The sequence below is a fragment of the Gobius niger genome (assembly GCF_951799975.1).
Source record: "Gobius niger genome assembly, chromosome: 15".
Taxonomy (NCBI): Eukaryota; Metazoa; Chordata; class Actinopteri; order Gobiiformes; family Gobiidae; genus Gobius; species Gobius niger.
Genome location: NC_136866.1, coordinates 3,945,970 through 4,065,103, shown reverse-complemented (window position 1 = coordinate 4,065,103; position 119,134 = coordinate 3,945,970). Strand labels below are relative to the sequence as shown.

The window sequence follows — 119,134 nt, the reverse complement described above, 5'->3', positions numbered from 1 at the left end:
GGTTTCCACATGGCAGCAAGTCAAGTTTAACACCTTTTAAGCTCTTAACTCCCACCTGAAAAGATCCCATTTTCTCCAGTTTGGCTTTACTCTAATCAAAAAGTTTTTTGGGGGAAAAAAGCACTAAAACAGCCACAAAAAATGAGAAGAAAACAAGGATGTAAATGCGACAAAAATGTGAGAAAAAATCAACAAAAATGTGAGAAAAATTCAACAAAAATGTGACAAAAATTCTACAAAAATTCTACAAAAAAGTGAAAAAAATTCAACAAAAATGTGACAAAAATGTGACAAATTCTACAAAAAAAGTGTCAAAAATTCAACAAAAATTCAACAAAAAAGTGAAAAAAATTCAACAAAAATGTGACAAAAATTCAACAAAAATTCAACAAAAAAGTGGAAAAAATTCAACAAAAATGTGACAAAAAATCAACAAAAATGTGACAAAAATTCAACAAAAATGTGACAAAAATTCAACAAAAATTCAACAAAAATGTGAAAAAAATTCAACAAAAATGTGACAAAAATGTGACAAAAATTCAACAAAAATGTGACAAAAATTCAACAAAAATGTGAAAAAAATTCAACAAAAAAGTGGAAAAAATTCTACAAAAATTCAACAAAAAAGTGAAAAAAATTCAACAAAAATGTGACAAAAATTCAACAAAAAAGTGGAAAAAATTCTACAAAAATTCAACAAAAAAGTGAAAAAAATTCAACAAAAATTCAACAAAAATGTGACAAAAATTCAACAAAAATGTGACAAAAATTCAACAAAAATGTGAAAAAAATTCAACAAAAATGTGACAAAAATTCAACAAAAAAGTGGAAAAAATTCTACAAAAATTCAACAAAAAAGTGAAAAAAATTCAACAAAAATTCAACAAAAAAGTGAAAAAAATTCAACAAAAATTCAACAAAAAAGTGGAAAAAATTCAACCAAAATGTGACAAAAACTCAACCAAAAAAAATGACAAAAACTCAACAAAAATGTGACCAAAAAGAAAAAAAAAAAAACATAAAAAGCTTTCAAATGAGGTGTTACACAGACCTATATAATGGCCAAAGAGGACAGAATGCCCCTCAAACAGGGGGATGAGGGAATTTTGATATGCAAAACTAAACTGGACACAATAAGCAAAAGATTGTGTCAATTTTCAGTCAGAACCGAAGCTGAATTTGTTTTACACCGTAGTTGTTTTGGATAAATGTATCGAACAATAATTGACCTCCGTTCTGTCTCTGAGGACAAAATATACATTTTTTAGATTCAACATCAGTTTGACTCCAATTTAACGCTTATTAACCTCTTCACCCCCCTTTTAACGGAGCGCATGTTCTCCAGTTCTGCTTTGCCCTAATCTAAAAGCTTCTTATAGCCTACAGGGCAGTGTAGCGCCTCATTTGAAAGCTAAGACCTACAGAACTCATCTAAGATTTATCCTTGTCCATGATTTTTGTCACATTTTTGTTATTTTTTCCGGCACTTTTTTGTCGCTGTTTTGAGGCTTTATTGTCACGTTTTTGTTGCTCTTTTTGTACAATTTTTGTTGCATTTTCATCTCTTTTACATCTCTATATAGTGCCTGGATAATGCCTGGAGAGTAACTGGAGAAAATGGTGCGGTTAAGAGGTTAATGGCTTTTAAGGCCTTCATTTTGGCATAATTAATTCAATGACTTTTAATGCCCTGCAGAAACCCATTTACCGTCAGATTTGCAAATCTCACTGCGTAGTCCATTGTATCAGTCATTCCTTTTTCTATGAACTCATATGAACATTTTGACTTGAAACTATGGGCACTTCTTGCCTGGAAATATCCGGACTCCCCTGAGTACCAATATCCCTGTGTATAAAAACATACAGAAGGGTCATTCTAGATGCCGGGCGAGGGCACTTCATGTTTACTGACCAAGTATATTTCCTGTAATATAGTAATTACTTCATAATCAAGACCGGCTCACATTCGTGCCTACTGTCCACACACCTGCCAGTCCTTTTCCCCTTGTGCCCTCTGTGCCGCCCACTGCCTCCATCAGCGTCTCACCTCTGCTCTGTGGGACTGTTTTTCTGGTGCAACGTTTGAGTTATGTCCAGCGTGTGGAGCTCGGCACGACTGAAATGTGAGGCAATCTCAGTGCAACGCTCGGGTCCCGGAGACAGACACGACAGCAGCAAACACCTGCAGGCTTCTTCCATTTCTGACCCGAGATTCAAACCACACAAGAGCAACATCAGGGTAAATACATTTTCCACAACTAAAACTCTTAAGAGGCTAGATTTATCTCCCATTCTGTTACTTCATGTTGTTCTACATTTGTCATTTTTATTTCTGGAAGCGAAAACAAACACATGAACTCATTTTCCTTTGATCACACGGCTTTTATTTTTTCCATTTACAGCTCATGTGTATTATAGCTTTTACTTAAATAATAAAAAAAAAAAGAAGGGAGTTAAAATCAACAGAGTAGTGGCACCTTAAGACGAAGGAAGAGTCGTTTCAAGTAAAAAATATTTCTGTTATGGAGGAGCATCGCGAAGAAATCCACCCCGAAAAACTGCACACAAGCAGGAAGTGTAGAGTAGTGAAAGAGGATTAGTTTTAGGAAACAGTTTGATGAAAGCAGAGGTGACCCAATAATATTTGAACTAAGAAAGTGCAAAGACAGGCTGCCGTATATTACATGTCCTGTGGAAGACGAAGAGCGATGTTCGATAATAAATGGGAGAGTTTTGCGATGATCGGCGGTGGATCTACAGTCCGCTTTTTCATTTCCTGTTCCAGAGTGGACCATATTAGCCGCCATTACTCACCGTTTTTCTGCTCTAAACTGCAACGGCAGGGCCCGACTCCAGCTAACTTCCAAGCCTAAGTAAGCCGCTGAATAATAATAAAATACAGCGTCGGTGTCGAAGAGGAAACTGACCACAATTAACAGATGCTTCAAGTTTGAGTGTGTGTTCACAGTAATCCTGCACGATAGGAGGAAAAAGGAGAAATATGGACAATACAATACATGTCACCTGCCTGTCAAGTCATGCAACTGTTTCAAAGTGGTTCAGTGCCTCGTGAGGTCTAGAATTTATCATCTCTGCCGATCTTACTGTATCCGAGTATTGTTAAAGGAAATAAACCCGACAAATGATGATGTGCTGACGAGTAAAGCCTCCAGTCTGCATTTTGAAACAAAACCAACTCTTTTAAACATGATCTTAGACCATTTGTGCCCATAGTTGCTTCTTTGATGATTAGCCTAGTTGCAGTGTAGACATTAACTTCTACCTAAAGGAATAGGCCACCGTTTCTACATACTGAGATATGTTCTTACCTAACCTTAGTCGAGTTAATATATCCCCGTCTGGTCTTTGTCCGTGCGCTCACACATACGCAGCCTCTCCCACATGTCATATAGCTCCAAAAAAGCTCACGATAGAAGCTACCAAGCTCTTCCACGTGTTCCCTATTTAAATAAAGTTACGTGAAGTGTTTTCATGCGAAGTATATTTACACAGAAATGTAACATGTCGATTTTATAAGCAGATAAAAAGGGGGACTATATTGTGAGGCGTAATGATACAGGAGCACAACGTCCGCGCAGTAACTCCTAAAGACTTCCCCCGCTCACTTCCGTCAATAGAAGCTGCGTGACTTGTCGAGAGCAGCAGAGAACAGTTGAAGAAGCGTGGATAACTTGTGAACGATGCCTTTTACGTGCATCGTGCCGGGCTGTGATAACAAGCAGAAAGTATATAGTGTAGTAATGTTTCACAGATTTCCAACTCACCCCGGACGACGACACAGGACTCAGGAGCTCCACCATGAGGTAGGAATGCGAGAGCACTTTCCGAAAATATATTTTCTGCTTGTTGTAAAAGGCTCTGTACAAGTCACGCAGCTTCTATTGACAGAAGTGAGCGGGGGAAGTCTTTAGGAGTTACTGCGCGGACGCTGTGCTCCTGTATCATTACGCCTCACAATATAGTCCCCCTTTTTATCTGCTTATAAAATCGACATGTTACATTTCTGTGTAAATATACTTTGCATGAAAACACTTCACGTAACTTTATTTAAATAGGGAACACGTGGAAGAGCTTGGTAGCTTCTATCGTGAGCTTTTTTGGAGCTATGTGACATGTGGGAGAGGCTGCGTATGTGCTCCGTTTGTGTGACAGAGCGCACGGACAAAGACCAGACGGGGATATATTAACACGTCTAAGGTAAGAACATATCTTAGTATATAAAAACGGTGGCCTATTCCTTTAAACTGCATTTTTGCCTTAGTTTAGTGAACACATCCAACATTCACGGCTCCATGTTTCATATTTTTGGTTTCAGCAAAAAAAAACGAAAAAACGTTCAGTCAAATACTTCTCCAATATGTACATTTCATTAGTGAAGAAACTATAGATATTTACATAGCTCATTGAAATTCTGCTCTCTGAAAAGCTTCCTCATGAGGACCTAAGAATAAGCAGCGTAACAAATGCCAGTAGTCCCAGTAGAGCACTTGTTTGATCGCAGAGCAGACGTCCCTTTAGTGCCCGGTTTTCACTCAACATCCAAGTCACTCCCTTTACAAACCTTCCCCTAATGTAATCTGCATGAATCCTTCACACTTTAGTCACACAGGTAACGTCAGAGTCCAGTTTAGAGTCACGAAAACAAGTCGTGCTCACATGTTTTATCATCATGAACCTCTTGCGTGACGTGACTCCCGCGTGGACCGCAGCCATTAGCGTCTCCTAGGCGCAGCGGGCGTCCTGTCCGAGCGCCTGGCGGACTCTGGACTCCAGCTGGTCGGCCCGCGGCCTGGAGAAGGGGTCCACGGCGAGCATGTCCAGCAGCAGGGCGCACGTGTTGGGGCCGGGGGCGGGGGGCAGCGGGGGCGCCCTCTTGGACTTCATGGGGATGCACAGAGGGAAGTCCGGGTTCTCCGAAAGAGCCTCGCCCAGGGGCATGAGCCAGCGGCCTTTGCACGCGTAAGCACCTGCGGGGACGAGGAGACGCAGTTAACCAAGAGCCAATAACTCATCATACAACATGTTTTGAAGCTGGATTTGTCTTGGTTTCAACATGGTTATCCTTTTTTTTCCCCTACAATTACCGGGCGGGACGTGAAAGCACCCTCTGCCCCTTTTAAAAGCGAGCCGTTTGTTTGTCTAATCACATTCATGAAAACAAAACCGTCGGGAGTAAATGACCGGAGGCAGGGGGCGAGCACACACTGGACTCGGTGACTGATTCTGCGCCCGTGTTTACTGCCTCTGCGGCATCGCGGCTTTGTCTAAATGCAAGAAGCCGTCGCGAATCCACATGATGCCGAGTGCTTCAATAATTAAAAGATAACGATCATCTCCTGGGCAAGAACCGTTTTCAATTTTAGCCACTGAGTTTTATTTAGTGTAGGAAACGGTACAAAAAATGTCCTGAGGCGTCGTCCAGAGACACATAATGTTGCACTAACTTTAAAAAGTCTTATTATTGTCTTTGCAGGAGCCTCACTGGCCACGTTCACTTCTTTGTTCATGCTGTTCAAAAGGACCTGATGAACATTGGCTTCATTTGGTCCATGACGGTTTGCTTTGCCTGTAGGAGAAATGTAATTATCCAACGTGCTCCCAGACTGTTTCACAGCAAGGAAGCTGTGTTGCCATATTTGAGGCGCCTTTCAGGACAGGAATTATTGTTTAAAGAGGGGGTATTATGCAAAATCGCCTTTTTCAAGCTTTACATCATGTTATTACGTCATTCCCTCGTTAAAAACATGCCTGAAGTGTTGCCTTGGCACATTCACGTATTTCTGAGTAATCTGTAAAAACTCTGATGGCGGCCATTTTAGGGATAGGTTTGCCTGAGTCCTCCTAGGAACGCCCCCACCTCCTGGAGACGCCTCCGAGCTTTCGTCACCAGCCGAGTAACCAACCACTGCTCCTCAGCAGAACCCCCTCCCCACTGATGCCACAGACAGCGTGTGGAGGGGGCGTGTCTAAAGGCTCAGAGGTTCTTAAAGAGACAGAGGCCTATTTCAAGACATTCACTACAGCCATTTTGAGAGAGACATTTTATACAAGGCAGTTATTCTAATTACTGCATTTACAGACCAACAGAAGGTTTGTCATCATTGTAGTGTGATATAGACTGGTGCTATGTGAAAAAAAGCATAATACCCCCTATTTAACTATTCAACTAACCTGGACAGAATGATGACTGAACCTGTAACGACCTGAAAAACATTCACTTGGAAAATGACGGTGAGGTAACCTGACAAAGCACTCTCTTTATGCATCATTTAAAAGATTGATGAGGAAATAGGAACAATTCTTAGTTATTAAAAAGTATATAAATCAGCTTTTTGGGATGAGCAAAGAAGAAGAAAGTCAGTAGCCGTTAAAGTAGTTCTTTCTCAAGCATATTGGTTCTTCTGTGTCCTTATTTAAAAAATGTTTATGAATGTTATGAAGGGCCCTCTCAGTCTAAAGCGGTGGACTTCAGGCGACATCAGGTACAGGGGAAGTTGCTTAGTGGGTGAATGGCAGGTAATAATTCAGTGTTTAAGCCCACTGTCTCCTCTGAGTGGATTGTGCCTGGTCCAATCAATGGGTTTCTCTGAGAGACTTAGAGGAGGAGGTATAGCCAAAGAATAGAGCGCTTTCCTCCAGCCTCTTCCTCAGTTTCTCATTGACAAAGCGGATTGTGACGTGGCCCGCTATATTCTATTCGGGCTTTGTCATATGAATCCCGCCGCTTCAATTCGACCTAATGGAGTATGGAGTTTGGAAATGGGCCTCTCGCGCTGCCGGCTGCGTCGGATTCGGGGGCTTTTTCCAAAAATAAAACGGGCCGTCAGAATGGGCGGCCGTTTCATTACAGTGTGTGACAGTAACGCAGAAGAGGCACAACGGGCCCCGGCGCTCTCATACATTCAAATGATTCTGGAGTCCAAAGCCACCCGGGGTTTCACACAGGGAACTCAGACAGGTTCAAGACTATAAAAACTATAGAAACTGGCTCCTATATCATTGGAATATGCCTTGTGGGGGAAATAAAGGAAATGGCCAAACTTGGACAATTAGCGCATTCACATTTCACAACACTGTAGGGGTCAGGGGAAATTCTCCAGTGGCGATGATAAAACAACACAATAGCTTATTAGAGCCGCAGAATATGTATGAATATGGGAAGTAGTTTAAAAAGGGACTTCATCAGTATCGTATCAGTCTGAAACTTGTTATACTCACTTCCCATTCTGTTTGTGCAGCTTCTCCAATCACCAAAGAGTTACAATCAGTCACAACAGCAAATACAGTTCACTCTAACAAAAGACAACTGAAGTGTCTCAAGAACTCACGAGCGGCTGCACTGGGTACAAACCACCATCACTAAGCTTTGGGGGAAAATGTGTCGAAACTATATGCAGAAATCAAATCCAGAGACTTCTTACTGTGAATAAAATGCTGTCTAACAAAATCTCCTGTCTATTACTTTTAAAATGTGCTAACCCCGTAGTTTTGACATGTTCTGAAAGGCAGAACTCAAGTGCTGATTAGAGCTGGACATGTTCAAAGTGTACAAAGTGAACACCATCTCAACATTAAATTAAAAACATAAATCCCCCATTCACAATCCCAACAGCCCTTCTACCAAGGTTAGGTTAATTTATTTGTACCCGTGGGTAAATTTGTTTTGCAATTCTGAGAACTAGTCGACTCATTAAAACACATTATACAAAGATAAAACATCACACATATAAAATATAAAGCTTGTAAGTGCTCCAGATACTAACAGGATGTGCCTTTGGTACAGAAACAACTGAAGTTTAAGCCACTTGACAGTAACAAAGATAAAAAACCCGTGTCAGGGGTGATTTGATCCTGACTTGTTCATAAAGGAAAGGGCAGCGGGAATAAAGCTTTTCTTAAAACGGTTTGTGTAGTTTATTGGCATCAAAAACCGACGCCCAGACGGAAGCATCGAAACTCTGAATGCAAAGGATGCTCGGTGTCTTTATGATGCTTCGTGCCGTCCTCTCTAACTGTCTATCCTGCAGAAAGTCCAAACTGGTCTGAGGCCGAGGACTTTACTCGACCACTTGACCAGCTGATTCAAGGCGTTTCTGTTTCTAACAGAGGAGCTCCCGTACCAGGCGACCAGGCAGAGCTCGGGTCGCTTCGATGAACGCCCGATAGAAAAGTGTCATCACAGTTTGATCTACATGAAAGAAGGACAGTTTCCGAAGACAATACAGTCGTTGGTGGCCCTTTTTACAAACAGCAGCACAGTTTTCATTAAAATTCAGTTTGACGCTGACAGTCCCTTACAAGAGCTGCATCCTGGCTTCAACAATGTTCTGAAAGTCACTTTTCCCTCCCCTGCTCTCACCTTGTTAAACAGCCTAATGTCGTTCTGCCCGGGGCTAATTTCGGCTCCTGACCTGGGGTATGTCTCGGTCTCATTATCACTCCCCAAAAAAAAATGAATTCATGGCAAACATTTAAATTCCTTCGAGGCTCCTGGGCTTCATTATCCAGCGCGTATTAGCAGCGGCCCGGCCCTGTAACAACCATATCAAACATACCGCGCATGAATCATCCTTCACCGAGACGACGTGTAGATTTATGATTGCACTATCCCCTTTGTGGATCGATCCGTGATGTATGGTAGCTGACGTTTTTAATATACCGCAGAAGCTAATTGCGCACGGACGTCACACACCTGCCTGGCCGCAAATTTGACTTTTTTCACGATGCCCTCTGCACGTTGATTGGATTCAGCGGAGACGTAAAACACAATCGAATCAAAATGGCAGAAAGACTCTCAGATCTTTGCCACACTGAGACAAAACTTTAGCAAAAAGTGAAGAACTTTGAGCGCACAGTAGTTGGTAATGTTTAGCATCTCAGAACATCCTCTTCACATCCGGGAAGACGGCATTGAAAAGAAGTGTGGCTTTTGAATTCAGCCGTGCCGTTTTTTGATGCGAGAACACGTCCTGGTTTGTTCACAGGAGGTTGTATAGCTCCCAAAATACTGCCTGCCTTTCGGTGTGAAACAGTGCTTTAACCAGCCATTATGTAACACGTGTCTGAATGGAGAGACTTTCAATGTACTTTTCAAAGCTGCCCCCACGTACAAGCTGCCATCCTCTATTCACACAGAAGGTGGGTGAAGTGTCTTGCCTAGGGGCACAACATTATAAATTAGGATTCAAACCAACCAACCTAACGTTTATAAGAAAAGGAGACGGGTAGACACATATACATATACATATACATATACATATACATATATAATGTAGCAGTGATAGTTTCATAACCTAGTGTCAGGTCACTTGGTCCTTTATTTGGATCTTTTCTAAGTTTGTTTATGATTTGAGAGTTTGGCGACTCTTGTGACATTAGCATCAAACAAACAAGGACTGTTTTGCAGTGTGGCTTTAAATACGGGTCCAGGGCACTTTCAGTTTCAACAGAAGTGTTACAGAAATACTCTCTGATGTACTGGAGGCAAGTCTTACCCAGCTGTTCCTCGGTGGTGCCCTCTTCCAGGAAGGTGATCCTCTCCAGGACGGCCCAGAACATCACACCCAGTGAGAAGATGTCCGCCTGGGCCGTGTAGGACTGTCCGCCCCACACCTCTGGAGCCATGTAGAAGTCAGAGCCGCACGTGGACGAAAAGTGCTGCCTGCAAATGTCCCCAGTCAGTGAACCTTCAGCCATCTTACTCAGACCAAAGTCTGCCACCTAAAGGACAGGGACAAACGGCCTTTAGGTCGAGCTGAAAATGCAGGGCTATTCAAAAGGATAGCATAGATGTTATTGTCTACTGAGGTAGAAAGTCATCTTTGTCTACACTTGGTCTATTGTGCAAGAGTCAATGGTTGTGGAATTGTAAGAACATTTGAAGAGGTTTCGCTCTCATTGTGTCAGGATAATGTCTTTCAGGTTAATCCATAACATTTTAAATATGCCCTGGATTAGGTCAGGTGGGTCAAAAGCCCTCAGGTATCAATCATTTTAAAAATGTTCAATTACTGAAATGTCAGTCATTGTAAATATTGACACAATTCACACAATGATCAAAAACCTACAGTTTGACATTGTGAAAGAAGTTCCCTGTCGGCACAATTGGTTGTAATATATTGAAAAGCTTTATTGATGTATCTTGTCTTTAATTAGTTTTGGATAGACATGATAAGCACCACAATTTTGGACATCAAAAATGTTTGGAAGAAAAGTGTCTTTGCTCTAATGCAGTATTACTGCGGTTGTTCTAAGAAGCACTGCAGCTCGATTCCATTTTGCATTTTATGTTGGGGTTTTTTACAATTTGAGTGAAGACTGAATATGAACGTCAACAAATCAAGATTCACATGCATTTCAGAACGTGTTTGCACAGATCTAAAAACTATAGATTTGATGTAAACACAAGAAGACTCAATTCATATTTGGTTGTTTGCAGAGGATATTACACCATCTAAATAATTACAGCCATCGAAATGGTGATATAGATTTAATTGCAATTAATTGTGCAGCCCTACTTTGCTCAGGTTTTAAATGATCATAGAAAAGGACAAAGGCGTGAACTTTTAGAAAGCAACCATCTTTTAACCCTGCCTTCTCAAAATGACACAGATCTGGTGGAGAGCATATGTTGCCAAGGGATTTGCACACAATTATAGGCTTCGCCCATGATGAAAGTCACATGAGACTGTTATATCACTATATGCAGTATCTTATATGTCAAACACTGAGTTGAGTCATTGATTCTCCCTTAGGTATAGAACAATAGCTTTGTGCAATGTATTGAAAGAGGCTTTTTTTGTTTTATACATTTCCTTCATGTAAAATAGGTTCCTCTCTAAAGCCAGGAATCCTCTGAAAAATCTAACTAAATCCTCTCCAGCCCTTTGTGAATGTTTTAAGATCCATCAAAAACACTAACAACCAGCCCCATAGACACTCACCTTCACCACTGGCCCTTTGGCTGTCTCGCAGACCAGCACATTGGCCGGTTTCAGGTCTCTGTGGGTGATCCCTAAGCCGTGCAGAAAGGCCATAGCGCCGGAGAGCTGGAGCAATATGCTGTGATTCCTCTCTTCGTCCGGAGGCTGGGCCAGGAGATACTGGTTCAAGTCTCCGCCGTCACAGAACTCCATGACCAGCCAAAGAGCGAGGCACTTTAGCGGCGCGCTTTGGTTGTCCTCCTCTGGCACTGACCTCTTCCTCCCCCTCTTCTGTGGCCTCAGCGGAGTCACGGCGTCGCTTTTGGACTTTGCCTGGACGGTATTGGTCCTGTCCTGAAGCCTAGACGTTGAGGTTTTTGTCCGCTTATCACTCGACTCTGTTGCATTACTCTGCTCCCGACTTCCTGCCCCCACCACCTCCCCTTTGAGGACACTCTCCACGAGACTCAAAGGCAGTTTCCCCGGTTTAAGCGGCTTCAGATTCCTGGGTCCCGTCTGAAGCAGGCAGTTATGAAGGGCGATAACATTGGGGTGGTTTTTAGCAGTCGCTCTCATCGCCCACAGCTCCTGGAGGTACAGCTCAATGCACTCCGGGCTGCTGCAGGGGAGGCGTTTGATGGCCACTTTTTTCCCCGTTTTGGACATCTGGCCCTCGAAGACGACTCCATAGCTGCCTCGTCCCACTTCCTTCTCCAAAGTGTACAGCTCCTCCATTTATGAATCACAAAACCGAATCAACGCTATGGGAAGATAACACAGAGAGGGGTTAGCACCAAGGCCTTGTGAACCCAGGGTGCGGAGGGCGCTGCAGCACCCCCTGGTGGATAGTTTGTGAACTGCAGGCAATATCAACCCCTTAACTCCCACCTGAACCGAGCACATTTTCTCCAGCTTTACCCCCCAGTCCAAAAGCTTCTGGAAAAAAGGTGTGAAAATAGAGACAAAACTGAGACGAAAACAAGGATGAAAATGTGAAAAAAAGTGAGAAAACATTGACGAAAAAGTTACAAAAAATTTTGAAAAAATTGACAAAAAATGAGAAAAAAAAGTGACAAAAAAATGCGAATAATTTGACGAAAAAGTGACAAAAATGGACAAAAAATTGACAAAAAAAGTGACAAAAAATTAACAATGATTTGACAAAAAAATAGAAAAAATTTACGAAAACATTTACGAAAAAGTGACAAAAAATGTACAAAAATTTGACCAAAAAAAATGATAAGAATTTGACAAAAAAATTTGAATAATTTGACAAAAAATGTACAAAAATTTGACAAAAAAAGTGACAAAAATTTGATGAAAAACTAAAAAAAAATGGCCGAAAAAGTGACAAAAATATTACAAAAAATTGAGAAAAAATTGACAAAAAATGAGAAAAAAAGTGACAAAAAAATGCGAATAATTTGACGAAAAAGTGACAAAAATGGACAAAAAATTGAGAAAAAATTGACGAAAAATTGTGCAAAAAAAGGACAAAAAAGTGACAAAAAATTAACAATGATTTGACAAAAAAAAATAGAAAAAAATTACGAAAAAAATTACGAAAAAGTGACAAAAAAGTGAGAAAAATTTGACGAGAAAGTGACAAAAAATGTACAAAAATTTGACAAAAAAATGATAAGAATTTGACAAAAAAAATGAGAATAATTTGACGAAAAGGTCACGAAAATTGGACAAAAATGAGACGACTGCCCAACAAAACAAGTGATGAAAAAAAATCTGACGTGAGGAAAAAGATCCATTTAGTTTTGTAGGTCTTTCAAATGAGGCGTTACACTGGCCTACAGGATTTGGGTAAAGCTGAACTGGAGAAAATGCTCTCGGTTCAGGCGGGAGTTAAGAGGTTAATAAATAGGATTTATGCACAGAAAAAGTACTTTGGGGGTAAATTTTGTCCCTCAGCGCCCCCTAACTAAAACATCTTCCCACGGCTCTGGTTAGCACGGAGTTTCACGGCAGCGCCACAAAAGATAACGGATTCTCTCACGTTAAACAAAGCAATTTACGTTAGTACAACCAGTAACGTCAACGGTAAACCTAACGTTAACCAAAAAACAAGTAATTATCACTAAATAAACATCTAAAACGCTAGCAACCAAATAAACATGGCGTTGTATTGACAAAAAATGTTAAAAGGAAGCGAAATACGATCGTACTCACGTTTTTCTTACCACTTATACGCAGCTTATAGACACGACGACGTGAAAACATACATCCCGTTACGTTTGCATAGAACAAAACAGATTAAAGTAGCTAACTTTTTACACTTTACGGGGTCGAACGTTGCTCAAAGGACAACAAACAAACCAGCTACAAAAACCCCAGCTGCGGCACACTTCCGGATCTACATTCGGAACGTCCCGCTTTTCGTCTCCGAAGCCTGTGATTGGCTGCTGACCAATTCTAACTCAAGAGCGCGTTCGCCATTGGCTACAATTTGATTCGAATTGTGCAAGTCCCGCCCACTTAGAAAGACGCACCGGAGGTATTTTATTTTATTTATTTATTTTTATTTTTGCAGTCTATGGTATTTTCTTTCTTTTTTTTAATTGTTTGCTAAAGCACGCATTAATATACAACTTTATAAAAAATAAACACGTCAAGATAGTTTATAGTGTTTCACAACGTAAATCGATCATATCAGTCAGCTATTCAAATTATAGCCAGTAGGTGGTGCTGTATCCAGGTAGCGGAAGTTTTGTTTTTTTGCGACTACGTTTTGTTCTTTGGGTATTTAATCTGTTTTAAACCCATAGACACCCAATTTCATTCAGTCGCAGTGCCTTGGAGCTGGGATATGAGGGTATGTCATGATTTTTTATGTTAAACTTCATTACAAGTTTTAAGTTAAAATGTATTACAATGTTGATAAAGGCTTCTTATGTTTCCCCTTTTCATTTGTAGAGCAACGAGGCTAATGCTTTGCAGAATAATCACATTGCACAATAAGCCTTATGGTGTCATATGAGCTACAACAACACAAAAGCCGTTCAACCTTTTATCTAAAGTGTAAACTGAAGCAGTGTTTCCCAACCAGGGGTGCGGGGACATGAGGGTTCTTATTTCAGATTGAAAGAGAAGAAGAGTAGATTTTCAATATTCTTCAGTAAAATGTTTGCTTTTAAGAGTAATTTAGCCTCATTTTGAACCAGGGGCGGACTGGGACTGAAAAACAGCCCTGGACTCTGACCAGCCGGGCCCAAATTAGCGTCAATGCGACACTTCTTGACCGAAGAACAACAGCGTAATGCCTGATTTGAAAGCTAAGAGCTACAGAAGTGATTGTTTTGTCACGCCGCCGTATTTTCGTCACATTTTTTGCCACTTTTTGTTTATTTTTGTGTGTATTTGTTGTGTATTCGTCACTGTCTTGTGTTTTTGTTATTATGGCTATTTTGTTGGTTTTTCATTGCTTTTTTTCGTTGCTTTGTTGTGTTTTTGTCATGTTTTTTTTTTCACTTTTTGTGTTTTTTTGTTGCTTTGTATTTGTGTTTTCATCACATTTTGTTGTTGTTTTTGTGGCTTTTTTGTTGGTTTTTCATAGTTTTTTGCTGCTTTTCCGGCAAATGTTTGCTCCGTTTTCATCCTCGTCGCTATTTTGATGCTTTTCTTTTAAGCTTTTAGATTTAGGTAAAGCTTGGTTAAGGCGGTAGCCTGGCTAACACCAGACTAAAATCACAAGTGATATTTACTCTGGGGATCACTAATTCATTTTCTCGTAGGAGAGGTGTGGTTTACGAACGTCTCTCATGCGTCTGCACGAGGCCACAGCCAATCGTATCCGATGACGTATGACGCACCCGCTGTAAATTTTCGAGCTAAACTATTTAGAACACGGCCTAAAACTCGATCGAAAAATAGTGTTCCGTCTGCTGCTGTCATGTTTGATCCGTGAATAAACTTTTTTTTTTTTAATCCATAAATAAACGACAAGCTTCCGTATATCGAATAGCTCGTCATCGTCTTGACGTCCCTCCTCGTTCTGTGATTGGTTCCCAAATCCACGCGAAAATTTCGGCCATGGTCCCCAGGCTGCTGTGCAGTTTCAAATGATTCGAGCGCACACAGCAGCAAGGCGTTAGCCAGGTTATTAAGGCGGGGGATAGGAGGAGAAAATTGAGAGGCCGGACCTGCCCTAGAGCCAGTGGCCCTTCTGTGCTCTTCCAGAATGGACATATGGCCAGTCCGCCCCTGTTTTGAACACAACACACAACAAATTACTGAACTGTCTTAGTTTGGTTGATCACTTTGTAATAATATTGGAAAGATCGTGGAGGTAGAGCGTCCTCGGGGTTTAAGTGAATGACTCAAGGGGCACCGTGACAGAAAAGTTTGGGAACCACTGTAAAGCATTTTGCTTGGTTCAGAGCTCAATTGTCCTGAGCTTCTGCTGGCTGGAGTTTGCACTTGGTTGGCAATCACTATCAACTGGCCATTTATTTATTCATCTAGGTCCTAATATAAGTCTACGGTCCTCAGCCTATGCGCTCATTTATTCAACCTTTATACAGCCTATCAATTCGCTCTCGTCTTTAAGTACAAGACAAACGGAAACGCGATGCCCTGCACATTACGATGTAAAGAGGGCATCATTTCAAAGCTCAGGTGATTATCTGATTCACAGCTTTTATCAAGGGAAGCCAATCATGCCCCCTCTTCATCATGACTGCGGGAAGACGTGGCCAGTCACACTCCACTCGTTTTTATCTTGACGCAAATGCCCTCTGTTCCATTATCATATCTCATTCTTTCTGACAGACATTTAGATCCGCACGCCGCCGGGGCACAGCACATCGTGAGCCTACACACTGACGGGGGCATCCAGTGGACGGCGTCTTTTTGTGGGAATTCTCACCGGGACGAGAGCATTTCAGGCGACGCCAAAAAAAGATGTTAATGTCTCTAATAAGAATGATAGTTTAATCACCTCTGTTTTCATAATTGAGTTTCAGTGGGGGCTTTGCTGGCTAATTATGGAAGCTGCCAACAGGAGGGACAATGGTAATTATTTTCTTGATTGAGGTCAAAACCCTACCATTTAATCCAGAGAGGTCCGCCGTCAGTCGCGCGCTCGGAGAAAACAATATTGGAGGCGTTAGCAGCAGGTGACTGACTGTGCTCATGGAGATTATGTTTGCACGGAAGCGTTAGGGAAGGGAGACCATGCAGGATCTTGGGAAGTGTTTGGAGTTTGATATGGTAAAGCACATCAGTCCCATTTAGGGGATTGTTAACAAGGCCGTGGGAACCCAGGGTGCTGAGGGCGCTGCAGAACCCCCTTGGTGGATAGTTTGTGGACTGCAGGCAATATTAACCCCTTACCTCCCACCTGAACCGAGCACTTTTTCTCCAGCTTTACCCCCAGTCCAAAAGCTTATGGGGAAAAAGGTGTGAAAATAGCGACAAAACTGAGACGAAAACAAGGATGAAAATTTGACAAAAAAGTGAGAAAATTTTGATGAAAAATTGAGAAAAAAAAGGACGAAAAAGTGTTAAGAATTTGACAAAAAAAATGTGAATAATTTGATGAAAAAGTGACAAAAAAGTCCGTAAAATAGCGACAAAACTGAGACGAAAACAAGGATGAAAATGTGACAAAAAAGTGAGAAAACATTGACGAAAAAAAGTGACAAAAAATGTACAAAAACTGGACAAATAATTGACAAAAAAGTGAGAAAAATTTGACGAAAAATTGAGAAAAAATGGGCAAAAAAGGTGACAAAAAAGTCCTGAACATTTGTCAAAAATGAGACGACTGCCCAACAAAAAAAGTGATGGAAAAAACTCTGATGTGAGGAAAAAGATCCATTTAGTTTTGTAGGTCTTTCAAATGAGGCGTTGCACTGGCCTACAGGATTTGGGTAAAGCTGAACTGGAGAAAATGCTCTTGGTTCAGGCGGGAGTTAAGAGGTTAATAAACAGGATTTATGCCCAGAAAAAGTATTTTGGGGGTAAATTTTGTCCCTCAGCGCCCCCTAACTAAAATATCTTCCCACGGCTCTGATTGCTCATGTTGTAAGGACAGCCTCAGCACTGTTAAAGGTAGAAGGGTGAATGCCAATCAAGCCCAAGACCTTGTTGGCTGTGAGTGTGATTAGCATTTGTTTACAGTTACTTTTGCATTTGACTCATTATATAAACACTTTGCCTTTTCAAAGTCGGAATCGAAGTTCGCTCTTGTACCCCGGCTCGATTTGGGTTAATGCGTGCTAGAATACAGCTTCACACTCCCAGCGCGTCTTATGTAATGTCATTGATTTGCACCCAGACCCATAAAGCACAGCTCACTAAACGCTTACTCAGGGAAATCAAACTTTATGCACAGTTTTTTGGGGCTTGATGCTGCAGAATTTCTGAGAACAGGAGTAATTCATCTTGCATGCACTATTTTTTTCTTTTTCTTTTATTTGTAGCTGTAAAAAATAATTTAAGACGAGGCTTTGAGTCTCGTCATGATGAAAAAGGATAAGTTTGGTACAAAAAATATAAGGAAGAGGCTAAAATTACATTAAAAACAACAGCTAGCAATGACTGTAGGTTAAATACTGGTTTAAAGTATACGTTTGACTAAATAAATGTATTTTTAATTTTTTTTTGTATTTTTAGGGACCTCGCTGTAGTGCCTCTGAGACCCTCCAGGGGGCCCTACTTTTGGAACCATTTGACATGAGTAGGGTTGTCAAACATATGGCAACATACTGTTTTAATCTGGCCCCTGCTCAGGATATGAACAACACATTGTATGGCCATCCATCCATCCATCCATCCATCCATCCATCCATCCATCCATCCATCCATCCATCCATTTTCATTTTCCTCACACACCTCCTCCAGCTGTTCTGACCCCGAGGCGACACCAGGCCAGCTCGGAGACATAGTCCCACCAGCGTGTCCTGGGTCTTCCACGAGGCCTTGTCCCACTAGGACATGCCTGGAACACCTCCCGCGGGAGGCGACCAGGAGGTATCCGGAACAGATGCCCGAGCCACCTCAGCTATTCCTTTCGACGTAAAGGAGCAGCGACTCTACTCCGAGCTCCTCCCGGGTAACTGAGCTCCTCACCCGATCTCGAAGGGTGCGCCCAGCCACCCTGCGAAGGAAACTCATTTCGGCCGCTTGTATTCGCGATCTTGTCCTTTCGGTCATGACCCAGATCTCATGACCATAGGTGAGTGTGGGAACGTAGATCGATCGGTAAATCGAGAGCTTTGCCCCGACTCAGCTCCCTCTTCACCACGACAGACCGATACAGCGACCGCATCACTGCTGACGCCGCACCGATCCGTCTGTCCATCTCACGCTCCATCCGTCCCTCACTCGTGAACAATAACCCGAGATGCTTGAACTCCTCCACTTGAGGTAAGGACATTGTATAGCCACGTGGTAAATGGACAGTCTGCCCCAGGGCGGCTGTGCCTTCAACAACAGCTTACCACCACCGAGTGTTGAGTCAATGAATAATGACTATGTAGTACTGTGAGGAACTTGTGACACAGGCTTGTAAAGTGCAATACAAGTGTGAGCTGATGTGATTAATGAAGCTACAGTAAAGTTGAGGCTTTGACCAAATCACTGCTTATTATTATTCATTTATTGGACATTTTTTCTCTATTATGTGCGGCCCAGGACTCGCCGTGGGAGGTGAATTTCAGCCCAGGACCCAAAATGAGTTTGACACCCCTGAACTAGACCATCTTTTCAATTAAAAAACTGATTCAAAGGAATTATTTTGTAACTTTTTTCTAAATTCCTTATGAGAACAAAATGATATTCTTGGCAAACTTTTACATCGACCCGTTTTTTCCATGCAGGCCAATAAGAAATGTATACCGTGGTGTGTGATCCCTGTGTCAAAGAAGAACACGCTGCAACCTTCGAAAACCTCCCCACTACAGGAGGCATAAGCTCAGCATCGACATCGAGACTGTCATATTAATACTTCATGTTATACGTCTTCAACACCAGGTTTAGAAGCACATGATCATTTATTTAAGTCACAACCTCACTATCGTCTTGTGACTCTTAACAGCAACGTCATTTCCAGGTAAAGGAATAGGCATAGCATGTCGATTTTATAAGCAGATAAAAAGGGGGACTATATTGTGAGGCGTAATGATACAAGGAGTAAAACGTCCGCGCAGTAACTCCTAAAGACTTCCCCGCTCACTTCCGTCAATAACCTTTAGGAGTTACTGCGCGGACGTTTTGCTCCTCGTATCATTACGCCTCACAATATAGTCCCCCTTTTTATCTGCTTATAAAATCAACATGTTGCATTTCTGTGTAAATATACTTCGCATGAAAACACTTCACGTAACTTTATTTAAATAGGGAACACGTGGAGGAGCTTGGTAGCTTCTATCGTGAGCTTTTTTGGAGCTATGTGACATGTGGGAGAGGCTGCGTATGTGCTCCGTTTGCGTGACAGAGCGCACGGACAAAGACCAGACGGGGATATATTAACTCGGCTAAAGTGAGGTAAGAACATATCTCAGTATGTAAAAACGGTGGCCTATTCCTTTAACATCCCTGCTTTATGATTACTGGGGCCATCCACATGTAGTTCAATGTCTTGTCTGTCAACACAAATGAACTGAAGGGAGTCCATTTTCAAACAGGCAGGATTGCTAACAGTTCCAATGATGTAGCCATAGCTTAAAGAGGGGGTATTCTGCTTTTTTCAATCACATAGCACCAGTCTATATCACACTACAATGATGAGCAAACCTTCTGTTGGTCTGTAAATGCAGTAAATTAGAATAACTGCCTTGTATAAAATTGCTCTCTCAAAATGGCTGTCTTGAATGTCTTGAAATAGGGCTCTGTCTCTTTAAGAACCTCTGACCCTTTCCGACACGCCCCCCTCCACACGCTGTCTGTGGCATCAGTGGGGAGGGGGTTCTGCTGAGGAGCAGTGGTTGGTTACTCGGCTGGTGACGAAAGCTCGGAGGCGTCTCCAGGAGGTGGGGGCGTTCCTAGGAGGACTCAGGCAAACCTATCCCTAAAATGGCCGCCATCAGAGTTTTTACAGATTACTCAGAAATACGTGAATGTGCCAAGGCAACACTTCAGCCATGTTTTTAATGAGGGAATGACAGAATAACATGATGGAAAGCTTGAAAAAGTCCATTTTGCATAACACCCCCCCTTTAAATGTATAGACCAAATCTCTTCCATCAAATTTTAAAACAACCTGAACAATTTTTTATATATTTGCAGCATTGAACCTTGCCCGCTTTCAAAAGGACACTTTCTCCATGTCACCCCGCCGGCTGGACATCAATCTCCGCCGCACACCTCCAGCACTTAAACGGGACGCGGCGTGAAGTTAAGAGCGCCCGTGTGTCACCGTGGTAATCAGGGCGCTTTGTGTTTGTGTGGGGGGGGCCCTATCGCTGACAGACAGGCCCCTCCACAGCTGCCTGTTCCTCCCGCTCCTTATCTCGCCTCCCCTCAGCCCTCTGTCGGCCTGCGCGTCCCTGCACCGATTCACTTCCACTATCGCAGCCGCCGCAGGAGCCAGGAGGCAGAGAGAGGGGCTCCGGCGGGGTTTTGTGGCCCCGTTTTACTGTGGGCTAATTGTCGTCGTGGTGAATTTTCTAACAATTCTGGTTAATCACTTGTTTGCATGGTTGGTGCATGGTGGTTTTGTTGGGCCTGGAATGGAAGAAATGAAATGTTCAATCTGTGTCGGCGAGGTCTTTCTTTAGGAGTGCGACCCAAGTACGTATAGGAGGGTGTTTTTCGCTGGATTCCCTTAGACTTGCAACCAACTGGAGAATCGGCGTTGTGGTTAAAGTTTTGCCCAAGGTGAAGTTCAAATTCGTCGTCCACGAAACTATACTGTATTTAATCGGACGAAAATCAGATGTGTTTGTGTCTCCTTATGTTCCTGTCCCTGCCAAAACAAAACCCCATGAGCTGCAAAACACCAGCAGTATAGAATTCAACCATTACAAGAAGCGGAAAACCAAAGCTGCGAACACGCAAATGGCTATATTTGAGCTGTTCAGGTTTAATTTTGAAGGTGTGTGGACTAGGGCACTGCAAAAAGTAAATATCAAGCATTGGCTTAAATGACTTGATTTGAGGAAATGTTTCTTGTTTTGAGAGTTTTTCGCTAATTTAGACATTTTTCCTGATCGGACCAAGTTTACTTTGCTTGTTTGAGGACATTTCAGACCAGTTCTAGGGTAAATCTCGCTTGAAATAAGAAAGTAAAATTGCCAATGAGGTAAGACCAATTTTCTTACCTCATTGGCAAAGAAAATGACCTGAAATAAGGACGAAATGTATTGAAACGAGTCAGAAACATCTCAGAACAAGTGAAATAATCTAGGACAGATGCCCAAGAACCTCTTAACTAGTCAAAACAACAAAAAAATGGATTATTATGCTAAAATTGAGATGTTTATACTGATCTAGTTAATAACTTTTTGCAGTCGGTTCACTATAAAAAGTAAATATCAAGCATTGGCTTAAATGACTTGAATTGAGGAAATGTATCTTGTTTTGAGTGGTTTTCACTCATTTAGACACTTTTCCTGATCGGACCAAGTTTACTTTGCTTGTTTGAGGACATTTCAGACCAGTTCTAGGGTAAATCTCGCTTGAAATAAGAAAGTAAAATTGCCAATGAGATAAGACCAATTTTCTTACCCCATTGGCAAAGAAAATGACCTGAAAAAAGGACAAAATGTATCGAAACGAGTCAGAAACATCTCCGAACAAGTGAAATAATCTAGGACAAATGCCCAAGAACTTCTTAACTAGTCAAAACAACTAAAATTTGGATTATTATGCTCAAATTGAGATGTTTATACTGATCTAGTTAAATACTTTTTGCAGTGTTGCAACTAACGATCATTTTGTAATCGATTAATCTATCAATTATTTTTTACGATTAATCGGTTAATCGCTTGGCTGTGAATGGTGTAGGAAAATTTTATTTTTTAATTTTTTTTATCACATTATAGCTGAAGTGGTGCTGTTTGAGGATGTGTTGATGGAGTAAACTAAAGGGACATGTTTTTTGAAGGCTCTATTAATGAAATTTACAATGTACAAAACACTACAGACCCTAAATATAAAATCAAAGTAGGTTTTCATCAAAAATACTACACTTTTTATGTCATTTTTGCTCCATTTTAGTCTGTGTGAACCAGAAAACGATTAATCGATCTCTAATATAGTTGTCGACTATTTCAATAATCGATTAGTCGTCGATTAACTGATTCGTCGTTTCAGCCCTAGTATGGACTTAAAGCAGTACTATGCAACGTTTGATGTGGAAAAAAAAGTTAATATTTGTGTGTGTTTGACCTTGTGGTGACCCAGTGGCTGTACGAGTGGTCACCATGGCGCCTTTGCTTTTGACCACAGTGGTCTTTACAACGCTCCAGGATCAATTGTAGGTTTTCAGGTGAGAGGGTCCGTCAGCAGTGACAACCTTCCAAACGATTGATTCCGGAGCTTCCTAGAGACCACCGTGATGGAGAGTAAGTGCGCCGCGCTGACCACTCACACAGCCGCTCGGTCACTATAAAGGTCAAATGCGCTCAAATATCAACTTTATTTTCCACATAAAAAGTTGCATAATGCTCCTTTAAACAGTGATTTGGACAAACACGTTGGAATACTGACATATGGGTAAATTCCATTATACTGAATCTCCAAAACGTATATAAAAGTTGTACATTTGACACAGCAGCACAGACCAGCCTATAGCAGCGTCAGTCGTACGGTTTCATCAACAGCTGGACAGTGCCAGAGTCAATCCCACAGGAGCTGATTGTTTTCCTCCTCTGTGTGACTCAGAGCTGCCCCCTGACTGCGCTCGGACCCCCCAGAGACAACAGACGGCTCCTCTCACTACCGCTTAGATGAGGTAAGGTGCTCTGATAGACCTTCTGACACAGGTGTGTATAAACTTAAAGGGACAGGCCACCGTTTTTCCATACTGAGATGTGTTCTTACCTGAGCTGAGACGAGTTCATACAGTACCTGACTGGTCTTTGTGCGTGCGCTCACAGTCATGTAAAACGAGCAAAGATGTTGTTAGCATTTGGCCTCTCCCAGTGTATTCCTATAGCTCCAAACAGCCTCTCAATATGCAAGATTTCGGCTTTGCTTAAAGGGGGGGTATTATGCAAAATTGACTTTTTCAAGCTTTACATCATGTTATTCTGTCATTCCCTCATTAAAACCATGCCTGAAGTGTAATCTGTAAAAACTCTGATGGCGGCCATTTTAGGGATAGGTTTGCCTGAGTCCTCCTAGGAACGCCCCCACCTCCTGGAGACGCCTCCGAGCTTTCCTCACCAGCCGAGTAACCAACCACTGCCACAGATAGCGTGTGGAGGGGGCGTGTCGGAAAGGCTCAGAGGTTCTTAAAGAGACAGAGGCCTATTTCAAGACATTCACTACAGCCATTTTGAGAGAGCAATTTTATACAAGGCAGTTATTCTAATTTACTGCATTTACAGACCAACAGAAGGTTTGTCATCATTGTAGTGTGATATAGACTGGTGCTATGTGACTGAAAAAAGCATAACACCCCCTCTTTAACATGCATAAAAGAAACTATGTCGCCTTTATGTCTTTGAGAAAACAACTGTATAACACGGCAAAATCTCAGAAAAGGTGTTTGAGGCACATTGGTCCACTTTAATCAAGTTAATGAGCAATCACACGTTGCAGAAGAACTACTCACACCATCATTGTGCGATACTGAAACAAATTAATGGATTCCTCTCTATCTCACTGCTTTCATTAATACCTGCACTTGCTCCGTGAAAAGACTTTAAGTGGCAACAAGCATGGCTGCCTTTTTATACTGAACGTTTCCATTGTCAACATGAGTGTGTAGACGCAGGACCTCGATCAATGTATTTACATGGTTCAAACGCCACCTTTGTCCGTAAAAAGGAAAAAAAAAGTATATGGAGTTAAAGGGTGTAAGATTGTCTTGTAGATATGTTATAAACCTGTTTGTCCGCATTCATCTTATTGTTAAAACCGGTTTGGAAACAATCAAAGGGATTCTCTCTTACTTTCACAATTCCAGAGTCCTTATAGCGCTAATGCAAGCCTCCTATTACTGATTAGGGATGCACCGATACCGTTACCAGTATCGGGTATCGGGCCGATACCACATGCTTGTGCTCATACTCGTACTCATTCATGAGGTCCCGATACCAGAAACCGATACCATTTGACGTGTGGCCGGCGCAGCTACGAGGAAGAAGCAACAATCTGGAGAATAGTTTAGTGTAAACACAATAATCCACATAGAGCTGACTTTATTACAGACTGCGCTCTCTAAACCAGAGTCTGAGCTGGATTTAACCAGAGCTTAATGTTGTTCGAGCTGCAGCGTCTGCAGTGTTTACAACATACAGGCTAACGATGCTAACTCGCGGCTAACAGTTTTGGCCATTCTGACGCCGTTTTAAGCCCAGGGGTTTATTCATCTGAAAAACTAACCCAGCGACTAAAAAGTCCTCAGAAAATCCCAAATTTAAAGCAGTACTAAGTAACTCTTCCCCCTAGAGGCCATAAGCGCATAAGGAAAGGCGAAGGGAGAGAGGGTTACTGTGCATCCAATTATACAATGGAAATATTTTTTTTCACTCAAACTTGGCTGTAAATACTGTTTAAAGTGACGTTAGCCCGCAGTTAGCTTTGCCCGTTAGCATGTTAGCTTCTTCTTCGTGATTACATTAGTGTGTATTGCTTTCTCCGGACCGGTGGCAGTCAAGTTGCAAACATGGTTTTCTGTCCAGAGACACCAGGGGGAGATGAAAGACCCTCCAATCATCCCATAAACACTTGTATTACCCCCACAGGGACTAAGGAGAGGATTTATTAAGGTAAACACGTTACTTAGTACTGCTTTAAAGACATACAGCATGTTTATATTGAGGGAAAATGAGCTGGAGCAGAACAATGAAAACGCTGTAGCTTCTCGCTAAGTTACTACAAACACACGAGAAAATCTACAGGAGCTGAAGTAAAGACGAAAAGAGACCATTTAAGATCATCTCAATACTATTGTTAAATAAAAATACATAAATGAATAAAGCTCAGGCATTGGGAGCTTTTGGACATGGGCTTTTCTGTCTATGATGGACAGAGACATACAAATAAAAAATTATATTGAAATAAAATAAATAAATAAATGGCATCAGCACAATTCTAATATAACTGCTCTTAAATGTGTCGCCTACTTTACTTAAGGAAATGTACATGAGTAAATTTACTAATTACAAACCAATCTGCTGTGAAAAAAGTAAGAACGTTGAAGAAAATGCCTCGTACTCGTATCGATATTCGGTATCGGCGAGTACTTAAATCAAAGTACTCGTATCGGTTTTAGAAAAAGCGGTATCGGTGCATCCCTACTACTGACCAAATCCCAGAGGTTCACGTCCACACACATATATAGGGGAAACTCGTGCCGTCCTCCTACGCAACCCAAGTTTAGTTTAGTTTTGCGAACATTTCTGCTCAACCATGACTCAAACCAACTGCTCTGTTCCATCAGGCCTAAGTCACATTTGACCTCATTGACCCACCTCACACCGCATTACCTCCAACGACCACCAGCCACATACCATTTCCCGTAAAGCATATTTTTAGAGCTTTCGTCAGACGCCCCTGCGAACGTTTGGCGTGGGCAGGATCCCTCCTACGTCACACCACGGGGTCTTTTTTTTTTTCTGTCTTTTTTTTTTTTTTTTTTTACACGTAGGGGAAACTCCATCCCTTCTCCCGCCTCCTCCTCCTCCTCCTCCGAGTATGAGGCTGCTCTGTGGAGATGCGCGTGGGGAGGGAGGGGGCAGCAACCGGAGGCTGAGCCGGCAGGGAAGGGGTGTGTGCCGATATAAGGATCCCTCAGAGGAGACACGCGATCAGTCGTTCAAAACCTGTAGGGTACGGATACAACAAGCAACAGCAAGACAACAAACGAAAAAAAAAAAAGTAATTTAAGACGCTTTTCTGAGCTTCTGACCTCTCCGTGACAGGTAAGTGTTTTTATTTCTTGAACACACTTTTGGCTGCTGGGCTGTTTTTGGGGGGGGAAAGAGTTGCTGCTCTGCTTCCACGCTGTAGTGCTTCTTACCTTTTCTCTCCTTCAAGCTTCATCCCACTTTGCACAGTTGCCACATCTGCCCCCAAAAATGTGCTTTGTGTTCAATGATGTTGCGTCAAATTAGGTGACGTTACAAACTCCACCTGCTTGAAATAGTTTTTTTTTTTTCCACTGCACGTCTCCGGGGTGTTAGAAATACTTCGTCACCGTCCGCACACAACACCTAATAATTACTTAGCACCTGCTGTCTTTAACAACGGGCAACTGTGCTACAGCAATAACAGAAATAAAAAAGAAAAACATGATGTAGAAACGTTTCATGTTCTTTTAAGAAGTTGAAATGTATGTTATGAGTGCACAAATAGGTGAATGCATAAGGAAAAATAAGTAAGTCTGGGTAATATGGCAATACAAGCATCTTTTTTAACCCATATTGTTCAATTCTACAAGTATTAATAACAAATAACATGACTTTTACGATTAATAAGATGATTGAAAATGAATGAATGAATGAACCAAAAAAATGCAGACCAAAAACTGAAATTGACCATAGTTTTTGGGGTTGAAGTTTGATTTATGGCTCGGTGCGAAATTATATCATTCACAAAATTTGGATTGACACCAGTTGATCCGTCCACATTAAGCTAAAAAGCTAATACTTTGATTAAATACCACGACTCACGCTTTACATAAATCAAGAGCAAAAAGTACGGGGAACGCTCGGTGCGGGGGGAAAATCCACGGCAGACACAAAAATCGTCAAACACTTTATTATGCTAAGCGGCGGATAATGGTGATTCTAATGATAATGGTAATGAATGTGCATAATCTTTTCCCATTATCGGTGGGAGGCGATCGGAGCCCGGGCCGAGAGGAAAATGGCTGCCTAATGTGGCGTTGACAGATAAATGAAGGCGCGCGGGAGATGTTTAATGAACAATGAAATATGTTTACAAGTGCACGCTGTTCTGACGTACGTGCGGTTTTAACTGGACCTTTGAGGATTGGGCTGAAAAACACGTCCGATGCGACTGGTTTGTTAAGAAATGAGATCCAGAAAATGAATGAAAGAATGAGGTGAACATGAAGAACTGAACAACAAAATCCACATTACCTTAGTGTAATAATGAGGAAATGACACAATGCAGCAATGATGACTCTTGATTACAGCACAAGTTAACAACTTAAAGGGGCTAGATGTAAGTTAGCCATTTTATACTCACTACTGCCACCTCAGGTCTTACGTGGAACTGCAGCTTCTATATTAAGCTCGTGCATGACGGCACACACACAAGTAACACCTTTTTGAGTGACAGTGCAGGATTTTAGAGGCAGTTGTGGTGAACAGGTCTGAGCTCATTCTACACATTAGGACATTGTTGGAACATGTAGGGGGAGGAAAATACTTAATTTTTAAACTCTGTATTGTCCCTTTAAACAAAACTGAATGACATATATTTGCTCAATATTAACAACTGACTTTAAAGGAACAGGCCACCGTTTTTCTATACTAAGATATGTTCTTGCCTGAGCTTAGACGAGTTGATGCGTACCTGCCTGGTCTTTACGCATGCGCTCAGCCACGCACAAAGACCAAAGATGTTGTTAGCATTTAGCCTCTCCCAGCAGAGTCCAATGGACCCAAACAGGGTTGAAGTTACAAGCGACCAAGCTCTTACACGTTATGAAGATATTGCTGCGCAGAAGTCGAAGTGCTCCTCAGGTGTTAATAAGCCTTACAATATAGTACCTTTTTTATCCGGTTAGAAAAGCGACATGTTTGATTTTGCGTGACTAGACTTGGATCGTGTAACTACTCACGTAACTGTATTTAAATAGGGGAAATGTGGAAGAGCTTGGTCGCTTTTAACTTCAACCCTGTTTGGGTCCATAGGTACGAATCCACTCGTCTAAGCTCAGGTAAAAACATATCTCAGTCTGGAAAAACGGTGAACTATTCCTTTAATTTGTCATGACCTAAAACGTGACTCAGCCGAACAGTTCAATGACTCAAGAACCTTATAGACATGGCTTCAAATGTCACCATGTTTGATATAAAATGTGGTATGCAGCATTCTTATCATTTTGTAAAAGGGAGTGGGACAGTCGTAGTAGGACAGGTTTGCCAGGGGGGGCTCAGCTAGGTCACCCTTGGACTCTGATTGGCCACCGCAACCACCCTAAGGGGCTGTAACGTTATATGTGTGATCAAGTACAAGATCAGTCTATACTTACAAAACAGAAAATGTAATGTAGGTGTTCAATTCTCCATTTCAATTGTGCTTGTAGCTTATGGCCCTGGTGTCACCCTGTCCCCCCTCTTGAGCGCCCCAGTGAAAAATGCCTGAACACATCCCTGGCCAGTATTGTCATCAGAATGCCTGTACCCTGCGCCATTATAGTGTGAAGTCTGGGTCAAGTTTCAGGTAAACCCAATTTGATACAGTTTTTTAAGCCTAAAAGCTTTAATCTCATCAAGATTTTTCAACTTGATATCTTTTGGAGTTTCTCGCGAGGCAAAAATACAGTGCAAGTACGTCACGACATTCCCCTATGATTAGCTCGAGCAGCTCTTAGATGTGAAGATTAGACTGTTTACTGGATTTTAAGACATCTTTGATCAGACGAGGCTTCGGTCTAATGCGATTTGGAGAAGACTTGAGCAGTGATTTACTTTGGTGGCGCCCCTCTCTGTCCTCACCTCTCGGGGCACGGGGGGGGGGGGGGGCCGGCGTGTCCGTGCTGCTGCTGAGATTGCTTTCCCCTGGGTCCCGTGTCGAATGGATTGGTGCAGGTGTCATCGCGGTTTAGCAGCGACCCGATCAATGATGACACGACCACGTCAGCGCCGCTCCGTACAGACGGACAGCGCGGGGTACGGGCCGCTGAGGGTGCCGGGAGGGGGGGAACTCCACAGTCGTGATGTCTCATTATTGGCCCCGTCTTATGCTCGTGGGGGAAATGTTTTTTTTTTCTTTTGTTCTTCAAAGGTCGACTGCCGAGGAGTTTGTTAAAGGAATAAAAAAAAATCATTTTTAACCTTTCTGGGATGTGATCAGGTGTTACTTTGTGTAGAGAAAGGATATTTCCCCCAAATCTTTCCCTGGGGGCATCTGCATGTCTTCATTTTGCTGTGAGTGAATGTGGGAGTGTATGATCAGATGTGTAGTATCTTTATAATTTATGTTCTACATCAGGCCGAAAGTAAGTGGCTGCAATCACCAGTGCCTTCTTACTAAGCGGAGGAAGTTTATAGATGCAATTTAAAGGGGACATACTAAAATATCATGCAAAACATTTTTTTTAGCTTCATTTTTACCACGTTATAACTTTGTTTCTTTGTCAAAAACATGACTTTGTGCTTCATTCATGCGGCCTTGAGTTATTCTGATTGATATGGTAATTTCCTTTCCTACAGATTAAGTTAGTATTTCCTGGATTTGGTTAAATAATTGTTAAAGAGGGGGTGTTCTGCTTTTTTCAGTCCCATAGCACCAGTCTATATCACACTACAATGATGACCAAACCTTCTGTTGGTCTGTAAATGCAGTAAATTAGAATAACTGCCTTGTATAAAATTGCTCTTTCAAAATGGCTGTAGTGAATGTCTTGAAATAGGCCTCTGTCTCTTTAAGAACCTCTGAGCCTTTCCGACACGCCCCCTCCACACGCTGTCTGTGGCATCAGTGGGGAGGGGGTTCTGCTGACAAATGCTCGGAGGCGTCTCCAGGAGGTGGGGGCGTTCCTAGGAGGACTCAGGCAAACCTATCCCTAAAATGGCCGCCATCAGAGTTTTTACACATTACTCAAAAATACGTGAATGTGCCAAGGCAACACTTCAGGCACGTTTTTAATGAGGGAATGACATAAAAACATGATGGAAAGCTTGAAAAAGTCGATTTTGTATAATTGCCAGACACGCTCTGAGTCGTTCTTTACTCAAACTGCCTTCATTACGCCACCATTGATTCGCCAGCATGCCGTTAGCAAATATATTAAAGCTTGCATTCTCTGCTTGAGACAGGCGTTCAGTCATTTTGGGGGAGGCATTCGGTCTTGTCCCCGAATGAGTTCCTTGCATTTGATCTGCTTTTCTTTGTTACTGGGGAAACTTGTGGAGAAGTGGGCACAGAGGAGCCCCCTCCCTCACAGTGTCCCCCCCCCCTCCCTCACAGTGTCCCCCCCCTCCCTCACAGTGTCCCCCCCCCCCCCCCCCTCCCTCACAGTGTCCCCGTGGTCAGAGCATTTGTTCAATGATCAACCCTTTGAATTCTGCTTAAGCCATACTGTCGTGTCCTTGGGCAAGACACTTACGAGTGACTATTGTGTGTGATTGTGTGGGTTTAGTCATTTCCATTTGGATGTAATCCTGGTGGTACCTATGTAACAAAATATTGCATGAGGTGGTTTAAGAACCTGCTGAACCAGTGCTTCCCCTGGCTTAAAGCACAGCCTGTCCTCAGTGCTTTGCCAGTTCCTTGTAGTATGATCTTACACTAAGCCTGTTAATGCCTCTTTATGGGACATAAATAAGATGGCTGTGCTTTCCATTGCGCTCAGTGCCATGAAGGACGCCGTACAGAGGTATTGAGTCTGCAGTGGCCCATGTCTGTGTCAGCCATATCCCGAGGTGAAGAAGCATTTCCAATTAACAAAACGCAGCGAGTACAGCGAATGAAAACAGTTGTAGTGATATGCTCAATTGATCTGATATAGCAAATCATATCTTGGCTCAACGTATCGAGTGAAAATGTGGGTGCAGGATGTGAGAAGAAAACGGTGCAAACGGCCTCTCAATCTGTATGCCCCGCAGCAAAGGGAGATAAAGACAGAGTTATCAGCCATTTGGGTTTAATCTGGAGATGGAAGGATTCGAAGAGATAAGATAAGAGTCCATCAAGGTATTTAGAACATGAGGTGCATACATGGATGTAACATGGATCGAAACTGTGTGGACCAGCACAATGGAACACTCTCTTAACACGCGTGTTGCTCTTAACACGTGTGTTGAGAGTTCACCTTGAGCTGCGGACTGTTAATCTTTTTCTTTTCTTCATTTTATTTCTATTTCTAATATGCAAAATAAGTAAGGATTAAACAACGAGGAGCCGCATTAGACGGTTATAATGGCAAGGCAACTTTATTTATACCGCGCATTTCGTACACAAGGCAACTCAATGCGCCTTACAAAAGAAAATATGCGAAATTACAATCAGGTTAAGTTAAGGCAAAGCACATATATAAAAACATCAAGACATGGGAAACACACAGTACACCTGGGCAGGCGCTGGAATTTTTTGTTGGGTAGGGGAGGGGCGCCCGCCTGTCGACTGGAGGGCGGGGGTGTGGGTGTTGAAGAAAGGTGGTGAACACAGACGCAGAGGGATTTGGGGCGTGGTTAGGAGGGGATGTGTGTGCAGTTATTTGCATAGTCCTTGAAATGAATGTTGTGAGTGAATGTTTGTAAATATAGTCGCAGAAGCGTCAGTCCGTATCTGGTTTAGCTCCGTGACTTGACCTTGAGTGGGGAAAGCTGACGGTGTAGGAGAGATAAGAGGTCCAGCTGCTTCAATCTCCTCTCAGGAGGAAAAGAATTATTCCAGTATTAGTTCATCAATTTATAATAAATTTGCTTTTTTATTTTTTCTTGGTCTCAGCATAAGTTCAGTTCTCAAGAGCAGGTAGTTCCTTCACAGTTCATCCCTTTTCCTGCCAAGATGTCGCCCTCCTTTTGTCCGTCTCCACAGCGAGCTGCCAGGTCGTGCAGAACAGTCCATCACTGTGCATTACTTTCCTGTATAAGTCCATCACTCGGTCACTCCCTGCTCCAAAGTGCTCGTTCATTTCAAGCGACAGCAGCGGGGTCCGATTGCAAGTTGTCAACTTTCCGACTTTTCGATAAACCGGGGCAAAGCCAAGTCCGTACCCAGTTATCAAGAGTCCAAATAAGTGAATATCTTTGATGTCTCCGACCGACAGGACCGCTAGGCAAACGATCCACTTACTCCACACGTCCACCGTAGCTGTGAAAGTCCAGTCAGGGAAGACGACCTCCTCCGTGGTCTCACTTTGGGAAAAAACCTTATCAATTGCGCTGAGATTCCAGTTAATCAATTCCATAGTTTAGCGGTTCGGGAGGACAGAGAGCAGGTGGTCAAAGAGAAACAAAAGTCAGACAAAGACACTCGCAGAAGCTGGAAAAAAAGCACGAAAGCCGGGAGCAGTTAGAAAACGCGTCTGCACTCGACAGAGACAGGAAGTAATGCCCGGCACAGTGTTGTTCCTCCTGCATTATAACGTCTAACGCGGCTCCTCGTTGTTTAATCCGCTTATACCAGGGTCCCACAAACGTAACATTTATAATAAATGTTTTTTTCATTGACTAAAGTCACTAAATCTGCCAGACTACGGGACTATTTTGTGTGGGTTATTAGCCGGTCACTGAAGGCTGGTCTCAGAGCGAGTCATTCTCCGCAGCTATTACGAGGATCTCAGTCAGGCTCAACGACACAACATCAGCACAGAATCACAACACAACAGGACTAACCCGGAAACACTTTTCCCTGGAAGTAAACACCGATATGCGGCACTCGTGGGCAGGAGTTATTTACCTTTTACGCTGTTTAACCTGAAGCTAAAGCTAGCTAGCTCAACCAGCTCAACTGTTTATGGAAACAGCTGCGGTGGAGTCGCTCACACCTGGGCCCCCCCAACTGAAACTTTTATGTTTGACTTTACTAATCCAGACAAATATGCTTCAATGCAGGATCATTTTATGTACGCCTGAAAATGATGAATAGCCTTAACCGTTTTCAATAGAAATGTAAAGCTCATATGTTATTAACAGTAGCTAACCTAGCTGCTCACTCTCCTCTACAAACATTTAGCAAACGTTTAGTTTTGGCCAAAAACTTTGAAATTAACACAAAATCCATCTCATACGTTCCTGTCAGTCACTAATTACGCCTTTATCTGATTCAGCTGTGTCATGCGTTGCTATGACGACGCCACAGCGGAGTGATATCCCAGTGATTTAACTACCGGACTACGTGTGCGGTTATACCAAAATAATGCACCAGCCAATCAGAATCAAGTATTCACCCAGACCATGGTATAATATTTAATGAATGAAAAGGCGCAACCTGCTAGATTATATCAACAGTTCTAGTTGATTAAAGATTAAATGTAAAAACTAAAGTACTATTCTTTTTTGATCATATACAAAAAGCATGTATACTGCTTCTCTGCAGTTTGCAGTTCACAATCAGTATTAAAACCGAGCCACAGGGGGTGACTGAAAAGTGTGTTTTTGTGCTTGAAAACAAAGAACACATTATGCTCAGTTGCTTCCGCTCTGATAAAGTTATAACGCACTAAATTCCTGCGATTTATATCCTCTGAAAGCATTTGTAAAAACAGAGATATGCCTAAACTGGGGCTTTGGGGAAAACAAAGTACGCTAGAGCAGAGTCGCTATCTGCTGATGCAACGATAAGAAAAAGACAAATTCTATATTCCTCTGCTGTGTGACGTCGCCGGAGCTTCCTTTGACGTCACTCTCAGCTCTGGCATTTTTCATCCAAATCGGACAAATCTTGACATAAGAGGCGCCCTGTTGAGAAGAACCTCCAGATCTGGTCTTCTTCATGTCCATCTCTCAGCATTAAGTCTGACTCAGTAAAACAGCATCCGCTCACAGTTTTTCTGAAGCGTTGTCGCTCCAAGAAGATTTGCAATTCACCTTTTAAGAGAAGAGAGATTATAAGTAGGGATGCACCGATACCACTTTTTCTAAAACCTATACGAGCACGAGGATTTAAGTACTCGCCGATACCGAATATCAATACGAGTACAAGGCATTTTCTTCAACATTCTTACTTTTTTCACAGCAGATTGGTTTGTAATTAGTAAATTTACTAATTTACGTTTCCTTAAGTAAAGTAGGCGACATATTTAAGAGCAGTTATATTAGAATTGTGCTGATGCCATTTATTTATTTTCATTCAATATAATTTTTAAGTTTTATGTCTCTGTCCATCATAGACAGAAAAGCCCATGTCCTAAAGCTCCCAATGCCTGAGCTTTATTCATTTATGTGTTTTTATTTAACAATAGTATTGAGATGTTTCTTAAATGGTCTCTTTTCGTCTTTACTTCAGCTCCTGTAGATTTTCTCGTGTGTTTGTAGTAACTTAGCGAGTAGCTACAGCGTTTTCATTGTTCTGCTGCAGCTCATTTTCCCTCAATATAAACATGCTGTATGTCTTTCATTTGGATTTTCTGAGGACTTTTTAGTCGCTGGGTTATTTTTTCAGATGAATAAACCCCTGGGCACAAAACGGCGTCAGAATGGCCAAAACTGTTAGCCGCGAGTTAGCAACGTTAGCCTGTATGTTGTAAACACTGCAGACGCTGCAGCGCTAACAACATTAAGCTCTGGTTAAATCCAGCTCAGACTCTGGTTTAGAGAGCGCAGTCTGTAATAAAGTCAGCTCTATGTGGATTATTGGATTTACACTAAACAATTCTCCAGTTTGTTGCTTCTTCTCTCCTCAGCTGAGAGCTGCGCCTCGTAGCTGCGCCTCGTAGCTGCGCCTCATAGGTGCGCTGGCCACACGTCAAATGGTATCGTTTTCTGGTATCGGGACCTCATGAATGAATACAAGTACGAGCACAAGCATGTGGTATTGGCCCGATACCCGATACTGGTAACGGTATCGGTGCTTCCCTAATTATAGGCGTATAAAATCAGGTGCATTCACGTCTGAGAGAAGACTGAAAAATGATGTGCCATCTTGTTGGCCGCTTTATGGTTTTGTACATAAGTAGACTGAGCATATGCCTCTATAACGACATGTGGTATAGAGTATATGCTCCACCATCCCGGTTCATGGGCCTTGGTGATTGTGAGGAATCATCCATGCACAAATAAGGGACACAAGCTTTCCATGTTACTAATCCTAATTTCCTTGGGCAAGACACTTCACCCACATTGCCCCCAGTGTCTGCGTACATTGGTGTATGAATGAGAGTATGAATGGGTGAGTGGATCCTTGCTGTAAAAGCGCTTTGAGTGCCTGATGTAGGTGGAAAAGCGCTATATAAGTTGAGACCATTTAACATTCCTTCAGTGAGTAATCATTTCTATATGATTAATAAAGTATAAGTACCCGACTCGTTCGTGACTTTCCTGGAATTGGGACAACACAAGGTCATTGTCAAGGAGAGGTTACTATAACAACAGGGGCTAGACGTGAACTTTAAAGAGGGGGTATTATGTTTTTTCAGTCACATAGCACCAGTCTATATCACACTACAATGATGAGCAAACCTTCTGTTGGTCTGTAAATGCAGTAAATTATAATAACTGCCTTGTATAAAATTGCTCTCTCAAAATGGCTGTAGGGAATGTCTTGAAATAGGCCTCTGTCTCTTTAAGAACCTCTGAGCCTTTCCGACACGCCCCCTCCACACGCTGTCTGTGGCATCAGTGGGGAGGGGGTTCTGCTTAGGAGCAGTGGTTGGTTACTCGGCTGGTGACGAAAGCTCGGAGGCGTCTCCAGGAGGTGGGGGCGTTCCTAGGAGGACTCAGGCAAAACCTATCCCTAAAATGGCCGCCATCAGAGTTTTTACAGATTACTCACAAATACGTGAATGTGCCAAGGCAACACTTCAGGCATGTTTTTAATGAGGGAATGACAGAATAACATGATGTAAAGCTTGAAAAAGTCCATTTTGCATAACACCCCCCCTTTAAGAACCTTATTTCCTATTCCAAATGTTGTTGTGCAGTTTCACTAACGTTGTATTGGTCCATTGACTCAGCAAGAGGTAACCTGGAATGCCCTGCAGTCTGGCTTCAATGTGTCTATTTGTGTTGCTCTTGCATACAGGGGCACACACTGTGGTCGCTATATTGAAAAGTCCAATAATCATGTGTACATTCAGTCCATGCCAGTGTGTAAAAACGCTGTAGATAAAGTCTTTAACTTCTCTAAAGTCGCTCCACGGATGACAGGCGAGTAATGAAAGTGAATGAGATAAGTGAGGCAATTAGCTTATCCTCTGAAAGTCAATTTCTGACAAAACGCATTTATTGATTCAGCGCTCCACTCCCTTATCTCCGAAAATTAATTATTTAAGGATTTGCTGAAATTTGTTCGTCTGAAGACAGTTGTATAGTGGTTGGGAATGATTTTAGAAGGGAGGGGCGGACTGGGACTGAAAAACAGCCCTGGACTCTGGCCCAAATTAGCGTAAATGTGACACTTCCACAAATACATATGTTAACCTCTTACCACCCGCCTTAAAGGGGCTAGATGCAAGTTTGTCATTTTATGCTCACTACTGCCACCTCAGGTCATGCGTGTAACTGCAGCTTCTCTATGAAGCTCGTGCATGACGGCACTTCGGACTCGAATTAACAACTTTCTAAGTGACAGCGCAGGATTATAGAGGCAGTTGGGGTGAACAGGTCTGGGCTCATTCTACACAGACATGGCTGGAACATGTAGGGGGAGGAAAATACTTAGTTTTAACATTTTTAAACTCCTTAAACCGAGAGCATTTTCTCCAGTTCGGCTTTACCCAAATCCAAATCCAAAGGCTTCTTGACTGGAGAGCAACACTGTTAACGCCTCATTTGAAAGCTAAAATGTTTCGTTTCCTCAAATAGATTTGCCACTTTGAATGAAAAAAAGAAAAAGGTAGGCAGTTAGTAGACAGAATTTTGTCTATTCTCAAGCAGAAAGCGCATGAGTAACAAGTGCAAGAAAACCTCGGGGATGCAAGTGGTGTCGTTTGAACACGAGCTGATGAGTTCTGTTGTTGTGGATAGATTTAATACTAGCATTGTTTTTCAGTTGGGTAATTTCACTGATAAAGTTGGAACATTTCCTAATGCCTCTGTGCAATAAGTGAAAGGTTAAAGGAATAGGCCACCGTTTTTACATACTGAGATATGTTCTTACCTTAGCTTTGACGAGTTCTTTAGGACCTGTCTGATCTTCACCCGTGCCTTCAGTCACGTAAACACAGCGCAGACGGCGTTAGCATTTAGCCTCTCCCTCTCTCCTCTATAGCTCCAAAACAGGTCAAGATAGAAGCTACCAAGCTCTTCCACGTTTCTAGAAAAGTGATGGTAACTTTTTGTCACGTTGTCGCTGCATTTTTGTTGCTTTTTGCTGCTTTTTCGTCACTTTTTTGTCACTTTTTCGTTGTGTTTTTGTCTCTTGTTTTTCTTTTTTTTGTCATGTTTTTGTTGTCTTTTCATCGCTTTTTTCATTGCGTCACGTTTTCGTCACATTTTGTTGTGTTTTTGTCACTTTTTTGTTGCTTTTCCAGCACATTTTTCTTTTTGGAAGCTTTTCGTTTAAGCTTTTAGATTTGGGTAAAGCTCGGTTTCGCCCGGGGGTAAGGGTAAGGCAAAGTGAGAGGCCAGACCGGTGGCCCAGGAGCCAGTGGCCCTTCTGTGCTCTTCCAGAACGGACATGTGGCCAGTCCGCCCCTGTTCTAAGGAAACATGTAACAGCGGTAGACCTTGGACATTGGCGGAGGGTATTTCTTTATGCAGGCGTCCTAATAGGTTGTGGTCAGGTCGCGGCATCACAAGACCCCATAGTTGTAAATTGAGTTGGAGTGTTGGGAGTGCAAATGTTTCTTTCCCTGGGCACCACGTCACTGCTTTTCCACACCCGCTCTTCAGTGATTGACTGATGAAGGGGCAATGCAGGGACAAGGTCTGTAGGAATCGACAAGTCAGGACGTAAACAAGCCGCAGGAAGTCAACTGTAGCCACTTCTGGTCACTATTCCCAAGAAGATCGATTTTACTGGAAGCACAATCGCCAGTGCTGGAGTTGGAACAGTCGCCGTGCTGTGTTTCATGAAAGCTGGTTTTGTATCACGTACTTTTGTTACAGACTCCTGATTGCATCGCTGTAACTATGCACAGAATGGAGCTCTTACCGTTGAATGATCGTCACTGCAGCGGATTCAAGTTGTTGGCGAGCGCTTCTTTGTTTCGTTTTCTCAGATAGATTTGCCACTTTGAATGAAAAAGAGAAAAAGTTAGTTAGTAGACAGTATTTTGTCTATTCTCAAGCAGAAAGCGCATGAGTAACAAGTGCAAGAAAACCTCGGGGATGCAAGTGGTGTCGTTTGAACACGAACTGATGAGTCGATTTGCTCTGTTGTTGTGGATAGATTTAATACTAACATTGTTTTTCAGTTGGAACATTTCACTGATAAAGTTGGTCCTTATGCCTCTGTGCAACAAGTGAAAGGTTAACAGTCAGTTTATCTTGTGTGATGGATAGTGAGTCTTTGTGCTTGACGGTGAAATAAAACACAGGGTTTTTATGAGTTATAGATACAGACGGCACCTCTATATGGTTATGTTTGAAGCAGTCAGAGGGGGAAAACAAAGAAGAGGAAAATCTAAGGGGGGGTATTATGCAAAATGGACTTTTTCAAGCTTTCCATCATGTTATTTTGTCATTCCCTCATTAAAAACATGCCTGAAGTGTTGCCTTGGCACATTCACGTATTTTTGAGTCATCTGTAAAAACTCTGATGGCGGCCATTTTAGGGATAGGTTTGCCTGAGTCCTCCTAGGAACGCCCCCACCTCCTGGAGACGCCTCCGAGCTTTCGTCACCAGCCGAGTAACCAACCACTGCTCCTCAGCAGAACCCCCTCCCCACTGATGCCACAGACAGCGTGTGGAGGGGGCGTGTCTAAAGGCTCAGAGGTTCTTAAAGAGACAGAGGCCTATTTCAAGACATTCACTACAGACATTTTGAGAGAGACATTTTATACAAGGCAGTTATTCTAATTTACTGCATTTACAGACCAACAGAAGGTTTGGTCATCATTGTAGTGTGATATAGCCTGGTGCTATGGGACTGAAAAAAGCATAATACACCCTTTTTAAACAAATTCTGAATTCTGAATATAGTTTTCTACTAATAAAAGGTAAGGCCAAAAAACAAAACAAAACAAAAAATGGAGAGGAGCAAAGTACAGCCCGTTAAAACTTAAAAAACGGACAGTGCTCCATGTTAGCATCATGCTACATGCTAACTCTAGCTACAACTTTTTTTTATTATTTTTTTTATTTTTTTCCGCTTCTACTGAAAAATTGCTGTTTAAAAGAAATATGGGTTAGATTTTGACTTGACTTTATTTGTATGTGATAAATAAGTCCGGCGGGAAAACGGGAAAAGATAACAGGCCGACTTCCCTCCCCCTCGGCGAGGCCACGCCCCCTTGTGTGACGTGATGCCGTCTGTATTCTATTAATATGACTGGTGGGTTGGTTTAATACGTGTCCTGTGATTCTGAGGAGACACAGAGGCCAGGGCTGGTCATAGTTTACCTGGAGCGCTCTCTGCAGACAGCATGGGGAATCACTTTTGAGAAGGTTTTTTTTTTGTTTGTTTTACCTATGATGCTATTTCACCCAGGAAGTAAAGATCCAAGGCCGTGGGAACCCAGGGTGCTGAGGGCGCTGCAGCACCCCCTGGTGAATACTTTGTGAACTGCAGGCAATATTAACCCCTTAACTCCCACCTGAACCGAGCACATTTTCTCCAGCTTTACCCCCAGTCCAAAAGCTTCTGGGAAAAAGGTGTGAAAATAGCAACAAAACTAAGACGAAAACAATGATGAAAATGTGACAAAAGTGAGAAAACACTAACGAAAAAGTGACGAAAAAATGTAGAAAAAATGACAAAAAATTGACAAAAATTGGACAAAAAAATGGACTAAAAATTGAGGAAAAAATGGACGAAAAAGTGATAAGAATTTGACAAAAAAATGCGAATAATTTGACGAAAAAGCGACAAAAAAGTCACGAAAATTTGGCATTAATGAGACGATTGCCCAACAAAAAAAGTGATGAAAAAAAATCTGACGTGAGGAAAAAGATTAATTTAGTTTTGTAGGTCTTTCAGATGAGGCGTTACACTGGCCTACAGGATTTGGGTAAAGCTGAACTGAAGAAAATGCTCAGGCGGGAGTTAAGAGGTTAATAAATAGGATTTATGCACAGAAGAAGTATTTTGGGGGTACATTTTGTCCCTCAGCGCCCCCTAACTAAAACATCTTCCCACGGCTCTGTAAAGATCAGGCAGCTTCAGAAGTCCAGTAGAGGAAGAAACAACAAAAGTGCGTGTATCTACTCAGTGTTGATTTATGGCTCAATTTCTTTTCATTTTAAAACACAGAGGGATTCTCAGTGTGACGTATATTTGGATTTAGAAAAGGGACACAACTAAATATGCAAGATTTCTAAAACACAACACCATTTCATGCATGCTGATGAGGTTGTTCACATTAGACTGCCTTAAACAACAAAAAGGTCGGGGATTAAGGTATTTCAAAACTGCCTCAAGCACAAGATATCACCTCCATCAAGCCCGTCAGGTTCAAGTGGGCGACCGATCCCATGCAGAGCCTATGCAATGTGACGCGCTAGATTAAAAACATGGCTGCTGTAACTCGGGGACGCGGAAACAAAGGGTACAAAAGGAAGTGTCGAAGTGAAAAGTGGCCGCGCGAGAAGTGTCTGCGCACGAGGCCGCGAGAGGAGCCGGGACCTGTGGGTTATCTGTGCATTAGCAGGCTCCTTTGTGCTTTTCAGCTTCATGCACACGGCTAATGGACGAGATAGAGTGAGTCAGGGCTTTGTTAGAAACATGCGCGGGGCCTTTCTTCTCTCCTCCGGCGCCCGTGACACCTCCTGAACTTGACGCTGATGCTAATTTAGCTCGCCGTTAGCTTTATTAATACTCCCGTCTCAACTTCTCACGCAGCTACTTCCACTTGTTGGTCCGTCCGAGATCTTTCCGACGCGGAGGTGGAGCATTACTCAGCTGGATGCTTGAGGGGGGGCTGATATAAAGACTGTTTCCTGTTTTGTTTTTTTGTGATGCTTTTAAGATATGTAGAATGTTCGTGGTCTGTAGCGCTAATGGAAGCATGTGCTCAATCTGGAAAAAAACAGACTAAAAGCATCCACTTGAGGAAGCAAGAGTTTTTAAAAATAGCCTATTTTTCAGCGGTTGCGTATAGACATTTGAATGCATCGTCTGTATTGGGTTTTTGTGTGTGTGTTCTCAGGGAGGGGTTTTTCTTTTTGAATACCTCCTCTCAACTTGTTCAGTATCGTGTATTATTTGGAGAGCATCATCAGCAATTCTGTTTCCTTAGACAACAGAGGCTATTGAGCAAGTAGGGAGAAGCTTTTAAGGATAAAGATGAGATACTACCATTGTAGGTGAGCCCGATCCCTGAGAGATTTCTATAAATTGGGCCTGCTGCTAAAATATTGTTAGTTGCTGATGACGTATTTCTCTTCTTAGTCTGTTCATCAGCTATTGTTTGTGTAATTTTGTGAGGAGAGAAACGGTGGTTATGTATTTGCTTATGAAACAAATTCTTTCACAACCTGTAAAACGACCACCAAAAGCACCGGTATGTCATAGAAAGTGGGTGAAGTGTCTTGTCCACGAAGGATTGGAAAGTCAAGAGAAAATCAGTTCTACATGAAGCAGAGAAACGGTGCCGTGTTGACTTGTTGGTGCAAATGAGCATTGGACATTTTGCACAAATCAATCTACTAAACATCAGATTTGAGCGGAGAATCTTTTCCCCTGAGGTGTGGGAAAATATTTTGGTTAGGGGGTGCTGAAGGACAAGATTTATTCCAAGAATGACTTTTCCTACTACTTGCAATGTGCAAACTATCCACCCTCATTCTCCGTTTAATGAACGGACATCGCCGCTCTACCAGAAGTGTCAATTAAAGAGGCAAACATGGATGGGGCGGAATAAGGGGAATAGGGTTCCAAACGTTTGGGACCAGAGACCCCTTATAGTGAACAGAAAATAAATCCCAAGAACCTTAAATATCCTCCACACCTGGTGCGATGTTAAAGGGGGGGTATTATGCAAAATCGACTTTTTCAAGCTCTACATCATGTTATATGTCATTCCCTCATTAAAATTATTATTTTTGAGTAATCTGTAAAAACTCTGATGGCGGCCATTTTAGGGATAGGTTTGCCTGAGTCCTCCTAGGAACGCCCCCACCTCCTGGAGACGCCTCCGAGCTTTCGTCACCAGCCGAGTAACCAACCACTGCTCCTCAGCAGAACCCCCTCCCCACTGATGCCACAGACAGCGTGTGGAGGGGGCGTGTCTAAAGGCTCAGAGGTTCTTAAAGAGACAGAGGCCTATTTCAAGACATTCACTACAGCCATTTTGAGAGAGACATTTTATACAAGGCAGTTATTCTAATTTACTGCATTTACAGACCAACAGAAGGTTTGCTCATCATTGTAGTGTGATATAGACTGGTGCTATGGGACTGAAAAAAGCAGAATACTCCCTCTTTAACATGAAAGCAGCAGTTTAAACACATGCGTAAACAAATATGTAAGAACATATCATTATAAAGTCTGTAAATAAAAATATTAGTGAATTTCATTTGTTTTTAAAGGACTCTCTAAATGTGGTTTGGACCCTGATGTGTCCCCCGACCCCAGTATGAGAACCACTGAGCTGTGGATTTATGTTTAATAAGCCAAAAGGTACAGTAATTGCCATCCTTGCCCTATATTGCAACTGTTCCTCTGATGGTCTGCGTCAAAGTAATGTTACACTTATTACTTTGTTGGAAACCAAAGCAAATGCAAAAGACGAGGGTCCTCTCTTTATCAAAGGCTTTTATTGCTTCCTGTTGATCCACAGAATAAAACACTGTGCACTTCCAGGGTCTCAGTTTAACCTAATGAAGACGCAAGCGGGTGTTTGTTTTGGAAAGGCGAGCCTGGTAAAAGCATTCATTTGAAGAACACCACTCCATTCTATTTCCATCTGCTTTTACAGCGACAGTCATTTGGAGGGAACATCTGTTTTGATTTCAAATTAAATATCCCCTTTCCTTTGTGTCTCTGGCGGTAATGAGACGGATTGCTTGGTTTTGCCTAAATGAGGTGAATTTGAGACCAATTTGTTTGGCAGCTCGGTGCAAAGAGCAGCAAAATGCTAAACACAGTAGTATGCAAATTTAAAAGGGTGGAATGAAAGTGCGGAGGCCAACGGTGCAGAGGGGGATCATTAGTTTCTAAACACTGAGTCTGTGAATTTTTAAAACCAGCGTCTGGTACATTTAGACACTTATTGTAAGAGGACATATAAAGGTTGGGCACCCAGGCCAAACAAACCTTCCTCTGTAGATTTCCACGCCTGATTCAGGGGCGTGTTCAGGCTAGTTATTGTTGGATGGCACCAGACTTTACATTTGGATTGTACTGAAGAGTTAGTTTTCATTATTCTGATAAACTTGCTTGGTTTGTGCTTATGTTTGGTATAGATTATATACAGTAGAACATGATTTTACTGTTGTCGGACTTACTGTGCGTTATGTAAGGATTAAACAACTCGGAGCCGCATTAGACGGTTATAATGCACGACGCGGAGTCAAGAACACATGTGCATTATAACGTCTAATGCTGCTCCTCGTTGTTTAATCCGCTTATACCAGGGTCCCACAAACGTAACATTTATAATAAATGTATTTTTCATTGACTAAACTCACTAAATCTGCCAGACTACGGGACTATTTTGTGTGGGTTATTAGCCGGTCACTGAAGGCTGGTCTCAGAGCGAGTCATTCTCCGCAGCTATTACGAGGATCTCAGTCAGGCTCAACGACACAACATCAGCACAGAATCACAACACAACAGGACTAACCCGGAAACACTTTTCCCTGGAAGGAAACACCGATATGCGGCACTCGTGGGCAGGAGTTATTTACCTTTTACGCTGTTTAACCTGAAGCTAGCTAGCTAGCTCAACCAGCTCAACTGTTTATGGAAACAGCTGCGGTGGAGTCGCTCACACCTGGGCCCCCCCAACTGAAACTTTTATGTTTGACTTTACTAATCCAGACAAATATGCTTCAATACAGGATCATTTTATGTACGCCTGAAAATGATGAATAGCCTTAACCGTTTTCAATAGAAATGTAAAGCTCATATGTTATTAACAGTAGCTAACCCAGCTGCTCACTCTCCTCTACAAACATTTAGCAAACACTTTGTTTTGGCCAAAAACGTTGAAATTAACACAAAATCCATCTCATACGTTCCTGTCAGTCACTAATTACGCCTTTATCTGATTCAGCTGTGTCATGCGTTGCTATGGCGACGCCACAGCGGAGTGATATCCCAGTGATTTAACTACCGGACTACGTGTGCGGTTATACCAAAATAATGCCCAGCCAATCAGAATCCAGTATTCACCCAGACCATGGTGTAAAATGTTTTAACGCACGCCATTAAGCCAATCAGGATTGAGTATTCACCCAGGTATAGCGATATACATGTTGTCCCTGGACGTCTCTGAAACATTGCTCTAAAGTGACACATAGAAATGATGCATAAAAGAATGAAAACGTTGGAAAAATCACATTGATAGTACAGACAGACTATGAAGTACAGTGCTGGTATTTTTAGAAAGTCCTTGGTGGTGTTTTGGTCCAGACAGAGCATCTCCTTGTTTTTCATGAGGACAAACTCAAAGACACCTTCAGTGACTTTTCGGTTCTTGAAATAAGTGGCCATTGGGTTTACTTTGTTTTTATTTATTACACGGTCTTCGGTCTGGAATACAAAACACGGGAAAATACTTTGTGCCTCGGCCAAGTGATAAGTGCAGCCAAAATAAGCAGTGACTTCAATCTGCCTTTTGAGTTTTATATGTCGGGCCAATAACGTCATTTAGAGTCGGTCATTAGAGATGTTCATACGTTAAAGGTTATTGGTTTGATCTTCTTAACATTGTTTGTGTCCTTCACCCACCTTGCCTCTTGTGGAGCCACATCATGATTCATAAGATGAGTTTAGTCGGACAGACAGTTTAAGTGTAATGGTTTTGTATAGCCCAATATCACAACAGAAGTCGCCTCACAGGGCTGCAACATTAAGGCAATAGAACAGAGCAATAAATATGACAATTAAAATTTCAGGTGAATCCAGGCAAATATAATGTCCAATAGGAGGTAGCGACGAGCGGCGTGGGCGTCCCCCGTCCTTAAACTCTCCAGCACGGCGAGGAAAAACTCAAAAACCCGGCAGGAGAAAAGAGAAACCTTGGGGAGAACCACAGAAGGAGAGATCCACTCCCATGGACGGACGGGCTATAGAGACCCAGGGCCGAAGGATCCCTCAGCAGACGGGCCAAGATCACAGACCGTCCAGTCCTCAGATTCCAGAATGCAGGTTCCTCTGTTCACCCGGGTTCCTCCGTTCGATCTAGACAGGCACTCCCGAGGGGGGGGGGGCAGGAGACACCATGTGAATAGTGATGAACAGACTACAGATAAATTAAATATTGTATCATATTAGAGACAAGGGGCCAGATCTTGTGGCGGCGCACGGGGCGGCGCAGGCTCTTGGCGAATTATTTTCTGAGTGGAGGCGCTATATGTGCCATTCGCCTCCGCCACCTGTGAGGGGGCGTCACAAGAGGAGGTGACTGCACTGATGGAAACACGGCTGACATTCACTTCCTCGTTTACATTGCGCTGGCTTGCGTTCTTTCTTAAGCCTTAGGCTCTCACAGGTCAAACTAAAAACTTTATTTACCCCATCGTGAGCTAAACCATGTTCACGTCTCCAGAGAAAAAGAGCTACAGCGTCCGCTGTGGCGCGGATCGGCCGCGCTCGGCGTGAACGCGAAGCAAAACAAAAGCACATGTTCACCCCACACAACCACACAACCCTCTCCTGGACACGGAGTCGATCTGGTTGGAGGAAAATGTGTGTCTCCACCCACTTAAATGCGCTAAGTCTGGAGTGGCAAGATCACAAAGTGCGCCCCGATTGAGCGCAAAATGTCACGCTATCGTCTCCGTTTTGATGCAGAAGACTTGGGCCCAAAGTCTGCAGTAAGAAGAAGAGGATAGCGCTCAGTGGACCGTACTTCCCACAGCAGTGTTCCTCCTAAGGCAGCTTTACTTCAGGCTGTGGGTCAGAGCTTTACCAAACTGACCTGATCATAAGCTAATTCGAAGAGGTACGTTTTGAGCCTAGTCTTAAATGTGTGGACTACAGACAGACAGACTTAAAGCATAGAAGCCTTTCCAAACACCCTGTAGCCATAGACTCACAACTTACACATCTCTGTACAAAAACAAATAGTGCTGCATTCATTCAGTTTATTGTGCACTTGAGCACTTCAGCGTTGAAAGGAGTTGACCTCAGCCGGTGGCACATGGTGAGAGACGTGCGAGAAAGCCAAGTGGCCGTTAATAAACACTGCAGAGCTGAGTGGGTCTGGTGTTGAAACGCCGATCAGCAGAAACACTTCAGATCAGGCCCATTGAGCTCTCGTATCGTAACTCGTCTCTCTTCACAAGTGAATCTTTTGCTGTGGCAGATAATGGAGTATATACACATGACAAGTGCAGCCTCAGTCAGATGTTACGATCAAATTATGGCAGACACTGGTATTTCAATTAAACCCAGCCGAACAATTACAGCTGTGGGACCTGGCTGGCATCAGGTTTGCACCCTATCGAAAATGGGAGGGGGAGGAGCTTGTCTGGCATCCAGCCACTCCTGCTTTCAAAAGAAGGAGTTTCCGTGTTTTATAGATCCGATCGTGGACGCAAACTTGTGGGGAACTCTCAGATACATTCATATTTGACAGGGAGGAGCTTCAGTGTGTTCGCCAACCACATCATGTCGAGGTCAGCCGAACTATCCCGGGGTGTTCCGCAGGGCTCAGTCCTAGGGTTGTTTTTATTGTACATCCTCTCTCTTGGACGGGTAATCCAGAGGTTCAGTGATGTGTCCTATCACCTGTTTGCGGATGACGTACAACTTTACTGCTCGTTCAAGACCTCTGAAGTCCACAAACTTTCCTCTTTAATGGACGGCCTGTCCCATGTTAAGCAGTGGCTGAGTGAGAACAGTCTGCAGTTAAATTCAGAGAAAACTGAGACACCCATTCCTGCCCCCGACAGTGTCACCCCAGGTATTAAACAACACCTGGGAGACCTGAGTGTGTCAGTCAAGAGCAGTTTAAGAAACCTTGGAGTTACCTTTGATGAAGACATGTTTCTAGCGCAGCATTCGAGAAAATTATTAAAGAACTGTTTCTTTCATTTGCGCAATATCGCCAAGCTGAGACAGTCACAAAAAGAGCTGGAGACGATCATTCATGCTTGTAGGGATGTTACCGGCTGTCCCGTGAAGGCAGGCAAGGAGGCATCAAACTCGTGCTCAAAAAATTATTTATTTACAAAAAAACCATGAAAAATAAAGCGAAACAAAAAGCCTAGGACTTAACTTAAAGAAACAAAGGAGACAAACACAAAAAACTGGTGCAGCCTCACGGCAAACTGCTCTTCCTTTGACAATCTACACCTACCAAGATTAGAAGGAGTGCCCCACCTCACCCACCTGGTAGCAACCACTTCACAGGGAAGGGAGGTGGGGCAAGTGGTCTTTAACATAACCAAACCAAAACAAAGATAAGCCATAACAATCACAAATTATACAAACAATAATCAAATCATATTAAAGCAAGATACTTGACGACAGGAACCTAAAAAAAGAGGCTCCTGACCCGCACCAACAGGAGAGCCCATATTACTCCTGTGCTGAAGTCACTGGCTACCAGTTGCCTGGACAGGCTCCAGTTTACATCACTGACCAGATCCAACGCTACACTTCAGCTCGGAGTCTGAGGTCTTCAGGTCCAAACCTGCTCATGGTTCCTCGGACCCTTTACAAAACCCGAGGAGACGGGTCCTTCAAAGCCGACGCGCCCCGTCTTTGGAATGAACTTTCTCTGTCATTGCGTTCCCTCGATTCTGTGGAGACTTTTAAAAAGCAACTTAAGACTCATCTGTTTAAAAAGGCATTCGAGAGCAAATAGAGCTGCCTCTTTGAACACAGATTTTTCACTGTCTTTTACTGTTTGTTTTAGTTGCTGTACAGTGTAAAGCACTTTGTGACCTCAGTCTGTGAAAAGCACTATATAAATAAAGATTACTTACCTACTTACTAATCTTTATTTATTTTACGCTTTTCACAGACTGAGGTCACAAAGTGCTTTACACTGGACAGCAACTGGTGGTGGAGGGGTTTCAGCACCCACATGATCCTAGGAGCTCTGTTGTCGGGGGCTTTGTGCCCCTGGTAGGGTCTCCCATGGCAAACAGGTCCGAGGTGACGGGTCAGACAAAGAGCGGTTCAGAAGCCCCTTATGAGAGACCAACAGGCCCGGTTCGAACCATGAGGTCGTCCTTCTGTGGACCCACCACCTGCAGGAGGAGCCATAAGGGGCTGGTGGACCCGGCAACGGACAAGTGGAAGAAAATGGATGGATACTTACTGACTTACTTACTTACTTACTTACTTGCTTACTTGCTTACTTGCTTACTTGCTTACTTGCTTACTTGCTTACTTGCTTACTTGCTTAATTGCTTACTTACTTACTTACATTCAGGACTAACATTGAGAACCAGGATACGGGGTTGCACTGTGCCCTATTGCCGGTGTCTCGGGATGGAGTTAATTCCCTCCTGATTCCAAAACAATAGATGATTAACGAGGTGAAATCACGGTTCGTGGGAACAATACAGAGAAGCACTTGAGCTAATGAAGGAGTCGCCTTGATTTGGAGCAACAATGAAGCACAGAAGACCTTCCCTGTCAACTGACTTAAGAAACAACAAAGCAACCGATAGGGATAAGTCAGGTTTGTTGTTTGAAAAGCTTTTATTCTATTTCGAAAGAGACAGTAATGGATGTTCTGTACAGATGATAGCAACACCCAATTTGGCAAACAAACACCATACAAACAGGCCTTCGTGTGCAATATGAGGAAATATGAGCTGTCGACATCGCTAATTACTCTGCTTTTTTGTACAATACTCGTCATACAACCTCAAACAGAATCCCCGGAGTCTGCATTCGTAGGGAGATAAATGAACGCCGGCGGTTTTATTTACAAATGTGAAAAATGAAGCACATTTGCGTGGATGTGAAAGCTGATTCACCAGAGGACCACGTCTTTGTGCAGGTTATTCAAAGCCTTTGGAGTTAGTTACCGCTCATTTGTTTAACTTGTATAGCGAGGGCCACTTAGGGACCTCCGACGCTATCAAACGGGCTCAGTCAGCACAATGGTGAATGAATATTGTGCAAAACATGTCAGCTCCAACCAACATACAGGCGGCTCTAATGATTTTCCATAAAGCCAGTCTTATACATCAGAATGGGCTGTGGTCGTTTCTCCCCACAGAGGACTCCCAGGGCTAATGCAGCACAGAAACACTGGTCACGCTGAGCCTTATTTATTCATCTGCGCTCCAGTGGGCCCATCAATACAGTCACGACCCGGTCCTCTCTCTCTGGGTCGTGTTTAAGACCCGACTCTCTGTCGATAGAGGCCTCTCAGTGACATCAGTGACTGTGCAGCTTGTTATGAAAAATGCTTCCAAAAAACACATGTCTTTACCGTGAGTGGGCTTGACTCTTCTCTCCTGGAGCCGCCACCTTAACGTGGTGGAGGGGTTTGAGCACCCGAATGAATGATCCTGGAGCTCTGTTGTCGGGGGCTTCGTGTCCCTGGTAGGGTCTCCCAGGGAAAACAGGTCCTATAGGTGACGGGTCAGACAAAGAGCGGTTCAGAAGCCCCTTATGAGAGACCAACAGGCCTGAGAATCGTGAAGCTGTCCTTCTGTGGACCCACCACCTGCAGGAGGAGCCATAGGGGCAGCTCCAACGGCCAGCCCCACGACCCGGCAATGGCAAAGTGGAAGAAAATGGATGGATGGATGGATGGATGGATGGATGGATGGATGGATGGACTCGCCTCTCTTCAGAACTGAGAGGCTTGATAGAGTTTAAAGGCTCGATGGTGGCTTATCAGCTATGTTCTAACCATTGACCATCATTTCTTGGCTTGTTAAGTTAGGCTCTATGCACGTGAGGGACACGTGACTTCCAAGTGTGATCTTCAGAGGTCGTGGTCCTTCCTCTCTCGCTATTTTTCTCAATAAGAATTGGTGATGTCTTGCACAAATCAGCAAATAGAGACAATGAGATACTGATGGAAAGTCAGTGGCTTTGTGTTGAGCGTTGGGCAAACTGCAGGAGTCGTCCACGTTCATTGAGGTGGGACTTTTTATCTTCACAAGTATCAAAATCTTGGGGCTATTTTAATTTTTATTTAGTGTTAACTGTTAGTTTCAAGATATAAACACCTACTGTGACTCTTTGCTCCTGACGCGAGGTTTTTAACATGATGCTACTGTCCTCAAGTAACTCACTTCCTGCCATGTAATCTTGAGCTACTAATTTTTTTGGACAAGACACCGCTACTAACTCTTCGGGAAATAACGGGACAGGAAGAGCAGCGCCTTCTGAGGATCCACTCGGACGTCGCGTGGCCAATATGTGTTGCTATGTGTTATGGTCAGTCGTTGCCTTTAAACTAAATGAGTTTCCTTCGCAGGGTGGCTGGGCGCACCCTTCGAGATCTGGTGAGGAGCTCAGTTACCCGGGAGGAGCTCGGAGTAGTCGCTGCTCCTTCACGTCGAAAGGAGCAGCTGAGGTGGCTCGGGCATCTGTTCCGGATACCTCCTGGTCGCCTCCCGCGGGAGGTGTTCCAGGCATGTCCTAGTGGGACAAGGCCTCGTGGAAGACCCAGGACACGCTGGTGGGACTATGTCTCCGAGCTGGTGTCGCCTCGGGGTCAGAACAGCTGGAGGAGGTGTGTGTGGATCGGGAAGTTTGGGCGTCTCTGCTGAGACTTCTGCCCCTCGACCCGGCCCCGGATAAACGAACTAAAATGGGAAATTACTTTGGAAGCTTCTGAAAGTAGGATACAGACGGCATCTCTGGATTCGCCCATATATGGTCATTTTTAAAAACAGTTAAGGGGGAAAACAATTTTGAAAAAAATGTATATTTTCTCTAATTATTCAAAAACTACTTTAACAAACGCTGAAATATGAATATAGTTTCTACTAAATAATGATGCAAAGACATGGGGAGGAGCAAAGTGGTTCAACATCCCATAAATACATGAATAACGGAGAATGCTAACTTGATGCTACATGTTAGCATCGGGTTAATGCTAACAGTTAGCTAGCGCTTGCTACAACTGCCGTTTTCTCACTTCTACTGAACAATCTGCTGTGAGAAAATATCCATATGGACCTGATTTACACTTGACTTTATTCATGTGATAAATAAGTTGATATTCCACCAGAAAATGGCTACAAAGAGTGGAAAATTGTGTTTCTCTAAAGATTCTATTTTCCCCTCGCCGAAGCCACGCCCCCTTCTATGACGAGATGCCGTCTGTATCTATGGAGCTCCACAACCAAAAACATTGCACACAAGTGTTTTTCGGTGTTGCGCTCGCTTCTCTTCATATTTATCCTGGATTGTGGCAACAAATAACCTGGAATGATCCGCAGTGCGGCTTTACAAGTGAGAGGCATTGTGACCGTTTCCTTTGCTGCAGCTGAACTAGCGCAACAAGCCGTGCGGGGGAATTAAGTTCAGGATACAGATAAAGATCAGTCCATTAAAAGTTTGTAAGGCAACCAAACAGTTCAGCAGTTCATTTATCTGATGTAATAGGAAAAAAAAACGTTAAATAAACTGTTGTATCAAGCAAACAGTGGGCTTGTATGGTGCAGTAATTCATACAAAGTGGTTAAATTGACCTATTCCCAAAATCAACATCCATCAGAAAAGATCTGCGAGGAGCTACAAAACGACTCGGCTTAGTACAAACGGCGGTGACAAAATTAAAATGGAAGAACAGTCGTAAGGATCCGAGATAAGACAACGTTTCACTCCAGTTCTTATTACAGGCTAATCCATAAAGTCAAAAACAAATGTCAAAAGCGGCAGTCGTGTGGATCCATGTGGGGAAAGTCCTTTCAAAAAGTTTGGTTGAAAATGTCAAAACTTTAATTAAAAATGACTCGGGAAAAATGTAAGCGAACGGTGAAATCTGACATCTCTGTTACGGTGGAAGAAAGCGCTCAAGCCGTCGTCTGTACTGGGCTGCACTTGCATCTGTAACAAACTCTTTCCCGCACAACAGTTCAGGAACTTACTGTGTGATAGAAAGGCTTTTTTTTTTTTCTTTTCTGGTGAGAGGATAATGCTGTGATTGACAGGACAGTGGAGAGTCAGGAAAGGCGCCGCTGTGATAAGGCAGACTTCATTTATGCCAAAGTGAATCCAGCTGATCTGAGGTACGGCTTTTTCGTAAAGTCACAGGTGGTGGAAGCGCATCTTGAATTTGTGATGTTTTATTCATATTTTGGCATAAATCAAGAGTAGCGTAACACACACACACACACACACACGCTTTTACCACATATATTACAGGGAAAGTTCACCGAAATGCCTTGGCCACGACTAAAATCAAAGAGCTGTGGAACCATCGTAACCACACTGCAAAAAGTGCCCGACTAAAAACAAGGGAAAAAGGAAAAAATTCGGGGTCAGCATTTTTTTCTTGCTAAGAATTCTTATTTCTAGAATATTTTTCTTATCATAAAATAAGAAAGAAACACTAAATTTAAGCAAATAAATAGCTAGAACTAAGAAAAATGTCCTCAGAAAATGGAATAATTTAAGGAAAACATTCTTATTTAGTGAAACATGGTGGGTATTTCACTTAAATGTTGCTTGATTTAAGTAAAATGTTCTCAATTACACACATTTTTTGAGCAAAATGTTCTTAATAAATACTAATATTTAAGGGGACCCGTCTCCATGATGGTCAGAATCACCTGGCTGGAGGATTCACACTGCAAAAAGTATTGAACTAGATCAGTATAAACATCACAATTTGAGCACAATAATCCAAATTTTAGTTGTTTTGACTAGTTAAGAAGTTGTTGGGCATTTGTCCTGGATTATTTCACTTGTTCTGAGATGTTTCTCACTCGTTTCGATACATTTCGTCCTTATTTCAGGTAATTTTCTTTGCCAATGGGGTAAGAAAAACGGTCTTATCTCATTGGCAATTTTACTTTGTTATTTCAAGCGAGATTTACCCTAGAACTGGTCTGAAATGTCCTCAAACAAGCAAAGTAAACTTGCTCCGATCAGGAAAAGTGTCTAAATTAGCGAAAACCGCTCAAAACAAGATACATTTCCTCAATTCAAGTCATTTAAGCCAATACTTGATGTTTACTTTTTGTAGTGCACCTATTGCACATGTTTTTAGTGGTAGGGGAAACGTACGCAGACACCGGGAGAACATGCTCCACACACTCTGGAAAAAATGAAATCTTATCTGAGACAAAAATGACTTAAAAGTGCTTGAAATAAGACTTTTAATGCTGCTTTTCATGAGGTTTTGACTCGTCGATTTTTCTTGTCTTTGACCATTTTGTCTCATTTCATTTCAGGGTCCATTTGAGGTTTTTTTTTGTCTTATTTTAAGCAAATTAATGCTTGTTCCATTGGCAATCTAATTTCAAGACGAGTCAAAACCTATTAAAAATCAGCATTAAAAGTCTTATTTCAAGTACAAATCAAGCTATTTTTCTAAGATAAGATGGGCTCCCTTGATGCCGAGCAATATTCATCCACCTTGTTCTGGACTGGACCCTCTGCTGATCCTGAGCCAGTACAGGATGGATGGATATATACAATATCTGAGTATTCTCTCAAATAATGTAATGTCTCTGTACCACTGTGAGCCTGTAGTTTGAAGTCTCGATTGCGCCTCTGCATGTGTGAGTGACAGAGTGAACGAGTGAGTGGATGAATGCAGTTAAGGGTATAGTGAACAAAGTGTGAGTGACCAATCTGAAATTTAACTGTAAATTCAATAAATATATGCTCGGCAAGGGAAAAAAATAGAACTTATTTCTTAAAGTAAGACATTTTTTACTTGCTTAGAATCCACTTTTTGCAGTGCACCTCCAAAACAAACAGGACGCGTTGGCCCGTAGTGCACAGAGCACAGCTGCAGCGGCACCGGACCAGCCCTCTATAATCACAGCAATTTAGGTGTAACTTTGTAATTAAAACAAAGCGCTAAACCTTCAACACACTCCAGTGGCTTGCGTCTCCATTGGTTTACTCTGATTGCTTCCAGGGAACTCGTTGCGGTGTGACATCGGTGTTTCAAGTCTATCATCAAGCTCCCGTCTATAGCGCATCAATATATCGACATAACTAAGTGTTTTTTCACGCTCATTCCTTCAGAGAACGTTGATTTTTTTCTCTGTTTGGACACTTGCCCACCAAAACGGACCGTCCAAATGGAGCTAATGCTTCTATAGATCCACCCTGACGCAATCCTCCTGTCACACTTCGTCCTCCCAATGTACAGTATGTGCAAAATCCCCCGTTAGTGTTGATGAATACAGTATTTTTGTGTGTTTTTTCCCCACCTTGGGTCATATTAACTACCACTTGGAATTTGGACAGCTGTGTATTTCAGGCTGTATTCATTGTGAAGCTAATGGCACATCCTGCCTAAGGCCCAAACACTCACACCGCCCACCCACTATTAATGGGTTGAAGCTGGCTGCATTTCACATTTTCTGATGTAATCTAATGCAATATAATCGTAGACCATTAAATTAAAAATAATACCATCTTCCTACAATAGCCTTTATGAATTACAGAGTGTTTCATGTTTCGAATCCTTTCACACCCATAGACTGTTCTCCTCCAGGCTTCAGGTATCTCCAACCATAATATGTTCCACCTCTTACCTTCCACCTGAACGGATCCCATTTTCTCCAGTTTGGCTTTACCCTAATCAAAAAGCTTCTTGGGGGGAAAAAAGCACCAAAATAGCCACAAAAAATGAGAAGAAAACAAGGATTTAAACGCAACAAAAATCCAACAAAAATGTGACAAAAATTCAACAAAATAGTGACAAAAATTCAACAAAAATGTGACAAAAATTCAACAAAAAAAAGACAAAAATTCAACAAAAAAGTGACAAAAACTCAACAAAAAAAATGACAAAAATTCCAAAAAAATAATAATAATAATTCAACAAAAAAAATGACAAAAATTCAACAAAAAAGTGACAAAAATTCAACAAAAATGTGACAAAAATTCAACAAAAAATGACAAAAACTCAACAAAAAAATGACAAAAATTCAAAAAACAAAAACAAAAAATTAAACAAAAAAATGACAAAAATTCAACAAAAAAGTGACAAAAATTCAACAAAAAAGTGACAAAAACTCAACAAAAAAATGACAAAAATTCAACAAAAAAGTGACAAAAATTCAACAAAAATGTGACAAAAAAAGAAAAAAAAACATACAAAAGGTGACACAACACAGCAACAATGCAAGGAAAAAGATCAGTTTTGTGGGTCTTAGCTTTCAAATGAGGTGTTACACAGGCCTATATAATAGCCAAAGAGGACAGAATGCATTTGGTTTAGGCGGGTGGTAAGAGGTTAAAGGGATATTTCAAGATTTTCACATAGGGTCTCATTTCCTAGTTATCCAGAGTGTTGTTGATTTCTGGAGATTTTAGTTTTTTTTTAATTCATGCAGTCCTTATATTTGAAGAGTTTAGCGGTGCTAGGCTAGTGCTAGGCTAGTGCATGTCAATGGTAACTAGCAGCCTGCAATCATGGGCTCGTCCTCCAAACGTTGCCATGTCTGATTTGTAGAAAGCTCCTTTGTGAATTCCACGTGTAGTAATGCCGCCCGCAGGTAAACAAACTACTGTAGATCCGGTAACCTACCAGATCACTCCGCCGCTGTGTAGCTACAACCAGGAAGCTGATGCTGCTCAAATATAAGTTCTTTTAAATGCAAAATGGTTATATTAAAAAAATATTCAGTCAACACAGACATTTATATCAGTGGTCTGGTGTTATAAGTGATTTGCCTTAAGTGCACTTGTGTTTAATGCAGGCTACTAGTTACCATAGACATGCACTAGCCTAGCACCACTAAACTCTTCAAATATTAGGACTGCATGAATTAAAAACAAATCTATAGAAATCAACAACACTCTGGTTGCTAGGAAATGAGGCCCTATGTCAAAAATCCTGCAATACCCCTTTAAATTAAAAGGATGATCAGATAAAAATGCATGAGCTACTTAAAGGGTCACTTTATATACAGATGTATCAAATATTCTGATATTCTGGCTTGTTTTTTGGCTAATAACTCAAAACTGAATAGCACAGCGTCAGGCAAGTAAGCTGTAGATTTACAAACTGTCCTATTTCACTGTCTACTCAAGCCAAAAGGCAAATTGTTCGTATACAGCTGGATTAGACCAGGGGCCGGACTGGGACTGAGAAACAGCCCTGGACTCTGGTCAGCCTGGCCCAAATTAGCGTAAATGTGACACTTCCACAAATACATATGTGAACCTCTTACCCCCCGCCTTAACCCAGAGCATTTTATCCAGTTCGGCTTTACCCAAATCAAGAGGCTTCTTGACTGGAGAGCAGCACTGTAACGCCTCATTTGAAAGCTCAAATCTAGGAAAGTGACGGTAACTTTTTGTCACGTTGTCGCTGCATTTTTGTCATGTTTTTGTTGCTTTTTCATTACTTTTTCGTTGTGTTTTCATCTCTTGTTTTTCAGGTTTTTTTCATGTTATTGCTGTTTTTTTTTGTTGGCACCTCTGCAGCGGGTCGCCTACCAGGAGCTGAACCCTGTTCTCCGGATTCAGTATCGGACATCCTTTCGGAAGATCCACCTCAGTCGCCAGGCAATCATGACACGGGAGACATGTTTCATATTTGGTAGTAGCCACACTGCCCCTGTGCTCGTTCTGAACTAAACCGCATGGGGAGGCTCCGCCTTTATTATTATAACGCTGCGCGTAACCCTGCGCTGCTGAACAAAGTAGTGCTCACAAAACAGTGGCAAAACATCGCACTCTAACACCCCCACTCGATGGTGCCACTCACATTTTTTTTTTATAGCACTAGTTACCAAAAATATAAGGTTTAAACTTTTCTATTTTGGCTCTAATGGCAGATTTTGTAAACACATCTGCGACCATGTTATCAGTTGGACAGTACACCAAAACAATTTTGCCCTGTAACACATTGGACCTGATGAAATGATACTTAATGTCCACATGTTTGCTCCTTTGACGGTTCACAGGGTTCTTTGCAAGGCATATTGTCCCTTGGTTATCCTCAAAAACTTTTGTTGGTTGCTCAAAACTGTGGTCCATGTCCTTTAATAGTTGAGTAAGATAGAGCGCTTCTTGAATAGTAGCTGCCAGAGCTACATATTCCGCTTCACATGTCGACAGTGCCACTGTTTGTTGTTTCTTTGTTTTCCATGAAACAATAGCACCATCCTGACTTAGGCTAAAGCAGTAGCCTGTAGTGCTCTTTCTGTCCTCGACGTCATTTGCCCAGTCCGCATCGGAGTATCCACTCAGCTCTAGTTTAGTGGTACCCTGGCTATAACACAGTTCATAGTGCTTAGTCCCTTGTAAGTACCTGTACACATGCTTTAAAGCTGTCATGTGTTTTTCTCTGGGATCTGACATGTACTGTGACAGTCTACTCACAATCCAACTGATATCAGGCCTAGTACAGGTCATGATGTAGATGAGGCTGCCCAACATTTCTCTGTACTTTCTTTGATCAGTTTTATCCCCTTCTGGTGACAAGTCACATTTGGTTTCACTGGGTGTGGCTCTGGCTTTACACTCGGCCATACCAAACCTTTCCAGTATTTTCTTAATGTACCTGGATTGGTTCATTTTGACAGTGCCCTCTTTTTGTGTGAAATCAATCCCAATGAAGTGTGTGAGATGTCCGAGGTCTTTCATTTTAAACTTGCTCTTTAGTTTCTCTTTGACCTCTCTTAAACACATCTCATTACTTGCAGCCACAACTATATCATCGACCCACACTAATAAAATCACTTTTTCTTTGTCCGACAGTTTAGTGTAGATACAGTGGTCAGCTTGGCTCTGCACAAATTCATTCTCAATCAAAAATTCATGGAGCATCATGTTCCAATTCCTGCCAGACTGTTTAAGTCCGTAGATAGATTTGTTTAACTTGCACACAAGTTGTACACCATTCTTTGATTTAACCTGGAAACCTTCGGGTTGTTCCATGTATATTTCGCAGTCAATAGGCGCATGCAAGTATGCGGCCTTAACGTCCATCTGGTTTAGTGTAAGGTCGTGCTGTGCAGCCAGCTGCATCAGTACACGTAGTGACGTTAGGTTTGCAGTCGGAGAGAATGTCTCATAGTAGTCAAGTCCTTCTACCTGACTGTATCCCTTTGCTACATACCTAGCTTTGTATGTTTCATTCCCTTTTTCATCTTCTTTGAGAGCATATACCCACCTTCCCCCCACTGTCTGTCTACCTTCTGGTAACGGCACAAGTGAGAAGGTGTTGTTCTCTTTAAGTGCAGACATTTCATCTCTCATCGCGTTTTTCCACTTTTCAAATGTTGATGATGCCATAGCTTCCTTAAAAGTCTGTGGCAGCCCGACAGTAGCCCGATAACAGTAGTCAATAGTTAACTCACTGCTCTGCACTGTACATTCATAGTCCTCCAAGTACCTAGGTTTATTTCTGACTCTACCAGTGGTACGTGGAGTCTGTGTGTCAATGTCAGTGGTCAGATTTGTGTCTCTGTCTGGGTCCGGCTCAGTGTCTAAGTCTGTCTGCTCTGTTTGGTCAGTCTGTGGCTGACTAGTTTGACTTGGTATAGTTACCCACTCTACTAAGTGGTCCTCCATTTGGTCCGTGTCAGTCTGCGTCTGACTCTCAGTCACGTTCTTGGTAATGAAATGGACCAGTCTGTGTTTCTGAACCTTGTTGGTCTCTGGAAAATAAACCAAATATGCAGGTGAATGACGATCAAAACCAACAAAAATTCCCTTTTTGCCTTTTGGATCTAGCTTTTTCCTGTTTTGCTCATACACCATACACTCTGAACCAAACTTTTTCATTTTAGATAAATCTGGTCTTTTTCCAGTGAAAAGGAAATAGGGCGTCTCCCCTGTTCTCTTACAGAAACACCTGTTCCTTATGACTGCAGCTGTCCTGGCTGCATAAGGCCACAACTCTTTGGGTAAACCTGACTCGATCAGCATGCATCGGACCATTTCGAACAATGTGCGCCAGTTCCTCTCCGCCGTCCCATTTTGATGGGGGGAGTAGGGCGCTGACCTCTCATGTTTTATAGCATTGTCTCTCAGCAATGACTGGTACTCCTCTGAAACAAATTCTGTTCCATTGTCTGATCTCAGACGCTTTACTTTACCATAAGGTGCTGTGTCTGCTAAAAACTGCTTAGTTGCCTCAACCGCCTTGTTTTTGCTTCTAAGGAAGTACACATAGAGAGCACCAGAAAAATCATCAGTGAAAGTAATAGCATATTTGTATCCTTCAAATGACTCTGGGGTAATTGGCCCGCCCAGGTCTGTATGTACCAGCTCCAATGGCTCTTTGGCCCTCACATCACTTTGTCTATTTCTGCTTTGGGAAAATTTACCCTCTAGACAAATTTCACATTGGCTCGGTCTGCATGCTTTATCTTTGATTTTCATACCATTTACAACTGTTTCAAGTTTCAATATATCACCATAAGTGCAATGACCCATTATCTCATGCCAAGTTTTCAGATCACAAGATACATTACAGGAATCCTCACTGTTTACATCTTTCTCTGTGACAATGTCCAGATAGTACAGTCTGTCTTTTACCTTCATTCTACATGTTGTGCCATCAGGAAGAATCATTTTGTTGTTATTCTTCTCAAAGTTGAACCTTGCTCCTTTCGAAGCTGCAGCATCCACAGATAGGATGTTCTGTGGGTATCCTGGGATCAGGAGGGCGTCAGTGAGCTTGACACTCACCACTCTCCCGTTGCAGTCGGTCAGCTCGATCTGCGCATCTCCCTTCCTCTGTACGCTGCCGGTGATCCGGGTCCCATCTGCCAGCTGCATGATGTGGTTCTTGGGCCGGAATGTCTCGTCGAATCTGATGAAGGCTCCCTCTTCGGTCATGATGTGGGCAGAGGCTCCGCTGTCCACGAGTAGACCCTGCTGCTCCATGCCGTGGGGTTTCCATTCACTCACCCGCAACACAAACGTCTCTTCGTCCTCCGTGGACTTATGTCGGTCTTTAACGCGGGGAGTGACTTGTCCAGTGTCTGTAACAGTGACCACCTTGTTGCTGTTATGTGCACTGGTCACTTTCCGCTGGGGTTTCTTGTCTTTGTTTCTACAGTCTCTGGCTCTATGTCCCATCTTCTCACAAATAAAGCATTGTCCATTGAAATATTTCTTCTCCTCTTTAAACTTCGGTTTGGACGCCCTGTAATTTGCGGTCATTACTTCATCAGTTCGGGGCCTGCTACGGTAGCGGAGTGTGCACTCAAAACTTCTTAGCCTCGCCTTGAACTCGTTGAAGGTTAGCGCTTCCCTCGTCTGAGTAACATGCACAGAAAATGGGTTGTAGTCATCTGTGAGTCCTTTTAATACCATCGCCACCAAAAGTGCATCACTGAGGGTCTCCTTAGCTCTGTTTAATGCGGCCACTATCTTCTCCACACGTGCGAGATAGTCCGCTAGCTCTTCCCCGTTAGCCATTAGCACATTGGTTAGCTCTGTGTACAGCCCGACGATCCGCGGCTTTTCTTCTGACTCGAAATGGCGTCTCAATATTTCTAAGCTTTTCTTGCCATCATCCGGTGCCTCATAGAGGATTAGCGTTAGCGTTTTATCATCCAAACAACCACACAGTTCTGCATATGCCAGTTCATTTTTCCTACCAAGCTCCGCAGCTTCTTGTGCGCTAGCCCCCGCTGCTACATCACTTCCCAAGATAGCTTCCTTGAGGCCGATGGTTTTCAAGTACGCTAAAAACCTTGCCTCCCAGATGTGGTAGCGGGCTTCGTCTCCGTCGAAGCGCGGTGGCAGTCCCCTTCCGTGCATCGCTGTACCTGGGATTTGCCTGGGCCCATAACCTGTTGGCACCTCTGCAGCGGGTCGCCTACCAGGAGCTGAACCCTGTTCTCCGGATTCAGTATCGGACATCCTTTCGGAAGATCCACCTCAGTCGCCAGGCAATCATGACACGGGAGACATGTTTCATATTTGGTAGTAGCCACACTGCCCCTGTGCTCGTTCTGAACTAAACCGCATGGGGAGGCTCCGCCTTTATTATTATAACGCTGCGCGTAACCCTGCGCTGCTGAACAAAGTAGTGCTCACAAAACAGTGGCAAAACATCGCACTCTAACATTTTTCACCGCTTTTTTCATCGCTTTGTCGTCACTTTTTTGTTGCTTTTCCAGCACATTTTTGTTTTTGGATGCTTTTCTTTTAACCCCTTAACCCCCACCTGAACCGAGCACATTTTCTCCAGTTCGGCTTTACCCCAATCCAAAAGCTTCCGGGAAAAAAGGTGTGAAAATAGCGACAAAACTGAGATGAAAACAATGATGGAAATGTGACAAAAAAGTGACAAAAAACAGATGAAAAAGTGATGAAAAAAAGACAAAAATTTGACAAAAAAATGACCAGAAAATTGACAAAAATGTGACAAAAAAAAGACAAAAATGTGTTAAAAAAGTGACGAAAAATGGATGAAAAAGTGACGAAAAAAGACCAAAAATTGACCAAAAAAAAAGACCAGAAAATTGACAAAAATGTGACAAAAAAAAGACAAAAATGTGATACAAATTTGACAAAAAAAATACAAAAAATTGACAAAAAAGTTACAAAAATGAGTTGAATATCCAACAAAAAAGTGACGAAAAAGTGACGAAAAAAAGACAAAAATTTGACAAAAAAATGACCAGAAAATTGACAAAAATGTGACAAAAAAGACAAAAATGTGATAAAAATTTGACAAAAAAAATACAAAAAATTGACAAAAAAGTTACAAAAATGAGTTGAATATCCAACAAAAAAGTGACGAAAAATTGATGAAAAAGTGACGAAAAAAAGACAAAAATTTGACAAAAAAATGACCAGAAAATTGACAAAAATGTGACAAAAAAAGACAAAAAATTGATAAAAATTTGACAAAAAAAAATACAAAAAATTCCCAGCTTAACCTCTTAACTCCCGGTTCAGGCGGGAGTTAAGAGGTTAAGCTTTTAGATTTGGGTAAAGCTCGGTTTCGCCCGGGAGTAAGGGTATAGGTAAAGTGAGAGGCCCAGACCGGTGGCCCTAGAGCCGGTGGCCCTTCTGTGCTCTTCCAGAATACAGGACATATGGCCAGTCCGCCCCTGGATTAGACAAACATGAATATCGTCAGCCTCCCCGAAAATTGACATTCTGGTTTCATTCACCTTCTGCACTATCTTCCCCATCCAGGCTCCAGACTCTGAACCGGGGACTTGCTCCTGAAACGTTCTCCATCGGCGGACGACCTGCGGGCCCTCGACACCCTGTCCGCCCCCTGCCTGCGCCTGCTCTGCGTGGGAGATATGAGGAGCCCGGTGTGGAGCCTGGTGGTGCTGATGCTGGGGTGCCTGTCCAGCCCCGTGAAGGCGGACTGCCAGGGGGAGTGCGTGGCCTGCGGGGTCCTCCTCCTCCAGCAGCAGCAGCAGCAGATGGAGCAGGCCTTCAACACGATGGTGAGTACACAGTGTGGCCGTGGGCGCAGCAGATAAGAGCCGGGGCTAATACGTCCTGTCAACAACAGCACACCGCGCCGACCGACCACCGCAAACAGGACCAGACGAGATCAGGCCCGCGATTACAGAACCCATTTCATTTTCACCACGCCGCGACTGTGTGGGTGGAGGATGGTTTTTTGTTGTTGTTTTTCAAGCTCAAATACAGACAAACTTGTGCGAGAAGGTGAGAGAAGGCAAACATCACGCAATAAGCCTCAGAGTTTATGTTAAAGAGTTTCAAACATATCCATGATTATTCCTAACATCTCGATTCTTCACACACTGCAAAAAGAAATACTAAGTAATTAACTAGATCAGTAAAAACATCTCAATTTGAGCATTATAATCCAAGTTTTAGTTGTTTTGACTAGTTAAGAAGTTCTTGGGCATTTGTCCTGGATTATTTCACTTGTTCTGAGATGTTTCTGACTCGTTTCGATACATTTCGTCCTTATTTCAGGTAATTTTCTTTGCCAATGGGGTAAGAAAATTGGTCTCATCTCATTGGCAATTTTACTTTCTTATTTCAAGCGAGATTTACCTTAGAACTGGTCTGAAATGTCCTCAAACAAGCAAAGTATCAGGAAAATCAGATCAGGAAAAGTGTCTAAATGAGTGAAAACCGCTCAAAACAAGATACATTTCCTCAATTCAAGTCATTTAAGCCAATGCTTGATATTCACTTTTTGTAGTGCAGGGAGGGGTTTAAAAGTACGCTTCACAGCTTTCAGGGAACAAAGTGAAAAGTGTGTACAATATTAGCATCGATGCGGCTAATTGTTTGTAGCATTGGTGTTTCCGGGTCCACGAGCGCTCATGAATCAACCATAGACTGTAAAAAAAATGGACGTCTTCTGCTCACTCCTCCCCGTTTACCATAATGACCACGGCTGTGAGGGAATTCATGGAGGATTTAGAGACTCCTCTTCCCCAGCTCTGACGAAGCATGTTCCTTAAAAGGACATACGGGCGGGATTTTCACTGTAGACTCGGCCCTTGCGTGACGTGTAGCTCGCGCTGCTCCAATGCTAACAGTCCGAGCCTCATTAAGTACGAGATTTCAAACATTCTTTTTACGAAAACCAGCCTGGTTTCATATATTGTGATTAACCCAGCGTTATCTCAGGAGGAAGATCGAGCCTAGTCTAGAAACCAGGCGTTAAAGTTGTTTTTAAGGTGTCTAAACTCCAATGCTTTTCAATGGGGGCCTAGTGGCGATATGGAGGTACTACAGCAATGGCGGAGCAATGGCGGAGCAATGGCGGCCCCCAGTGTCGTGGTCAAAAAGCAGAGCAGCCAGCGGCCATTGGAATCACCGGAGGTTTACGTGGATGCCGCCATGAATAGTGCCCGCCCCTTCACTCGTGTTAGTTTACATAGGACTGGAAAAGTGAGAAAATGAAAGCCATTTTCATTCATTTTCATTGGACTTTTTACACAAATCGATCTACTAAACATCAGATTTTAGCGGCGAACGTCTTCCCTCGTTCCCAGCTTAATGAACGGACTTTGCGCTCGACCGGAAGTTTCAAAAGGAAGTGCCGATCTGTGGCAAAAAGAGGCAAAAGTGGGCGGAATAAATGGTAAATGGTAAATGGACTAAAGTTATTTAGAGCTTTTCTACCTTTATCAGGCCCAAAGCGCTTTACAGTAAGGCAGTGTTTTTCAACCACTGTGCCTCACCTAGTTGTTTTTTTTTTAAACAAATGCATTTTTATCCACAAATAATGTACCGTTTTCGAGTGTCTGTGCTGTCTCGTGATCGGCAGAGTAACCATATTATACTCTTCCATATCAGGTAGTTAATTTCTTTGAGACAAGAGAATTAGTGATGCATTGAGGCATTGTGGCGAGTGAGACTATACGGTGTTCCTCGCCAAGACACTTTGATGAGAACATTTTCTGCTGGTGGTGCCTCGTGATTATTTCAATGAAAAAAATGTGCCTTGGCTCAACAAAGGTTGAAAAACACTGCAGTAAGGAGCCAGTAAGGTGAATAAAGTGAATAAGATGAATGGTCCCACAGTGGTTTCTTTTCCCCATAAATGTGTGGGTTTCAGCATCTACTATTATATCATTAAACTGTGACAGCAAATGTCACTTTGTGCATCTTTAGCACTGTTGTTTTGCACTTGATTAATTTCCATGACCAAAGGAAAAAGATATTAGGCCACTGATTCCATGCCCCAATTGCCCCAACACCATTTGCATGATGGGACAAACAAATATGACACATTTTGTAAGGCTGTAAAGTTGCAGTATTATAGGATCTAACCATCCTGCAGGTGGTGGGTCCACAGAAGGACGACCTCATGGTTCTAACCGGGCCTGTTGGTCTCTCATAAGGGGCTTCTGAACCGCTCTTTGTCTGACCCGTCACCTATAGGACCTGTTTGCCGTGGGAGACCCTACCAGGGACACGAAGCCCCCGACAACAGAGCTCCCAGGATCACTCGGGCACTCAAACCCTCCACCACGTTAAGGTGGCGGTTCCAGGAGGGGATTATAGGATCTTTATCATGCAAACACAGTCACAGAGAAAATCACAAAGTGCTTTTAACCATGTTTTCATGGTATACCTTATGGCATTTTGGAAGTTCTGTCTGATTTCATTCATGCGTGTTTCAGATATCCTGCATATTCAGTTACTGGAGCACCAAAGAAGGAGATGTGCACCCTCTGTTGGCATTCTGTACAACTGCGTACAAATAACTTTAAGCTGGGGGTATTTTCTCGAGACACACTATTTTAATAACAAGGCTGAGGGTTCAGAAGATGTAGTTGTAAAAGCCTTCAGATCTTTAAAGAGGGGGTATTATGCTTTTGTCAGTCACATAGCACCAGTCTATATCACACTACAAAGATGACAAACCTTCTGTTGGTCTGTAAATGCAGTAAATTAGAATAACTGCCTTGTATAAAATGTCTCTCTCAAAATGGCTGTAGTGAATGTCTTGAAATTGGCCTCTGTCTCTTTAAGAACCTCTGAGCCTTTAGACACGCCCCCTCCACACGCTGTCTGTGGCATCAGTGGGGAGGGGGTTCTGCTGAGGAGCAGTGGTTGGTTACTCGGCTGGTGACCAAAGCTCGGAGGCGTCTCCAGGAGGTGGGGGCGTTCCTAGGAGGACTCGGGCAAACCTATCCCTAAAATGGCCGCCATCAGAGCTTTTACAGATCACTCAGAAATACGTGAATGTGCCAAGGCAACACTTCAGCCATGTTTTTAATGAGGGAGTGACATAATAACATGATGTAAAGCTTGAAAAAGTCCATTTTGCATAATACCCCCCCTTTAAATATTGTAGTCCCCATAGAACAACGCTTGAGTAATAGTTAAGCCCGAAACATTGCACGCCGTTTCCCCTGCTGTGTGGAGGAATGCATTCAGCAGCTAAACCTGAAACAATCCCCTCTCTGCACAGACAGGGGTAAAAATAGTGTGTGGGCGTCCATGAATCGCCTCCTAACGGCTAATTTAGCTGATAATGATGCAGAGAAAGACAGCTGGGACCTTTTGGGAAGTTGTAATGGAACTACGTAATTGAGTGTGGCCGGGTTCGGTGCGGCCGGCTCCACGCAGGTGACTGACACCTTTTATCAGCCGCATTGTGTGAGCCGTCCTCCCCGAGAGCCCCAGATGGAACCCCCTTTCCAATCCCCTTTTGTTTTGTGCATCAGACTGAATGTGCGCACGTTATCGCGTCAGATAAACACTTACACACACACACACACGCACGACGGCAACACACAGCTCAGCCATACCGTCCCTTTGCGTAACGTTAATCAAATGAAAATGCCAGTTTGCTAATGCTAATTATGAGCGGTGTCGTCTTTTGTTGTGCTAAATGAATCCTCTGGGATCCTTCTTTAAGCCTTTTGTTTGGGAGAGAAAAAAAAAAATGCTGAGACAAAGAAGGTCTCTATAATTCTAACCGAATACAACAAACGTATTAATTATAAGCAGCCAGGCCGGGGAGCGCAATTATACAGTTTAATTAAAGCCACATTGCGGATATATCTGGGTTGCATGCTGCTGTTTAACAAGCAAGGCCGTGGGAACACAGGGTGCTGAGGGCGCTACGGCACCCCCTGGTGGATTGTCTATGCATTACAAGCGATATTAACCTCTTAACTCCCGCCTGAATTGAGAGCATTTTCTCCAGCCAGTGTAACACCTCATTTGAAAGCTAAGATCTACAAAACTCATCTAAATGGATCTTTTCCCCCCTCACATCAACAGATTTTTTTTTCCATTTTTTTCTATTTTTTGTTAATTTATTGTCATTTTTTTGGGTCATTTTTTTTGGTCATTTTTTGTCATTTTTTTGTCTTTTTTTGACGTTTTTTTTGTCATTTTTTTGTCATTTTTTATCGTTTTTTTTGTCATTTTTTTGTCGTTTTTTTGTCTTTTTTTTGTCATTTTTTGTAATTTTTTATCGTTTTTTTGTCATTTTTTGTAATTTTTTTGTAATTTTTTTGTAATTTTTTGTATTTTTTTTGTCATTTTTTGTCATTTTTTTTAGTATTTTTTTGTCATTTTTTCGTCATTTTTTTGTCATTTTTTTGGCGTTTTTTTGTCATTTTTTTTGTCATTTTTTATCGTTTTTTTGTAATTTTTTTGTCATTTTTTTGTCATTTTTTTGTCATTTTTTGTCGTTTTTTTTGTAATTTTTTGTCATTTTTTTTTGTCATTTTTTGTCGTTTTTTTGTCCTTTTTTGTCCTTTTTTGTCATTTTTTTGTCATTTTTTGGTCATTTTTTTTGTCAAATTTTTGTCGTTTTTTTGTCATTTTTTCGTCATTTTTTTGTCAAAGTTTTCTCACTTCTTTGTCACATCTTCATCATTGTTTTCGTCTCAGTTCTGTCCCTATTTTCACACCTTTTTTTCCAGAAGCTTTTGGACTGGGGAAAAGCCAATCTGGAGAAAATGTGCTCGGTTCAGGTGGGAGTTAAGGGGTTAAATAAATACGAAATAAGCAAAGAAATAGCGTTTGGGGGGCAGCACTCCCTAGCCAAAATATCCTCCCACGGCCCTGTTAACAAGAGCAATTTTTTCGCTGTGTCGAACTAGTCATTTTGCCATTGTGCCGTCTACAAGTAACAGCAATTCAAAGTGAAAATAGACCCTAAAAAAACTTGGCTGAGGAAAGTACTGTGATTTAATTGATGTTCCTTTTTGTGTCCGCTTCAAATCCCCGTCATGTAGTATACGCTGCTGACTGGCGTGGAAAATGGGGAGTAAATGAGGTGGCCTTCGCTTCGGCTAATAAATATAACGACCGCAGTCAAATCGGCCCATCTCTGACGTCTCAAAAAAAAACAACATACATGACCCTTTTCCCCACGCAAATATTTAACCCCCTTTGTCTCCGCTTTGCCACACAAGCTCCCGGGGGCCCTCCCCCCCTTTTCCCCCCAAACGACGTCAGATGGAAGCATTGATCAGGCGGAGGGTCCCCTGGTGGGCTCATTTCACTCACGATGCTTAATTAATTTGTGCTGATAGACTCGCAGCCGAACTCCCTCTTCTCATTCCTTTGATGCGAGCAGGTTTTCTGATAACCAGGCAATCTATCTCGTCTGCGGCGCTTTTGTGGAGGAAATGGGATTCGCCGCTTAACCTCGCTCAGATATTCAAGTCGAGGAAAGGGCTACGGATTTAAGAAGTGGTGGATGTAAAGTGGTGCTTAACTCCTTTGTTGCTTAGAAATAGCTTTACGCTCAAGCATTAAAAGTACTTGTAAGTCCCATTATGAACTGACTCATTATAGTGACTCCGAAGGTGTTGCAGCGTTGAACTTGTCAACATATACTGTAAACCTACGCTTAAATTACACATTACAAGCTTTTATAATTACTTTATATTGTGACCTTTTGTGTCACATTATGATTGACTGATACCTATATTAATCAGGGGCGGACTGGCCATGTGTCCATTCTGGAAGAGCACAGAAGGGCCACAGGTCCCGCCTAAACCGAGCTTTACCCAAATCTAAAAGCTAAAAAGAAGAGCATCAAAATAGCGAGAAAAAGAGGATGAAAACAAAACAAAAATGTGCTGGAAAAGCAATAAAAACGTGACACAAAATGTGATGAAAAGGCAACAAAAACGTGAGAAAAACAGAACAAAAATGATAGAAAAAATAATGAAAAAAAACAACAGAAATGTGACAAAAATGACGTGACAAAAAGTTACCATCACTTTTGTAGGTCTTTCAAATGAGGCGTCACATTGTTGCTCTCCAGTCGAGAAGCTTTTAGATTTGGGTAAAGCCCAGTATTAAAAAAAACATGAATCTAAAAGGAATTCCGTGGAGTATGGTGCACCACAAGGTTCAATTTTGGGACCATTATTATTTATTATTTATATGAATGATTTTGCTTCTGTTTCTACGACCACCTTTCCAGTTCTTTTTGCTGATGATGCCGATCAAAAAAATAATAAAATAAAAAGTCGATCTGGGGAAAATGCACGCAGTTAAGGCGGGTGGTTAGAGGTTAAAATATGTATTTGTGGAAGTGTCACAATTACTCTAATTTGGGCCAGGCTGGTCAGAGTCCAGGGCTGTTTTTCAGTCCCAGTCCAGCCCCTGATATCAATACTTTTAATGAAGACGTGTATATCAATACGGTGCAGAGTTCCGCTGCTTTCGTTCAACTGAAGTCATGGACAGTAAAGGCACCACTGCACTTTAACCAAACAGCGCTACAGAAATGAATAACTTTTAATGGCTATGCATGAATAAGAATTAGTGCTAATTGATTTATCAAATTTGAAAATACTTGTGGTGTCTTGTGTATGGAAGTGTAGGCAATGTAAATCAGTGATGTGCCACAATAATGTTAATTTGCATCAATCGCAGCACGGTGGCACAGCAGTTAAGCGCTCGTGTCTCACAGTTCGTTGGTCCCGGGTTCGATTCCCACCTGGACGGGGCTTTTTCTGTGTGGAGTTTGCATGTTCTCCCCGTGTCTGCGTAGGTTAGCCGTGTGTTTCTGACCACCGGCCTGGCTCCACATCATGGAGACGGGCCCCCGAGCGCCGGCCCACGCTGGCAGCTCACTGATCCTTACAGGTCGCCAGGTGACATCGAAGACGGGTCAAATGCAGAGAGTGAAATTCTCTACAGAGATTAATAAAGTATTACTGAAGTTAACTTTCTTTCAGTAAGAATAATCATGATTAATAATAATAATGCATTGGTTTTGTATCGCGTTTTTTGAACACTCAAAGACGCTTTACATTGCATTACTCATCCACTCCGTAAGGTACTATTGCACTACAAAAAGTGAATATCAAGCATTGGCTTAAATGACTTGAATTGAGGAAATGTATCTTGTTTTGAGCGGTTTTCTCTCATTTAGACACTTTTCCTGATCGGACCAAGTTTACTTTGCTTGTTTGAGGACATTTCAGACCAGTTCTAGGGTAAATCTCGCTTGAAATAAGAAAGTAAAATTGCCAATGAGACAAGACCAATTTTCTTGCCCCATTGGCAAAGAAAATGACCTGAAATAAGGACGAAATGTATCGAAACGAGTCAGAAACATCTCAGAGCAAGTGAAATAATCTAGGACAAATGCCCAACAACTTCTTAACTAGTCAAAACAACTAAAATTTGGATTATTGTGCTCAAATTGAGATGTTTATACTGATCTAGTTAATTACTTTTTGTAGTGTGTAGCCACAGCTGCCCTGGGGTAGACTGACAGAAGCGAAGCAACCAGTCTGTTATGGCAATCTTTGAGGGTAATTTGCCATAGTAAGCAGCCTGGGCCGTAGCCTTAGCTTGACGTGTGCTTTTTAGTCAAAACAAATGGAATGTCCAGACTTACAGGATAACGGAGAAGTTTGGGTTTAATATGGTCCGAGTTCCACAAGATCACATATAGACACAGTTCCACAGTTTTCAAAGCACAGTCAAAAAACTGTTGGGCCTAAAACCCAGGCCAGCTTCCACCCCACAAGGGTTCCCCCACCTGTCCATTTAATGAACTGCATGGCTACCTGGCCCCACCCAAACACACAAAACATAAATACAGCTGTTGCCTTTAAAACAAAATAACTTAGGAATAGACCACCATCAACCACTCACTCACTACATTCGCCCAGGCCTCCTTTTTGTTCCCAAACAGTCTCCCATCCAAGCACTGCCAGGCCCTTCCCTGCTTAGCTTCTGAGGTCTGCACTGTTTGAGAAAGTACACAATAGTGACACCATTGATTACACTGCAAAAAGTAATTAACTAGATCAGTATAAACATCTCAATTTGAGCACAATAATCCAAATTTTAGTTGTTTTGACTAGTTAAGAAGTTGTTGGGCATTTGTCCTAGATTATTTCACTTGTTCTGAGATGTTTCTGACTCGTTTCAATACATTTCGTCCTTATTTCAGGTCATTTTCTTTGCCACTGGGGTAAGAAAATTGGTCGTATCTCATTGGCAATTTTACTTTCTTATTTCAAGCGAGATTTACCCTAGAACTGGTCTGAAATGTCCTCAAACAAGCAAAGTAAACTTGGTCCGATCAGGAAAAGTGTCTAAATGAGTGAAAAACGCTCAAAACAAGATACATTTCCTCAATTCAAGTCATTTAAGCCAATGCTTGATATTTATGTGGTTATTGGTTAGGTTTGGTTATTGTTGTGAGCCATGTATTGTGTCTCATGAGAAACCCAGCGGTTCCCACGCCTAAAATGCACCGCAAAAAGTGAATATCAAGCATTGGCTTAAATGACTTGAATTGAGGAAATGTTTCTTGTTTTGAGCGGTTTTCACTCATTTAAACACTTTTCCTGATCGGACCCAGTTTACTTTGCTTGTTTGAGGACATTTCAGACCAGTTCTAGGGTAAATCTCGCTTGAAATAAGAAAGTAAAATTGCCAATGAGACAAGACCAATTTTCTTACCCCATTGGCAAAGAAAATGACCTGAAATAAGGACGAAACGTATCGAAACGAGTCAGAAACATCTCAGAACCAGTGAAATAATCTGGGACAAATGCCCGAGAACTTCTCACCTAGTCAAAAGAGCCAACATTTGGATTATTATGGCCAAAGTGAGTCCGTGTGTTACGCAACAGGAGGACATTGCAGCATTTAAAACTACGTAAACAGTGGGAAGGAAGGAGAGGCCGGTGCGGTGATAATAAGCCAGGCCGCTGTGAAGTCCGCTCCACCGCGCAGACGAAAAAAAAACTTCCAGGTGCCATCTATGATTTCAACGTCACTCGTCAAGGAGTCATTGAAAAGTACAGTCATCATTTTGCAGGGAAAGGAAGTCATTTAGCCGCCGTCTTTCAAACCAGCAGCTAAATTGCTCTAATTTGGAGCTGTCCATCACTCGCCACAAGTGCATGTCACATTTATCGAGTGATGGACGCGCGGCACCGGCTCCTCACTCCGGATGGAATAATATCTAGGTCATGTCACTGTGGCATCATCCACGCAACTATGGGCCTTCGACAGGTCACTCTTTAAACCAGGGGTAGGCGAGTTTTCTTGGCGGAGGGACGATTTTCTTTATTGTAAATAGACCGAGGGCCGAAGCCGCTGGTTATTAGCACAAAGTAAAGCACAACACTGGGAAAACGACCGTCTTAAATGAGATAAATGACTTAAAATTGCTTGAATTAAAGTTCTTTTTATGTTGAATTTGTGTCGGTTTGAGCTAATCCAAGATACAAATGCTAGAAGAAGAATAAAACCCACTTGAAATCAGACAAATAATTGCTTTATCACTTGAAATTACTTGAAAAAATTATCTGAATTAAAGAGGGGGTATTCTGCTTTTTTCAGTCCCATAGCACCAGTCTATATCACACTACAATGATGAGCAAACCTTCTGTTGGTCTGTAAATGCAGTAAATTAGAAAAACTGCCTTGTATAAAATGTCTCTCTCAAAATGGCTGTAGTGAATGTCTTGAAATAGGCCTCTGTCTCTTTAACCCCTTAACTCCCGCCTGAACCGAGCACATTTTCTCCAGTTTGGCTTTACCCCAATCCAAAAAGCTTCTGGAAAAAAGCTGTGAAAAGAGCAACAAAACTGAAACGAAAACAAGGATGGAAATGTGACAAAAAATGTATGAAAAAGTGGCAAAAATGTCACAAAAATGTCACAAAAATGTCACAAGAAATTGACAAAAAATGGACGAAAAAATTACAAAAAATGGATAAAAATGTGTCAAAAAAATGACAACAAATTGATAAAAAAAAATTGAAGACAAAAATGTGACCAAAAAAAGCAAAAAACAAAACAAAAATATGACACAAATTTGACCAAAAAAAAAATAAATTACAAAAATGTGACAAAAAATGACACAAAATTGACAAAAAAGTTACAAAAATGAGTTGAAAACCCAACAAAAAAAACCTCTGACCCTTTCCGACACGCCCCCTCCACACGCTGTCTGTGGCATCAGTGGGGAGGGGGTTCTGCTGAGGGGCAGTGGTTGGTTACTCGGCTGGTGACAAAAGCTCGGAGGCGTCTCCAGGAGGTGGGGGCGTTCCTAGGAGGACTCAGGCAAACCTATCCCTAAAATGGCCGCCATCAGAGTTTTTACAGATTACTCAAAAAGGCAACACTTCAGGCATGTTTTTAATGAGGGAATGACAGAATAACATGATGTAAAGCTTGAAAAAGTCGATTTTGCATAACACCCCCCCTTTAACATCAGATCTAACCCTCTCTCGTGTCCGCTCCTGTGCAGGTTTGCTTGTTGGAGTGTGAGGGTCACGTCTCCTCATCGCTCACATGGGAGGTGTGCAAACGGGCCGTGCCGCTGTCCCAACAACAGGCCTTCTCCGACGCGGCGCTGCTGTTCAAGAGGGCGAGCGAGGAGCTGCCCCCCCGGGACCTCAGCTCGGAGCGGGAGGGGCCCGTGGAGCCGTACGACTCCGCCCTCGAGTCGCCGGAGGAGCGGGAGAGCAGAGACGCGGAGGGGGACGCCCCGTTAGCGCCCGACGACGAGGACAGCGGGTCGAGGGCCGTGTCCAAGCGCTTCGGGGGCTTCCAGAGGGGCCGCCACGGGTACAGGAGAATCTTCGGCTCCCCCGTCCGGCCCTTGCAGAAGCGCTACGGGGGCTTCATAGGCGTGAGGAAGTCTGCGCGCAAATGGAACAGTCAGAAGCGCGTGAACCAGCTCCTGAGGCAGTACCTGGGGATGAGGAGCAGCCGCAGCGGGCGTCCCGTCAGCAGGGTGTGGAGGGAAGAAGGTGCCCTGGAACCTGCTCCTCTGCTGTGAATACACTCACCCCCCCCCACACCCTCCCCCTCACTGCTGTCCCACTCTGAACTGTGATGTCACAAACAGACTGCCTCCCGCTGCACCTTTCGTCTGTCCCAACAAGGAATGTTCAGTGGAGTTTAGGTTGTGCCAAAAAAAAACAAAGGAAACATCCTCACTGAGCCAATCGGGTTTAGCCACGACGAATTACTCCACATGGCAAAACACAGCCGAGAAAATGGGCGTAGACATCGAATATAACAAATTTCAACTAGAAAAAGGTCTGTTTGCTTCAAGTCAAGGTGTTTCTTTTTACATCTTTTTGGCACAAGCTTCATTCCATACTTTTTTTGACATGATGTCCTTCTTGAAACGTATTTTCATGCCATTCTGTTGAATAAAGGTTTGACTGAAGAAGTGCAATTGAATATATTCTTGTGTGTTGATTCGTCATCATCATCATGGCTTCAGCAGCTTTGCATCCAGAGCCGTGGGAAGATGTTTTAGTTAGGGGGCGCTGGGGGACAAAATTTACCCCCAAAATACTTTTTCTGTGCGTAAATCCTGTTTATTAACCTCTTGACTCCCGCCTGAACTGAGAGCATTTTCTCCAGTTCAGCTTTACCCAAATCCTGTAGGCCAGTGTAACGCCTCATTTGAAAGACCTACAAAACTGAATTGATCTTTTTCTTCACATCAGATTTTTTTTCATCACTTTTTTTGTTTGGCAGTCGTCTCATTTTTGTCACATTTTCGTCCATTTTTTCCTCAATTTTTCGTCAAATTTTTCTCACTTTTCTGTCAAATTTTCGTCAATTTTTGTCATTTTTTTGTACATTTTTTGACACTTTTTTGTCAAATTTTTGTAATTTTTTTTGCCATTTTTTGTCAAATTCTTATTACTTTTTCGTCCATTTTTTCTAAATTTTTCATCAAATTTTTCTCACTTTTTTCTTCAATTTTTTTTCCATTTTTGTCAATTTTTTGTCAATTTTTTGTCAATTTTTTGTCAATTTTTTGTCAATTTTTCGTCAATTTTTCGTCAATTTTTCGTCAAATTATTCACATTTTTTGTCAAATTCTTATCACTTTTTCGTCAAATTTTTGTCAATTTTTTCTCAATTTTTCGTCAAATTTTTCTCACTTTTTTGTCAAATTTTCGTCCATTTTTGTCATTTTTTGTAAATTTTTTGTCACATTTCCATCCTTGTTTTCGTCTCACTTTTGTCGCTATTTTCTCACCTTTTTCCCAGAAGCTTTTGAACTGGGGGTAAAGCTGGAGAAAATGTGCTCGGTTCAGGTGGGAGTTAAGGGGTTAATATTGCCTGCAGTTCACAAACTATCCACCAGTGGGTGCTGCAGCGCCCTCAGCACCCTGGGTTCCCACGGCCTTGCCTCCATCCATGACTAAAGTTAATAAAAATCAATCAGTGCCGTAGTCAAGACGCGTCCCAAGACAGACACAGGGCTTTTTGCATTTTGCTTTCACCCTAAACCCTCTCTTTTTAATCTGAGGATAAAACACCCCCCAAAAATATGATGATATAATGTGGCAGGGCCGTCAATAGACTTTCTGGGGCCCGTGGCAAAAGCAGGTTTCACATGGGCCCCCCTCTGGCTCTCGGCCCAGTGATTTAGTCCCACAAAAGTCAGAGACAAAGCAATTAAAAAGCTTGAAAAACCAACACCGGCCTCGACGTCGGCTTTGACAACACTATAGCCGATGAATCAGTTCCTTACAGTTCCTTACAGTCGCTGAACCGCTTGCTACAAGAAATCGAATTTACGGTTTGATTAATTAAAACACAAGAACACGGAAAATTGGTTTTATTCCTGGAAATTATTCTTAATCTTAATTGAGCCCTGTTATTCGTGTGGCCTCCTGCTGAGTCATGATGAGAGAATTCATTTGGTTTGTGTTGTATTGTGGGCTCGTGCATCCAGAGCCACAGTGGAGGTGATTGTTTCAGGCTGCGGGTTTGTTCAGGCCGGTGGTGGAGCAACAGTGGCCTCTAGCGGACATCTGTGGAACCAGGGGCTGGACTGGGACTGAGAACCAGCCCTGGACTCTGGTTCAGCCTGGCCCAAATGAGCGTAAATGTGACACTTCCACAAATACATATGTGAACCTCTGACCCCCCGCCTTAACCGAGAGCATTTTCTCCAGTTTGGCTTTGCCCAAATCTAAAAGCTTCTTGACACTGTGACGCCTCATTTGAAAGCTCAAATCTAGGAAAGTGATGGTAACTTTTTGTCACGTTGTCGCTGCATTTTTGTCATGTTTTTGTTGCTTTTTGTTGTGTTTTCGTCTCTTGTTTTTCTGGGGTTTTTTTCATGTTATTGTTCACTGCAAAAAGTAAATATCGAGCATTGGCTTAAATGTCTTGAATTGAGGAAATGTTTCTTGTTTAAAGCAGTTTTATCTCATTTACACTTTTTTCCTGATCTGACCAAGTTTATTTTGCTGTTTTGAGGACGTTTGTGACGAGTTCTAGGGTAAATCTCACTTGAAATAAGAAAATAAAACTGCCAATGAGATCAGACCAATGTTCTTACCCCATTGGCAAAGAAAACTACCTGAAATAAGGACAAAATGTATTGAAACGAGTCAGAAACGTCTCAAAACAAGTGAAATAATCTGGGTCAGGAGCCCACCTACACCTTTCATTGTCAAAACATCTCAAATTCGGATTATTGTGCTCAAATTGAGACTTTTATACTAATCTACTTCATTACTTTTTGCAGTGTTGCTTTTTTCATCGCTTTGTCGTCACCAGTGTTAATTTTGACAACATATTTTATTTTAGTTTTAGTCTTTTGACTAAAATGTAATTTAATTTTAGTCAAGATTTAGTAAAAAAAACGTTTCAATTTTAGTCTAGTTTTAGTCGACTAAAATTGCATGCACTGCAAAAAGTAATTAACTAGATTAGCATAAACATCTCAATTTGAGCATAATAATCCAAATTTTAGTTGTTTTGACTAGGTAAATATTTCTCCTAGATTATTTCACTTGTTCTGAGATGTTTCTGACTCGTTTCGATACATTTCGTTCTTATTTCAGGTCATTTTCTTTGCCAATGGGGAAAGAAAATTGGTCTTGTCTCATTGGCAATTTTACTTTCTTATTTCAAGCGAGATTTACCCTAGAACTGGTCTGAAATGTCCTCAAACAAGCAAAGCAAACTTGGTCCGATCAGGAAAAGTGTCTAAATGAGTGAAAACCGCTCAAAACAAGAAACATTTCCTCAATTCAAGTCATTTAAGCCAATGCTTGATATTCACTTTTTGTAGTGTGTCAATTTAGTCGACTAAATTTAAGACTAATTTAGTCGACTTTGCATTGATAATATTCATTATAATCATATTTAATGTTGTTCCTCTGCTTCATGGAGCTGCTCCACATGAACAAAGCTCAGAGCTGATCCTTTAACAGAGAATTTACATGATCTGAGGCTCTTTCAGACGCTCAATAGAAGTTTGGATGATTTTAGTCTCTCCTTTTCATTTTTATTTAGTCTTATTTTAGTCGACTAAAATATCTGGACATTTTAGTCACAGTTTTAGTCTCATGAGAAAGTTTGAATTTAGTTTTAGTCCAATTTTAGTCGTCAAAAATATCACTTTGACTAAAATCAAGACTAAATATTTTAGTCGACGAAATTAACACTGGTCGTCACGTTTTTGTCACATTTTTGTCACTTTTTTGTTGCTTTTCCAGCACATTTTTGTCTTTGGATGCTTTTCTTTTAAGCTTTTAGATTTGGGTAAAGCTCGGTTTCGCCCAGGGGTGGGGGTATAAGGTAAAGTGAGAGGCCAGACCGGTGGCCCAGGAGCCAGTGGCCCTTCTGTGCTCCTCCAGAATGGACCAGTCCGCCCCTGTCTGGAACCAGTTTTCTCCAAAGCCTGACCTGGGATTAGCGGGTCACAGCCCAACAACAAGGCCAAAAAACAACAAAAACAAACCACAGAACCATCTTCTCCACTGTGGCAGGTCTGATAATCACGCCTTCATGAAGTTCAGCTGCTTCACTCCAGACTCCTGCTCTTTTTGACTGTTGCCGGGCAGATTCCCCTGCGTCCAGTGGTGTCCTGACTCCTGGTTGTGCCGTGTAACGTGCGCCTGTGACCCGAGAGCGAGAGTGTGTGCACGTGCATGTGTGTCTGTCTGTGTGTGTAAATAATAATAATAACAAATACCTTGGCATTCAAAACAAAACTTTGTGAATATAGTTTTAGAAATCACCATTGTTCAAGATGGAAAAGTACAATAAAATAGTTTGCTATTTCTTTCAAGTGTCAGTGCGTGTTTGGGTGACGGTTTGGAGGAAAACATCGGGTCATGGAGATCGCATGTGGAATATCTTGACACTAATGGCGGATAATTACAGGAGAGAGAAAGAGGAAACGTTGAGCTCTTGGGTTTCACTTTACCTCACAGCACAGCAGCAGCCTGATAGGATGGATTAATAACATGAACATGATGGTAATTACATTCTTCTCTCGCCTCGCTCGACACATTGTGCTGAAATTTGGGGTAATAATTATAAAACTACTTTACAACCATTAATCATCCGTCAAAAAAGAGCAACAAGAACAATTTATAACGCTGGTTACCGAGACCAATCCACTGTTTATTAAAGCCAAAACTCTAAAACTTCAAGACATGATCGCTTTTAAGGCGAGACGCTGCAGGTGAAGAGGGAAAAAATTTATATTTACAGACATCAATTTGAAACTTGTGCTGTCGATCACTGGCTTAAATGTGAGAAGAAAATACATTGCAAGTTTTCTGTCATTTTATCTTTTCAAGGTGTTTTATGACTAAAAATGCCCCAAATTTCCCATCTTTTTGGCGACGAAATCTGAATAATGGATGGAGCTACATTCAAATTTATGGTTTCATTTTATTGATAAATGAGTTACCAAGACTTTTTCACAGGGGGTTTAGGATTTCTTGTTTAGTTTTAAAATAAGCTGTTTTTTAGTGGAAAAATTTGTAAAAATTAAATTTTCGCCTTATTTTTTGACATTCAAAACTCTATAAATGCGGCTTAAGGATTAGATCAGTGGTTCTCAACCTGGGGGTCGGGACCCCCAAGGGGGTTGCGAGACAAATTTGGGGGGTCGCCAGATCATTTAGATAAAATATACATATTTTCATTAGCATATAATCTAATGTTTTATTGTAGCACGTGTTTGCTACTTTACCAGAGTACAATTATTTAATCATAGTTTGATGAATTTTGTTTCAGCCATTTGTTTTTTTCTTTGTTTTTTAAGAATTATGTAGGCTAATGTTCCTATTTTTCACGGTAAAACCTGGGCGGGGGGTCACAAACCTCTTTACGTGTTATAATGGGGGTCGCGGCTCCAAAAGGTTGAGAACCACTGGATTAGATAATAAAAAATCCCTCTGAAAAAATCTTTTTTGTTGAATTTTATCACATTTTGGTTGAGTTTTTGTCATTTTTTGGTTGAATTTTTGTCCCTTTTTGGTTGAATTTTTTTCACTTTTTGGTTGCGTTTACATCCTTGTTTTCTTTCTTTTCTTTCTTTCTTTCTCATTTTTTGTGGCTGTTTTGGTGCTTTTTCCCCAAGAAGCTTTTTGATTAGGGCAAAGCCAAAGCTATGCCTTAAAAGACGGTCTCGAACACTTCTCAGCTCCAGCCTCTGAAAACAGCGTCATAAAAGTGGAAGAAAAAAGAAAACACCGAAAAGGGTCAAATTGTCAGTGCCTTTAATCTGTGTTTATCAATATATCTCCTTTTTATTGCTATTTCAGACTCCTTCTGAATAATGGATAGAGCTACATTCAAATTTATGGTTTCATTTTATTGATAAATGAGTTACCAAGACTTTTTCAGAGCGGATTTAGGATTTCTTGTTTAGTTTTAAAATAAGCTGTTTTTTAGTGGAAGAATTTGTAAAAATGTAATTTTCGCCTTATTTTTTGACATTCAAAACTCAATAAATGGGGCTTAAGGGATTAGATAATAAAAAATCCCTCTGTATAAATCTTCCAAATATTGTTCAGTCCAAGGCTGGAAAATGTAAAGTCTTTAGGTCCGACTGACGTGGACATAGTGTCGCCACAATGACAGAAAAATGTGTTTTGAGAAAAAGACCCTTGAAATTGCATTCTCCCATATAAGTCTATGGGGGAACATCGAATCAGCGCAATATTTAAACATGTTATTGTGGAGATTAGGCATATTTTCTGTTTCCGGGTGAAAGCTTCTATGTTCAGAGACCAATTTGGCCCAAAACATGAAAACTGAAGAAAATGGGTTTTGCCTGTAGTGTCTCCCCTTAAAACTGCTCAGTTAATGTACAAAGCTAAAAATAAGCAACGACCTCTAAAGATTCAGCAGTTGATTTCTGAAAGAGAAGGAGAATATCATTTAAGGGGCTTGGATCACTTTAAAATTGCCCTTGTTTCTGTGTGTCCGTTTGTGGTCCTAAAATATGGAATAAATGACACGTAGACCTCAAACCATGTCCAAATATAGACAGTTTAAATATCAATACAAAGAGTGGATATTCTCTAAGTATCGGAAGAAAATCTCTGACTTTTCATGATCAGCTGTTGTAAACCTGATGTTGATTGGTAGGTAGTTTTCACACTGTATACGGCAACTTGGTTTAGATCACAGTGCTCAGATTATTGTTTTAAGGAAGCCTAAAAAGTAAATAGAACAAGAGACTGACAGTACTTAAAAGGGGTGGGACTAAATACGTGTTTACTTCCCCCACTCCTTTTCGGACAGCCTCATGTAAAATGTGCAAAAGGTAAAACAACATTGTTTGTACTAAGACGTAAATGTGTTGAGCTGCACATCTGATGTTGAGCTCAAAACTGCCTCAATCATGGCATTCTGTGTTTTGAGTTCGTATGGGTTTTTATGTTTTGTTTATGGTAAAATCTTACAATACAATACAATACATGACACATGCCGACACATGACTATTATTGATGGTAATATGATAAATCACAACCCCAATAAACAACACTGGTTTATGGTATAACTAACCAGCATTGTTAGTTTTTTTCTGGGTAATAATGTAAAAACAGGGCAGGAAAATGTAATAATCCTCCCTCATTATTACCACGTTATAAACGCGCTACAGTGAAGTGCAGCACCTTTTGATATACATTAAATACATTAGTGTCGGGGGTAATGCATTACAAAAGTTACAAGTTACAAAAATGCATTACTTTTTTCAGTAACTAAGGAATATAACACATGACTTACACAAAATACGTCACAAGTGCATTAAAACTCCCCCCGAATAACGGACACTGGGAGATAAGATAATGTGTAAGATCTGCAGTTACGTGTAGCTAATGTTGTCAAAACGCAGTTACATTTTTGACACAGTAATATATGTGTAATACAAACATGCACCATTTTTAAAGCTGTAAATACTAATATAGAAGAGAACACTGATGAATTAACAAACGATCAGGGAAAACGTCCCTTTAGAGGCAGGGGCGGCTCCAGAGATATTTCACTCGGGGCTGAATAGGGGATCCCGGTTATTCAATGGAGTTTAATGATGTGTGTTGCTAAGTAGAAAACTGAAAAATGTGCAGTTCATAGGTTCAACTTTAACCTCTTGCCACCCGCCTAAACCAAATGCATTCTGTCCTCTTTGGCTGTTATATAGGCCTGTGTAGCACCTCATTTGAAATGTATTTTTATTTTCTTCAATTTAGGTCACATTTTGGTTGAGTTTTTGTCACTTTTTGGTTGAGTTTTTGTCACTTTTTTGTTGAATTTTTGCCACTTTTTTGTTGAATTTTGTCACTTTTTTGTTGAATTTTTGCCACTTTTTGGCTGAATTTTTGTCACTTTTTTGTTGAATTTTTGTCACTTTTTGGTTGAGTTTTTGTCTCTTTTTTGTCTCTTTTTGTCACTTTTTGGTTGAATTTTTGTCACTTTTTTGTTGAATTTTGTCACTTTTTTGTTGAATTTTTGCCACTTTTTGGCGGAATTTTTGTCACTTTTTTGTTGAATTTTTGTCACTTTTTGGTTGAATTTTTGTCACTTTTTGGTTGAATTTTTGTCTCTTTTTTGTTGAATTTTTGTCACTTTTTGGTTGAGTTTTTGTCTCTTTTTTGTCTCTTTTTGTCACTTTTTGGTTGAATTTTTGTCACTTTTTTGTTGAATTTTGTCACTTTTTTGTTGAAATTTTGCCACTTTTTGGCTGGATTTTTGTCACTTTTTTGTTGAATTTTTGCCACTTTTTGGTTGAATTTTTGTCACTTTTTTGTTGAAGTTTTGTCACATTTTTGTTGAATTTTTCTCACATTTTTGTTGAATTTTTGTCACTTTTTGGTTGCGTTTACATCCTTGTTTTCTTTCTTTTCTTTCTTTCTTTCTCATTTTTTGTGGCTGTTTTGGTGCCTTTTCCCCAAGAAGCTTTTTGATTAGGGCAAAGCCAAAGCTATGCCTTAAAAGACGGTCTCGAACACTTCTCAGCTCCAGCCTCTGAAAACAGTGTCATAAAAGTGGAAGAAAAGAGAAAACACCGAAAAGGGTCAAATTGTCAGTGCGTTTAATCTGTGTTTATCAATATATCTCCTTTTTATTGCTATTTCAGACTCCTTCTCCAATGTCAGCTCCCAATAGCTTCACCGATAAACCGTAACACTGGTCGCATGCCCCGCACGGCACGGGACAAAGGGGGGAAATACATCTCGTGGAAGAAATTTGGCGGAGTCGAACCAAACGTAGCTTATTCTTGTGAGTGTATTCAACAAAGTGCCGAAAAAACGATCATCATTCAAACTTAAAAAGAAAGAGAAAAACAAAACAAAATGTGCCCAAATACAGGGGCTCAACAAGACAGTTTAAAAAAGAAAAGAAAAAAGATATAAAATACTCATACCCAACTCAAAAGGACAATATAGAATGTACATCATAATCAAAACCACTGTGTTACCTTCGGAAGAACAAAACAGCTACGACAGTGAGCTACGGGGGTACGGTGGCTCGGAGGGGTCAGACTAAAGCACAACAGCAAAAACTCTGAATTGCAAAATAAAGAAAGAGTTGAGAAGCGTTTTGAAAGTTGCAGAAGGTGCGAGTTGCTGGTTTTAGCTACAGGGGAAGTCACACACAGCACCTCCATCTTTAAATTCGATAGACTCTATATTTAATCCGCAAGAACGTGCGGCGAAAGATCCCGAGTTGCCGATGAAGCTTCTCGGATGAGGCGAAATGTCCGCAACAGTGTTAATTTCGTCGACTGAAATATTTAGTCTTAATTTTAGTCAAAGTGATATTTTAGTCGAGTAAAATCAGACTAAATAAAAATGAAAAGGAGAGACTAAAATCATCCAAACTTCTACACTGCAAAAAGTAATGAAGTAGATTAGTATAAAAGTCTCAATTTGAGCACAATAATCCGAATTTGAGATGTTTTGACAATGAAAGGTGTAGTTGGGCTCCTGACCCAAGATTATTTCACTTGTTTTGAGACATTTCTGACTCGTTTCGATACATTTTGTCCTTATTTCAGGTCATTTTCTTTGCCAATGGGGTAAGAACATTGGTCTTATCTCATTGGCAGTTTTACTTTCTTATTTCAAGTGAGATTTACTTTAGAACTCGTCACAAACGTCCTCAAAAGAGCAAAATAAACTTGGTCAGATCAGGAAAAGTGTCTAAATGAGATAAAACTGCTTTAAACAAGAAACATTTCCTCAATTCAAGACATTTAAGACAATGCTCGCTTGATATTCACTTTTTGCAGTGTACGCTGCAAAAAGTAAATATCAAGCATTGGCTTAAATGACTTGAATTGAGGAAATGTATCTTGTTTTGAGCGGTTTACGCTCATTTAGACACTTTTCCTGATCGGACCAAGTTTGCTTTGCTTGTTTGAGGACATTTCAGACCAGTTCTAGGGTAAATCTCGCTTGAAATAAGAAAGTAAAATTGCCAATGAGATAAGACCAATTTTCTTACCCCATTGGCAAAGAAAATTACTTGAAATAAGGACAAAATGTATTGAAACGAGTCGGAAACATCTCAGAACAAGTGAAATAATCTCTGACAAATGCCCAACAACTTCTTAACTCGTCAAAACAACTAAAATTTTGATAATTGTGCTCAAATTGAGACGTTTATACTGATCTAGTTAATTACTTTTTCCAGCGTATTGAGCGTCTGAAAGAGCCTCAGATCATGTAAATCCTCTGACTAAAGGATCAGCTCTGAGCTTTGTTCATGTGGAGCAGCTCCATGAAGCAGAGGAACAACATTAAACATGATTATAATGAATATTATCAATGCAAAGTCGACTAAATTCGTCTTAATTTTAGTCGACTAAAACTAGACTAAAATTGAAAAGATTTTTTTCGACTAAATCTCGACTAAAATTAAATTACATTTTAGTCAAAAAACTAAAACTAAAACTAAATTAAAATATGTCGTCAAAGTTAACACTGGTCCGCAACACAGGACAGATGACGGTTTATGGTCACTACATGTGGACATAAAGTGTGTTTTTTTTTGTCTTTAAGGTGAGTATTCAAAAATGACAAATGAGAAATGTACAAATGTTTCTCCTCATCACTGCTCGAGTCCACATACAGTATTTGCCCGGTTAATATTATGGCACAAAGGCCTCGCGACTGACAACAACTGCACCGTGTATCGCCAAATTTGACATTATAGAATATACACCTTACAAGACTGAGATCTGCACATTTATCGCAATCACAGCCTGAAATATAAACGCATGGTAGTTCAAAACTGTGCAAAAGTTCAGTTATAGACATGATTTTCCCAATTTAGCTCCATTTTACGATTGTTCTGCCTCTTTTTGACACAACTTCATGGATCTTAAGACTCTTGTTTGAACTCAAAAGGAACGTACGGTGTTGAAATGATAAAATTCTCCTTCGTAAAAGCTCTGTTGTAAACACGATGCTGGTAACAATATGCGTCTCCTATCACACTATCATTCGTCACTCATGGTTCTTGATTGTAAAAGTTTCGTTTAGCCCTTGGTGATTTGACTTAGAAGATCTTGACAAAAGTTTTGGCATTATTTTTCTTGAAAATAAAGCTAGCGTTAAACTCGTTCGAGGCACGGGTAAAGCTAAGCGAGCGTTACCGACTGACTACGCATGATCGACCGGTCTGTGATTCGTCGGGAAAGAAAACGAGAGCCACTCCCATCCCGACGTGAGCGCGGCAGGTCTCCTTTACACAAGGCCGTGGGAACCCAGGGTGCTGAGGGCGCTGCAGCAGCACCCCCTGGTGGATAGTTTGTGAACTGCAGGCAATATCAACCCCTTAACTCCCACCTGAACCGAGCACATTTTCTCCGGCTTTACCCCCAGTCCAAAAGCTTCTGGAAAAAATGGTGTGAAAATAGCGACGAAACTGAGACGAAAACAAGGATGAAAATGTGAAAAAAGTGAGAAAACATTGACGAAAACGTGACAAAAAATTAACAAAAAAGTGAGAAAAATGTGATGAAAAAAAGGACGAAAAAGTGTTACGAATTTGACCAAAAAATGCAAATAATTTGACGAAAATGTGACAAAAAATTTACAAAAAATTTACAAAAAATTGCCAAAATGTTTACAAAAAAGTGAGATGAATTTGATGAAAAAATGAGAAAAAATGGACGAAAAAAAGACACAAAATTGACAAAAAATGCGAAAAATTTGACGAAAAAGTGACAAAAAATTGAGAAAAAAGTGACAAAAATTTGACGAAAAATGGACAAAAAAGTGTCAAGAATTTGACAAAAAATTTGGATAAAAGTGACTAAAAATTTACCAAAATTTACCAAAATTTGACAAAAAAATGGAGAAAAAATGGACGAAAAAGTGACAAAAAAGCCACGAAAATGTAACAAAAATGAGACGACTGCCCGACAAAAAAAGTGATGAAAAAAAATCTGACGTGAGGAAAAAGATCCATTTAGTTTTGTAGGTCTTTCAAATGAGGCGTTCCACTGGCCTACAGGATTTGGGTAAAGCTGAACTGGAGAAAATGCTCTCGGTTCAGGCGGGAGTTAAGAGGTTAATAAACAGGATTCATGCACAGAAAAAGTATTTTGGGGGTAAATTTTGTCCCTCAGCGCCCCCTAAATAAAACATCTTCCCACGGCTCTGCCTTTACACTTTCCACATGTTTTGCAGGTCATTCGCTCACTGGCTTAAGGTGGCAGTTCTTTGTGGAGACATTAAGCACCACATTGTTAGTGAGTGTTGCCAAAAGCTACCAGTGCATAATAATATAGTTTAATACAATAAAGGGGATGGCTGACACTTAAATCTCTATCAGTGAAGTCTGCCATCCACCCGTTACTCAAACGAATGGGCCAATAGCTGAAAATGTAAACGAATATAAGAAATCCAGTCTTATATAGTATGTCTGCGATGGCCTTAAGACTAAACATGATTCAGATAACACCACACATAAGGCCCAAAGTCACCAGGATTGTCTCTCGCTGCCCCCCCCCTCCCCCTTAATTGAAACAAAAAGACAAAAAAAAAAAAAGACTTCCATTTCGCTTCACGCTGTGCTTCGTCTATCGGTCCCTTCGGGGCCACCGTACCAGGGGAGAGATAACAAAGGAGCTTTGGACAAAAAAACAGGAGAGCACTGGAGGCGCAGCACATCACGTGGTCAAAGTCAGTCAACAGGTAGCACCATCGCGGACTCGTGTTCCAAAAAGAGGGTCGACTTACGAGGATACACCGAGAAAAAAACTCCATTTGCATTCCGTTGGGAAAGAGACGAAGCGGGTCAAAGTAAAAAACACGTAGAAGAAATACAGTTTCTTTTAATATATATAGTATATATATATATATTTATAGAAGTCTCTGTTCGTTCAACCCGATCACTCCTCGGATTTTTTTCCCCGTCTTCCTGGGACGTTTTTAGTCGGGGAAGCGCTGACAGGCCTTCTTCCAGCGACAGGCCGTGCACCACTGATCCTTGCGCTCCACCCCGTAAACTTTACGACACTTCTTGGCCTCACCGCGTCCCTTCCTGTGGACAGAGAGCAGAACACTGAGTACACTGCATTGTACTCCAACAACTTTATTGAGAGAATATACTTAAAGGGGGGGTATTACGCAAAATTGACTCTTTTAAGCTTTCCATCATGTTATTATGTCATTCCATCATTAAAAACATGCCTGAAGTGTTGCCTTGGCACATTCACGTATTTTTGAGTAATCTGTAAAAACTCTGATGGCGGCCATTTTAGGGATAGGTTTGCCTGAGTCCTCCTAGGAACGCCCCCACCTCCTGGAGACGCCTCCGAGCTTTCGTCACCAGCCGAGTAACCGACCACTGCTCCTCAGCAGAACCCCCTCCCCACTGATGCCACAGACAGCGTGTGGAGGGGGCGTGTCGGAAAGAGTCAGAGGTTCGTGACCTCATTACTCCTGCCTGAACTGAGAGGATCTTTTTCCTCACGTCAACACATTTTTTTCCCATCATTTTTTTTGTTGGGTATTCAACTCATTTTTGTAACTTTTTTGTCACATTTTTGTAAAAAAAAAATTGGGTCAAATTTTTGTCATATTTTTGTTTTGTTTTTTGTCACATTTTTTTCTTCAATTTTTGTAAATCAATTTTTTGTCAAATTTTTATCAAATTTTGTTAATTTTTTTGTCACTTTTTCGTCCATTTTTGTCATTTTTTGTCACATTTTTGTATTTTTTTTGGGGTAATTTTCTGTCACATTTTTGTCTTCAATTTTTTTAAATCAATTTTTTGTCATTTTTTTGTAAATTTTTTAGCAATTTTTTTGTCACATTTTTCGTCACTTTTTTGTCACATTTCCATCCTTGTTTTCTTCTGAGTTTTGTTGCTCTTTTCACAGCTTTTTTTCCAGAAGCTTTTGGATCGGGGTAAAGCCAAACTGGAGAAAATGTGCTCGGTTCGGGCGGGAGTTAAGGGGTTAAAGACACAGAGGCCTATTTCAAGACATTCGCTACAGCCATTTTGAGAGAGCAATTTTATACAAGGCAGTTATTCTAATTTACTGCATTACAGACCAACAGAAGGTTTGGTCATCATTGTAGTGAGATATAGACTGGTGCTATGGGACTGAAAAAAGCAGAATACCCCCTCTTTAAGTGCAGGGTTGTGGGCCTTTGATATTTACTGATTAACCTTAAAGTTCTTCGAGCAAATTGATAATGGGACTCATGAGTAAGTTGCATTTTGTGTCAGTTTCCAAAAGCTTTTTGCAGTTAGTAAGGTGATATTTTAGGTCCTCAAGCCTTAGAATGTAATTTATTGCAGTGAGCGAGTGGTTGGTGATGGTTTGAGGGGCCGATGGCACAGACGGGTTGCTGTTCCGTGGTCAGTCTGCCCCAGGGAAGCTGTGGCTACATTAGGAGCTCCCCACCGCCGAGCATGGAGTGACTGAATAATGACGACACTGTGGCGCTTTGAGAAATACAAATACAGGCTTGAAAATCGCAATACGTCAGCCATTATTATTCTTATTCTTAAAAAGCAGTGACCTGAAGGAGCAGTGAGTGCGGGAGGGGGAGGCGCTGACGGGCTGGAGTCTGTTCTGCTGCAGCCACTGTTCCCCCACGCTGACGGAGCGGCAGCGCGGCTTCACCATCTGAGGACACACAGGGCAACATCAACATCATGTTATTATCCTGACCTACAGTAAGAAAACACACTTTAACAATAACAGCACAAAGACGCAAAGATGTGGAAAATGATGACAAAACTCCAGTCAGTTTGGAAAAAGCACGCGGTACCTGTGCGTTGGTGTGTGCGGAGACAGTGGAGGGGGCCCAGGGCTGGGCGGCGGGGCTCCTGGGGGCCACTGACACCTGGATGGGACTGCACGCCTGATGAGAGATGAGAGTTTTGGTGAAGCAACGGTAACAAAACAACTTTCTCCAACTGAACTCAGACAAAACCGAGATCATTGTTTTTGGCCCACAGACGCAAAGACAAAGTGTTATCAGTCACCTTGAGTCTCTCGCTCTAAAACCAAAAAATCAGGTTCGAAATCTAGGAGAGATCATGGACTCAGACCTGAACTTAAACAGCCACATCAAAGCAATAACATCAGCAGCTTTTTACCATCTGAAAAACATTAAGATCAGAGGAATAGTGTCGAAACCAGACTTAGAAAGACTTATCCATGCGTTTGTCTCGGCTGCTCACTGGTCTCTCTAAACGAGCTGTCAGAGCTGCAGAACATCCAGAACGCTGCTGCTCGAGTCCTGACAAGAACCAGGAAATACGACCATATTAGTCCAGTGCTCCGGTCTCTGCACTGGCTTCCTGTCGCTCAGAGAATAGACTTTAAAACAGCTCTGCTCGTGTACAAGTCTTTTCATGGTTCCGAAGTCCATCTCTGACATGTTACAGCCGTATGAACCATCTCAGGGAGGGGCCTCCTGGTGGTTCCCAGAGTCAGGACTAAACACGGTGAGGCTGCGTTTCGGTTTCATGCAGCTACAATCTGGAACAGTCTTTACGAGGATGTGAGACAGGCCTCAACGCTGACAATGTTCAAATCCAGGCTGAAAACAGACAGAGTCGCCGCTCCTTCACGTCGAAAGGAGCAGCTGAGGTGGCTCGGGCATCTGTTCCGGATGCCTCCTGGTCGCCTCCCGGGGGAGGTGTTCCAGGCATGTCCTAGTGGGACAAGGCCTCGTGGAAGACCCAGGACACGGTGGTGGGACTATGTCTCCGAGCTGGCCTGGTGTGGCCTCGGGGTCAGAACAGCTGGAGGAGGTGTGTGTGGATCGGGAAGTCTGGGCATCACTGCTGAGACTGCTGCCCCCGCGACCCGGCCCCGGATAAAGCGGAAGAAAATGGATGGATGGATGGAAAACAGTTCTTTTTGCCCGTGCATATAACTGAAATTATTTTATCTGCACCAGTGTTAATTTCGTCGACTAAAATATTTAGTCTTAATTTTAGTCAAAGTGATATTTTTGACGACTAAAATTGGACTAAAACTAAATTAAAAGTTTCTCATGAGACTAAAACTATGACTAAAATGTTCAGATATTTTCGTCGACTAAAATAAGACTAAATAAAAATGAAAAGGAGAGACTAAAATCATCCAAACTTCTATTGAGCGTCTGAAAGAGCCTCAGATCATGTAAATTCTCTGCCAAAGGATCAGCTCTGAGCTTTGTTCATGTGGAAGCAGCTCCATGAAGCAGAGGAACAACATTAAACATGATTATAATGAATATTATCAATGCAAAGTCGACTAAATTAGTCTTAAATTTAGTCGACTAAATTTACTTGCAATTTTAGTCAAATAAAACTAGACTAAAATTGAAGATATTTTTTTGACTAAAACTAGACTAAAATTGAATTACATTTTCGTCAAAAGACTAAGACTAAAACTAAATTAAAATATGTTGTCAAAATTAACACTGATCTGCACTTTTGCCTTTTACTGTAATTGATTAATTCTATGTTGACATTTTTATTGATTCTATTTGCTTTCTTGTATTTATGCAACTGTGAAGCACTTTGAATTGCCTTGTGTATCAATTGTGCTCAACAAATAAACTCGCCTTGTATTCTGTTTACATTCACAGTGTAGGAGCGCCCTCTAGTGGGTAATGTCCAGTATGCCGTTAACTCCTGGAATGGCCCAAATGTACTGAGAACTGTGCCTGATTACGCCAGAAACCCTCCGGCGCTGTGATGTTTTGTGATGTTTTGTCAGCTCGCGTGGCGCTAACGCGGGGGGAACAGAACCCGCCCCCCTGCCCCACGACACACGCCGTGACCCGCGATTCACCCGGCGCCGTTTAGACAGGACAAACTGTTCGCTCTTCTGCCTGACTTCACCCATCAAATATGCAAACACGCGGCCGCGGCCTTCGTCTGTGTTTAGAGGGTTTGAAGAACGGAGAGTGAGGGGTTTTCCTCAGAGGGATGGCGGGGATTAGCCGTAGATGTAACTGTAATAACAAGCGCACGCAGATGTAAACACAAGAGACATGAGATCACAAACACTGCACATTAAACAGACCAGAACAAAAAAATACATCATTTCAATATCTAAAGGTTATACAGGGGGCAGCACGTCCACTTCTAATCCACAAATACTACATTTTCAAAGCCACAAACTGGAAAATCATCCACCAAACAGAGAAAAGGGGAAACATTTTTAAATTCAAAAGCATATCGGATACAATGGGCAACTTTTGGGCTGAATATTGTGCACAATTTCAGCCAAAACTGCAGCTGAATGTATTATTATGACAAACTAGAGCTAAAAAATGCAGGAAGAAAATAGAGCGACGTCATTATTTCCCAAGACTTTTAGATTTAATGCCAGTATGAATCAAATTTAAAGCTTTTTAGTGACATTTAAGTTTAAGTTAGGCCCAATTTCCACCGACATGAGGCACTTAAAGCACCTTCAGGGTTTATACAGCCCGAAGCAAGTCCAATTTAATGCCATTTTTAATGCTGAAATACTAAATATTTAACTAGATCAGTATAAACATCTAAATTTGAGCACAATAATCCAATTTTTAGTTGTTTTGACTAGTTAAGAAGTTCTTGGGCGTTTGTCCCAGATTATTTCACTTGTTCTGAGATGTTTCTGACTCATTTCGATACATTTCGTCCTTATTTCAGGTCATTTTCTTTGCCAATGGGGTCAGAAAATTGGTCTTATCTCATTGGCAATTTTACTTTCTTATTTCAAGCGAGATTTACCCTAGAACTGGTCTGAAATGTCCTCAAACAAGCAAAGTAAACTTGGTCCGATCAGGAAAAGTGTCAAAATGAGTGAAAACCGCTCAAAACAAGAAACATTTCCTCAATTCCAGTCATTTAAGACAATGCTTGATATTCACTTTTTGTAGTGTATATTTTAAATGCCATAAACACATATTTAATTTCTTATTTAACTTTACTTTTACTTCTATGTAAATTTGCAAATATTTCCTCGATCAGAGGAAAGAGAACTGGACAAAATGGGAAACCTTTAAACAAAACAACTGGTCAATTTCAGCCACGACTACAACTGTTTTAGACCATACTTTTGGTATTTTGAACCTCTTAACTCCCGCCTGAACCAAGCATTTTCTCCAGTTCAGCTTTATCCAAATCCTGTAGGCCAGTGTAGCACCTCATTTGAAAGCTATGACCTACAAAACTGAATGGATTTTTTTCCTCACATCAGATTGTTTTCCATCACTTTTTTTGTTGGGCAGTCGTCTCATTTTTGTCAAATTTGTGTGACTTTTTCGTCCATTTTTTTGTCAATAATATAAAACCTGCAGTAACACAGAAGACCTGAGGGGGCAGTGGTGAGTATAAAAAAATACCAACTTGCATCTAGTCCCTTTAAGCTGCTGACAGGAAGTGACATAGATAGAGGTAAAGTTCCAGAGCGGTTTGACTCATTTCCCTTTGACAGAACATGGTTGGCACGGAAACAGTTTGAAATTGTTGTCCTCACTTCCTGGAAGTGTCAAATAAGGAAGTTAAACTATAAACATCACAACAGTGTTAATTTTGACAACATATTATATTTTAGTTTTAGTCTTTTGACTAAAATTTTAGTCGAGATTTAGTCAAAAAAAACTTTTCAATTTTAGTCTAGTTTTAGTCGACTAAATTTAAGACTAATTTAGTCGACTTTGCATTGATAATATTCATTATAATCATATTTAATGTTGTTCCTCTGCTTCATGGAGCTGCTCCACATGAACAAAGCACAAACCTGTTCATTTGACAGTGAAGTATTTGTTATTTTTTATTTATTTATCAGGGACGATACAATCAACATAGTTACAATTAATATTTGCAGCTGATCCTTTGGCAGAGAATTTACATGATCTGAGGCTCTTTCAGACGCTCAGTAGAAGTTTGGATGATTTTAGTCTCTCCTTTTCATTTTTATTTAGTCTTATTTTAGTCGACTAAAACATCTGGACATTTTAGTCACAGTTTTAGTCACATGAGAAACTTTTAATTTAGTTTTTCTCCAATTTTAGCCCTGACCCTGACCATCAAACTCCACATTTAAGTGCCACCAGTGCCTCACATCCATGAAGAGCCACAGGGTCCTTCTCTCGTCCACTGAAGCTAATCTAATCAACATTCACAATCCAAACACGGACTGAGGCGGGACGGCTCCACATCCGGAGACCTGCTCTGGAGCTTTAGCCCCGTCGCTCGCTGTTGCATAATGTTTGCTCATGGTGGGTCAGCTGACACACACCTGCACCTGAGGATTACATGGGATATTCTTTGTATCCGTTTCCTATTGTGTTTCGTCTGAGGCTTCAGCTCATCCGCAGCATAATCCAACTCCTGTTTTTTGGCACGATGTTATAAAACAAAAAAGCTACAACGCTACTAGTACAAAAAAGTGAGTTGTTGTTTTGACGGCCTGATAAATGCCTGATGGTTTTGGGCGTAGAACATTGGATGACCATTGCCTAAATTTCTATACAGGGTATCTGCAGAGTTGGACAAGTCAAATTCAAGACTTTTTAAAAACCTTTGTAAGACAACAAAATCTCAAAAATAAGACCTGTTTTTGAACGCGCAATTTATAAATGGACTGTAAAGAAAATCACCATCACAAAAATCCGAGTGTCAAACGGTTGTTTCTGATTTCACAGTGGGATGTACAAATGTAACAACAATTTTTCACATCAGGCATTTTAACAACCTCATCCCATAATAAGAATATTGAGATTGAATAATTACTCACAATTATCGACTGAATGAAAGAAAACAACAGATATTTAGTTTTTGTACCCCTTAACGCCTATTGGCGTAAATCGGCAACATACCTCTTCTTGCCAGACTGTGGCTAAAATAACGCACGTTTTCCCTTGATACCTGTTTGCGCACATCCATGCCGTACCTAGGAACGTTTTGCAAGCACTAGTTTCTCGTAGGACCGGTCAGAGAAGGAACCACAAGCGGGTCATGGTAGCTATTTAGCGGAAATAGCATTTCTGCAAATCGAGGCAGCAACTTTGATGAAATCTTCAAATGTAAATTGAGTTGTGCTAAAATAAAATTATGCAGCAGCTCATTGTGTCCATCTTTAGATTATTGATTGGAATTAACTTCGTGTGATGGATTTTTTTTTTGTTATTTGAAGATTTAGGTACGTTGTAAATCGGCAACATCAGGCCATAAAGGAAAACTGCAGTAGCTCCATCTGGTGGCCACAGTGACCGCATTTTAGTAGGATTTAGATGTATTACAGTGCTAAAACGTTTTTTAGAACATGCCATTTTAGTGAAATTCTATAATCATTGTAACAATAACATACAAAGATATATAAAAAAAAAAGTTATCCCTTTTTTTACACAGAACAAAATGAAACCGTTGGTGTTGTATGCAAAGCGACCACAAGGTGGACCTACTGGACCACAAACAAGAGTTCCACGTCCGAAAATAATGTGCAATTATAATTTAATTTGCAAATAAGTAATGGTAAATAGAGGTATCTGATGTACAATGTATTATAAAACCTCAGGAAAGGGAGCAAAATCTAATAATTAGTCATAAAAATTGTAGATATTTTGTAGATAAATTGTCTGCACCTTTATAAAGTGCTTTTTTTCCACCTCCCTACATCAGGTGATGAAAGCAGCAGCAGCAGGGAAGGCACTGATGACAGGAACAGCAGTAATGAAGATGTTACTGAACATCCTGATGCCCTTCCTGTTACCAGTGCTGCTGCTGCAGGACGGCATCAGCTGCTCAAAATCAACACTTTACAAGTATTTAGTGAAAAGCCTTAGCTCTGTTTACTGTACAAATATCCTAACCTGAATACACACGTGCTCAGTGTATCTTACAGTGCATTTACATTTGTAATAATTGTGAATAAATACATTTTGTCATTTTAATACATTTACAACTATTGCCTGTTGTTGCCGAATTACAACATACCCAAAATTGCATTTATGCCTGTTGTTGCCGATTGGCAACATACCTAAAACTATATCTATACTATGTGCGACATAAAAATTTACAATCTCCACTTAATTTAGCATCAGCTTGAAAGCAAAAACACTGATAATATTTTTTTTTATATAATGGGAAATTAGTTCAGGCGTTAAGGGGTTAAAATGCTTTGTAATACTTGAGCTGGTAAACATTCACTGTTTCTAAAAATAAAAGCAGCTTTTCCACTCGTTTGCATTAAACAAAACACTGTCAACTTTACAACTAATTAATGATCATAATTATTTTTAATGATATTATTATTAGGCCAGAATCTACACTACAAAAAGAAATATCAAGCATTGGCTTAAATGACTTGAATTGAGGAAATGTATCTTGTTTTGTGCGTTTTTCACTCATTTAGACACTTTTCCTGATCGGACCAAGTTTGCTTTGCTTGTTTGAGGACATTTCAGACCAGTTCTAAGGTAAATCTCGCTTGAAATAAGAAAGTAAAATTGCCAATGAGATAAGACCAATTTTCTTACCCCATTGGCAAAGAAAATGACCTGAAATAAGAACGAAATGTTTTGAAACGAGTCAGAAACATCTCAGAACAAGTGAAATAATCTAGGACAAATGCCCAAGAACAACTTACCTAGTCAAAACAATTAAAATTTGGATTATTATGCCCAAATTGAGATGTTTATACTAATCTAGTTACATTACTTTTTGCAGTGTAGTCTAGTTTTTCTGTTTTCTAAACTTGTAAACGTGTTTCTAAAGTAACAGGACGTTCTCTTTCCTTCTGTCCCTGAGCAGAGGAGCGTTCGCTTTGTGTTTCCAACATTTGGACAAACTTTATTGTGAATGATGCCGTTCATTACCTTGAGTTGGACATTTACAGCGAAGGATTATCTCCATGTTGTTTCATATTGGACGTATCTTTCCCCCGACAGCAGCGTTACGGATCCATCAGCAGGGGCGGACTGGGACTGAAAAACAGCCCTGGACTCTGACCAGCCTGGCCCAAATTAGCGTAAATGTGCCTTAACGGAGCGCATTTTCTCCAGTTTGGCTTTACCCAAATCTAAAAGCTTCTCGACTGGAGAGCAACAGTGTAACGGCTCATTTGAAAGCTGAGACCTACAAGAGTGATTGTAACTTTTTGTCAAGTCGCCACAATTTTTAACCTCTTGTTTTTTGTTTTTTTTATTACTTTTTTTGTGGCTTTTTATTGTGTTTTTGTCACATTTTTTCTATCATTTTTTTGTTTTGTTTTTGTGGCCTTTTTCCTCGCTTTTTGTCGTGTTTTTGTCGACTTTTCATCACATTTTTCGTCACTTTTTGTGTTGTTTTTCCGGCACATTTTTGTTTTCTTTTCTTCCTCTTTTTGTCGCTAATTTGATGCTTTTCTTTTTAGCTTTTAGATTTGGGTAAAGCTCGGTTGAGGCGGGACCGGTGGCCCTAGAGCCAGTGGCCCCTCTGTGCTCTTCCAGAATGGACACATGGCCAGTCCGCCCCTGTCCATCAGCGACAACAACACCTTGGTCATGTTTTGGATTCCTAAACTCTGCTGACTTCAGTGGTTTTAATTTTTAAGACCAGTTCACCCTGGATTTAAGACCAAACAGGCACAATTTTAGACTATTTAAGACCCCGCGGATCCCCTGTCTGAAAGCGCTGGCACTGAAAGAAACTCTCCTTTTCCCAGTCGCCCCATTCCTGTCCATAAGTCTGTGATTGTGATATAAAGCTCCTTTGCTTTGCCATAAATAAGGAAAAAGCAATCACGATCCCCCGCCACACTGCTCCTGGTAAAGCAGTGAACTTGTGGTTTCCTCAAATCCGCTGCGGCGTCCTGAGGGATAACGCGCCCCCTCTCACTGTCGCGGAGCATCCATGTCAGGCCCAGAGCGGGGCAGGCGCAGGTCAGCGCTTAGATGTGCTGCCCGCCCATGCATAAACTACACTACGCAAACCACGGTCTGGAGAGCAGACAGCGAGAGGCGCACACGTGTTCCACCCCCAAACGCTGCTGCCGAGTTCCACAGCTAACTGAATCAAAATCACAATTTAAACAGCTTAATAATATAAATACATGTTCTAAACAGGGCTGCACAATAAACCGTCAAAAATATTGTATCGTAATTTATTTATCATGATAGTCTTAATGTTGGTGCTGTTTGAAATCTTGTTTTGACACTAGGGATGCACCGATACCGCTTTTTCTAAAACCGATACGAGTACTTTGATTTAAGTACTCGCTGATGCCGAATACCGATACGAGTACAAGGCATTTTCTTCAACGTTCTTACTTTTTTCACAGCAGATTGGTTTGTAATTAGTAAATTTACTCATGTACATTTCCTTAAGTAAAGTAGGCGACACATTTAAGAGCAGTTGTATTAGAATTGTGCTGATGACATTTATTTATTTTATTTTCATTCAATATAATTTTTATTTTTATGTCTCTGTCCATCATAGACAGAAAAGCCCATGTCCTAAAGCTCCTCAATGCCTGTGCTTTATTCATTTATGTGTTTTTATTTAACAATAGTATTGAGATGTTACTTAAATGGTCTCTTTTCGTCTTTACTTCAGCTCCTGTAGATTTTCTCGTGTGTTTGTAGTAACTTAGCGAGTAGCTACAGCGTTTTCATTGTTCTGCTGCAGCTCATTTTCCCTCAATATAAACATGCTGTATGTCTTTAATTTGGATTTTCTGAGGACTTTTTAGTCGTTTTTCAGATGAATAAACCCCTGGGCATAAAACAGCGTCAGAATGGCCAAAACTGTTAGCCGCGAGTTAGCAACGTTAGCCTGTATGTTGTAAACACTGCAGACGCTGCAGCACGAACAACATTAAGCTCTGGTTAAATCCAGCTCAGACTCTGGTTTAGAGAGCGCAGTCTGTAATAAAGTCAGCTCTATGTGGATTATTGGATTTACACTAAACAATTCTCCAGTTTGTTGCTTCTTCTCTCTGGCCACACATCAAATGGTATCGGTTTCTGGTATCGGGACTTCATGAATGAATATGAGTACGAGTACAAGCATGTGGTATCGGCCCGATACCCGATACTGGTAACGGCATCGGTGCATCCCTATTTGACACAATTTGCTGGAAAAGAAATGACAATTTGTAGCCTAATGGAAGTGAAATGTCTCAGTAATATCGTTTTCAGAATATCGCATAAGTTTTTTATTCATATTGTGCAGCCCTAGCGGTAACTGTACGTAGAAAGACAGTCAGAAGCAACTAACAACTCTGTTTGGAAAACAATAAAGCCAAACCAACATAGTAAACGAGCAATAAAACTAAAACATAAACAGTGAAGTGGATGGTGACGATCAATGAAATCCATGTGCCACAGACATTACCACATGATGACATAATGATACTCGTGGACAAAAGGAAACAAACACCGGCTGTGAATCGAACCAAAGTAAACGTACAACACAATGAGGGCTTGATTTCATTTCAATGGGGACGGTTGCTTTAGGACTAGCACTTGCTATTGAGTGGCTTTTAGAAACCACAATCCATTAAGAGCCTACGTCAATACCACAAAGCTGCTCTTCTGTGTGGCTTCTGATTGGCAGGTGAGTGGAAAGGGATAGAGTTTGACAGACAAAAGGTTACAGTTGTCTCGTGCACACCGCGGCTGAGAGGATTAGGGAAAAGCTCGTCAATACGGTGACTCGGTGGATGTGATTACTTCCTGAACCCACTGTTTGGGGCCAGCTGCAACAGGAAGTGAGTGCATAATGTGCTCCGTACCTGGTAGAGATGTTCGGAGTGGATCTGCCAGAAGCTGCTGGGCGCCGACTGGCTGAGGGGGCTGGGTTTGCTGTGTCCCGGGCCGGAGCTGGAGTTGGACCTGGGTCTGTGGGCAGGAGGGATCTGGAGTCCGGAGGCCCCGGCAGAGGAGTCACAGGGAGCGCCCCAGCCGAGGTGAGCGCCCTGCCCCCCCACCGGCTGCTGAGGCTGAGGCTGAGGCTGAGGATGAGGCTGGGGCTGAGGCTGAGGCTGAGGCTGAGGCTGAGGCTGGGCCAGGGCCAGAGCGACGGTGTCCACAGACTCGCAGGAGATCTTGGTGTAGTAGAAGTCCTCCTCTCTGTGGGACTGCTCCGAACCCCTGCGGGACAACGAGGCAGACGGGACAGTGACTTAAGAGAGGCCCAAATATTCCACCGACCAGACAGAGCGCTCCCGCCTTCTGAAAATTTCATTCCCTCTTCATTTTTAATGCCGTGTTCCCAAATCGGCAAAGCTCTGCTCCGCAAAGAGTCTGAGTGTACGCAATGTACTTTTGGTTCGCACAAAATTAAGGTAAATTACAACAAACGATTATCAACACACCAAAGTTTAGTTGGTCTTCAGGACTCTTTACGAACTGGCCCTTTCATAGAACTTATCATGAAATCAATAAATGTATGGCTGCAGAGGGGACCACAGCAAGAACGCATGAAACTAAAGCTGTCAATTTATGTTTATGCACATAAAAATCTCAGAAAATCTACAAAACAAGAAATATGTAGAGCAGTGTTTCCCAACCAGCAAAAAAAAAAAAAATATATATATATATATATTTTAGTCGACTAAAATAAGACTAAATAAAAATGAAAGGGAGAGACTAAAATCATTCAAACTTCTATTGAGCCTCAGATCATGTAAATTCTCTGCCAAAGGATCAGCTCTGAGCTTTGTTCATGTGGAGCAGCTCCATGAAGCAGAGGAGCAACATTAAATATAATTATAATGAATATTATCAATGCAAAGTCGACTAAATTAGTCTTAAATTTAGTCGACTAAAACTAAACTAAAATCGAAATGTTTTTTTCAACTAAATCTCGACTAAAATTAAATTACATTTTAGTCAAAAGACAAAGACTAAAAATAAAATAAAATATGTTGTATGCCAACCAGGGGTACGGGGACCCCTTGGGGTACTTGAGCAGTTGGCAGGGGGTACTTGGACTTACCTCATATTTAAAAAGGAGGGGATAGAGATAGTTTCAATACTACTTTCAAAGAAAAGTTAGTTTTAATTATGATTTTGAGTAAATGCTTGATTTTGAGAGTATTTTTGCTGTATTTTGAATATTACACTCACTCACTCACTCACTAAATACTGAATAATCCATGTTTAGTTGCTTAATTTGCAGTGTTAATTTTGAAAACATATTTTAATTTAGTTTTAGTTTTAGTCTGACAAAAATGTAATTCGATTTTAGTCTAGTTTTAGTCGACTAAAATTGCAAGTAAATTTAGTCGACTAAATTTAAGACTAATTTAGTCGACTTTGCATTGATAATATTCATTATAATCATATTTAATGTTGTTCCTCTGCTTCATGGAGCTGCTCCACATGAACAAAGCTCAGAGCTGATCCTTTGGCAGAGGATTTACATTATCTGAGGCTCTTTCAGACGCTCAATAGAAGTTTGGATGATTTTAGTCTCTCCTTTTCATTTTTATTTAGTCTTATTTTAGTCGACTAAAATATCTGGACATTTTAGTCATAGTTTTAGTCTCATGAGAAACTTTTAATTTAGTTTTAGTCCAATTTTAGTCGGAAAAACTATCACTTTGACTAAAATTAAGACTAAATATTTTAGTCGACGAAATGAACACTGTTAATTTGTTAAGATTTTGGCAGGATCTTTGAGTTAGGGGGTACTCGGAGTATAAATTAATGTCTCAAGGGGTACATGGGACAAAAAAGGTTGGGAACCACTGATGTAGAGAATAACTCAAATTTAACAAAATGTCAGCTGGAACCTAATAAATGTAAGACGAAATGTAGTCACCCCTGACGTAAACTGATGAAACCTAAACAACAGTCTTCCCTAGATTCAGAGTGGGTCAACTTAATAAATACTATACTAAATATAAAGTCAGACGGTTGTACCGGATAAGGAAGTTAACAAACATTGATGATGCATAAGAAAGTGTGAGTAAGAGGGCATTGTGTGCTCACCCCAGATGCAGAACCCGGATGTGCCTCTTGATCCCCACAGATGAAGTCAGCACCTTGCCGCAGTTTGGCCACAGACACTTGTAGACGCCTCTGAATGTGCTCTGTGGGAAAACAACAACAAACCGATCAGTTTTCTCGCTGGCGTCCGTAACGTGCCAAAGATCCAAACACATACATGTAGAAATAAAAAAAAGGTACGCACTTTTGTTTTTTTGGCGTTGAGCTCGTCTCCCTGCTCCAGCTCCATGGGCAGCCCCTCGTCCGGGCTGCTGTCCGCCTCGGTGACGGAGGGAGAGGGGGCGGGGCTGACGTGGCCGTGGTCCCAACTCCAGTACCCGCTGCTGCCGCTGTCCGAGAGCTCGCCCCCGCCGCACTCCATGTCCACGGACGAAGAGGACACGGCTGTAGGGCGACGGAGAGGGGATGCTTAAAGCTTAAAGGTCGCAACAGCAGCTAAACTGTTATGCTGCGTCTACACCAAACGCGGCCGGCGCCTCCAAAGCGTCAGGTTTACATTTAAAATACATGGAGGACGCGCCTCCGGGGGGCGTCAGGAGGTCCCGCAGCGCCTCACGCGCCTCCTGTGCGGCGCGTTTTGAGGTTTTTCGCGCTTGGTGAGCTTCTGACGCGCCTCCAGGGCGTCGAGCGCGGCCGACGCTCGAGTTGGGAAATGTTGAACTCTTTGGCGAAATTCGAGAGCGTCGACCAATCAGGAGCTTTCCTCCCACAGTGACGTTGTAGCTGAGCCACCGGGGCAGATCCTACGCCGGCCCCACAGATGTAAACAAGTCACGGAGGTTTAGCTTCATTGTGAACCGGAGCTACAGCCACTCTGGGATTTTTACAAAGACACATCAGTGTTTCTTTATCTAAACACCAGGATTAAAAGCGGCGACAAGAAAGGTTATTTCAGAGGCTGAATCTGTGCTGGGAATGTGTTTGGGCCTCGAGGAGCCTGTTGTAGCATTAGCACCAGAGAAAGCTAATGCTAAACTAAACCTCCGGTCCTCACGTGAAAACGAGAAATATGCACAAATAAAGTCAATAAAGAACAATGATCACACACTGAGCTGGGCTGATGTTGGAGTTTATTACTCACATCATCTACAATTAGCTCCGGGAGAAAACCACAGCTTGTTAGCTCAGTTAGCTCCGTTAGCTCGCATTGAGCTCCGTTTTTTCTCCCATGACAACAAGCATTAAGCACTAATAACGTCAATGAATCCGTAACGACATAGAGCAGCTTTATGACGATCACACACTGAGCCGCCTTCACGCATTTGTGGTTTATTGCAGACTTTTATTAACAATGAAATGTAGCAGGTGTATTTCAGGCAAGAGCTACTTCCAAAATGGCTACGAACAGACTCTGAGCTGACGGGCGGCCAGAGCGTCTTGGCGCTCGGTGACATTTGTGACAAGCGTCTGACTTTAGTAAAGCACAAGCGTCCAACGACGGGCTTGAGGCGCGTTTTTGACGCCCAAAACGCGTTTGGTGTGGACGCAGCAGGCATTTGGAAGAAAACTGAGTGACACTGACCTGGTCCTGGATCAGTCTGGGGCGGACTCTGCACCACAGGACTACAGGACAGACTGGTCAGCACCATCGCCGCCATAATCTCGTCCATCTCCACAGACTCAGGGCTGCGGAAGCTGAGTACACACAAACAACAGGTTTTTCCTTGTTAGGAGGGCGGGTACTAGCAAAGGCTGCCCATAGACTAACATCAACTAAATCATGTGTAAAAAAGAAGAGAAAAGATTAGTGCGACAAGTCCGTTAGCTGCCGGGACAGACGCTGTAGCTTACAAATGCTCTCACGTGAACAATAACAGTATTTTAATCATCATTGTGGTTTTAAGATGAGGAGTAGGGTTTATGCACCCGATTCTAGGGATGCACCGATACCGCTACCAGTATCGGGCCGATACCACATACTCGTACTCATTCCTGAGGTCCCGATACCAGAAACCGATACCATTTGTCGTGCGTCTAGCGCAGCTACGAGGCGCAGCTACGAGGCGCAGCTACGAGGCGCAGCTCTCAGCTGAGGAGAGAAGAAGCAACAAACTGGAGAATTGTTTAGTGTAAATACAATAATCCACATAGAGCTGACTTTATTCCAGACTGCGCTCTCTAAACCAGAGTCTGAGCTGGATTTAACCAGAGCTTAATGTTGTTAGAGCTGCAGCGTCTGCAGTGTTTACAACATACAGGCTAACGTTGCTAACTCACGGCTAACAGTTTTGGCCATTCTGACGCCGCTTTATGCCCAGGGGTTTATTCATCTGTAAAACTAACCCAGCGACTAAAAAGTCCACAGAAAATCCAAATCAAAGACATACAGCATGTTTATATTGAGGGAAAATGAGCTGCAGCAGAACAATGAAAACGCTGTAGCTACTCGCTAAGTTACTACAAACACACGAGAAAATCTACAGGAGCTGAAGTAAAGACGAAAAGAGACCATTTAAATAACCATCTCAATACTATTGTTAAATAAAAACACATAAATGAATAAAGCTCAGGCATTGGGAGCTTTAGGACATGGGCTTTTCTGTCTATGATGGACAGAGACATAAAAATAAAAAATTATATTGAATGAAAATAAATAAATAAATGGCATCAGCACAATTCTAATATAACTGCTCTTAAATGTGTCGCCTACTTTACTTAAGGAAATGTACATGAGTAAATTTACTCATTACAAAAAAAAGTAAGAATGTTGAAGAAAATGCCTTGTACTCGTATCGGTATTCGGTATCGGCGAGTACTTCAATCAAAGTACTCGTATCGGTTTTAGAAAAAGTGGTATCGGACTTCCGGGTTGAGCTACTGACATGACTGCAGCATAGCGAGGCAGCTCCCGACTCGAGAGCTATTTAAACCCCTTCAAGTAATATTTATCATGAGAATATACTAAGGTGAAATCGTATTTAAGGGGTCTGGATTAGATGTTGACCAGAGGGAAATCAAAACTTGGAATTAACACGGGCGAAAACTGCGTAGAAGTGGAAAGTACATCGGAGCTAGCAACGAAGCTACTGTTAGCAGAGAGCGAGGTATCGGAGTTAGCAGAAGAGATACCGCCACCGGATGAAATGTCGGACCTGGACACTATTCTACGTGAATTAAGAGATTTTCGCCGAGAGAATGCGGAGTCCTTCAAAGGTATCAGAGATGACATAAAACAAACGAACAGCAGAGTGGAAGAGGCTGAACGACGCATAATGGAGTCCGAGGACCGGATACAAAACATGGAGGACGCAACTTTGGAGTTGTTAGAGTTACAAAAACGCTTTGCAGACAGACTGACGGATCAAGAGAGTCGATCAAGGAGGGACAATATCAGGATTCATGGGATAAAAGAACAAGCCGAAGACGGAGCCCCATCGATGGATGTTTTTATTGGAACCTTATTGAAAGAGAAGCTTGGGCTACCAGCATCACTTGAACTCAACATTGAAAGAGCTCATCGTGCGCTGGCGGCGAGACCCCCTAGTGATGCTCCACCAAGATCGATTGTTGTGAAATTCCAAAGTTTCAGAGTGAAAGAAGCAATAATCAAGGCAGCGTGGCAGAAAAAGGGATTTATGTTCGAGGGACGGAAGATAAACATTGACCACGACTACGCGCCGGACATTCTGAGACAACGGAAAGAATACGCAGAGATGAAGAGGGTGCTTAAAGAAAAGAAAATACGATTTCAGATGCCATTTCCTGCAAAGTTCCGGGTGTTTTACGAAGAAGCTCCGACAACATACAACTCGGCAGAGGAGGCGTCAAAAGATATGGTGGCAAGAGGATTTAAGGTGACGATTGTGAACCCAGCGGAAACCGTGGTGGAGAGGATAAAGCGCCTAACGTGGAGCACAGGTCGAGGCCCGAGGGGAGGAAAGAAAGCGACGGGAGGAACGCTCGGGTATGTCCAGAAACTGCAAATGTTTAGGAGGGAGCAGGACCCGAAAGACTGATCCAGATGTTACAAGGCGGACACAAAATAAGTTCAAGATGAAGGATTAGAATAACCGTGTTAGTAGAAAGACATTTAAGAGTATATTTCCCATATGGTGTGATTTAATAGTTGGGACTGGTAAAGCTGGACTGCCAGTGATTCGTGTATAGTTTTTTTTGTTCAACGAGGGCCCTCTGGCGGTTTCGTTTCGGAGGCCATCCCTCGGAGTCTATTTTAGGCTTGGTCAGGGTCAAGATGGAGACCTCACTTTTGGAAGTCCTTTTAATTTTGGTTTTGAAGTTTAAAGATTTTGGTTTGTTTGGTTATGTTTTTGTTGTTGTTCAGTGTTCTGGTAGCATGGTGAAAATTGTGATTGTTAAATATGTTTTTTTTTTATCAGGGGGTATGAATATAATATAACGTGATGGCTTTCAATAATAACCATGTCAAAATAATTTCGTACAATGTAAATGGGCTTCTCCATCCAATTAAAAGAAGCAAAATTCTCAGTAAAATTAAAAAAGATGGAGCAATGATAGCTTTCTTGCAGGAAACACACCTAGGGGAAAAGGAGCATGATAAATTAAAGAGAAATGGATATACTCAGGTGTATGCGGCTTCATATAATTCAGGTCATAGGAGAGGGGTAGCGATATTGATATCGGGTAAAATCCCCTTTCAGAAGTTATTAGTCATTAGTGATAAAGAAGGTAGATATGTTCTAGTCAAGGGAAGACTAGAAGGGGTACTTATCACTTTGTTAAATATATATGCACCTCCAGGCTCGGAGTGGGCATTTTATAGGCGAATGTTTGACTTGATGACAACAGAGGGGGAAGGGATTTTAATTGCAGGAGGGGATTTAAATCAGAGGTTAGACCCTCATCTAGATACATCTTCACAAACGTCTCCAAAAACTGTAATTGCAAAAAAAGTTAAAGATATGATGGGAGAACTGGGGATCATGGATGTATGGAGAGAATTGAACCCAGCCATTAGAGACTATACCTTTTACTCATCACCGCACAATAATTACTCAAGAATTGATTATTACTTGATGTACAATACAGACAGACACAGAGTGGGGAATTGTGAAATCGGTGTGATGGACTTATCAGATCATAGTCCCGTGTATTTAAACCTGCAGTTGACACCTGAAAAAAAAAAAACAATATGGAGAATTAATACAATTATACTGAAGGGTAGGTGGAAGGAGGAAATAGAGATAGAAATTAAAAGATATTTGGAAGAAAATGATAATGGAGAGGTATCGCCGCCAGTTCTTTGGGATGCATGTAAGGCTGTGTTAAGAGGGAAAATAATTGCCAAAACGGCCTTTCTGAAAAAGCAGAGACAAAGGACCTTAGATGCACTCCATGTAGATCTTCAGAAACTAGAGCAAGAACACAAACAAAAACCAAATAGGGATACTACTCAAGAAATAAAAAAGAAGAAAGCAGAGATAAATGAAATCTACTCGGAAGAAATACAGAGAAAGATTTTGTTCACAAAGCAAAGATATTATGAAATTGGCAGTAAATCAACAAAATTATTGGCCTATAAATTAAAAAAGCAGCAGGCAAGAAATTGTATTTATGGAATAAGAGATCACCAGAATAAGAAAATTAATTACAAAACAGAGGATATTCAAAAATCTTTTGAAATATACTACACAAAATTATATGCTCAATCACCCAGTGATGATCACGAAAAAATTGATTCATTTCTAGAGAAATTGGTGTTACCAAAGGTATTGGAAGATCAGAATGAATGTTTGATATCAGAAATTACTGCACAAGAAATAATCATGGCGATATCTAAATTAAAAACTAATAAAGCTCCAGGGGCTGACGGATACACCTCAGAATGGTACAAGGTGTATAAGGAAATATTAATTCCGGTGTTACAAAGAACATTTAATTGGGTGTTGAAGAAAGGGGAAATCCCATGTTCATGGCGAGAGGCTATCATTTCTGTAATACCAAAGGAAAACAAGGATGAGTTGGAATGCTCGAATTACAGACCTATCAGTGTACTAAATCAGGATTATAGATTGTTTACTGCAATTTTAGCGCGACGAATAGAGAAGGTTTTGCCAGGTATAATTCAATTGGATCAGACTGGCTTTATAAAAGGGAGGCAAACTCAAGACAACATCAGGAGGACATTACATGTCATGCAGCATATAAAGGATAAAAATATTGAGGCAATCATTATGGGGTTGGATGCCGAAAAGGCATTTGACTCTGTCAGATGGGACTTCTTATATAAAGTGTTGCAAAAATTCAACTTTCATGAAACATTAATAAAAACAATACAAGCTCTGTACACAAATCCAACAGCTCGGGTTAGGATCAATGGGAGCTTATCAGATGTCATCTCACTAAAGAGAGGATGTCGCCAGGGCTGTTCGGCAAGTCCGTTGCTGTTTGCAATCTTTTTGGAGCCATTGAATCAATTGATAAAACAAAATGAGAAGATAAAGGGTATTGATATCAATGGAGATCAGCATAAACTGGCGTTATTCGCGGATGATGTTTTGATATATTTGTCAAGTCCTAATGTATCTTTGCCTGAACTAATGTCAGATATTGGTATATTTGGGCAATTATCAGGTTACAAAATAAATGTCCAGAAAACACAGGTTCTCACATATAACTATATTCCATCTGAAATTATAAAAAAAAGTTATGATATTAATTGGAACTTGAAATCATTGAAATATTTGGGGGTTAATTTGACACATGATTTATGCCAACTGAAAACTGCAAACTATGGTCCACTGATAGCCAAGATAAAAGAGGATATTGAAAGGTGGAATTTAATTCCGTTTACGACAATAGCATCTAGAGTTGAGGTGATTAAAATGAATATTCTCCCGCGCATACTATATCTGTTTCAGAACCTTCCTGTGGAAATACTAATTAAGGAATTTATAGAATGGGACAAATTTCTTTCAAGGTATATTTGGCAAGGGAAAAGACCCAGAATAAGATATAGGACTCTGCAGCTACCGAAAGGAAAAGGAGGGCTAGCCCTTCCATGCTTCAGAAGCTACTATCAAGCGGCACAAATTAGAATTTTGTTGAATCTGTGCAACCCGTCGTACTCGGCAAGGTGGAAAGAAATTGAAGTTAATATGATAAGAGGAGTTCCAATTCAGGCACTAATCGGGGATATTAAATTAAGACAACAGTATAGTAACAACATCAATCCATGGCTTGACCTTTCATTAAAAGTATGGTTTGAAATAGTCTTAAAGAATGATTTGTCAAATCAATGTAAACTTCTAAGATGGATAGGATTTGACTCGGACTTTATGCCTAATAAAAGTGATGGGAGATTTAAAAGCTGGGAACAGGGTCCACACATGTTTTGGGAATTGCTGGAAAATAATAAGTGTAACAGCTTCCAGAACATCAAAGAACGGTGGGGCTTGGTGAGCCAAGACTTTTATAGGTTTTTACAATTGAGGCACTACTTAGAGCACAATATTAAACAAGATTTTTTTGACATGGAGTCAGTAGTAATTAAAATGTTTGTCTTGTCTTACCAATCCAAACTGAATAGGAAATTAATTTCAAAAATATATACTGGATTGGAAAATTTAAAAGGAGATGATACTGAATATATTAAAAGGAAATGGGAATTTGAAGCCAATATTAATCTGACAGAGGAGGAATGGGACAGTATAAATCAACAAATTTGGAAAACAACATCTTCCTTAAGGTGGAGAGAGCATGGATGGAAAAATGTAGTGAGATTTTTCAGGACTCCAGCTCAGACAAAATATCGGGACACAAGCTGTTGGAGACAGTGTGGTGAGGCAGTGGCAAATCATGTTCACATTTTTTGGGGTTGCCCTTTAATAAGAAACTATTGGACAGAGCTTAAAAACTGTATGGAAAAAGTGCTTAAGACAAATCTTCCTTTTACTTTTGAAACTTTTTATTTGGGTAAAATTGAGTCAAATCAAAAAAATGTGAACTTTAAAATGTTAAATATTATGTTATTAGCAGGAAAAAAGGGTGTTACAAGAAAATGGATAAAAACTGATGTGCCAAGAAAAGAAACTTGGTTTGATGTGATGCATGATATTTACGTAATGGAAAAGTTGACATACGCTTTGCGTTTGGAAACAGAAACGTTTGATAGAATATGGAAAGGATGGTTGGGGTTTATTAAACCATTAAGATCAGACTTTATTTGAGAGATGGTTCACGGATTGTGTACCTGTGTAACGCTACCAATTTTTGTTAAGTTTTATTTTTATTTGTTTATGGGTTTGGGTTTTGTTTATTGTTCTGTATATATATAAATATATATACACATAAAAAAAAGGGGGGCGAGACCAATCTTGATATTTGTTAGGACATTGATGGTGGACTAAATGTTTTAAGTTAAAGGACGCCTTTGTAAAGGTGAAATTAGTATATTGTGTTTTGAACGCTCATAGTGCTGTCATTGATTTGTATAATGTCTGTCAAAAATAATAAAAAATAGAAATTAAAAAAAAAAAAAAAAAAAAAAAAAAAGAAAGAAAAAGTGGTATCGGTGCCTCCCTACCCGATTCAAATACATAAAGTGAAACGAGTGTCCGCCCCTCACCTGTAGGATGAGTCTCTGTTACCGGGCTGCATGGGCGGCCTCGCTGACAGGCCGTTCCAGTTTGAAGTCTTGTTCAGTCCACTCTCGCACATGATCTTTCCAGTCTGTGCACATGCCTGAAGAAAGTAGTTGTTACTGAAATGCTACGACAGCAGTCCAAACTTTTTCATTGGTTTGTGTAGTCTGAAAGTAAACGAACAAGCTCCCTCCCCCCCCTCCTCATGATTGCATCAGACACAGGAAAGCTCGTCTCACTGGTCAAAGCGATAGCACGGGATTCCCATCAGTTACTGAAATCAGCAGAATGTGGGGCTTCCGAAAAAAAACATGACGTATACCACCCGGTCAACCAGACTATTAAACGATCACTTTAAGTAACACAATGCTCAGGCGTCCAAAGTGTTTAAAAAAAAAAGCCTAAATATGGCATTACGACTTATATTAATGGCTCCGTAATGACCTGCATGTCGGGAACTGGGGTGGGGGTGGGCGGCCCCGTAGCTGCCATGGTGCCAGTGCCCGCTGTTACAGGGACTCCAAGTCGTCGCTCCACCTCCCTGCACAAAAGAGGCAAAAACAACCAACTTCAGCATCGACAAAACATACAAATCGTGCTAAAATTATAAAAAACGTCATAAAAAAAAATCATCAAATAGGAACAAAGTGTCAAACTTGCAGCCGGATACGGTTCGGTGAAGGTACAATAGAAGGGCCGCAGTGTGTCGAGCGAGCAGCAGCTTCCTCCCCGGTTAAACCATCAGCTGGTCGGACTATCTCTCAGGAACAGGACGGCGACGGGCCGACCTCGCGGTTTTGTGGCATTAGCGACATGTGAGCGATAACGTGCTCCTCAGACAGAACAATGTTTGGTTTGGGTGCATTGACCGGGGCCTGTTACTGGGGTAAAATGAGGTAATGCTGCATTCAGGGACCACAGGAGACAAGAAAGATAGAACCCTCCCCTCCCTTAACGCCGCCAGTTCAACTGCAACTGGGAAACAACAATCAACGAAAGACCACATCGCATTTAGTTATGTTGGTGTTGTTGTTTGCACTGCAGAAAGTGGATTCTAAGCAAGTAAAAAATGTCTTACTTTAAGAAATAAGTTCTTATTTTTTCCCTAAAAAGTAATAATGTTTTGCCGAGCAAAGTTTTCTTGAGAAAAAAAATCTTATTTTAGGAAATAAATTCTAGTCATTTCTTGTTCAGATATATTTGCTAAAAACATGCTAAGTTTTCTTGTAACAAGAAAGAAAAACTTCTTGAATCTTCTTCAACTTTAGACAAAGAGTATTTTCTTATTTTAAGAAAAACTAAGATCACAGCAACTCTTAATTTAAGAACTGATTCTCACAGAGAGAAAATACATTCCATTCTTTAAAGTGGGCGGCTCGGTGGCACAGCGGTTAGAGCCTCAGCTCCACAGCTCGAAGGTCCTGGGTTCGATTCCCACCAGGACAGGGCCTTTCTGTGTGGAGCATGTTCTCCCCGTGTCTACCACTAAAAACATGTACAATAGGTGAATCCTCCAGCAGGTGATTCTGACCATCAGCCTGGCTCCACATCATGGAGACGGGACCCCGGCTGCGGGCAATACTTTCCTTAAATATTAGTATTTATTAAGAACATTTTGCTTAAAAATGTGCGTAATTTAGAACATTTTTTCTTAAATCAAGCAACATTTAAGTAAAATATCCACAATTTCTCACTAAATAAGAATGTTTTCCTTAAATTATTCAATTTTCTGAGGACATTTTGCTTAATTCAAGCTATTTATTTGCTTAAATGTAGTGTTTCTTTCTTGTTTTATGAAGAAAAATATTCTATAAATAAGAATTCTTAGCAAGAAAAAAATGCTGACCCCATTGGCAGAATTTTTCCTTAAAACAAGACAAAACGTCTCATTTTAAGATTTTTTTCCTTGTTTTTAGGAGGGTTCTTTTTGCAGTGTGTTTACTGCTTGTTCATCATTTTCGTTCCTTTATATCTATTCTACTTCTTTACATAATGTTTACAAACCCGGTCCTCCGGCTCGGGAGTCCTGACCAGGCCGAGCTTGAGGTCTGGAGGTGGGTCCGAGGTGCGGGGCTGCGGGGGCCCATTACTCCTGATAAGCTATTGCAGATGAAGGGTGGAATAGATCAGATGCAAAGGACAATAAAGTAAGCCTCATTTTGTTCAGATGTATTTGAAACTTTAAATCTAAGTCTCTGTATTACAATTGTTTGGACAAATGTAATAATTACGACTTAACAGCAAATGTAACTGTCAACTAGGGCTGAAACAACTAATCGATTATTGAAATAGTTGTCAACTGTTTTACTAATCGATTAATCGTTTTCTAGTAAACACAAGACGACTTAAAAAGAGCAAAAATGACATTATTTTGTTTTTGATGGAAACCTACTTTGTTTTACAAGTTAGGCTCTTTAGTGTTTTGTACATTGAAAATTTCATAAATATCTGTCTGTGTCTCATCCAGTCATAAAGCAGAATTGGCACAACACTGCAAAAAGTAATTAACTAGATCAGTATAAACATCTCAATTTGAGCATAATACTCCAAATTTTAGCTGGTTTGACTAGTTAAGAAGTTGTTGGGCATTTGTCCTGGATTATTTCACTTGTTCTGAGATGTTTCTGACTCGTTTCGATACATTTCGTCCTTATTTCAGGTCATTATCTTTGCCAATGGGGTAAGAAAAACGGTCTGATCTCATTGGCAATTTTACTTTCTTATTTCAAGCAAGATTTACCCAATCAATCAATCAAAGTTTATTTGTATAGCACCTTACAACAACACAAGGAAGACCAAAGTGCTTCACAGAAAGATAAAACAATATTAAAAAAATCAATCAATCAAACAAGTGCGATCTAAGTCTTAAAAGCTAGTTTGAACAGATGTGTCTTCAATCTAGACTTAAAGAGGGACAGGTCCGTGAGAACACGCAGACTGAGACTACCCTAGGACTGGTCTGAAATGTCCTCAAACAAGCAAAGTAAACTCGGTCCGATCAGGAAAAATGTCTAAATTAGCGAAAAATGCTCAAAACAAGATACATTTCCTCAATTCAAGTCATTTAAGACAATGCTTGATATTTACTTTTTGTAGTGTAAGAGCCTGCAAAAACACTCACTTTAAGTTCAACATGTCCTCAAGTGATGCCACTACAGCATTATGTGATTAAAAAAAATGAAAAAATACCATTCACAGCTAAGCGGTTAATCGATTAATCGTAAAAAATATTCGCTAGATTAATCGATTACCACAATAATCGTTAGTTGCCGCCCTACTGTCAACCCAACCCAAAGAATAAGCTTGACTAAGTAAAGCATGGCAGCCTAAGCCTCTGCGTCATTTGTTTATATGCATGAGCTCGTCCACTTCTTTTCCCGTGTCACGAATCAAAATCAGTCAAATATTAAAGCGGGGGTTTTTCTGTTCAAACTGAATTTTTTTTAAACTTTTGGCCCAAACTCGTGTCTCGCTCTCACAATGCCTCCTGCAAATCTAAAGAACAATGTGATGCACGTCTTTCACACTCGTCAACAGCTTTCCACCACCCCCAAAACAACAGGCTAAAATTATTCTACTTTGTTCAATAAATATAGGTATAGACATTGCAGCAAGGTCTGTTTTTTTTTTTGCTGTGATTACAACATACACAGGAAAAATAATTTACTCTACCCAGCATTCATGTTTCAACTAACAATATCTAGGCATTTTAGAGGCAAATATACAAACCTGGCCAATATTTACTACGTCCTTAAAGCAGTACTAAGTAACTCTTCCCCCTAGAGGCCATAAGCGCAACTGCAGGTGTCGTAGCAAGTTACGAATTTTTAACTTATTAATTGTCTGTGAGAGTAAATACTACGCTGACAGGAAAGGCGAAGGGAGAGAGGGTTACTGTGCATCCAATTATACAACGGAAATATTTTTTTTCACTCAAACTTTGCTGTAAATACTGTTTAAAGTGACGTTAGCCCGCAGTTAGCTTTGCCCGTTAGCATGTTAGCTTCTTCTTCGTGATTACATTAGTGTGTATTGCTTTCTCCGCACCGGGGGCAGTCAAGTTGCAAACATGGTTTTCTGTCCAGAGACACCAGGGGGCGATGAAAGACCCTCCAATCATCCCATAAACACTTGTATCACCCCCACAGGGACTACGGAAAGGATTTATTAAGGTAAACACGTTACTTAGTACTGCTTTAATTTGTTCTTCCGTGATGCTTTACATGTTTGGTTCAGGTGCTCTGAGGTTCTCCTGGTTTAAAGTTAAAGTTCCCTCCTTTGCGTCTCTTGGCGTTGGGACTGAAAAACAGCCCTGGACTCTGACCAGCCTGGCCCAAATTACCCCCCGCCTTAACGGAGCGCATTTTCTCCAGTTCGGCTTTACCCAAATCTAAAAGCTTCTCGGCTGGAGAACGACAGCGTAACGCCTCATTTGAAAGCTGAGACCTACAAAGTGATTGGAGCGTTTTTTGTCATAGTTTTGTTGTTCCTTCATTACTTTTTGTGACTTTTTGTTGTGTTTTTGTCATTTTTTTGTCACATTTTTTTGTTATGGTTCTGTTACGTTTTTGTGGCCTTTTCGTTGCTTTGTTGTTGTGTTTTTGTCGACTTTTCATCACATTTTTTGTTGATTTTCCGGCACATTTTCGCTTTGTTTTCATCCTCGTTTTCGTCGCTATTTTGATGCTTTTCTTTTCAGCTTTTAGATTTGGGTAAAGCTCGGTTAAGGCCCCGCATTTACTGACTCGTAACAGTGTTAATTTCGTCGACTAAAATATTTAATTTTAGTCAAAGTGTTATTTTTGACGACTAAAATTGGACTAAAACTAAATTAAAAGTTTCTCATGAGACTAAAACTGTGACTAAAATGTCCAGATATTTGAGTCGACTAAAATAAGACTTAATAAAAATGAAAAGGAGAGACTAAAATCATCCAAACTTCTATTGAGCGTCTGAAAGAGCCTCAGATCATGTAAATGTGTAGAAAGAAAATTGTGTAGAAAGGCCCAACCAGGGACATGAGCTGCAAATTAGCACTAGCTACAAGCTCTTCATGCATCGCATCAGCAGCAAATACTAATTGTAACTATGTTGGGCTGAAGCGACTAATCGATTAATCGACGACTAATCGATTATTGAAATAGTCGACAACTATTTTAGTAATCGATTAATCGTTTTCTGGTTCACACATGGAGCAAAAATTAGATAAAAAATTTAGTGTTTTTGATGAAATCCTATCTATCCTCCTATATTTAGGGTCTGTCGTGTTTTGTACATTGTAAATTTTATGAATAGAGCCTTCAAAAAACATTTCCCTTTAGTTTTACTCCATCAACACATCCTCAAACGGCGCCACCTAAGTTATAATGTGATAAAAAAAAATGAAAAAATATGTTCCTACACCATTCACAGCCAAGCGATTAATCGTAAAAATAATCGATCGATTAATCAATTACAAAATAATCGTTAGTTGCCGCCCTATAACTATGTTGATTGTATCGTCCCTGATAAATAAATAAAAAATAACAAATAATTCACTGTCCTGTTCCTGTTCCTTCCATACCTTAGCTATTGTGTGGAAATATGGGGGAATATCTATAAAACTAATATACAACCTATCTTTTTATTGCAAAAGAAAGCAGTTAGAGTGATCAGCCCCGCAGGAGACTTGGCTCCAACAAATCCACTTTTTATCAGACTAAATATCCTAAAATTGCATGATCTTGTTGATGTTTACACAGCAGTTGTGATGTACAAAGCTCACAATCTCAGGCTCCCTCAGTGTTTACAGGAGTTGTTTCAAACTAGAGAATCTATAAACAACCTTAGAGGAACTGATCTGCTACAGAAACCTCTGGTGCTCAGTAATACTAAGAGGAGGAGTTTATCAGTTAAAGGCGTTGATCTATGGAACGGTTTATTCAACTTAAGGCTCCAAAACTATTAAAGCATTTAAGAAAACGTACAAGTTAAACATGATAGAGACGTATAGAACACTTGAAGGAAAACCATTAGAAGAGAAGTCGATCGAGGATACATGGCATAATTTTTGTTTGTTGAAGTTTAAGTTTTGTGCTAAAGCGTTACCATTGTTGGTATTAGAGAAAGTGTATAATGTGTCATCTTTGGACACAGAGTCACAGTTGTAAAAGGGTTTTAGCAGAATAAGTCTTGGCTTCAGCCTAAACCCCTGTCGGTCAGGCATCATTTAGATTAAATTCTTACTGTATGTGTTTTCTTATTGTTTAATGTCTAAGATCTTTGGAAAACATGTGACTTAAATGTTCGTAATGACCGAAGAAAATAAATTAACTAACTAACTGTCAAATGAACAGGTTTGAGCTTTGTTCATGTGGAGCAGCTCCATGAAGCCGAGGAACAACATTAAATATGATTATAATGAATATTATCAATGCAAAGTCGACTAAATTAGTCTTAAATTTACTCGACTAAAACTAGACTAAAATTGAAAAGCTTTTTTTTGGACTAAATCTCGACTAAAATTAAACTACATTTTAGTCAAAAGACTCAAACTAAAATAAAATATGTCTAAATGAACCTTGCCTTGTAGACACGAGGTGAAACGAGGACGGTCTGATTCCCTTTTCTCACTGTGCGCCTGAACGCCTCACAAAGCCCGATTTCCCCGCAGCTCTCGGCCAATCAGCGCGCGGGATCCGTAGTAAACAAGCCTCAGCGCGTGGGCGGGGCGAGGCCTGTGATTGGCCGCTCGCGGATTTCGAGGCACACACCTCCGCTCGTGCAACGTGTTCGGACACGAGTCCTGCCGGGAGGGTCGGAGACGGGCGACCGTACGGGGCAAAAACAGAGCCCTTTTCCCACACAAACCCGCGGGTAACGAATAAAACAGCAACACCGGCAGATACACGGGGTCGGCGTGACGTAAAGTGACGTTTTAACTGGGAAATATGGTCGAAATAAGCGAACACCGCCGTCCACATCATCCAATGAAAACAAGTCTAACCCAAATATCGGCGCGTGCGTTTGTGCATTTAAAACTACAGCTGCTTTTCTGTGCACAAACCGAGTCAAACGTGTTCAAATGACATGCAGTTACTTTATTATAAACAGCACAGCAGGATAATGCGCAATAAGCTCCCGAGAGTGTGCTGTTTAGCGCCTGTCTTGCCGGGGGAGAAGCTCTCGCGCAGATAAAACCTCACGCTTCTGCACTCGCGACCACAGAAGCGCGAGGTCTCAGTCGATCTGCACAACATGTCGACTTTATCCGCCTGTAAACCGATTCCATCGCTGCTCCCCGACCCGGCGACGCAGATTTGAGACGGAGGGGGAAGAAGCGGCTCCTCCCCCAGCAAAGCGACAACAACATTTCTGACTTCGCCTTTTCCGCCATGCAGGGTTGTTTTTTTTACGCGCAGTCGAAGCAGCGCGTCTGGTGCACTCACGGATCCGGCGGTCCAGTCTTGGCACCTCGACGCGGACTCCTCCGGGGCTGGTCGTCGTCCTCCTGATCCTCCTCGCCGGCTTCGCTGTCTGTGTGTCTACGCCGGGGCTGAGCGATGTGCTCCAGTTTGACACGGCTGCGGACCGGAGCCCCTGCAGATGCACCACCGCGGATTCACCACCGCGGATCCACGACCGGCATTTGAGACAAGACTAAGATCATGCGACAACAACAGGGTCCAAGTGCAAATATCGGATAAAGATCTCTCCTAGTTTTATTTTCATTAAAATGCTGCTACAGGTCTCGAGTGCAGTGGGGGACTGGCCATATGCACAGAAGGGCCACTGGCTCTAGGGCCACCGCTCTGGCCTCTCACTTTACCTTCCCCTTGCCCCGGGCGTGACCGAGCTTTACCCAAATCTAAAAGCTTGAAAGAAAAGCATCCAAAAACAAAAATGTGCTGGAAAAGCAACAAAAAAGTGACAAAAAAGTGACAAAAATGCAGCGACAACGTGACAAAAAGTTACCATCACTTTTCTAGATCTTAGCTTTCAAATGAGGCGTTACAGTGTTGCTCTCCAGTCAAGAAGCTTTTAGATTTGGGCAAAGCCGAACTGGAGAAAATGCTCTCGGTTAAGGCGGGGGGTAAGAGGTTAAAGACGGGGTATTATGCTTTTTTCAGCCCCATAGCACCAGTCTATATCACACTACAATGATGACCAAACCTTCTGTTGGTCTGTAAATGCAGTAAATCAGAATAACTGCCTTGTATAAAATGTCTCTCAAAATGGCTGTAGTGAATGTCTTGAAATAGGCCTCTGTCTCTTTAAGAACCTCTGAGCCTTTCCGACACGCCCCCTCCACACGCTGTCTGTGGCATCAGTGGGGAGGGGGTTCTGCTGAGGAGCAGTGGTTGGTTACTCGGCTGGTGACGAAAGCTCGGAGGCGTCTCCAGGAGGTGGGGGCGTTCCTAGGAGGACTCAGGCAAACCTATCCCTAAAATGGCCGCCATCAGAGTTTTTACAGATTACTCAGAAATACGTGAATGTGCCAAGGCAACACTTCAGGCATGTTTTAATGAGGGAGTGACATAATAACATGATGTAAAGCTTGAAAAAGTCAATTTTGCATAACACTCCTCCTTTAAGATATGTATTTGTGGAAGTGTCACATTTACGCTAATTTGGGCCAGGCTGACCAGAGTCCAGGGCTGGCTTTCAGTCCCAGTCCAGCCCCTGCTCGAGTGGAAAATAAACAGACAACCACAAAAGGAATAAAGCTTTCCACGTTATAATTTATTTTAACAGAGATGGGCGTCCCTTTTATTTACTTAATCACTATGTTGTATCCAGATCCATCACTCAGATCCCGAAGTCGCTAAAACACCGCAGATAAAGGCTACAGTTCACTTCAAACCAACTCAGGGCGTGCAATAACACGGGACACCAAAAGCACCACCATGCAGACTCAGGATCGGGTTTGGCATGACCCGGGTTAACAGGAGCGATAATTGCAAACGTAAGTGAAGTGACCAAAACAAAAAAGACAAACAAACAAACAAAAACAAGGAAGGCGTGAGTCCGCTCGTACAATCAGTCTATACAATACATGTAGTGATGCCTCCCAGAACGGACTAACGCAAACAAAAACTATTTACAGGACAGCAGGAAGCGGTAAGAAATACTTCAATAAACAAAAAGATACATTACTTCATTACTAAAACACTTTTAATTATACCATTAAAACTCTTAAAATACCACATACCTGGCGTCGAATTCCCACGCCCAGTCATTCACAATTCTCCCGTATACGACGGTCTCCCATAAAACCATGTGACCCCATACAAAACAAACAGCACTTAACACTCTGATCACACAAGTAAAACATTCATCCAATTAAAAATATTCACCAAACGTGGTCACTTCTTTCAATAAAACACAGGGCCCAGCTAACGGCCTCAGTGTTATTTTTGACGACTAAAATTGGACTAAAACGAAGTTAAAACTTTCTCATGAGACTAAAACTGTGACTAAAATGTCCAGATATTTTAGTCGACTAAAATGAGACTATATAAAAATGAAAAGGAGAGACTAAAATCATCCAAACTTCTATTGTCAGTCTGAAAGAGCCTCAGATCATGTAAATTCACTGACAAATGAACAGGTTTGTGCTTTGTTCATGTGGAGCAGCTCCATGAAGCAGAGGAACAACATTAAATATGATTATTATGAAGTCGACTAAGTCGACTAAATTAGTTTT

The 119,134-nt window shown here is 41.5% G+C and overlaps 3 protein-coding genes across 3 annotated transcripts; 1 reads left to right on the top strand and 2 right to left on the bottom strand.

Moving 5' to 3' along the window:
• Nucleotides 1-4,515: 4,515 nt before the first annotated feature.
• On the bottom strand, nucleotides 4,516-11,697 carry LOC306974890 (serine/threonine-protein kinase pdik1l-B). The gene is made up of 3 exons (XM_079572290.1): nucleotides 10,965-11,697; nucleotides 9,516-9,741; nucleotides 4,516-4,988 (listed from the first exon to the last, which is right to left on the bottom strand). The coding sequence occupies exons 1-3, from the start codon at nucleotides 11,676-11,678 to the stop codon at nucleotides 4,744-4,746; spliced, it is 1,185 nt and encodes a 394-aa protein (XP_079428416.1). The 5' UTR covers nucleotides 11,679-11,697; the 3' UTR covers nucleotides 4,516-4,743.
• Nucleotides 11,698-25,958: 14,261 nt separating this feature from the next.
• Nucleotides 25,959-74,150, top strand: LOC306974551 (prepronociceptin-like). The gene is made up of 3 exons (XM_079571847.1): nucleotides 25,959-25,990; nucleotides 62,431-62,693; nucleotides 73,447-74,150. The coding sequence occupies exons 2-3, from the start codon at nucleotides 62,544-62,546 to the stop codon at nucleotides 73,978-73,980; spliced, it is 684 nt and encodes a 227-aa protein (XP_079427973.1). The 5' UTR covers nucleotides 25,959-25,990; nucleotides 62,431-62,543; the 3' UTR covers nucleotides 73,981-74,150.
• A 12,360-nt stretch (nucleotides 74,151-86,510) lies between these two features.
• znf395b (zinc finger protein 395b) lies at nucleotides 86,511-118,667 on the bottom strand (the record flags this gene model as incomplete). Its single annotated transcript, XM_079572535.1, has 11 exons — nucleotides 86,511-86,987; nucleotides 88,478-88,584; nucleotides 88,730-88,822; nucleotides 98,668-99,025; nucleotides 100,871-100,971; nucleotides 101,073-101,272; nucleotides 102,411-102,523; nucleotides 109,434-109,549; nucleotides 109,894-109,990; nucleotides 116,877-117,027; nucleotides 118,640-118,667. The coding sequence occupies 11 exons, from the start codon at nucleotides 118,665-118,667 to the stop codon at nucleotides 86,876-86,878; spliced, it is 1,476 nt and encodes a 491-aa protein (XP_079428661.1). The 3' UTR covers nucleotides 86,511-86,875.
• Between the last annotated feature and the right edge of the window lie 467 nt (nucleotides 118,668-119,134).

Bases quoted from the DNA above. Each gene is read 5' to 3' on its own strand.
- LOC306974890 (XM_079572290.1), bottom strand. From the start codon at position 11,678: ATGGAGGAGCTGTACACTTTGGAGAAGGAAGTGGGACGAGGCAGCTAT. The intron at 9,742-10,964 runs GTGAGTGTCTAT...CCTGTCCTTTAG, and splicing joins CCAAAGGGCCAGTGGTGAAG to GTGGCAGACTTTGGTCTGAG. The intron at 4,989-9,515 runs GTAAGACTTGCC...TCGTCCCCGCAG, and splicing joins CACCACCGAGGAACAGCTGG to GTGCTTACGCGTGCAAAGGC.
- LOC306974551 (XM_079571847.1), top strand. From the start codon at position 62,544: ATGAGGAGCCCGGTGTGGAGCCTGGTGGTGCTGATGCTGGGGTGCCTG. The intron at 62,694-73,446 runs GTGAGTACACAG...GCTCCTGTGCAG, and splicing joins AGCAGGCCTTCAACACGATG to GTTTGCTTGTTGGAGTGTGA.